Source organism: Brienomyrus brachyistius, chromosome 9 (genome assembly GCF_023856365.1).
Source record: "Brienomyrus brachyistius isolate T26 chromosome 9, BBRACH_0.4, whole genome shotgun sequence".
NCBI lineage: Eukaryota > Metazoa > Chordata > Actinopteri > Osteoglossiformes > Mormyridae > Brienomyrus > Brienomyrus brachyistius.
In genome coordinates, this window is record NC_064541.1 from 6526101 (window position 1) to 6638549 (window position 112449).

The 112449-nt window shown below is 44.7% G+C and overlaps 4 protein-coding genes and 3 long non-coding RNA genes across 17 annotated transcripts; 3 read left to right on the top strand and 4 right to left on the bottom strand.

The window, feature by feature from the left end:
• Positions 1 to 1301: 1301 nt before the first annotated feature.
• Positions 1302 to 6009, bottom strand: LOC125749276 (uncharacterized). Its single transcript, XR_007399831.1, has 3 exons — positions 5386 to 6009; positions 2656 to 2719; positions 1302 to 2471 (listed from the first exon to the last, which is right to left on the bottom strand). It is a non-coding gene; the product is annotated as an uncharacterized LOC125749276 (long non-coding RNA).
• ptp4a3b (protein tyrosine phosphatase 4A3b) lies at positions 4631 to 25321 on the top strand. 5 transcript variants are annotated; one of them, XM_049026366.1, is made up of 6 exons: positions 4631 to 4768; positions 19237 to 19723; positions 20358 to 20450; positions 23081 to 23211; positions 24084 to 24158; positions 24320 to 25321. In XM_049026366.1, exons 2-6 carry the CDS (start codon positions 19619 to 19621, stop codon positions 24435 to 24437), a joined length of 522 nt encoding a protein of 173 aa, XP_048882323.1. In that variant the 5' UTR covers positions 4631 to 4768; positions 19237 to 19618; the 3' UTR covers positions 24438 to 25321. The 5 variants fall into 5 exon arrangements, with proteins under 5 accessions (XP_048882323.1, XP_048882325.1, XP_048882324.1 ...); XM_049026368.1 differs by lacking the exon at positions 4631 to 4768 and adding an exon at positions 15055 to 15077; XM_049026367.1 differs by lacking the exon at positions 4631 to 4768 and adding an exon at positions 18410 to 18586.
• A 2308-nt stretch (positions 25322 to 27629) lies between these two features.
• csnk2a1 (casein kinase 2, alpha 1 polypeptide) lies at positions 27630 to 37465 on the bottom strand. 4 transcript variants are annotated; one of them, XM_049026356.1, is made up of 13 exons: positions 37330 to 37465; positions 34715 to 34855; positions 33240 to 33351; positions 32977 to 33078; positions 32832 to 32882; positions 32687 to 32746; positions 32203 to 32286; positions 31806 to 31916; positions 31607 to 31708; positions 30821 to 30921; positions 30565 to 30713; positions 28907 to 28996; positions 27630 to 28804 (listed from the first exon to the last, which is right to left on the bottom strand). In XM_049026356.1, the coding sequence occupies exons 2-13, from the start codon at positions 34813 to 34815 to the stop codon at positions 28689 to 28691; spliced, it is 1179 nt and encodes a 392-aa protein (XP_048882313.1). In that variant the 5' UTR covers positions 34816 to 34855; positions 37330 to 37465; the 3' UTR covers positions 27630 to 28688. The 4 variants fall into 4 exon arrangements, with proteins under 4 accessions (XP_048882313.1, XP_048882315.1, XP_048882312.1 ...); XM_049026358.1 differs by lacking the exon at positions 37330 to 37465 and adding an exon at positions 36113 to 36265 and having other exon boundaries at positions 32687 to 32743; XM_049026355.1 differs by lacking the exon at positions 37330 to 37465 and adding an exon at positions 36113 to 36256.
• A 9423-nt stretch (positions 37466 to 46888) lies between these two features.
• Positions 46889 to 48525, top strand: LOC125749272 (uncharacterized). Its single transcript, XR_007399824.1, has 2 exons — positions 46889 to 47500; positions 47629 to 48525. It is a non-coding gene; the product is annotated as an uncharacterized LOC125749272 (long non-coding RNA).
• A 3683-nt stretch (positions 48526 to 52208) lies between these two features.
• scxb (scleraxis bHLH transcription factor b) lies at positions 52209 to 58016 on the bottom strand. Its single transcript, XM_049026364.1, has 2 exons — positions 57206 to 58016; positions 52209 to 53310 (listed from the first exon to the last, which is right to left on the bottom strand). Exons 1-2 carry the CDS (start codon positions 57704 to 57706, stop codon positions 53272 to 53274), a joined length of 540 nt encoding a protein of 179 aa, XP_048882321.1. The 5' UTR covers positions 57707 to 58016; the 3' UTR covers positions 52209 to 53271.
• On the top strand, positions 53519 to 96849 carry LOC125749277 (uncharacterized). Of its 2 annotated transcripts, none has more exons than XR_007399832.1 (3): positions 53519 to 53568; positions 94295 to 94412; positions 96785 to 96849. It is a non-coding gene; the product is annotated as an uncharacterized LOC125749277 (long non-coding RNA). The 2 variants fall into 2 exon arrangements; XR_007399833.1 differs by lacking the exon at positions 53519 to 53568 and adding an exon at positions 94035 to 94156.
• Positions 63040 to 92045, bottom strand: LOC125749268 (uncharacterized). 3 transcript variants are annotated; one of them, XR_007399823.1, is made up of 2 exons: positions 64402 to 69223; positions 63040 to 63889 (listed from the first exon to the last, which is right to left on the bottom strand). XR_007399823.1 is itself a non-coding variant. In XM_049026360.1 (2 exons), the coding sequence occupies exon 2, from the start codon at positions 66870 to 66872 to the stop codon at positions 65817 to 65819; it is 1056 nt and encodes a 351-aa protein (XP_048882317.1). In that variant the 5' UTR covers positions 66873 to 68391; positions 91404 to 92045; the 3' UTR covers positions 63040 to 65816. The 3 variants fall into 3 exon arrangements, 1 of the variants encoding a protein (XP_048882317.1); XR_007399822.1 differs by having other exon boundaries at positions 64025 to 69223; XM_049026360.1 differs by adding an exon at positions 91404 to 92045 and having other exon boundaries at positions 63040 to 68391.
• Positions 96850 to 112449: the final 15600 nt, after the last annotated feature.

Below are 112449 nucleotides of genomic sequence, written 5' to 3' on the forward strand. Positions count from 1 at the left end.
TTCTTGGATAATATTTTATTGTAGTCCAGCAGATGGAGCTAATATTATCTATATCAGTGGTTCTTAAACTTTTTGCACCGCGACCCAGCTTTTACCATTCCGGCTCAGTCGCGACCCCATATCAAATATACTGTAGGTTTAAATTAAAGCTGTGATTAAGCGCGCAGTGCAGTCCACAATTTACGCCAATCAATGCCTATCGCACGAATCTGATTGGATGTTCCAGTGGATTTTACAGTATACATTTATGGTTTGGCTTCTTGGATTGGTTGAATGTTCACTACTTTTGCAAATATACGACTACAGCCACCCTTCTCATGCCCTGACGCTTTCAGGCCCCTTTGCGGTTGGATTGACGCATGTGCAGAGAACAGAGATACGTTCTTGATCCGTTTCACGTGTCTTAGAAGAGAAGTTTATGTGGTTAACTTGTTTGCAGCAGCTGTATCTCTGTAGAAGGTGGTGAGAATGGGAGTGGCTTAGCTTGGGTGCTTCAGCCATCACAGGAAGTAGCATAACTTGTCAAAGTCTTGCTTAGATATTCATCCATCCAACCATTTTCCAAACCGCTTATACTACTGGGTCGTGGAGGGTCCGGAGCCTATCCCAGAAGCAATGGGCACGAGGCAGGGAACAACCCAGGATGGGGGGCCAGCCCATCGCAGGGCACACTCACACACCATTCACTCACACATGCACTCCTACGGGCAATTTAGTAACTCCAATTAGCCTCATCATGTCTTTGGACTGTGGGGGGAAACCGGAGTACCCGGAGGAAACCCCACGATGACATGGGGAGAACATGCAAACTCCATACACATGTGACCCAGGCGGAGACTCGAACCCAGATCCCACAGGTGTGAAGCAACAGTGCTAACCACTGCACCACCATGCCACACCCTTAGATATTCATTGATCACTTAAAATCTGAAGCATTCTTTATATTAAATGTAACATTCTGGATGTTTCAATGATTTGGAAACATCTACTGCATTAAGTACTGCGTTATTCATTCTGAACACATGATACACATATCAGGATTAAAATAGTATTGAAGCAATATTGTTACACGATCATAATTTTTATTCTGTTTTGCGTATGCGGGGTTATAAGAGGTGAGAGGTTTGAGAATAGCTATATGTTCTGTGCATGCGTGAACCGGGACAGGCCAGAGAGCAGCAGGGCCTGAGAAACGTGGCTGCAGCCCTGTACTTATCAGCACTGCGCTAAGCAGCTGCAGAGTCCAAGTTTATATAGGTTAATACGAGGATTGGGGCTGGGAAATCAAATGCAAAGTGAACTTTATTGTTATCTCAACCATATAAATTATACAGTGAGAGGAAAAGGGTGAAGCTCGGGGTCTGCAGTGTACAGATACTACTGCAAATAAGACAAGACAGAGAAGTCGCAGCAGCATGGCGTTGTAATGAGTAACGTACATTGATGAAATGTAAAGTCATGTTTTTATAGGTATGAAAAAATATTGTTTAAATATATATAAAGTGCAATATGAGGTAGCAGTAAAATTGACCTTCAAAGCTTATCCAAATAGCAGCATTGCTTACGGTATTGAAGCAGTGTGTAATAACAGATGTTTATAGTACATGTTTAAGAGCATGTGTAACAGAGAGAATATTTAACAGCAAAGTTAATCAATAGACACAGTACAGGACAATGATGATTGTTTAAACTGCAGCCATGACAAAGAGACAAGTGTAGCGTGCAAAAATACTTAGACGGATGGAATGTGAATTTCCAGTCCTTTTGGTGTGCGTACGGGAAAAGTGGCTGTGCATGTGTAGGAGTTCTCATGTGTATTTTAAGGGGCGGATGAGGCAATGTTGAGGATCCCAGGGGGCGGTGTGGTGTTAAGGAATCTGACAGCCTGGGGATAAAGATTGTCCCGCAACCTGGTCGACCTGGTTCTTATGCTTCAGAATCTCCCCCTGGATGGCAGAAGGGTGAAAAGTCCATGTGACGGGTGTGAGGGGTTCTACACAATGTTGCAAACACTGCGCTTGTGAAACGTGTCCTGAAGTGAGGGGAGAGGCACACCGATAATGTTCTCAGCTGTTCTCACTATTCGCTGCATGCGCTTGTGGTCGGACGTTTTGCAGTTTCCATACCAGGTAGTGATGCAGCTGGTTAGAACACTCACGATGGTGCCTCTGTAAAAGGTAGTTAGAATGGGAGTGGGGAAGCTCGCCTGCTTCAGCCGTCACAGGAAGTGGCATATCTGCTGTGGTTTCTTGGTTAAGGAGGTGGTGTTGTTCATCCATGTAAGTTCCTCAGCTATGTGCGCACCGAGGAACTTGGTACTCATTACGATCTCCTCAGCTGACCCATTGATACTCAGTGGGATGTGGGCAGGACGTGTCTTCCTGAAGTCCGCAATAATCTCTCTAGTCTTGTTGACGTTGAGAGACAGGCTGTTGTCCCTGCACCATATGGACAACCAATCCACCTCCTCCCTGTAGGAAGATTCATCATCCCTGCTTATCAGTCTAAGCACAGTCGTATCATCCACAAACTTGATGATGTGGTTTAAACACCGCGGTCTCTGCAGCCCCACCCACCATGGGCACCACCATTTTCCCAAGATTATAGATCTGATCGTGGATCAGCATAGGAGCTTACTGGTTTTAAAATACTTACATTTCCACTCTTCCTCATGACCCCTTCATAACTTGTCGCAACCCATGGGTTGAGAATCAATGATCTATGTCTCCAACGTTTTCCAAATCATCAAAGGTTAGTATTGTTTTTCCGGCATGCGATTGGAAGAAAAATAATAGGAAGTAATAATAGAAATAGGAAATTAATCTGTGTTCTAATTTTATGCACATATAGTTTATTTTATATCACATACGTAGTTGCATTTTTCTGTTAATTTTAACATTTACAAATTATACATTTATTACTTTTCTGTTTTGTTGCGGAAATGACCTGAACTTTGTGTATTCGTAAAATAAGATGGTAATTATAACTATATTGTATTATTATTACGGTTGTGGGGATCTTCAGGGTGTCCACATAAAGTCGCCACTATCCCAAAATTACAGTAGGATTAGTACAAATATATACACGTATTGAATAATAATAAATAAATTGATTGTGCTTTGAAATAATTATATGAATAATCACTTTTGTTCTGCCATTACGACCCTCACAATCGCGATTCGCGTCAAGCCATGGGATACCTGTTAGTACCCAAGGTAGAAAAAGCTACGGCAGGCTGCAGAGCTTTCTCCTACAGAGCTCCTCAGCTGTGGAATGGTCTTCCATTGGATGTGCGGGTTTCAGGCTCACTCTCAATATTCAAGTCTAAACTAAAAACACACCTCTTTAGTTTAGCGTATAGGGACACTAGTTCTAGCTCTAGCTAACTCTTCACTCCCAGTCAGACCTGTAGTGTGAGGTGTAGAGCTGGGTGGGGATTGGTGCCATTGGCTTTGGATTAACTGAACTATCAGTGCTGTCACTCTACCTTCACAATCCCTTGTGGAACTAGAGTGCTGACATTTCAGGGACTCCCCATGCCTGCATTCCCACTTGCCTCTCCCTCCTACTGATGCTGCCATAGCCATATCTGCCGGAGCTTGTATATTGCACTTCATATTGCACTCATCTAGCTTTTAGCACTGCCGGTAGCCTCCTCTACTTTGACTAATTGTACATTTTATTTCCCCTACTCCTCCTGGGGGGTGATGCCTGGAGACCTCAATCTATCAAGATGTCCAGCATACCCTACTACATGTGACGTTGCCAACACCAGTGACGTCCCTGCATCCAGCTCACCCTTCTGCCTGTGTCATCTTCCATGTCTGACCCGCTGCCTTACCTCTAGTTGCCTGGCGATTGGAAGAAGACTCGGCATTGGCTTGTCATCTTCCCTGCTTTCAGGGAAGTTATTTCCCAAATCTTATGATTGGGACAATGTGACTTGACTCTTATTTGACTATCCCTGCCGGCCCCTGGAGGATCAGCTCCCCCTTTGAGTCTGGTCCCTCCCAAGGTTTCTTCCTTCTAGGGAGTTTTTCCTTGCCACTGGGGGCTTTGGGTGCAGATGCTGTAAAGTGCTTTGAGACAATGTAATGATGTGATAATGTGCTATACAAAAAAAAAATTGTTTGTTTGTTTGTCAATCCAACAGTGGCGAAATCAGGGGAAATTCTTGTCTTAAATATTCTGTTCTTAATATCACTTTATTCATAATTCATATTTTTCTACCATCATTGTCAATGAAGTATCATTGAGTCCCCTAGGATTTAAATAATTTTACATGTATATTGGGATGATTTAAATGGAGCTTTCAGTAAACACACCTGGGAGTGTAATGAAAGCATTCCAGGATGCTTTAGATAGTAATTTGAAAATGTCTGAAACCCGAACTGACACTAAATTAAAACTTGATTAACTTTACTTACGGACAGAACGGCAGATGCTGACCCAACTGAAAGAGTAAAAGCACGAGCTGTGCATGAGCCAGAGCGAGCTTGAACTTCCCGCCAGTTTTTAAAAGGCTCTTGTTAGCGCCGCCATCGCGCAGCGTTTCAGCGCGGATGGCTCGTGACGCGCCGTCACCATGGCGACCGTAGGAGGGACGACAGTGTCAGTCTGAACTAAAATCACATGGACTGGGTTTGCTGCTGAAGTGTGGTTCTGCGTTAATCAATGCACGCTGAAAGCCAATAAAGTAATTTTCTTCAAATAAAAATTATTAAAAACACTGATTAACGGGGAAGGCCAACACTTCTCTTTGGAGACGGTGAGTATAAACTGTGTACGTCTAAAGAACAAAACAATTGATTGTTCTTGGGAAGGACATATTGCCAGCCACCGTGTGGCTAAGCTAGCCAAGATGCCGAGATGGTGAGCTGAGGTAGCGCTCGTGTAATGCAACATCAGGGCTTTCTCGCTCGGCTGGCTTTTCCGTCGGACAAAGTAACACTCGGCTTAGGGTTAGAAAGGTGTGGGTTTTGAAGGCGCACATGACGGTCCACGGCGAACCGTGCCGCGCTGGTTTATTGCCTCCGTGGAGAGCGACTTACACGTCGACTGAGGCTTTCTCTCCATTGTATATCGGAACGGCTTATACTGAAACACGCCCGGTTTTTTACTGGCCGTATCAGGGCTCCGTTGCTTCCCAGTCCAGCTGCTTTAGAAAATAAAGGTCGACAAAGACGGCAACAGGTTTCGTTGGGGTAAGAAACCAGAAAATGGGACGGATCTCCGTGCCGGCTGTATTACCGGCTTCGGCTCTGTTACGTCTTACCGGGGACTCTGTTTATCCGAATTTTGTAGACCGAAATCGCTCGTAAGTCTAGATGCCGTAACGCGTTAACAGTGAACGATGGATTGTTTTTAGACTTGATGTTCACTCACAGAGCCTTCGGATTTCAGTGCGGTACCGGTGTTGTGGTCCATCCCGCGTGCGTCGGGTTGCGTGGCGGCCGGCGGTCACCGACTTTCTGTTACCCCGGTAACCTGAGAATGACCCAGGAAGATGCAGAGCTCATTAAAGACCAAGTAAGGTAGCAGACGCAGAGACTGGTAACCAGGGTAATGGTTAAAACCAGCTTATAGCGGAGAGAAAATGCCGTAAATCTCAGCGGGAAAGGACGCCGGGAGCCGGGCCCGTGACGCGCCGTGCGAACGGGCTACAGGTTGTCTCCTTGACGGGAACGTGTTCAGTCTGTTTCCCCGCTGTGTTTTTTTGGCTCCGTGCTGTCCCACCCTTTGTATTAATTTGAGTTTAGGAAAATTGAAATGCCCCGTTCAGGTTTTTCGACGCTCGCACGTTTAAAAGAACAGTCTGTACGAAATCACGAATTCTAAATTTCAGTGTCGAAGCATTTCTGTGGTAGAAAAAATGTATGCCGACCGCAACACTACGTAGTCGTTATGAAAACATTTCATCTGCATATTTTATAAACCTTAGTCACTGCTGTTGTTTTTTCACACTTGTTTAATAAGTAGTATACAGAATGACATGCCGCTTAATAAATACTGGATACCGTTGTATCGATTTTTTTTATGGATTTCCCCGCTCTGAGTTCGATTTTTAACTCAATAGAATTGAATCTGTATGATGTATGTGACATTGATTATTGTTCGATTGACATTGTTTATTTTGGTGTTTCAATCCCCCTGTCTTCCCTCTAGTTGTTCATCATACCTGGGGGATTAGCTCCTGAAAATCTTTGCTGTAGAGCAGAAAAACGAATGTGCATGTTCTGACTCATTTTCTCTGACAAGGACTTTGATTTGATGGCAACGACAGAAAAAATAAAATGCAGATTGTTCATCTGGGTACTTGTACCTAATGAACACCACTGTGTTCCTTGCTTATATGAAATAGTCTGCATGGATGCAATGAGTACAAAAGATGAAATGGCGCAAACAACCAAGCTGAAGGTCTGTCTGAACCAGAAAACACAAGACAATTGTAGTTCTTCAGTGTTAATGTCTTTACAGACTGAAGTTAAGGGACTTGGCAGTTTATATTTAGTTGCCCATGTGGAAACTGGTTTGAACGCAGTGCCCTTAAATGCTGTATTACCTGCTGCTTGGTGTCATTCTGCCCTGCACTTATTCTCCTTGACTGGATCACTCATTCCTGCCCATGGGTTAGCAGCCCTTTCTGGTGTTTCTTAGAGGGGAGGCATGATTGCTTTGCGGGTGGCAGTCCCATGAGCTCATGTTTTATGAGACTTCGTCGCACTTCAGAGACCCAAGAGAAATATTTTGCTCAGTTCTTATTTCAGCCATGGCAGAGAATCCGGATGTTGCTTTAATGGGTCCCACAATGAAGCTTATTGCAAATCTAAAGAGAATTAGAGAAGACCCTACAATTCACAATAGTCACTGTTTATGAATCGCACTCCAATATCTATGTATTGTGGATTAGATCTTAGGCTAGTTGGTGTCAGTGTTTGATGGTGAAGAAATGTCTGTGTCCAGCCCTGCATGGGAGTAACTGCGTTCTTTGGCTTTGTTCAGCGTTTTCTCAGTGCTGCCATGTTGGAGAGCCAGTTAATTATCTGTTGTGTCTATTAAGCCCTTTATGCTCAATGACTGCTGAGGCACATATCTGTCATATGGGTGTCCAGGCAGGCTTAGGCTGGCCCCATTCCGTCCGCCGCTTGCACTTTGTGTGCATGCTGACCTCACTGCCTGTGAGGCGACTGTGCTGCAGCTTGGTGTACAAAGTGAGCTGGTTACATGTGAAGGGAGTGGACAGCACTCTGCAACAGTTCTGTGTCTCTCACCGGCCATGTTCAGGACACCTTCAGATCACCTTGAAAGCACTGTCAAAAGGCATTATAATGACCTCTTTTAAGGTTGAGGTTTGATGGGATATTCCTGTTCCTTTTTACTTAGTCCAACAGGGACTTTTTTTAACCTGCAACTCCCTGAAAATGCTTTGGCTGTCAGAATAATCCTGCATACTACATGGTAACCTGGATCTTACTTTCCTATGTTCTGTCAAATATGGATCCATGTTGACTAACTTTTCCAGGTTTTTGAATTAGTGGTGTATGGCTCAGGATATTGTGCTTGTGATCAGAGGGTCCCAGGTTCAAGTTCCAAGGTCAGAAGAATGGTGTCACGATTGGCCCAGTTAACAAGCCCCTGGAGCAACTGGAGTTAAGGGCCTGTGTGACCCTGCTTTCTCAGTTGTTCATCGCTTTGGATGAAAGTGTTTGTTAATTAAGTGTGGTAAGGGTGGTATTATTGAATTCTTTTCTTTGTGACTTTAATCACATCTGAGGGCCCTATGCCCCTAAAAACTGTTTTAGTAGATGCTTTGAGTTCACATGTTTGTTTTATTATTTTTTTTTACATCATTTTGTTGCTTGGGTGACTTTTACAGGCATCTCTAACATGTCCCCCTTGACCACACGCTTTTTGTTTTTATCTGAAATCCTTCCATCCATCCATCCATCCATTTTCCGCCATTTATCCGGGGTCAGGTCACAGTGGCAGCAGTCTAAGCAGGGATGCCTAGACCTCCATCTCATCAACCAACTCCTCCAGTTCCACTGCAGGAATACCAAGGTGTTCCCCGGCCAGCTGAGAGATGTAATCTCTCCAGCATGTCGTGGGTCTGCCTGAAGCACCTCCCCGGTCCTTCCTAGACAGATGCCCCAACAACATCAACTGGCTCCTTTTGACGCGGAGGAGCAACAGCTCTACTTTGAGCCCCTCCTGAATGTCTGAGGTCCTCACCCTATCTCTAAAGCAGAGCCCAGCCACCCTGTGGAAGAAGCTCATTTCGGCCACTTCTGTTTGCAATCTCATTCTTTTGGTCACATGGATCGACCGGTAAATTGAGAGCTTTGCCTTCTGGATCAGCTCCCTCTTCATCTAAACATAATGGTACAGCGTTCACATTACTGCTGATGTGGCACCAATCTGTCTGTCAATCTCCTGCTCCCTTTTTCCCTCATTTGTGAACACGACCCCAAGATACTTAAACACCTCCGCTTGAGGCAAGAACTCATGCCCCACCATTTAGAGGGCAATCCACCCTTTTCTATTCAGGAACCATGGCCTCAGACTTGGAGGTTCTGATCCTCCAAACCTGCAAACCGCTCCAGTGCATGCTGCAGGTCACCTCCCGATGGTGCCAACAGGACCACATCATCTGAAAAAAACAAAGATGCAGTCCTTAGGCCCCCAAACCGCACCCACTCATCCCCTTTGCTATGCCTAGAAATTCTCTCCATAAAAATTATGAACAGAATCGGTGACAAAGGACAGCTCTGGCAACACCCACAGTCCAACACCCACCGGGAACATGTCTGACTCACTACTGGCAATGCGAACCAAATTCTCGCTCCGTTTGTACAGGGATCTGATGACCCGCAATAACGAACCCCGTACCCCATACTCCTGGCTCGCCCACCACAGGACCACCCCCCCAAAGGACACAGTCCTTTTGTCTATTACAAGTCCATGAAACACGTGTAGACTGGTTGGACAAACTCCCATGAACCCTCCAGCATCCTTGTGAGGATGAAGAGATGGTCCAGTGTTCTGCAACCTGGATGGAATCCACATTGTTCCTCCTGGATCTAAGGTTTGACCAACTTTCCCAGCAAGGCTTATGAGCGTCATGCCCCTGAAGTTGGAACACATCCTCTGGTCCCCTTTCTTAAACATTGGGACCACCACCCCAGTCTGCCAATCCAAAGGCACTGTCCCTGATGTCCGTGTAAGATCTCCCAGACAGGGGCCTCCACCAGATGCTACCAGCACATCCTCACTAAATGTTTGGGTCTATGCAGCATCCCTGCCATCGGATCCAACTTGCCACCATATGGTGATCAGTTGACAGCTCAGCTCCTCTCTTCACTTGAGTGTCCAAAACAGGTGGGCGCAGATCTGATGATACATTGATTTTGTAAATCATTGAACTGCGACCTATGTTCTGGTGTGAACATAGTGTTTGAACAAACTGTGGTTAGCACAGAAGTCTGTAACTAGTGTCCAGCATTTACTGTACGCACAAACAACCGTTAGTCTCTCCAGTCTGGAAGGGGTAACATGGTTCTTTATATTAACCCACTTGTGAGTTTCTTTGAACTAAGTCTGGATGCTTACCTAGGACCAATTTGCTTTGGGCGACCCAACTAGGCGTAGGGGAAGTTAATTGATTGTACCAAAAGTTTTTGGAATAGTTCCTCCAAGGACAGTCTATTGTTCATGTCTTACACACTGGAAATTTTACATCTTTGTCCCACACTGAATAAAAGAACAGACGTTTGCTATATGGCTAAAAGTATGTGGATGCCAGCTTGTCCAGCATCTCGTTACGAAACCAAGGGTATTAATATGAAGTTGGTCTGTTCATTGTTGCTGTTATTGCCTATACTTTTCTGGGAAAGCTTTCCATTAGATGCTGGAGCATTGCTGAAGTTGCTGCCATTTAAGTTGGGTATTAATACGGGGTGATCCGGTATGTTTCTGAGAGCTTGTGTGGCTGACCACTTCATACCCAAACTCAAGGCACAAATGTGGTGAACTGACTTGATGGAAAGATGGCCTCCTGTGATGGTGCCAAGTGGAAAGTCACTAACCTCCCCTGAACAACAACCACACATTTTGCTGATAATTGTTGCAGGAGATTGCAGAACTGTGGCCTTAATTATACATGTCAGCAGTGGGTGTGGATTAAACAGGAAATTCGTGTCCGCATACTTTTGGCCATATTGTGTATTTCCCGTAAGTGTCATACTTCACCTATCACGCGAACATTAGTGGGAGGGGTGGAGGACATGACTGCCAGTGGAAACTGAGTTGGAACTTGGGCCATATATAGACTTCTAGTCAGTGATGATCAGGGCGGAAATTGGCCATTTCTGATCACTAGGCAGTGGTTTCCTAATTTTTTAAGGTAATACCCGCATTCTATTCATTCCAAATTGGAAGCTTTAGGCAGGGCTAAGGGCTTCACGACTCCAATCCAGGACCCAAAAGGTGAGTCCCACCCTGCTCTCTGGACCTTTACAGGCTGCACAGGAAGCCTCTCAGAAGGCTGGGATTCCTCCTACCTGGGGAGTGGATGCTGCTCATGGTTGTGTGTGTTATGTAAGTGAAGTGATGGTTTGGGGAGGGTCCCTGGGTAACACCCCTTTTATTGGGAAAATGTTTGCACTGACACAGATAGCGTGGCAGGCACAAAACTCAACATTTCAATGTTTGAAAGAATGAAGGAAAAGCTTACCCCCGAAGTTCATGGTTGTGCATTACTACGAGTGTGATGCTCCTTTCTGTCCTGATGGCATGCTCCACACTTATTTGGCAAATATTCTGTTAACTGCAGTAGAAACTGCAACTGTTATTTGAATGATATGTATTTTTTAAACATCTTTGGCTAATGCCAAATTGGGGCATGTGTGGTGTGTGCTTTTTTTTTTCTTTCTTTTTTTGTCTAGGTTTTCAGTGTGACCTACATTTGGGACTCAGAATTTATCTGGAGTGTTTATTTGCATTGTATTTCAAATGGCTTTTGAAACCATGCAGTCTTAGTCATTCCCCAGCAGAGGAACCCGCTGTGCTGAGACGACGTCGATTTACCACAGGTTCAAAGCTGAACCAGTTCTCTAACCATCCTCCCCCCACTAACATCACCCCAGGCAGCCTTTGCCCCTGGAAACCTGCCAAGTAAACAGGCCCAAAGCTACCCCAGGCCTGCTGCTGCTGGCTCACTTCCAGAAGCGCATAAAAAAGTGAACTAGTAGAGTTCTGAGGTGGGAGCAGCTGCTGGAGAAATGGTTATATTGCCCTTCCCAAAGGAACTGGCCTGTCCTTTTAAACTGGCATTTTGGTTCCCTAATTGAACACAGGCATCACTGCACTGGCAAGCTGTGAGACACATACATACTCTATTCCAGAAAAGGGAGAGGGGCGCAGGAAGTGTATTGTTTTAAAGGGGGTGTATGTGGAAGTGCAGTGAGTGTCATTTTGGCTTTGAGGAAGCCAGATATGAGGTCTTAATTTCATAGCCTGGCATCTCTCCATTTTTGTTTTTTTCCCCCCAGAATTTTGAGGCTGCTCTCCACTTAACCTGCATAACACTTAAGCCATGAGTAGTTATCAACATGGTAAGCCATTTCTCTGAATTAGAACTTTCAGTAAATGCATTGTAAACTTGAATTGGCTTTCGTGTCAGTGGTGTACTTGTAAAAAGGACTTTTCTGTAGCACATTTTGGATAAAGTATGGATTGATTTTTTTTTTTTCTTGTCAGTTTGGTTTGAAAGTTGAGTAAGGTTGTTGAATATGCTTAAGTGTACATGCTTGCAATTGTATTGGAAGGATGCATTTTAAGAAGTTTTGCAGTTCTGAATTAGTGGTTTACTCCAGTCTGTTGTCTGCCCATGATACAGGTAGTTCTCGATTGACGCAAGTAATCCATTCCACAAACTTTTATGCAAGTCAGATTTACATTCTTATACCATTCATAATACCTTACAGCAAAAAACACTCAAGCCAAAAATGTACTGATAATACATGCTAAAGAACACATGAATACATGATTTATGAACTTTTTGGTTTTTGCTGTAGTACTTCTGTAAACAATGTGTATCATATATTTTGAGCAAGTCCGAATTTACTTAAGTCGGTTTAAATTTTTTACCTTTTATTGACATGGCTTTTTTTAAAAGACATTTGGTTTATCCATTAATCTCCCTTTTGATCAATCCCCTCCGCCCCCCCCCCCCCCCCCAGAGGATTCAGCCCTGGAGACCCCGGGGAAGATCAGAGACACAGTGAAGGGAAATGCTTCCTGTGGGCCTCTGCCAAGTCCTCACACACTTGGCTTATGTGTGTTATGAAAATTCTGCTAAATTTGAAGAAACCAGCAGGGCTTTGTGTGTCGAACTGGGGCCAGTGGGGGAGATCATGATCTTCTGAAGGGCTTATGGTGGTGTCATTGAGAGCACTGCTATTTGCGGGGGTTGAGAAGTCCTGTGGACACATTCCTGTTCAGCTGGGGGGGCACCTGGGATTTGTGCATCATCCCGCTTGTTTGGGATGGACCAGGTGACCAACAACATTGAGTTAAGTAGGTGCACGTGAAATTTTAAGAAAGTCCTGCATGTTTGATCTTTTTTTAAATAGGGAATGATCCTTTTGGTTTGTAAAGGGATCAACCCCCCTCCCCCCCACCCCACACTGTCATGGCAACAGAAACATTCCAACCTGTCAACATGTGATAGTGAGATCCCTGCATTGTTCTTCATGAAAGGGCAAAGCACGCTGCCAGAAGTATCAGTAGCTTACTTGCTGCGCAAATGCCCAACCATAAAAATAAAGCTTTTATGGAAATGCGTACGGCTGCTTTGCATGGGAATTGCATGTGTGGGGCAGGCAGATTTCTGCAGGACCCTACCGTGCTAATGGCAGAACCAGCCGGCACGGATTCCAGCACGTAAGCGAGTTTCGGAGGCGGTGTTGGTAGACAGATACCAGAATCTCCTTGTGTGATTCTGCCTCTGGCTGTCTGAGCTCAAAGCAGCAAATGCAAGGAGTTATTTTTTTTCTTTTTCTCTCCCCCCCCCCAGTTAAGCTGTATCACTTCCAGTTAAATCAAACTTTGAAAGCAATATGGGCATTTAACCAGTCATGAAAGGTGGTGGCAGACTAAGGAATATTTGGCAGAAGGTTTGACTGATAGTAGACAGGTGGGCCTAGCCACTGGGGATCTAAGGGCATTCTGTGGGACCTGCTGACCTTGTGCTTGACCTAACAAGATGATATGATACATGCTGCCGTAACATAAGCATCTTAGCTGCATATTAAAGAGGCAGAGCTTTACTGTTTCTTGCAGAGGAGCATGTGCGTAAGCGGAAGCTGTCCTGGAGGGTTCCTGGATCAGTCCTGTCGCTGCCTGATTTAATGCTACTTAATTAAGTCTCACCAGCGTGTTTGCTGTAATAGGGGGCCGGTAATTTATACTGCATTATTGAGCTATTAATTGTTTATCAGCGTTGTGTGCCACTCCGTGACTGAGCTGCCATGGTTACAGCTGTGGCCGACGTGGTTGGTTGGAGGGGAGACATGCTCACGTGGATCCCAGCCGGGCACTTACCGGAAGATGTCTATTTAATTTGCGTCCTTTGGAAAAGGCTGTTCTTGACCCGACAGGGGAAAATCTGACTCTGGAAAAGATTTTGCATCTAGTGTGGTCTTCACTTGAGTGGACCTTGTAAAAAGTGCTGTGGCTGTGCTGTAATGCTGGGCTTTTTTAAGGCAGGACCTCAGATGTGAATGAGGTGTTCCCAAACTTTGTTAACCTTTCAGCAGGAATTTTGTTGACTATTTATTTTGAGTATTGTATTATCTAAATATTTGCACAACTTCATGTGCTCACTTTTACTGCTTTGTTAAGTAAACATCAGTTATTAGAGGATGTGATTTCTTTTATTTGCTGTGAGTCATAACATTTTAAACCTTCCAAAAATATTTAAGCAGTAGAAATACCTGCAATGGTTAAAACAAACTGATAGGTATGGCATTGCACATGCAAAAGGAAAGAATCTATTTAAGATGACGTCTGGCTGCTTGTCAGTTGAATTGGTGTCACTCGGTTTTTTAGTAATCCAGACTTGCGTCATATGGCTACACTGAAATTAAGGTGGCCAAAATATTTTGGTTGGGGGAGTCAGCTATTTTAATAATGGCAGGGGTGGTGTCATGCTAACATGGAGGTCTCTCTTCTGCCTGTTATCAGTGGTATTTTTCCATACAGTGATGGTAATGGTGTTTTTAGCTGGACTGTTCCTATTGCCTAAATGTGTTTTTAAAGCTGCATTGTTTTCATTCTCAGGTACTTCATATGAAATTCAGCAGAAGTTTCTTGTAGTTATGTCACTTTGAATGAATCATGCAGGCCCTAACACGGCACGCGGGCTCGCAATCACCTGCCTCTATCTGTCAGGTGGCAGCCTGTATGATTGGCGCACATGCTGCAGATGGTGGCCTTCGAACTAAGTCACAGTCCCTGCATATGACTCGCACCCCCACCCCAGAGGCACTCTGTAATGCACATCTCAGAGATGCTGACTGGGATCCAGTATATACAAAGCAGACTAATTATATATAACAAGAAGTCATTGCAGGGAGAGATTTCTGGTGAACAGGAAACTTGAAACGGAGGCAACAGGAGGCTTCACTACCAATGCTCTGGTCCGTGGTTTGAGATGAACCTTTCTCTTGTGCCGTTTCTGTCACAGGATGCCAACCGGGACACTAAAAGTATCTGGACGAATGAGAGTCAGTAATGCAGTTGGAATCCCATCCATATTAAGAGATTTTTTTCAATTCTGCCCTCCGCTGCATCTCATTTTCTATTTATATCGTTCTGTCTGCAGTTAATCCAAGAGTAAAAGTCATAAATGAGTCACTGGGGCTTATGCAGACTTGCTACTTCTGTGGGGTGGAGGAAGTCGGCACATCCTGAGTACCATTCCCTTGTGGCACTGGTGCAAAGGGTTAAGTTTTGGCTAGTCACAGGTGGGTGGCAAAGAGCACGGATAGCATGACTCTGTCGGAAGCTGGCTGGAGGTAAGCACAGTGACGCAGTTGCCCGGGGAAGGGCAGGGATATTCCGCCACTGTCTGTTTGTTCCTGCAACGCCTCCACTTGGGGCATGTGCGGGCACAGATTAAATGTAGACTATTTACTGTAGACTCACTGTTCTGTTTACACCACAAGATGAAGCGTTGTTTCCTGACCTCTTTTTAAATTTCTGTGTGATTGAGGCTTGAACGTAAACGGCATTTGTGACAGAAGAACTTTCCCATAATTTTGTCCACTGCTAACGATGCGTGATGTAATAAATAAAGACCGTGCTGCTGGATAAGTGGGAATCAAGAGAGGAAACGGCTACACAAACCCAAAGGCAATATTATTTTCATGGATTATTATTTTGTGGAAATTTAGATGACGATTTGTTTTTTTTTTTTTTTTTTTTTTTTTTAAACCTATGTATTATTATGGGGTGGGAGGTCTTTAACGTTTGAGTGATTTATTTTCAGTTTAATAACAGTGTGCCAATCCAGTTGCTGTATATTATGTTTCTTTCTCTCCTACCATTCACACACTTTAAAGAGACCTTGGTCTTGCTCTGAGGTTGGCAGTGACGTGATTCTGTCCATGTGGTAATACTGCATCAGTTTCAGTATGTTCAGTTTGAGTATGAGAAACACCAGAGTCAATAAATAGTTATTTCATTATGACCTCTTTTCTTGCCTGGTCTGAATGTTTCAGCTATATGTCTGATGAATGTGCTAATATATCTAGGGAAGGTGTGAAGGCTTCATGTGATCTGGAGCTGACTGGTCTTCCAGGATTGAACCCTACATTTCAGCTCTTGTCTGTGTACAATAAAATTCTTACAGATAATGTGTGTGAGTTTGAGCATCATTCAGCTTTTATTTTAAGAGTTTGAGTATGGTTCTGTACGTATATTGAAATGCATCAGTCTTGACTGTCTGAAAAGGCGTTTGTCTGTTATGTTTGGCACAATCTTGGCCTGTTCAAATGAGTGAGACAAAGAGAAGGTGATGCTTTAAAGAAAAATGTATACTTTTTTGGTCAGTGCATAATTCTAGGTATTAAAAGTATTTATTGGGGAGCGGGACTCTATGGGTTGGAACAGAGAAGTTGCTAGTTCAAATCCTGTGGTCAGCAGAGTGAACTCACCACTGACGCTTGAGCAGTGCCCTTAACCCCAGTTTTTCCAGGGACTGGTTGAACCTACTTTCTCCTCTGAGCCAGCTTTGTGAGGTGGCCTCCTAGGATGCGTTTCTAGCTGTCCTGAAGGAGTCCCCACATATTCTGAGCACTCATTGGCTGCTTTTCCTTCACACTCTGGTTAAGCTCCACCAGGACCATTTCTAATGTGTTTAGGTCAGGTGGCTGGGTCATGTGATGCAACAATTTCACAGTCCTTTGTAAGCGGCTTAGTGTGTCCAAACCTTTCACTGGTAAGTAAAGCTTATGGTCTGTAATGGATGTTTAATTAGGAGAGAACGAGAAAGCAAACTTTCTAGTAGTCTTTGTGGTTGGACACTTACTTTGATGGGTAGGGGTAATTTTTGATTATTTGCCATTTATGAAACAAGGCATGTAATTTTTCTCTTCGCAGCCCACATAGCTTATCCTTTCTAGGGAAGACTGGATTTTCTGGTAATCGCCAGTGACTGAGCCTTAAAGCAGGAGAGACCTATTTTAATGTGTTAATAAGTGGCTTGGAATTGTTCTGCTGTCTGTGCTCTATGCCAAGGCAGAAGATATCTAATAATTTATTTTGAACAATTTATTTTCACAGAAAAATATGAGCTGTCACCTGTTGAGCTCAATAAGGAGCATATTGTGTTTTTAATTGCTAACCTGATTCACAAGCAGATCCTGCCTGTGGATTGGAGAACCACCCCCCCGCCATTATTTTCCCTTATACACCGCTTGTTTTCCCAGGACCAATTGGCTTACTGAACACGGCTTGTTGGGTGATTGTCTCCTGAAAGCACACATCGTTACACGTGCATCGCGTATGCCAGTAGCATGATTGCTTCAAAAGTGGCTCTCCATCCCAGCTCTCGATTTTCAGCACGGCTAAATTTATTAGCCGGCAGCTGGCTGCTGCTTTAAATTTAGCAGAGCAGGTGGTGTGGAGACGTGGCTCCAGATTTATCCAGTAGGGAAGTGCCCCCAGAGAGCCATGTCAAAACAATGCGACTGAGCTGTCCGCCACAGGCCTGCCCCAACTGAAGCAGGCCTGACCATGCTGTGCTATGGCAGGCTTCAGAGGCCATCACTTGTAATGGAAACCCCTGCCCCCCCTTGCTCCACCTGCCAGGGGCTACCTGAAATAATTTGGCTAATTTAAGACTTTCGACGCTTATTTATAGTCTGTTTACGTGACCTGAGAATTACCGTACACGCTAACTTCCTGAGGTACCAGGAATTATTGGAAAATAAAAGCTGTCTGCTCAAGCATGACTCAGACCTGGGCATGTGTGTGGCTGCGATGCAGGTAAGCGGAGACGGTCTCAGAGCCCTGTGCCTTATAAGGAGCTTCCCCGCTGACTTATCAGCTGCCATTCAGCCTGCTCTGATATTCCTTATTAGCAAAGTGCTCAGTCGGCATCTCTGTTATGAAATTGGGTTCAGAGCCCCCTGGATACATCTCCTGTCCCCGAGTGTCACCTTCTGTTCCCAGTGTCTTATTTATGTAACTTTAAAACTGAACCTCTCCTTCCTGTCGTCCACAGCGAGGAGGCTGGGTGAGCAGTGGGGTGCAGAGCTTGGGGTAGGGTGGAGGCGTGCGTGTGTGTGTGTGTGTGTGGTGGGGAGATGTTCTCCATGCGGCAGCATGTCTGATCACCGCAGCCCCTAAGTGACACCCCCCCCCCACACTGGGCCTCTGTGACACATGGTTTGCTCCAGGGATGCCAGGCCGCTAATTACCTTACAGTAAAAGTGTTGGGAAGGTAAAAGGAATGACAAGATTCTTTGTTGTAGTGGCGACAAATGATGAAAAATTACTTTCAAATCCTAACACAAATATATAGCTTGCATGTGTAACATTATGATGTATCAGTTAACAAGTGCCTATAGCTGTGAATAGTACCGTTATGTACTTAATTTAGTTACATGATATTATTTTTCTCTTTTTCTTTTTTAATTTGAATGCACTGAATTTTTAAGCAATAACAATTTCATTTTTCATAATGAGGTCTCATTTGTTAAATGTGGTAAAATAGGATTTATGGGGGATATTATTAAATCTATGTACTTGTTGCATAACAGTGCAGGCCTTTCCTATTAGACTTATTGGACATGCTATTTTTAGGCCGGGGAGGGTGTGGGGGCTACTCCTCCTCCCAGAGCTTTAAGTGTGCATTTGTTTGTGACATTGACTGGTGAATGTTGTCACTGTCATATGGCAAGTCAAGGGTGCTGGACACTTTTTACTGTCAGCAATAGCGACTATTTTCTTGACATTGTTGGACACCCCCTCCCCCTCCCCTCGGAAGTAAAAGCCTGATCTGAAGTGAAAGGTAAGCAAGGTCGGTGAGTGGGGGTCGTGGGGCTGGCAGATCAAAAACAGGAATGCCAGGGTGCTTGTCAGGTGGCTTCTGCTTCATTTAAGACACGTCCTTTTGGCGTGGAAGTTTTCCGTTTTCCGGCAGTTTTAGGGCTGCTGCCGCTGTCTCGGGTACGACGGGCTGCGTGTGTCACCTGCAGTCTTACCTTCTTGCTTCCGTGACTTTTCTAGTGTTTGACGTTCTGGTCCAACACTAGGGTTCTGGACTTTTTTTTTCGGCTTTACTAAAATCCTCTGGATGTGTGTCTTCTCCCATGAAGCTTGATAGTGAAGTTAACCCAGGTGAATCGGCATTTCACAGAGAACTTGGTCATACGGCAGCATTTGTTCATTGCTTTTTTTGTTTCTCAAAGCACTGAATTAAGTGGATATTAATTAGCTGAATATTAGCATTTAAAATATCTAAATAGCTAATAAGATAATAAATAGCTTTGTGCACTGTTGTGGCAACACCTCTCCTGGTGTCCCCCTGTGTGATGAGCGGCTATAAAAAGCTATGTTGAATTAGGATTACTTTCGCATGTAGAGTTTCTCAGATCTGTAGTTAAGTTTGAAATGCTGTGTCCCGTGCTTCCTTAAGCCCCCTTCTGTCTCTGCCCCCCTCTCCCTCAGGTTGTTGATGGAGTTCTGTCAGGGAAGCGGCCATTACTGCCACGCTCAACATCTCGGTGCCCGGCTCTGAGGACGATGTTCTGTCCTCCTGCCCTGCCCTGACACCTCCCGAGTCTCAAGGAGAAAGACAAGGCCATCCAGCTGCTTCCTGGCGTTCCAGCGGAGCGACGTCCCAAAGCACACCCATGGGTTAAGGTGCCTTCGGAACTGGGCCAGCGAACGCCAGCTGAGTGCTTCCGTTGCTCAGGACGGATTTGGAGGGCTCTCTCTGTGGCAAGCACTGGGCTTCTTTTTGTTTTTTTTGTTTTTTTGATTATTAATTATTATCTGGGGACCTCTGAGATCTGGCCCCTCTTCTCTGGGAGTGGGCGCTGACATCGTCATGGCCAGGATGAACCGGCCCGCGCCAGTAGAGGTCTGCTACAAGAACATGCGCTTCCTGATCACGCACAACCCCACTAATGCCACCCTCAGCACCTTTATTGAGGTGAGCGCCCGTCGTCTTGGGTGCAGGCCTTCGGCAGGGTATAGTATCCAATATTTCTGGAAAGGTTGGAATGTTAGATAAAGTCCTAAAAAAGTAGCTTGCTAACTAGCTGTGGTTTGCTTTGTTTGGAGTATATTTTGGACACAGTTGGACTGATGTTCATGAACTCAGCTACTGAGTATGGTTCACTGGCTGGAGGCTTCTGCTGTTTTTGTTTTTTGTTTTTGTCTGGGCCTGTAGTAAAAGCCCCCCCGGTTGTTGCTCTGATGCATCCCCCGCACCGATCTGCGTTTCGGATAAGAATCGCATGCTGGGAGGTGGCCGCATAGCTTGCATTATTTCACAGGGAGAGCCAGGTCTTATAGGATAACCTCTGCTGAAAACCTCCAGTTGCCATGGATACTAGTCATAGGGCCACAGTTGCATAGCAAAGATAAAAATGGAGGGAGTTAAACAATGCCAGGCCTTCATGGATATAGAGAAGAGTGCATTGTGGGTAATGTTGAATTCCTGATGGTCGTTAAAGGCATTCGCCTTACCGCCACGGCCCTTAAAGGCATACGCATTGTTTCGATTTCCTTCATTCTTCCCAGCTAATACCCCCCCCCCCCCCCCACTCTCTGTAACTTTGTAGGATCTGAAGAAGTATGGAGCAACGACCGTGGTTCGAGTGTGTGAGGTTACGTATGATAAAACACCGCTGGAGCGGGATGGCATCACAGTCATGGTGAGTGGTGAGGTGGTTAGGGATAGTGTGCATGCGGGCTTCCATCTGTCCATCCACCCGTTTCTTTGTCCATCCATTTATCCTTCTGTGTTTCTGTCCGTATGGCGGTCTGTCTCTGTGCTTCAGGTACCATTTCTTGACTTTACATTTTGTAACTTCATGTGCTTTCAAAAAGAAGCAGACGTTTCTGTTGGTGAGCTGTCGCTACGATGACCATCCGTGTTTCGGGTTGCATCATGATGCATCACATTAAGCTGGAAGCCCCACAACCAACAGCCCATATGTGACGCACAATCCAGCTTGCTTTGTCTGGCCCTGCTGGATCCGTTTACATCTGGTCTCAAGGTCGGAAATTTTCTGCATCCACCACCACCATCCGCCTCGACTGTAGCCTGACTGCACAAAGGGAGAATCCCATAATATATCCAGAGAGTCTTTGATGAAATAGATTTCTATTCGGCATGAAGCAGCTAGTGGCTAGAGGACCCATGTTGAGTGTGAATCCCCTCCCCTCCACCCTGCCTCTCCCCATATCTACGGTATGGTGTCATTACCCATCCTATAGGGCTGAGCACAACCGGCTTCCAAACCCCACATGTGTTTCTCATTTCCCCTGTCAACATTTCCCAGTTGTCATGGCAGCCAGTGAGGTCCCCCCCACTCTAGTGCACAGGGCCTGGCAGGGGCTCTTTCGCTCACTGTGGTCTCTCTTTCTCTCTCTCTCTCTCTAAAATAGAAATGCATAGTCAAGGAACAACTTCATAAAAACAACACAGGGGCCTGATGCAAGACGTGCCCTCCTGCTTAACGTCTCTCGTGTGTCCCTGTCGAGTGATTGGCCAGCCGTTTGACAAAGAGGAGCAGGATCAGGTGCAAGCTGCTTTGCGACCCCTGCAAGATTCAAAGATGCTCCTCTGGCTGACTGACTCCAGCCTAGTGCTGCTGGAGTCTGGCTTCGTATCGAGTAACTGTGGCTGTGGCCCTTAGCTGTGCAGCTTCTCTTTGTAACATGAGGAGATGCTGTTTTCCCTGGTGGCTGCCTGTGCCGAGGCAGGCTGCTTGACAGAGGCGTGGCAGTCGATGCTGGCTCCAGCTGGATGTCAGGGGGCTTGTATTGACACGCGGCAGGTGCTGCAGGCCGTCGCATTGGGGAAGCGCGGGGAGCGGCGGCTGCGATTAGAGCGCGTCTTAGAATGGTTCTGCGCCATTAATAGCTTACTGTTGACATTCCAGAGGCAGAATGTTAACCTTTTACTGGATCTGAGAGTTATTTTTAATCTGGTAGATTCTTGAGAGAGCTCCAGTCTCAAGTTTGGCAAGCTTTATTAAGCTTTTCTTTTATGAAATATACATGAGTGCTGTTGACTCTGGATCAACACAGGTTATTTTTAAAGTGCTGTTCATGCTGGCAGTATGGGCTTTACATCCATTTAGACTTTGGCTGCCTGAAGGGAATGATTCCTCTTTTGCCAAAAAGCCGAGTGACAAACGTGCTGATTCGCCGTGTCATCCCAGCACCATGTCAGAGGAGTTTGGAGTGGCAAATGTACTTGACGGAGAGCTTTGCTTTGCCTTAACACATTTAACCATCTATCCATACATCTTTCATGCCTCTTCTCTAGTGCAGGGTTGCAGGGAGCCTGGAGCCTATCCCAGGAAGCACAGGGCACAAGGCTGGGGACACCCTGGACAGAATTGAATGCACATTTCCTAACACACTGAGTTGTGAGTGTTACGTATTATGTTCTGTTAGACATTACATTATCAGTCTTACACGGACTGGTAGCAGGGCATGTTCTGTGGCATTCCTGGGCAGCCTGCTTGCCTGGAGTTGTCTCCTGCATGCTGACAAAACGTGTAGTTTTGTGTCGGGAGGGATTGACGCGTCCCGAAAAATGGCGAGATGGGGTAACCCCCCCCCCCCCCCCCCCCCCACAATGGTGGAGGCTGGGGACACTGCTTCTGTGTGTCTGGGATGGCAGGGGGATTAAGCCAAAAACCCTAAAGCCATCTGAATATCGCAGTCATGACATTTCGGATTAGTGAGCCTCTAGCAATTTATATTAACGACAGAAGATCCGTGGCCGGTTGAGGCTTTTATGTCAAATTATTATTTTTCTTAATCCCTTTAAAAATTAAAATCAAATTCTCTCTGTATTAATGGAGAGTGGGCTTCCGGCAGGATAGTAAAGTACTGCAGAAGTTGGGGACAGAACAACAGGCAGGTACAAAGCAAAGTGCAGGTAGACAGCAGCGCCAAGCACCATAACGCATGATTATTACTCCTGTACCTTGGTGATCTTGTGAAGGTCCTAAGTGTAATTCCATTACATGCTGAGAAGACAGGGTCAGAGAGCCGCCGTTTGCCAAGTGAAGCAAACGGAGGCGTCTCAGCTGCTGATAAAAATTCCATTAGGAAGCTGATGCCGAGAGCGCCATCTTCTGCTCTAAGGTATAAACTGCACTGTGCTTCCTAGCCAAATGTTGCCCCCATAGTGTCTTGACGGCCAGTCATTGGAGTTGGAGTTACAGCACAATGAGCTGCCATCTTCCTCACCTCCATGAGAGCGAATGCTCTATGAATTCAGGCAACACGCTCACGGTGGCGGTGCTTCTTCCCCCATTCCCAGGACTGGCCCTTTGATGATGGAGCCCCACCCCCCACCAAGATTGTGGACGACTGGCTGGACCTGCTCAGGAGCAAATTCTGCGAGGATCCAGGCTGCTGTGTGGCCGTCCACTGTGTAGCCGGCCTGGGCCGGTGAGTCCCGGGGCTGCTTATTTAGGTCCCCTGAATTACACACTCAAGACCATTTAGGAGGGTTTTTTATGACCTTTTTCATTGCTCCCAAATAACTATCGACTTTTGTATGTTTATCTGTGTTGTTTTGGCCGTTTCAATGTCGGTTGGCTGTAATCGTGTCGGCGCTCCTCTTTCTGAGCACGATTTCTGACGCATTTCACCCCCCTGGGAACCCGGGCTGCCGTTCCTGTAAGGGCTCCAGGGCTGCTTTAAATTCATGTGCTTGTTTTTAATAATCTTCAGATGGGAGCTGCTCTACAATACTTGGTACCCTGCTCTTTTTTAGAAAGAGTTTTATTTGTTAAACACAGCACTAAGTCAGAGGGAGCCTTAGTCCATTGCCATGTTCTGACACGTCCACAAAGCTTTGCTTCTCTGTCTTCTGGACTTCCGCATTTTATAGTTTTTTATCCCCCCTGCCCCCCCACTTCAGGAAGACTGTCCAAGCCAAACAGCATAACAGCTCATGGATTATAACAAAGCAGCCCTTTCCCCTTCCTTATTAGGTCACAAAGTGAGCCTTGGCTCTTAAACAGCACAGTCTTCCTGGCTCCTCCTTGACATGTCATTTAGCATTGTCCGAGGCTGATTGCCGTGGCAACATCACCGCGCCTTGGTAGAGATTTACGTGTTAGACCCACCAGGCAGGCCAGAAACCCCCTTTGGAAACGGTTGCGGCTACCCGTGGACCTGGGCAGGTGTGCATGTAGTAAAGGAGGATGCTGACAGCTGTCAGGGCTGTTCACCATTTGGCTGCTCTCTCTTCATGGCTGTTCACCGATTGGCTGCTCTCTGCAGGGCTGTTCATCAATTGGCTGCTCTCTCTGCAGGGCTCCCGTCTTGGTGGCATTGGCCTTGATTGAAAGTGGAATGAAATATGAGGATGCCATACAGTTCATCAGGCAGTAAGTACATTCTGTATATTATGTGTGATATTTAGGTGCATTCATTTTGCTGTTTGGCAAATGATGGTCGAAATTCCTCGTTGGAGGGGATTTGAAGGGTCCTCCTAAAGCTACTTGGAGGGGGGTCGGTGCCCAATGCCCCACTTGTTGTCGTTCTTCAGGAAGCGCAGGGGGGCAATTAACAGCAAGCAACTGACCTATCTGGAGAAGTACCGACCCAAGCAGAGACTGCGTTTCAAGGATCCTCACAACCACAAGGCCAAGTGCTGTGTCATGTGACTCTAGGCCCTCACCCTCCACTCACATGGCTAATGGACACGGACGACGCCCTATAAGTCTGAAGCATTTTGAAGTTCGATGTCGTCTTTGGCCGCATCTTAAGCTCAGGGCTGTCAGAGCCGGGCCTCCCCAAATTTGTCGGCAAATTTCTTGGCAGGAGAAAGACGGAGGACGACACCAAAATGGACTGTGAGCATCTGGATGCCAACACTGTAGCTCACTGGCCCTGACACACAACCCCCCTCCCCCACATCACCAGCATCTTCCTATTCTGTGCTCCACTGCAGATGATCACACCTTCTAACCCAGAGGGGTTTCCTTAAAGCCATGTCCGCATGGACATGAAGTTATTTGTAAAATATATTTCAGTCTGTCCTGTTCCTCCTGCTCAGGGCCGTGTGCAGCTCAGTCATATTTAACTTGCCATCATGATTTCTTGCCACTTCATCTCTCATTCTCTCCGATATCACCCTGATCCTCCCTCGCTTGTGGAGGGACAGGTGTGTGTTTGGAGGAGCCTGTGTTTTTAAAGCAGAAATTTTATTTTTTACAAGAGTAATATAAACTTCTCTGGGATTGGTGCGTTTTGCCTGTAGCTGCTCACTTTCTCTCACTTCATCACATGACTTCAGCTGAAGGAGGCTGTACGCCGAACAGGAACTCTCCTCTAGACCGATGACACGGCATGTCAGTCCACCTGGGTTTTACACCTGGTCACCCTAATGTCGTCCAGTTCCTGTTCTAGTCCTCAGTTTGGGTAATCGTTAACTATGGCCAGGGATGCTGGGCTCCAGGTATACCGTGAGTTTTTTTTTCTGCCTTGAAAGTAAGCCACTTCAGATTATTAATTGTTAAAGAAGTAATAAAGTACATGTTGAAAAGCAGTTGGTTGGTTTGTGCTTGTTTTGTTACCTTAAGTGACTGGTGAGGACAAGTAACGCCTGTATGACGAAGCTTTATTGATCCCCAAGGGGAAATTCTCTTTCTGCAGCAAGGCAGCAAAGGGCCCACGGCCACAAACATGCCAAGGCCAGGCTTAAACTGGTGAGATACATCTCACAGGCACAGAGGCTTAGCCTACTGTGCTGCCCCTGCCATTATGACACATAGTGGATCCATATACCCTTTGTCTGGTTCACCTAGCTAGTACTGGGTAAAGAACCCCTTATGTTTCTAGTTCCAGTTTAGGGTTAGATGAGCTGTGATCAGAGCGGTGTTTCTGTACACTGATGTACTTGTGACCTTCCTGTTAGCCCTTACTGGTCTGGCCGTTCTCTGACCTCTCTCGCTAACAAGGTATTTTCACCCACAGAAATGCTGCTGACTAGATGTTCTCTGTCAACTCAAGACACTGTAGTGTGTGAAAGTCCCATGGAGGACAGCTGATTCTGAAATGTGCGAACCAGCAAATTTGGCACCATCAATCACACCACTAAATAAATAAATATAATTACACACATGACGTGTCATAGATCTGTTTATCTGCACAGTAAGTGAATGTCCTGTCCTTGTTAGTGATTCTGTATGTCAAGTTGATACCACATGACTGGCTGTCTGGAGGAACATAGGCAGATGAGTTAATAATCCAATAAACTGCCCTGAGTCTATGTAGATCATTGTATCGATTTTATATATTTTTTGCAGTCATGCTCAGGGACCTGGCAAACTTACTATCTTTATAATTTCCCCCTCAAAACCTTTGAGTATTTTGATACTGTATTTGCAAGCAATACATTTGTGTAGTTTTTGTTACTGTATGTTTGTTGTGCAGTCTGTAGCGCTATTAAATGATTATTGTAAAACCTGGGTTCATGTCCAAGGTCACTCACCTCAGGTTGAAATGGTTGACTGCTCCATGTGTGTCTTACTGGCTTTACAGGTGCAACTCTGTGTACCGAAGGTGCTTTTAGTTCTTTTGACAGTCCTGTGTATCCATTGGAATCAGAGTGCTGGGTGGGATACTCAATCTCCATAACGCATTTCTGTTGTCTGAATTGGAATTTCTGCAGGCTCAGTACTTGGTGCTTACAGAGCAGGGAAATGGCAAAAACAACCTCCTAAAAAACACAACACTTCACTGAAGCATTTGCCAGAGTAAATTGGTAGGATGAGTATGATTTTAAACTCGTATAAGTACAGAAGTTGTAAACGGTGAATGAATGGCTGCTCTACTCCATGGTTTGGGAAACTCCACCACAGCCTTAACTCCATACGCTGTTGTCTTGGCCACACTCCAGATAAGGAGGGGCCTCTGGGAAAGGGGTAGGTGGAACTGCCTGGCTCAAGCTGAGAATTCCACCACATCTTGTGTGAGCTGGAGGCTTTCTGTGTAAGTGTGCATTTCAGAATGAATTTCCATCCCGCCAGCAATCCAGTAGAGATCTTTATAAAACTGCATTGTTAACTTTACTCAAGTTTCACCTTTTGATTGGCTTTATTCCAAAATGTGATTTCTGCCTCTTTTCATGACAATACATCACAATCATCCCTGCAAGCTAAATCATTTGCCCAATCAGTCAAGGACTTGCTGCAAACATTACTATTAGCTTGCTCGTGTGATCCCATAGGTAGGTAACTACTTAAATACGTCTGTAGTACCATCATGCATTTTGGGTGAAACTGTTGCAATCCTGGACCTGAAAGTGGGTCAGACCACTTTGGGGTCAGTTTTACTGTGGTGTGAAAACTGCTTCCAGAACCATTTGGAACCCAGCTGGTGTCTCGCTGCCAGCTGAGCTTCTCCACAAGGGACAGAACCAGATGTCGGTCCTGACTGCTACACGCAATCACGTCTTTCTTCCCAAAGAGAACGGGCAGCTGTACCCTTCCTTCCTAAAGAGACTGGGCGGCTGCAATACAATGTTAGAAGCACAAACATTTGTTGTGGTATCACAAGCGACACAGAGAGAAATCAACCCCCAAAGAGTGCCCAGCCGAACATGTTAAAAAAAGCAGGCTGCGAAGTGAGTTCATGCAATGAATGTTAGCTAAACCTTGATGTACACCGAGCAATTAAAAACCCTTTACTGCCAATAGCACAGATGCTCAATTACAAATAAGAAAAAAAGCTGTTACAGCCCCTATAGACTCAAATCATGGTAGAAAAAAAATATATATATATAGCAGTGAGGTACATCTGAAGTAAACATCTGAGGAGGTCATGTTTAAATAAAGATAAACATTCGGATGACATTTGTTTCAACAATTCTTTTTATGAAAGTGATTTATAAAACAAAATATTGGAAAACTACAAAATGTCCCTATAGTAAACTTTGTGATTTAATTTACAGTGAATTTTGAAGATCCTCATGCTTGTCATAGGAAGACAAGATATATTCGTCCAAGCTGTTCTAAACATTGTTGTAAACACCAATATATTAATGAACAAGTTTTACCAAGACAAACAAAAGTTTATATTACTTGGGAAAAAAAATAATATCAGTGGATCAATGACATTAAGACATAACTGCAATGTGGCCAGTAACCTGGCCAAAGTAGTGTGCACTGTAAATCTTTTTTGTTAAAGTTCTTTTTTTGGTTTAATAAATTGGCGTGTTACAGCAATTTATATATAACATGCAACCATGGAACCAGATGTCAACATGTTTGTGTTTAACTGTGTGGACAAAAATCCCCACTAGTCTCAAACAGAAAAAAGGTGAATTACAAAGAAATGGTCATGATATCAAAACAAATACTCGTTAGTCAAAAGGCTGCATTATAAAACAAAACTCCAGGGGAAAACAAAATAAAAACTACTGACCTTATGAGACAAAGCACTGAACAGAAAACCTGACCAGAAAGTGTTATATCTTCTACTGTGAAACAAACTGAGTTTTGTCATTTCTGTCCTTAAAAACAAATTTAATAATACTCTTTAAAAGGGGGAAAATTAATGGAAAAGATCTTTTTCCCTCCTGACCATTTACAATTTTACCCAACCACTTCAAGCAAGAAGGTCCTTAAGGGACATATAAAATACATTTTATTGTCCTTTTTCCTGTTGTTGCATGTCCAGATACTGAGCATGAAAGACGGCAGCTACATATCTCTGCAGTGCCACTAGATTCCCACACATAGCTACCAAACGAGACAGAAACAAGGGTGGGTGTGTGTGTTTGCACACGCGTGTCTGTTTTATAATTAAAATAACACCAATGCAGGCCGCTGTAACCCTCCGGCCCCCTCACGTGTGTGTGTGTACGTATGTATGTGTGTAGATGTGTCCGTGTACGTGTAAGGGAGGTAAGTTCAGGTTTGGGTCCCGGCTGCAGCAGGAACCTGAGGCCCAAGGGCATTCGGAGAGGAGATGACTGGGGACCCCGCGATGTTTGCCAGCGGCTGAGACGCTGCCATCGACGTGACGCCTGCAGGAGAGAAATGGGAGGTGGAGCAATTGGTTAAATAACCTAGACCCACTTCCAGCTGACACAAAGCACACGGGCGAGGAGTGATGTGACCCGACATACCTGCCATCATGCTAGAGGAGCTGACCGGGGTGTTGGCAGCGACTGCCCCCACTGCAGATCCCATCCTCGCCTGGTCTTTCATGATGGGGTCTGTCAGCGCGGGGAAAACCGAGCAACGTGATCACTCAAGGCACCCGAAAGAGCCGGGGATGTGGCGCGGGCATGGGAAATACGACACGGCCAAACACCGCTACGCTGATGCTACAAAATACACACCGCAACATGCTTTCACTGTGTAGCATCGATTTCCCGTCAGATGAAACTAGTCACTGAGCCGCGAAGCACTTCTGCTGGAGATTTGTAAGAGACTATCATCTCGTAAACCGATATGTGAACAAAACCAGCTGAACTATTTTGTCGTCTCTTTCTATCCTTTCCTACGGGTCTGAGTGTTTCATCAGTCTTCTTTCCCAATGGGTTTTACGGATGCAGATGTCTTTTTAACAACGTTCTTGGAAAGTTTAAGTGAAACTGAACTGAATAAGTGAAATTCATGTCCCTTGTTTAAGACATCATTTTATCACATGAGCATACCTTATCTTTTTATCCAAACCACATTTCACATAGAAAATGGCACAGTTTTACCCTGCTAAATATTACCCCTCTTATGGCCTCCGGTGCACATAAAAATTTTTGTTTACATAGATTCGAGGTAAATTAACTACCACAAGATGATAAACATAGAAAATGTTCTGCAACACAAAATCTAAAGTCAATCAGCGCCACCTATTGATGACGATAAAGCTGAGCTCGCCACTGCAAGAGGGGCCTCAGAGTGTGGAGCCGCTTCTAGAATTTCCTTCTATACTTAGAATGGTGCAGAAGCACATCTAAGCACAAGAATCCATGCTAAAAATACAGGAGTGCACAGTATTTATGGGAAGGAAATAAAAATACAGAAATAGGTGCACCCGTGTCTGGAACGGTAACTTGTGAAGCTGTGTGTCTCAGACTGGCACACTGAGGCCTTCAGTCAAAAAGTTAGGGGCACTCACAGAAGCAGGGGCGGGGCGAGCCGAGTTAGGGGCACTCACAGAAGCAGGGGCGGGGCGAGCCGAGTTAGGGGCACTCACAGAAGCAGGGGCGGGGCGAGCCGAGTTAGGGGCACTCACAGAAGCAGGGGCGGGGCGAGCCGAGTTAGGGGCACTCACAGAAGCAGGGGCGGGGCGAGCCGAGTTAGGGGCACTCACAGAAGCAGGGGCGGGGCGAGCCGAGTTAGGGGCACTCACAGAAGCAGGGGCGGGGCGAGCCGAGTTAGGGGCACTCACAGAAGCAGGGGCGGGGCGAGCCGAGTTAGGGGCACTCACAGAAGCAGGGGCGGGGCGAGCCGAGTTAGGGGCACTCACAGAAGCAGGGGCGGGGCGAGCCGAGTTAGGGGCACTCACAGAAGCAGGGGCGGGGCGAGCCGAGTTAGGGGCACTCACAGAAGCAGGGTTAGGGTGAACCGAGTTAGGGGCACTCACAGAAGCAGGGTTAGGGTGAACCGAGTTAGGGGCACTCACAGAAGCAGGGGCGGGGCGAGCCGAGTTAGGGGCACTCACAGAAGCAGGGGCGGGGCGAGCCGAGTTAGGGGCACTCACAGAAGCAGGGTTAGGGTGAACCGAGTTAGGGGCACTCACAGAAGTAGGGGCGGGGCGAGCCGAGTTAGGGGCACTCACAGAAGTAGGGGTGCTCCATGGCTTCCCGGGCAGTGAGCCGGGCCTGGTGGTCGTATCGTAGCAGCTTGTCCAGGAAGTCCAGGGCCTCTGTGCTGACCAGGTGCTGGTTCTCGCTGTGGACGAAGCGCTCCCACCTCTTGCGAGAGTGTCTGAGGACAATGTAGGTGTGAGAGAAGAGTAACAATCCATCAATTCATCAAATATTCCTGTCCTGTAACATTAACAAGCATTTTGACTGGATTGCAGAGATACACACCTGCCCAAGATATCATTGAAACGTGGGTCTAGTTCGATGTTATATTTGTCAATGTAGTCATACAAGTCTTCTGTACCCAGGACCTTAGCAATCCGCACAAGCTGTAAATATTAAAATGATAACGTTATCATCTAAGGGGTGGTTAGTATTGTTGCCTCACACCTCTGGGACCTTTGTTCAATTCTCCTCCATTGTTGCATGTGCGCGGTGTTTGCATGTTCTCCCCGTGTCATTGTGGGGTTTCCTCCGGGCACTCCGGTTTCCCCCCCCACAGTCCAAAAACATGCTGAGGTTAGTTAGTGTTACCAAATCGCCTGTAGGTGTACACGCCTGTGTGACTAGATGGTGTGTGACTGTGCCCTGCGGTGGGTTGCTGCACCATCCTGTGTTGTTCCCTGCCCTGCGCCTGTAGCATCTATACAAGACATTTATTAGCTAAAACTGTGTATATACCAGGGTTCCCCAAATTTGGTCCTGGAGGGCCACTGTGCAACACGGGTTGCACATTTCCCTGCTGAAGCACATCTACTAAACCTGGCAATTAGCTGATTAGATAATTAAGGAAATCCGCAAACTGTGTTGCAGACTAGATCTCCGGGAACGGGGGAACCCTCGTATGCACTTCCCACAGACTGATGTTGTCCATGCCAAAAGTTTTTTAAATCCCCTTAACTAAGAATCCTGCAGGAACATTTATGAGAGCAGCAGTCCTAGTTTTTGCAAAAGACAATGGGTTTGTGACCAAATGGCATCACCACGTTCAAATGTGCAAAAGTCTGGCCAGACCTGGTCGTAGTTGTCATGTCCATGAAAGAAGGGCTCTTTCCTGAAGATCATGCTGGCCAACATACAGCCCAAACTCCACATGTCCAAACTGTAGTCATACATCTGAAACAGGCGACGACCATGACAGTGATGACAACAAAACATTTTCATTTTGATCGGTAACGCAAGAGCAACAAGGAGCGTCTTGCCGAGGCCCTACCTGATAGTCCACCAGCAGCTCGGGGCCCTTGAAGTACCGGGAAGCCACACGGACATTATATTCCTGGTTGGGGTGGTAGAACTCGGCCAGACCCCAGTCTATAAGGCGAAGCTGCAGACACATCAGCAGTTAACCGACCTGAGCAAGCATGGGCCAACAGTCACATGGGGAGATATGTTATACAGTAACAATACATATATTAAGTATATACCTTTTTGCATCATTTGTCCAAAACAAATGGCATCGCACATTAGATAAGACTTCAGACCCACACAACCAGCAAATTAATAATGTAGCAGCACCCTGCTAGGACATCATCAAAAGCCCTGCTTATAAAACAACCAAAAAGCTCACTACAACAGAAACAACAAGCAAGATGAGCACGTGCATTCGGTACCTTTCTGTGTTCGTGGTCGATCATCACGTTGTGAGGTTTGACATCCCTGTGCATGATCCCCATACTGTGACAGTAGTCCAAGGCCTAGATGAACGAAACGGGAAAAAGGCATGATATGAATGGTGCTGTGAGAAGCAGGTAGCTACATATTAACGACAAACAGATAACCTATACGCCAACTGCACAGCCATGATACTGAAGCACACGGCGTGCTGCACACTGTCACGGCTGAATCCACACAAAGATATACTAAGCATTAACGCGTCAATTGAAATACATACTGTACAAAAACACTCAAAGGCTGACATTACTGGAGGGCTGATACCATTAACAAAAAAAAAAAAAACAACCTTACTGGTTACTGGACACCTCGAAATGGCAACAAGGAATCTGGATTCCCTGAACCCTCCCCAGCACTCCCAGCCCAGGGCATCTAAGAGCAGCTCACATGAGAAACACAGCAATCGCAAGCAGATCGCCTCACCTTTAGGATTTCATACATGTAGAAGCGAATGTCGTAGTCCGATAGCGTCTGATACAGCTGCTGCAGGGAGGGCAAAAGACGATCATTTAGTACCACATCAGCGGTGTAAGGGCAAGAACAAGCTTTCCTGGGCCTGTTTCCTCACCTTGAAATCGGTGTTGTTTACATGTTCAAAAACAAGTGCTGGCGTCCGTGACTGACGAACAGAAAGAAAAAAAGTGACGTTTTATTCCGAATTCTGAGTTTAACAGGATGAGCTTAGAGTTTTAAAAAGTAATAAATCAACTCACCACAGGATCTTTGACAATATCTAGAAGTGTGATTACGTTGGGTCCGCCTCTTAGGTTTTCTAGAATCTTAATTTCTCTTTTGATTTTCTTCTTTTTTACTGGCTGTAGACAATCATTTCATTTGTTTGGTGTACAAGGTTAATGGTTTAAAGATTCATGATTTTGCATAGATAAAGAACACAGCTAGATACAGCCACAAATGCAATGCTGCCATTTCAAGACCTTTCATGCAAAACTGAAGAACGAAAGGGGGGAAAAAATACCTTCAATATTTTGACAACAACTTTTTCATTGTTCGTGATGTTTATGGCTTCAAAGACTTCACTGTATTTCCCTCTGCCCAGCTTTCGCACAAGCTGATAATCATCTTGGTTTCTGAGGAACAAAAATATTCTGGATAAAGCGAATACACCAGCAAATGCACGAGGGACAGCACTGCGTGAAACAGAAAAATGGCGAAAGCAGCAGGTGGTCAATTGGAACCAAATAAATTCACTACCAAGTTTAGGCGTCCAGAAAAACACGGAGCATTATTAGGAATACTGAATATTAATTATTTGGAATAATCAGAGGAGATTTACATCAAGTTTCCCCACGGTGTTGTGAAGACAAACAGTAGTGCTTTAACACAGTGCGCCATGTCATACTACACAAAAAAAATACACATTCCTCTCAAAATAGACAATCACCCACACGGAACTGCTTAGCAGCAACAGCCACATTTGCTTTATACTCAGATGTTATCGGCACATGCATGCACAACTAAGAGTGTCATATTGATTAAGGTAGCAGGACCTTTCCTGAAGACTTTTAGGTTGAGTACCATGCAAGTGCAACATCAAAACCACCCTCTGGCCATCTGGTAAATCAGACCCAATGAACCTCTAATGAGTAACCTTGGCCACCACAGCACCACCACAGCAAGTGATGCCCTTTCAGAAAACACCATCATTTAAAAAAAGTCAAACTAAAGAATAAAGCAATAAAAAATTCAATGAGATAATGAAGGCTTTAAGCAGAAACCCTAATACAGCAAAAAGGACATTTCCTCCAAATAATTCAAACATGCCAAGCCACTACTTAAAAAGGTACAGTATAAGAATTTTGAATGAACCAGCTACATTATCCAATCTCACAAACCATTAAATCAATTCTGCAGCCAATACCATGTCAGTGAGAGCAGAGGACACACATCAAAAGCATCCTCTTGATTTCAATTTCACTTTCAAACTACTTGTATGTACAAACTAAGATTAAATAACTGTAGTTTCGCTCACTTAGATTTATTAAACAGATGTTTTTATCCAAAGCAACACACAAAACCAGACAAGAAAGCAGGGTCAGACATCATCTCTGCAGCAATTAGTATTAAGAGCCTTGCTCAAGGGCTTAAAGACTGATCTATGCTTCTGTGCAGAATCCACAATACAGCTTAGCCACATAACCTACGCCGTAGCCTGACCTGCACCACAGAAATGTTACTACAGGGATCAGGCTATGGTGTAGGGCCCGTGCGTACGTGGCTATAGATGCCACAATAAATAAGTAAATATAAAATAAAAAAGTATAGATCAGCCTCAGTGACATCATCCTGCCAGCTATGGGATTTGAACCAGCAACCTTCCAATCTCAGATACAGAGTCCAAACCTGCAGAGCAACGCGCCACCCCGCAGCAAAATGGAACAGCAGAGTGCCCAGACAGAGGAAGCCTGCCTTGTGCGCCGCGCTGAGACTCACCCCCACTCGACAACATGCGACTCATAGTCCCAGTACTCCCGGGGTCTCTGCGTGTTTACATCAGGGTAAACTCTGGATCGGCTTGGAACCGGGCCGGACATATTCTGGACGAGGAGGTGAGGGTGCTGTTCTCTGGATCACCTGTAAGAGAAGGGAGCGGGAGGTAAAGCTTCCTGTTAGCCAGCTCATGGCCTACAGTTTAAATCTGACATGATGACTGCATCAAAAAATAAAGTAGCTAGTTCCTTTATCCACAAAGCCATTGAATAATTGAATATTTTTCAGCTCTCTAAGAAAGCAACTAGAGCAACTGACACACCTGACGTATCCCAGTTGTGTTTCAAACCTCAGCACCAAAAGAGAGCACGCTCTGTAAAACCAGGTGGCTTACCCTCACAAGCTGTGTGGAACCCTCCATTCATGAGGCCAGCGTATGAAAGCGACAGCACAGCTATGACACAACCCACCGCAGACGAAAGGAGAAGCAACAGCGCACCTCCATTCCAGATCCCATAATCCACCTGCCACTTTTGATTCCTGTACTTTCAATTCCTTACAATTCAGCTTATTTCCTGGAACCATTATTCTTGTAGTATACATAAAAGGTAAAAATGGTACAATGAATAGGGAACTAGCCTCAAATAAAGCAGCTTCAACGGGATTTGAAACAACTACACAGCCACATTGTTCCCAATGCACAGGTGAGCTTTCAAAAGATGTCATATACAAGACAGAATATATGGTGGTCTTTGTGCCAGGCAAAATTTTACATGTAGAAAAACAACAGGTGTAATTCCTCAGCGTCTTCAAATCACAAGCATTATCTTTACTTAACTGCTGTAAATAAAACAACACAGGTTAATTAACAATGGAACTCAAGTTCCCGGCAAACCTATACTCTCGTTAAGGATGCCTCACACAAACTGAGTGTTTACATAGGTATATCATTAAGAATAACACACAAAAAACACATTTACTCACTTAGTAGGCACTTTTGTCCAAAACTACATACAAGCGAGGACCAGAAATCAAAGTCTGACAGCGTCTCTGGAGCAAAAGAGTTTAAGAGTGTCACTCAAAGGTCCTATAATGACATCATCAGTGAATCAGACACGGGATTTGAACTGACATCTTTCCGATCACGGGATAGAGCCCTAACTCAATGAGCCAAACGCAGGCGCTACAATTAGGAACTGAGTAGATGTTTTATCCCTGTCTATATCCTAAATCAGAACATCTCAAAAGCTATCGGGCAGAGTATAAACTGATCAGGTGATTCTAACCATACTTGGTTCGCACCTCAGAGGCTTTCCCAACACCAGGTATATTAGCCAAGTTATAGGGGACTAACAATATGCCTAGCAGGCTAGTTCTGCAAGAAATACGTCTAGCTGGTACCTGTAGCAGGAGAAACACTGTCCGCCTGGAGATGAATGGAGATACACTTCACAGGGTTTTCTTAGCTGGCGACCGATAGCTAACACAAGTTATCCGAGCGAGGTACCTTAAGCAAGCCGGCCGGATAACATATGTTAACCCAATGAAGTACCCGAGGGACGTCGACTGGGACGTATAGCCGGTCGGCTAACACACGTTACCCCAATGAAGTACCCGAGGGACGCCGACTGAGACAGATAGCCGGTCGGCTAACACACGTTACCCCAATGAAGTACCCGAGGGACGCCGACTGAGACTGATAGCCGGTCGGCTAACACACGTTACCCCAATGAAGTACCCGAGGGACGCCGACTGAGACAGATAGCCGGTCGGCTAACACACGTTACCCCAATGAAGTACCTGAGGGACGCCGACTGGGACGGATAGCCGGTCGGCTAACACACGTTACCTCAATAAAGGGCCTGAGGGACGTCGACTGGGACAGATAGCCGGTCGGCTAACACACGTTACGCCAATGAAGTACCTGAGGGACACCGACTGGGACGGATAGCCGGTCGGCTAACACACGTTACCTCAATAAAGGGCCTGAGGGACGTCGACTGGGACGGCTAGCCGGCCGGGTAACACACGTTACCACAGCGAACCACCTGAAGCACGCCGGCTGGCTGGCTAACGTTAATGGTTCGCGCCCACCGGAGTCGGCCGCAAAAGGTCCCCATGGCTTCCTCCACACATAGCAAAGCTGCGGTAGTTCATCTCCGCTTCGGCACATCCCCACCAAGCCGGGTCCACCCCTACACCGCCGTATCGGAGGCTAAGCAGCCATTCATTGAGGGGCAGGCTGGACAACGGAGTGAGGGCTTCGGCGTCTAACACGGCGAGCGCTGCTGGACCGAACCTCGGAAAGCCCGTTTGCTACAAGGAGAGACTGGTTTAAACCCGACGCCGCCAAGCCGGGCCGTGTAACTGTGAGGATCTATTTCCAGTGGCTTTTTGTCCTCAATGTGGTATTAAACATAACAAGCTGGAGATGAATATATCCCAGGGAAAGGAAAAAGAAGTCCAGCAATAACTCCCTCAAGGAGAGAAAAACGCACGTACGCATATTAACTGCTACAATAACGAATAAATACAGGCCACACTTTACGAAAATCAAGCGCGCACTTACACGGGGGGTAAATAATACGATATAATATAGCATATGTATATTATGTTACCTCCCAGCGTCTCCTGGCTGACAATATGGCGGCTCCTATGCAGCAGACTTAAATCCAGTGAACGGTATTGCGATAAAAGAAAGAGCGCCCTCCACTCCTCTGGGGGGCGCCTTCTCTTGCAGCCAGAGAGAGTGGGCCAGGCAGGCAGGATGGGTAGGTGGGGTCGGTGGAGGTATTAATGTCCTGTGTTCAAGCTCTGCAGAATGGTATTGCGTTCTCTTCAATGGCAAATTAATCAAAGCCTAGAGAAATATAGATATAGGACAGTTTAGGGCGACTGTCTTGTAATGCATTGTATATAATGCCATATATAATTAACATACATGTCTCTTTGCATTTTAAGATATTAATACCACTTCAAAATTACCCATTAGTAAACAGGATGCTTCACAGTCACTGAGATAGACTGTACTTTACTGCAGCTAGATTGTTGCAACAATGCAGCATTGTATAAAATTTTATGCTGAAATATAATGTTCCCCTAGAGGAATGAAGTATGGTGTGCAATTAAAATAAATATATAAATAAATAAGACATGCAGCTGTCCTGGATAAGACAAGCTGAAGCTCTGGCACAACTGCTTCAGGTACAAATGACCTGCCCAAGTAAGCAGCTAGTCAAATTTATAGGCATGTCTAGTATCTAGCGTCTTTTGAAGTCTTATCAACACCTGACCATCATATGAAATAGCCCACTTAGTCCCCTAACCTCACTGTACCACAGAGGCCCTTGAATGCCAGAGCTCTTGAAACACATATGTTTTTCAGTTATGGAAAATTAGGGACAGTTTTCTGAGTGAAGAAAAACACTCTGGGATTTGGTCAGTGACCAATAACCATGTCTGATGTGCATTCTGTCCAGAACTCAGGGTTGGGGCTTACTTTGGGGCAGCAGGAGGACCGGTCCTCCAAAATAATTGTGTAGCCCAAGGGAGCTCTGAACAGCTATAGGTTGCAATGAGGTCAGTTGTCTGTATCTGAAGTGACCAGCTCTGTGGTGATACTGATGCTCTCTCTGAAGTGTAGATGCATGGCATTCTTCACATCGTGGCACTTCCTGCTTGCTCAGGGAACATCTCCCTCCGTGTGGATGGTGTAGGCGTCACATGTAACGGTGGGGGGGGGAGAGAACGGGAGAGACTGAAATATAGCCGGCTCGTGTCCAGACCCAAAACTATCTACATCCAGCAGCTAGCATCGCTGACAGAATAGAAAGTTCCAGAGAAGGGCATGTTGTGGCATAGAAGAGCAGCTCGCTGCAGGCTGAGCTAAGGCAACACTTTAGGCATACCTTCTTCCCTGTGTAGCTGACATCTTTCAGAGAAATATCTATGCAGAATCTACTCCAAACATGGAACATGAGGATAGGTTCAGGTAGCAGTCAGGAAACTGTCCTTAACTCCTCTGTATGAATGTGACCATGTTATTTGCCCAGAGGAGTAGCTAAACATAATGTCATTTTCCCCCCCTGCCCCATTTACATTATACAATTTTGTAATTTTTACATTTTCACTGTAAAGTGCTGATCGCCCTGAATCTGTCATGGAAATCATGTCCTTCTGAGATACCTGCATTTTACAGTGAATTCATTGCCCTCTTCACACTGTAAGTAAAATAACACAGCCAGAATTTACTTAATGGAAAATAAAGCAGAGCCACATCCTATGACAAAACACTTTCTGGGCCATAAGCTGCCTGCTAGCATCCGAATTGCTTTCGTGGTTTTTGTTTGTTTATATGTCTGCTATTCCAGCTGGCATTTTAACAGAAGTTAAAATGACTGCTTAAATCCCAGCAGAGCTTAGTATACATTAAAGTGTCGCCTAAACACATTCAGGAGTCTTTTCTCATCACACGGCTGTTACGTTTTGGATGAAGTCACTGTCAATGTTCATGAATCAGTGGTGGCACTGTGGCATAAGACTGCCCCCTGCTGGCCATGCACAGCAGCTGCTGAGTTAGATGAGGAGTAAATGTAGCCCTACAACCCACTGCCCGCCTCTCGGCCAACTGGTTGGCAGACTTTTGGGAAAATCTCCATCATCTGGTGGCAGCTTTGTAAAGGATCGCAGGAATGTGCGTGTGCTTCCTTGTACCGCACGTTACGAGATCACATGGAAGAAATGTCACAGTGAGTCAACTCGCATTAGTCGCTGAAATCATGGAGGACCACAGCGTGGCTGGAATGTTGGCAGCCGAGCCATCCTGTCCCGCGTGCCTGCCAAACGCCTGATGCTGAGGAAGGCTGGGCCTGGACTGAACTTAGCTGGGGCCCTCTGGGGGGGAACTGAAAGTTGCTGCTTGGTGGTATTGATGGTCAATAGGGGGTGCTGTTATCTGTGTAGATGTAAAATGCAGTGCACTTTTGGTGAGGTGAGGGGTGCTGTACTTGTACATTTTGTGTCATTTTGTGTTAAAGCTGGACTCCGCCGCTGAATTCCGGTTCAGGCTTCATGAGGAAAACCAGGGAATGTGATTATCCAAAACGATAACTCACCTAACTTATGTACAGTAATACGAGTAATGCTTGCTGCATGTCAATTTGCCGTCCTTCTGTGTTCGTTGGGTTAAAATTGTATTACGTATAATAGCAGCACAGTGTGCTAAAGCAAAAGACGATCAAGAAGGTAAGAAAGACAGCATATGCATTTTGGCTCTCGGAGCTGACCGAACACAGAAATGTGCCACAAGCACGAACCAATGACTTTCCTTAAAGAAACTGAAGGGTTCATAATCATCCTTGCAGAATATATAGCGACTTCTGTCTTCCTAAGCAAAGGCTAAGCTGGCTTTTTATCGTGCAATAAAGCTAAACAGGAGAACAGACTGCACACACATCATAAATTAGGTTGGCTAGGAAAGGGTTATGGTAAATTGGGAATGGTGCATTTCCAGCGTCATAACATTCTGGAAGTAATCAGTAAGCCTGAAATCTCTGTCTGGAGTCGGCAGAACACATTGTTCTCCTGCAGCTTTTTAATCCATTTCAAACTGCCTTCCTTCTGGATTCTTCTGAATGAAGCTTTGGGCCCATTATGTAGCGTGCCAGCGCTGGGGTTATGTTCCCGTCGGGAGGCCGACGCGCAGCAGCCACGCTCTGATTGCACCGTCGCCATGCGTGGGCGGATGGAGGGGGTCCCTCCCCAGTCCCCAGAACAGACGAGCCGTGCTTCCGTCCTGACCGGTTCCACTCTGACGCACGTGTTTGGCATCAGCGAGGCGGGTGTCTGGGGGTCTGCGAGGGAGGAGGTGTGAAGGTGTGCGTGGAATTGCGCCACTCGCATTAGCGTGCTGTGCGTGAGTGCCTTTCGTAGCTTTACCTCTCGGCCTGCTGCGGGTTCAAACTCAAACCCTAATTATTGCTGTCTGTCATGGATTCATCCCACTGTAATCGGGATCTTAGCAGCAGCAGATTTTTGGGTCAACGGGGGCTGGCGCTCGCCTCATCAGTGTATCTACAGATGGCGTGCGTCATTCTTCATTAAAACATACACAAAACCTTCTGCTGGAAACTTTAAAAGAACAGGGCAAGCGGTGGATGTAAGTTTGCTGTTTTCCCATCTCGGCCTTTCCGTCAGCTCATCAGTCTGACAGTCCTGCGTCTCGACCTAATCCAGAGCCTCTCCACAACCCCACACTTCATTTTTCCTGGTGATAGTGGTCAGATGAGTGGTTGGAGGTGGGGGGGGGCGGGGGCGGGGGGGGGGGGGGGGGAGGGTAGACCAGCAGAACTTGTTTTCAAACTTCACTTACTATTTGTGCTGCGTTTGGCTGATTTCATCTCGGCTGCCTTTTTCCAAATACTGTCTCTGTTACAATAGTAATGTTTTTATAGTCCTAGGCTGTCATAACAAAATTGGTTCTTGCAGTGGAGAGAAATAGAATGTAACATCAACATAAATTTAACATTTATTTATATGCTAAGAATGTTATCAAAACGTCAAAATATGTGTAATAGATGATCATATATGGCCAGCAATAATACAGGCTTCCCCTGTTTCGGTGCTGGTTGATCCTGCTGGGGATAATCTTTATAACTTTATAGCTGTTTTAATCTGTGCAAATATACTTTTTATAACTTATCGCATTTAGAAATAGAGGTGACTTAACTAGCTAGGTTTATTTTTACTGTCTTCATTGCCCTGCATTCTTTTCCTTTGCTGACTATGCTTATTTAAAATTTTTAATACGATAACCATCCATCAATCCACTTTCACAGGCTACTTGTCCAATGTAACAGTGCCTTGATCAGACTACCACAGGCAGCATCAGCTACCTCTATGTCCTCAGTGCTCAGGAGCTGGGTCAGAAAATGGCAGACTGTATGAATAGGCTATTGTTGCACTTCATCGATTGCATGCAAGGCGTCATGGGGGCATTGAGTGGTCAAACTGGTTGTGATGCTTTATCTGTGACTAGAAGGTCACTGGTTTTAAAGTGCCATTGCTCTAGGGCTGGTTTGAGCCTATTTTCTGAAAAATATATTTTTCTTTAAATAAAATCATCTACTAAACATTTAATTCTGTTGACTGATTTGTTCAAATTTAGAAAAAATTGCAAAGGAAGGATGACAAAGTTTCAAAGAAAAAAAACGTTAATGATAATGGAGAATATCAGTATTTGGGGAAGGAGGGGTCACCACTGAGACACATGGGGTGGGTGTATGATCACCGTCATGTCTGAGAGCATCAGCCTCCCCCCACTGTGGGACCTGCACACGTCATTTGCAGTAATGAGGACAATGGAAAATAGAGAAGGTGACTATGAGTCCACCGTCCAGCTCAGTCTGTACAGGTCATCATCGACCTACGACCTATACGACTTAGACTGATCAACTTTACAACTGTTCCTAGACTGCAAATATGTGGCCGTAACTGTACCGCGTCTGGCAGTGCGAGTGTATGGCGGTTTCTGCCTCAACTACCGGCACTGAACTAAACAATGAACTAAGAATATGGTGATAAAAAGATTACAAAGAAAGCCAAGCAATATGACTTAAAGATGATATAATTTGATCATACAGTATACTATACATACAGTGTACGATAATTTTTGCATATAAAATAAGGGGCCAACTTACGACCAAATCAACTTACGACCCATCAACTGTAAGTAAACGATGACCCGTACTAGTATTCAGTGTTTTCTCTGGTGTATGTCTTCAAACTATCTTCCTCCACCCAACCGCCATCCAGTATTCATTAATTTAGTCACTTTTGTCCCAGCGCATTTGCGAGTAAAATTCTCCTGGCTCCTAGGATTTGCTGCGCAGCAATGATTGTGTAAGGCTGAGAAATGCAGTTGGACATCACAATTAAAATATGCAACAGGTGGCTACCTTCATGGGAAATGAAAGTAACAGGGGCCCTGTCTCTGCATCTGGAAGATGTGTGCCTCTTTATGGCACATTTAGCATAAGAGCTTTTGAGACAGTCGATTGGCTGCGCATACGATGGGTCATGGCTAAGATTTCTGGGAAAAGTGGAAACTTTCAATCGGCTCTATGGAGAAAACAGTGATATTTCGATCCTTATTTTCCCACAAATGTTTTGGGTTTGATGTCCTTCAGGTTGTTTCGCTACTGCCAAGGTTTCCTCCCACATAAAGCTAGCTTAGATCCACGACTGTTAAGTGTGCTGATCTGTTTGTGTTTTCTAATGTTATTGACCCAGTGGAGTTAGGTAGTGCTCTAAAGAGAGGGATTCCTCCGAGAGAAATTAAAAGGTGGAAAAGGACAGAAGATGCTGTGTTGCGGTTGGGCAGAAGAGCAGATTCAGGCAAAGATTGCTCAACAATAAATGCCTCACTGAGCACCTCAGGAAGTCATTCCTTCCGACAGCCGTCAGACTGTACAGCCAGTGAAGCACTCAGTGCACGTGTGCAATAATACCTATTCTATTCTTATTAATATCTGTTTATTCATCTTTCTTGTGCAATATTTACTGTACTTATTGTCATATTCACCCGCTTATTACCATATCTACATGTCAGACTTATTTGTATACATAAATTGTTGTATGAATACTGTGTAGTGTCTGATTTAGTCTGTTTCTGTAATTGTTTGCCATGCAGTCTGTAATCATAAGCCATTTCCTACAGAATAATGGACGTATTTTAAATCTGAATCTATATCTTAATCGAACAAGTGCTCTGTTTCACTTACTGAATTTTTCCTTATTTGCATTTTATTTAAGTAGCAGAAACTGAGAAGCGATGAATCTGGAATAATGATATTGCAGATTGTTCTTGTCGACAGCGCACATCATTCTAGATGAGGTTGAGGTTTTGCTTTCGCTAAACCAAGTTGCCCTGTGTTTGCCTCACGCTTTCTCTCAATCCAGAATCACCAGTGTGCAATGCTGACAGTGAAGGCTCAGCTATACTGTATTACCACAGAGACGGAGAGGAACCCAGCTCTCTATGCCACTTGTGACAGAGAGGAAACTGGGTTTGGATTCTCTGGCAGGGAGCAGGTTTGTTGTTTCCGAGGCCCAACTCAAATGGTTATTTTGGGGCCCCTGAATGTAGTTACTGTTTGTAGCCAACAGGGGGCCCCACACAAATGTATGATTTGAATGGTGGCAAACACGACTGCTGTTTTCAGGACCTACACACTTCCTGGAAGAATCCAGCCCGGGGAGTGACACCTATGAATGAACACTGAATGAACACCCACTAGGGAGCCGCCCGGCCTTTAACCCGGAAATGCCCTATGGGGAATCTGAAGTGATGCGGAACATGACAGCTGTTGTCCAAGAGAGATCTCAAGGACACCTGAGCAAACCCTCAGCAAACTGGGCAATAATAACCAGCCACATTTTATGGCCAAATATACTGTGCAGTTTTGTACTGTGACACTGAACTGAATAGAAAAATTCCTAGCTCCTAAGTTTTCTGGATGCAGTTCTCAAAAATACCTTTGGGGGGCAGTGTTCCTTTATCTGTAAACCAGTTTAATCGAGTGCAGTAACCAGCAAGAAAGGAGATCTGAACCAGTATGTTCCTATTTATGTGAAAATGTGACCAGCGTAGAGAAACACATTGGTTTTCATTAGGCTACTTCACTCAACAAACGATATTAATTCTGTAAGGCTCCTGTGCTTTGCTAAATAGTTGTACTTGTGCATTGACTGATTTGTTTCCTTGATTGAAAGACTCATTCAGTCACATTAACATTACTGAGACATGCACGATTATAGGAGACTGACCAATCAGCTCACAGCAAGAACTCAGCACTCAAGTGAAATCCGGGTCCTTTTAACTGAGATGGCAGTTTACCGGTCCAGTCCCAGCTCAAAGTGTCCTCCCTGACACAAATTGTCCAGTCACCGTATTTTCATAGTTTACAATTTCAGCACTTTTTTCAAACTAGTAATACAAGCACATAGGAATTTGTTAGCTTTTGCCTGTGGAGATAGTGGTATAGCTTGTCATTCCAGGTTGGTCAGTTTCCCAGTGTTACTATATTTAAATCACGGCTTAAAACTCATTTTTACTCTTCAGCATTTGGGTTTGCTTGATGTTTTAATTCTTATTATGTTTTTGTTTTAATTTGTATCGTTCTTGACTTCTTTTCATCATTATAAATTTTTTAAATCTTATTATGTTTGATTACTTTAATATTGCATCTTACAACTCTTTTCACTTGGGTCTCTTAAAGTGTATAGCATTTTGGATTAACTATTTTCATGTTTAAATGTTCTATATAAATAAACTTGACTGGTATCATCTTACTCTTCTGTGCAAGTGAAGTTTGAGGTCAGTGCACAGACTCAGTCATATTTCCCTAGTGCTTCTGGAGAAGTTTTTGGGGTTAATGGTCTTTCTCAATGGCCCAATGGTGATGTGATCACTATGCCAGCCATGGGATTCAAACCCATAACCTTCCAGCCACACTGTCATACTCAAACCAGCCTTACGCTGATCTGGTCAGTCTGCTGTAGTGTTTCTGTTATGCTGCTGCAGGTTGGACCTAGAAACCCCAGATGACCCAGCGGCTGGAGCTGCCGGCATTTTCCCAGAACTGTGTAAATTTCTTTCCCAGATTTGGTGTCTACAGACACAGTTCCTCAAATGATTTGGTGAATCGGTATCATTTCCTTCATTGTGGAAACAAAAGCGTAAAAACACCTTTTCCTGCTTCGGTCATGTGACATTTTTCTTTTTCATCTATTCTTAAAAATATCTGCACGTATTTTTTTTCTTAACAGAATTTCAGAATATGTAACATAATGTGACCAGAAACAATGATATTTATTTTTTACATAAGTGAAAATGTGATGGATAAGTGTGTAAACAGCCAGAACTGAACCAGATGTCATTCACATTGCCAAAAACGTAGCAACAAAAATACTTCTTTAGCAAATAGTATCCAGTCTCAGCCCAGCCTTGTGCCCTGTGCTGCCTCCAGCACCACCCCCCCCCCTAACCCTGACCAGGGTAAGCGACTGGAAGATGGATGGATACCAGGGCAGTTTTCCTCCTGGTCAGACTGTCGAGACACTGAGCTAGGTGGCATCCATCACAAAAGCACATATATTTTGGTTTCGCCATTACTTTGTACTGTTTACATCATCATTCAGCATTCTTGGCCCTTGGTCGTCCAGCTAATCATTGCTTCTTTTCCTTAGTCTTCTCAAAATGCGGTAACAAGTGAATGCGAAGCAGACCATCTGTTTATCTTCCAAACCAAGGTATTTAACGGGAGTTAGGGCGTTTCATAATCCCTTATTGGAAAACTGCTTAAGCTTAATAAAAACAGCAGCGATCTGGAAGCTGGCCTTTGAGTTTTTTTTTTTGCATAATCCCCATGTTAAATTTTCTAATTGGGGTCTCTCCAGGTGTTGTTCCTGATGTGCTCCAGATGGGGATGTGCTGTGGTCTCACTTTTCCAGTGCTCACCGAGGGCAATAAAAGCGGGGATTTTCTCCGTTTCCGCAGATGCTCTCGTGCCCAGACTCTCAGAGGGAGACAGGAGCGAGTGGGACCGCAAGCAGGACTGCGAGGCTATACTGTTTTTATTAAAGGCTGAGCCTGATGGCGAGTGGACGGCCTTACCCCCCTTTTGAAGCCCCGACATTAAAACTGAAGCCCAATCAAAAAGGACAGGCCGTGCTGGGGCCAGCCTCTCAGCTGCCGGGCCTCCGGGGAGCCTGGCCGTTCTCCTCCTTTTCATCCGCCGGCTGCGTGCCGTCGCCTCTGCGGTCGGCTGCAAGGACGTGGCCCTGAGGAGGAAAAGCTCTTTCAGCGATCAGAACTCGTTAGCTCATGCTTGTTAAGCTCAAGGAATCTGTGATGGCTTTCAGGGTCCTCAGGTGCAAAGGAGCCATGTTATTTTTTTAAGTCGAGTAAAATAAAGTCTAAAAGTCAAATAAAGAATGATAATTTCTGAAGAGTTTTACGAGCAGAGTCTGCGAAAATGTTTAAGCGCACTTAGGTGCGCTCAGCTCTTCCGCTCTCTCCATCGTTGTCTTTCTTTGTGTCACGTTTCTTCTTGGGAAATTAGGGGTTTGCTGGTGGGGGGGGGGGGAAGGGGGGTATTTATTCATTCCAGAAGGTGTCACTATAATCAAAATATGAAGTGATCTCAATTAAAGGAACTAGTAACTTTTTTTTAAATAAGTAACTTCTCAGCAAAAGGCCATATAGGGGGTAGCAGACTGGGGCCACACAGGCCGAGAGTGCGGCAGGGGAACGTAGTAACTTCAGGGAGCGCTGGACATGCCTGACTCCCCTGTCTTTACTGTTCTAAGCTGTGTTTATCTGTCCTACTGTCTGCGAGAACAGAAGCAGGGAGATTCAAACGCAGAAGGTGGGGACTTTGTTAGGGGACCCAGCGACAGCAGGAAGGAATCTCGGCCGGAGTCATGGGTGCGAAGAGATCGACAGCCGGGAGAATCAGTCCTACAAATGCACAAGGGAAGGATGGTAAGAACATGGAGGAAGTCCAAAGAATGTTAGGAGAGTAGAACTCAGGAACTGGAGAGGGGCAAAGATCAAGGTATGACACATAAGACAGAAATAGCGTTCATGAACAAATAATAACTCGCACTGAGGAAGCGGGCAGAGAAGCGTAACCAGTTATGGAACAGGTGTGGCTAGTAGTTAGTTCAGCTAATTAAGTCGAGTTCACACACAGGCAATGACACTGCACAGAGTGTTTGAAATAAAAGGTACGTTTCTCATATTTATTGTGCTTTTATTATTAATAAAGTACATATTTTCAGGCAAAAGTGCATAAAATGTCTAATGTGAAATATTTTATATAACTAACATAAAACTCCTGACCCCTGGTACAAAGGAGTGCTGCCTTACCTTTCCTACCAACCAGGACCAAAGGAGAACATGGTAAGGAGAACATGGACAGGAGGAGAACACAGAGTGGAGGGGAAAATGGATGGGATGACATGGGGATGAGGACATAGAGGAGAACATGGAGAAGATGGAATGGAGGAGAATATGGGGAGGAGAGCATGGAGAGGAGAACATGGAGAGGCGGACATGGGGAAAAGGACACGAAGTGGAGGACATGGGGAAGAGGACACAAAGAGGGCAACATGAAGTGGAGGAGAACATGGAGAGGATGGAATGGAGGAGAATATGGGGAGGAGAACATGGAGAGGAGAACAATGAGAGGGGGACATGGAGAGGAGGCAATGGTCAAGAGAACATGGAGAAGAGGACATGGTGAGGAGGCAATGAGAGGGGGACACGGAGACCCTCAGACTCCTTTGTCCATGTGCAGTATGTGCTCTTCTGGCTTTGTGTGCAACATGCAGGATGTTTCATTCAACTGCTGCAGTTGTGCTTTTATTGTGTGGTTTAGATAACTTTTTATTTAGTTTTAAGAACTTGCGTTTCATGTTTGTTGCTTTCTTTTTTTGATTCATTGGTCACAGTTGTACTAAATAAGACAAGCAGTTACAGAAAATAGATGGATGGATATTCTCAGTTGTTTGCTCATAAAAAACATATTGATGTGAAATTTATCCTGGCGTATTTTTTTTCTTTGTACAGCTTATATATTTTAAAATAATCAGCTCTTACTTTTCCTTTTCATAGATATAGTGGTAGATTTAGTAACAGGGTGGGAAAGTAATTTTGGATAAATACTTATGACATTGTTTAATATCTCTGACAGAAGCTTAGTTCTACTGCTTTCGATTGATGAGTATTTAATAAAAATATGGTAAATGGATGAGCACGAATTGCCATTTCTTGTGTTAAAAACAGAGACTCCAGGCCAGCAGATCCAGAGTCTGGGACACATTTTTTTCTGCCTTGATGGTAATCTGCACCAATGCTTAACGCAAGCTGAGCACATTTCGATCCTCAAGGAGAAGTGGGGATGTAGAGAATGTGATACCGGCAAGATGAGCGAGACGGAAGCGTCTCTGGCCAGCTCCGCTCTCCCCCACAGAGTGCTAAAGCGCCATCGCTGCCGAATTCCTTCCCGATCGCCTCAGCACCTGCTCCCAAAAGTCTGTCTCTGCCCTGGATACTGCAGGACACTGAGGCCTGATGCACTGCACATATGCTGCCTTGGCAGCTTCTTGACTTCTGATCGATTTTGTTTCTTCTATAACCACGTATTTAAAAAATATCATGCAAAGGTTAGCCGGGTGACTTTTGCGGGAGTCTGCTTTCTTTGTGCTTGGAGTATTCACCATATTTACTGCTGGCTCTGAAGAACCTGCACTTTGGCCTCTACAGTGCTTCATTAATGTGCTGCATTAAGTGTGCTGTGAGGAGAACCTGCACTTTGGCATCTGCTGTACTTCATTAATGTGCTGCGTTAGTGTGCCACGTGGAGAACCTGCACTTTGGCCTCTGCAGTGCTTCGTTAATGTGCTGCATTAGTGTGCCGCAAAGAGAACCTGCACTTTAACCTCTGCCATGCTTCATGAATGTGCTGCGTTACTGCCTGCAAGGAGCTCCAGAGAGGTCAAACCCACCTTCTGTCAGCTGGGTCAGGAGATTGCATTCCTCTCAAACTGGCATTTTTTCGGCTCTCTCTCACCTTCACCAAGATGCTGTAGGGCTATGCGATTCTGTAGCTGTTCCAGATAGCACTGTTTTTTTAAAATCAAGATGATAAACATTACCTGGTCCAGAGGAAAAAGTATGTTAGGCAGGAAATGGTATTTAGTGTCTCTCAAAGGGAAAACTTGTCTTCCAAGTTAAATGTCTGTGCTGGTGAGCTGGCTGGTGTGCTGGCAGAGCCTGGGCCTCCGTGGTGGGGGTGTGCAAACGGCCCACACTGCAGCGAGAGGGACTCTTGCAGGTGTGGCGACGCAGGGGAGAGGGGGCCCCCTGCCAAAACAGCCACCTGTTGTTCCATAGCTGTAATTTTAGGACTTCCCCTCGTCCGGTCTTTGCATTGCTCTGCCCCCACCCCACAGTACTCCCCCCTGCCAGAGGCCTGACAATCGGAGCCAAGAGGGCCTGGGGGCTGTCATGCGTATGGCAGCTCACTAACCGCTAGGCCCCCTGGGGGCTGCGGATGGACAGAGCGGGCAGTGCAGAAACCCACCCCCCTCCAGTGTCCGGGGGAAAGTAGCTGTCTAGACCACTTGGTATCTAATTTGCAACAGCAGCTCTGTACTTCAGAGCTGTGAGGTTTCAGCTCACAGGCCCAAACACTAATGTATGGCTGTTTCTGGGAAAAATAAGTGAAAAGTCTAATGAGGAATGTCTCAGCCCTCCCAAGGCCGTCTCTTTTCATTTACCTTCTGTTGTTTAACTAATTACTCTTTTCAACCTGTGAAAGAAATGATAGTAATATTACATCTGTCATAAATCTCATATATTCCCTTTTCTACTGGGCCTTATGAATAACAACAGATAAATGTTTTTTTCTGCAAATAGTCTCAGGGGCTGTCATAGGCTTGTCTAGAATAAACTAAAAGATGATTTGCTTCAGTAAAACCCAAGTGCGGTATAAATAAAACTCTACGCCGGTTTTCATAAAAGCTTACGAAGAAGCTACCAGACAGTACTGTTATTATAGGAGCCATCGCAGGTGCATAGATGATTCACTCTATCCCAAACTAGTCCTATACAAGTATCCACCGCATTGCGCTGTGAAACAGGGACGCAGAATGAAGGTGGCCCGTCACTCGCGTCTGCAGAATGACCCCATTTTCATGGTTTCGCTGTAAATGTTACTGTCATTTTGCTCTCAGCGTTACTCTCAATGTTACTCTGAATGTTATTGTCATTTTGCTCTGTGTTACTCTGAATGTTACTGTCATTTTGCTCTGTGTTACTCTGAATGTTACGGTCATTTTGCTCTCAATATTATTCTGAATGTTACTGTCATTTTGCTCTCAGCGTTACTCTGAATGTTACTGTCATTTTGCTCTCAGCGTTACTCTGAATGTTACTGTCATTTTGCTTTCAGTGTTACTCTGAATGTTACTGTCATTTTGCTCTGTGTTACTCTGAATGTTACTGTCATTTCGCTCTCAGTGTTACTCTGAATGTTACTGTCATTTCGCTCTCAATGTTACTTTGAATGTTACTGTCATTTCACTCTTAGTGTTACTCTGAATGTTACTGTCATTTTGCTCTCAGTGTTACTCTGAATGGTACTGTCATTTCACTCTCAGTGTTACTCTGAACGTTACAACCCAAACCACCTCCCTATTCCTTATCTCCCTCGCTACCTCCCTCCCTTCTTCAGGCCCGCCAGCAGCTCTTGACATTGCTCGCTTTCAGAAAAATGTCACCAAGGTATTTTATGAAAGGGAGGCTGTCATCAGTCATAAAAGTGCATGAGCGAATAGAGCAGCAGGATGGTAATATCAGCAAAAAGAATGAGCGCTGAAAAGTAAAGAGGACAACAGCTGGCAGAGTCATGTTAGCAAATATATATCAATGGTGTTCATAGCACTGCTCACACATAGGCTGCCCGAACCCCATGTGGCGCTTTGGCTGACGACGCAGCTGCTGATGACCAGAGAGACGGCTGTCAGGTAGCGCATTACACAGCAGCACATGTAGCTAATATGACAGACAGCTGTGCTTTTTCTCTACATTGCAGAAGCCTGGAATTGCATTTTTTCCCCAAAGGACCACAAGACCCCAAATTAATGGCTTCTAATGGATGGAAAAGAATGACAATTAACATCTCGGGGGGTAGCATTTGGCTCGGTGGGCTAAGGCTCTGTGTCTGACTGGAAGGTCACTGATTCAAGCCTGGCTTCAGCAGAACAGTCACATCTGTGGGCCCTTCAACAAGTCCCCTTAACCCCCAGCTCCATGGGTGCCACTGTGCTTTGCTGCCAAGTTTGCTCTCACAGGCCTGTCTGCCATGCAGAGGAAGATGGGGTAAGTGAATAGGTGTTAATTTATTTATTACTATTTTCTTATTTGATGTAGCATGTGAAAACTCTGCAGTCTAAGGGGCTCAGGACCTGGGGGCTTGTGTTAGCCATTTGTTAAAGCCTTAGCTTAATACTGCCCTCTAAACTCTCTGACATATACAGCTCTGGAAAAATTGAGAGACCACTCCATATTTCTCAAAAATCTGCACTGTTAAATCCTGGTTTAATCCTGTTTGAATCCTGGTTCTGCTGGCAGAACGTTACACAGCGAGCCTGGCACTTCCAGGCAGAAAATTTCTGAGACAGCAGTACACAAGAATAAGGTGAAGCAGGAGACACTGGGAACGACCAGAAACCAATCAGGTAAAAGGCAGAAGCAACTTCCTAATGCCAGAGATGACCGTTAACTTATCTGAATCGGAGGATGACATCAAGTGACCTTCAAAAGGAATGGGAAACATTAAGTGCAGGTGTGAAGTGCACTGCTAGGACAATTCATAACAGGCTCCTAGAAGCAGGGTTGAAGTCCTACAAAGCAAGGAAGAAGCCCTTCATTAATGAGAAACAGAAGAGTCAGGTTGGAGTTTACAAAAAAAAATTATATTTAACATAGACACATACCCATAGATTGAGAAATGAGTGACACTGAACATCTCTTGATCTCTTTTTTGTCCAGAGCTATTTGTGTTCAGACAAAGCAGCCAACAGGCGACTGTTACTTTCTGTAGAAAAAAGTACCTGAAAGGGGGGAGTGATATCAGAGAAATGAAGGACTGAAGGAGGAGTCACAGCCGGACAAGCCGACATCCACAGATGCTGCCAGGCTTGGGTGTGTGTGTGTGTTGGGGCGGGGGTGTTTTACCCCCCCCCACTGCCCCTCATCCTCCTTGTCAGGATCCATAACTCAGCCTCCCCTTCAGTAAAAATTCATCAACCAGCACCCCCCCCCTCCCCATAATCAATAACTGCACACATTTTAAGGCCTTTGTATTTTTCAGTGTTAATTGTATGTCTGCTGCTCAGAATCAAAGGTGAAGAACAGAAATTAGGTCCAGCAGGCTCATGGAGAGAGATGGAGAGAGTACCTATGGGTGGCGTAGTGCTTTAAAGGGCCGGCATACTGCACTGCCCCCCCACCACTACCACCACAACACACTCCCCCATCCCCCACCCCCCACCCCAGCAGGCAGGGGCTCATGGGAGCACATGGGTTCAGGGTTTTCCTTCTGTGGGAGGATGCCTGTTTCCTTTCACAAGAGGGGTCAGGAAAGACCTATGACAAACCCAAGGGGGTGGGGGGCCGGTAATCCAGTCTTCAGGTTTAATTCCAAGGTGCTGCAGAAGGAGTCCTCACGTCCCGAAGAAAACGCGGACCAAGCAGACAAAGCCCAGTGTCAGATGAGGACCTTTTTAGGAAAAATGCAAGAAGGCATCAGACGAAAGGCAGTCAGCAAAAAAAAGGTGTCTTTTGTGGGACTCCGAAGGGCCCGACACACAGGACCCATGAGGAATCAGACACCTGACATTATTTATAGAGAACCACACGCAGCCAAGTGGACGTCCCATGTATCTGACGTTCTTTAAAAGAATCGTGTGCATCCTATGTCCCTCTTTGATTAACTTCTTAAAGTTGATTTTCTGTCTCTGCCTTTGTTCTGCATTAAAACAAACAAACAAACAAAAAAACAAATTCAGTTATCAGACCTGCCAGTTCAGTTAAACAACTGTTCCCTACGGTTCCACCCAAAAATATAAATAATCTGATTTTAAAAATACACGCATCTTGGGCAAATTTATCAGGTTGATTATCGTAGCACGTGAGTAAAGCCCAAGCCTTGAACTGCCGGATGATTCCATTTTCTCTTTGTCGCAGAATGGGACAATTCCAGGGCAGGAAGCAGGCTGCGGGAACAGTGAGTCTCAGTCTTTCCGTTCTCACCTTTCCAGGCTCAGTGACACACCTGGCTTGCATTACTCTCATTTGCTCTGCTGAGGGGCCGCGTAATTGGAACGTCATTGTTTGGTCAGTGCCGCCGCACGAGGCAGGCTGGGTTTTACGCATGGTGCCACGTCACATGCAGTCGTGAATCTGGTCAACTGTTAGATGGAAGATTCTTGCAATAAAAATGATTAATTATCATAGTGTAAATTAAATTACACAGTATTCACGTAAAATATCACAATGTATATCAGTTTTAAAAACTAAAATAAATCACTATTTATAAACAAGTACAATCATATATAATGCATATAGATTCACTTAAGACGGAGGAAAGAATATCGTTAAATGATTATTACACCGATACAGAAATTAAGCTTTAAGATACTTCAACAACTCCCAGAGATGCATCTTATTTTCCACACCCCGTCTAACAAGAAGGGATTTTACATTAACACCAGTATTTCAGTTTTTTGCCGGCAGACGGGTAAATTTGGCAGCTTGTTAAGTGATCGCACTTGTCAGTTTCCCCTGCTGGGACGGGCTGTGGGTTGTTAGACTTGTAATCTTACCTTCTCTGAAGACACATCTGTTTGGGTTATTAACCATCACTTCAGAGCTCAATTTATCATCGTGATGTAGAATAAATATGAGTCCTGGCCGCAGTTGAGCGATGTGTGATTTCGGCCCAAGCTGTCATTCACTGTATCGTATGTACCTGAACTAAATCTCTCAGGGGTTTAACAGATAAATCTACAATGGCCACCATAACTAAATGAACTAAATCATTTCACAGTTTTTAAAAATATGTGTTAATTTGTACTTATTTTCAGAACAATTTTCATCACTTTAATTTGAAAGCTTTTTATTTTGTAAGAGTATTCGGGAATTTTCCAACGAATTTTATTTAAAATAGACTTAGCAATATTAATTTATTATCATTGTTTGTGTCCTTCAAACCTGCAGTTCCTTTAGTTGTCACATTGGTATTGAAAAGTAATAACAGTACCGAAGGAGTTAAGACTGGCTCGTTGTTATACTGTAACGTGAGTTACTGTGCTGCAGTCACAGCATCCGCATGGCCAAAGAGGAAAATATTAAGGACAAGCTTGACTCAGGGGAGGATGTCTTGGAAAGTGCTGATTTTCTATAAGCAGCTATCTTTCTATATGAAGAAACTTTACGTTGTGATTTTCATGTCCCTGGAACTGAGTAGCTACTTGGTACATATATGCTTGTATTTAAATTCCCTTTTTGGTTGCAGATCCACTAATTGATTGTTAGATATATATATATACTTTCAAAGTGTTTACTAAGGCTATTTACAACTATTTCAGGAAACATACTCTGCTGAGCGTAGATTACTGAATAATAATAATAATAATAATAATAATAATAATAATAATAATAATAATAATAATAATAAGCACATTAAATTTATCGAAACTCGAAAGGAAAAATCAAGGACTTTTTATTGGACCAAATGGCTTAACTCAATTCACATTATGGACGATTAATGGGAAGTGTGGTTTCAGTGTATTTTCTAAATTGTCAATTTTAGGCGCTAACTGCAAAATTTCAGCTGATTTCATCATGCGCTTAAAAGCTAGGAATAACCAAGGGCTGGAAGCCGGCGCTGGAAATGTGTTACTTATAAGCTTAAGTCGTTTAACTCGGTATTAATTTAAAAAAAATAAAAAGGCGTGTGCCACGCTTGCTCCAAGAAAAATGCAGCCCCGTGCCAGATGTGTACCGCTGGAAGCCGAAATGAATTATGGGACATGACAAGACGGAGCGCGGTGATGAAGCTCGCGCGGCCGAGGGCGGCTCGCGTTCCTTGGGTCACATAAGCATTTTAGGTGTTATTTTAACGTCTGCGGTTATAATTATAATCTTTTTTGAGCTCTGTTATATTTTCATTTTTAGTGCTGGACTTTAATAGGCATGATCAAAGTGAATTATAGCTGATGGCTTTTGATTCTATTTTACTCCTATCATTATTGGCGAATTTCAGTACATTAGTGAAAGCGCACGTTTTCTGCTTTAATTCCTCCTGCATGTGTCATTACGATGTTGTAAAACATTTAATATCAATACGACCTCACCGTCGTACAATGCATTTTTTCTCCAGTTGTTAAATACTAAATATGAAAAATTTTAACATTTTAATATTGTTGTTATTTTAGTTATAGTTATATTTTAATAAAAAAGCTTAACGTTTCAAGGTAGCATAGAATTGATTACAAACTAAAATAATTGCAGCCATGTCGTTTTAGGCCAACGTGTCATTCCTCTTTATTAATCACTTTTTATTAATTCATATCTGCCACGTGACTAAAGCTTTCTAAATGCCATCAAGACAGAACCATATTCTTACCGAATTTATGACTCAGAAAAGTCCAAATAATCTGATTTGTTTTCTTCATTTACTTAAATAAAAATATGTTATTTGCTTTATTACTTAAGTGTCTATGTTATTTTTAAATATAGGCCTAAATGGTATATTGGTATAAATGATATATAGTACACTTGATGAATGATTAGTTTGGTCTTTGTTAGCTGATGTGTCACATGAGTATTAAGCTGGGTATTGAATGGAATGTATTTCATTATTAGCGAATAATTCTCTAGATTCATATAGCAAAATTCTTTAAAAGTATGCCCTTCAAACTTGAGTGTAATTTCTGACTTGCATTCATTTGTAGAGAGCTGTGTGACATACATGAGCAAGAATTCGTAGTTCTGACAATATAAATAAATACACAAATATACAATGATGTGTACCAAATATGTAAAGGCGCCTGACTGGTATTTGAATGGCAGCATTAATAATGGTAAGGCAGGGGGCGTCCTTAGATCAGCAGAGGTGCAATGGGTGCAGTAACTTGCTGAGGGAGACTCACTGGTACTTCTGGGAAAAGACAGATGTTTTTAGTATCCTTGGAAGCCTCACAGAGTTGGCTGGTCCCATCTCCAGACCCTGCCCTGCCAGTGGCATTTCTGAAACAGGTATTTTTTTCTTTACTTTTTTCACACTTTAAAGTTTTTAAACCAAAAGTCTTGCCTGAATTTCCTTCAGGAATCTTCTTCTTTCTGTTTGCTTTGCATATATCGATAATCTTAAATCGATTAGCCCTGTAAGTACCGCAATATTGACATAGCCAAGTGTAAACCTCTCTGGGTGCAAGGTGCTGCTTCTGGTTGGCGACTCACTTTACTTGAGGTTGTGAATTTTCACGCAGTTTCAAGTATGAAATTTCAGTCTCTGCCGAAAAGCCAATTCGGTTGTCATGGCGAGTAAACTGGCATTATCTCATCTTATTTGTAATCTCACTGAGACCTCATACCCCACTGACTGGTGTGATAGAAAATCTTTTAGGTAGGAAAGAGGCACGTCCTGCAAGTGTAGCGGGGTGTGTTTGTGCATGTGTGTCTGGGAGTGCGTGAGTGAAGTGGTTTGTGTGTTTGTCTGTGTGTGAGTGAGTGAGTGAGTGTATATGTCAGTCTGTGTGTGTGTGTCTATGTGTGTGTGTCTTTTTGCATCTGAGTGTGTGTCTGTCTGAGTTTATGTGTGTGTGAGTGTGTGCTTGATGGCCGTCCCACGCACTCACCATCTTCCTCTGGTTGCTGAGGCAGAAGGTGCAGATCTGCTTGGGTTGTGGGTTCTCCGCGTAGCGGCTGGCTGGAGCATGCCGGTAATAGGCGGAGGTGCTGTGGCAGGGCTGCCCGTCTCTGCAGGCATCGCCCACCAGCAGCACGTTGCCCAGGTGTGAGATATAGCTGGACGCCAGACGTAGCGTCTCGATCTTGGAGAGCTTGCGATCGGCCGGCTCTGTGGGGATGAGGGTGCGCAGGGCGCTGAAGGCCGTGTTGACGCTGTTGGTGCGATCCCGCTCTCGTGCGTTGGCCACGTTGCGCTGCCGCACCTCCACCACCGGGGGCAGTGCCCTGCCCCCCGGCTGGCTCGTCCAACCACCCTCAGTACCGTCCAGGTGGTGTGGCCTCTCTTCCGAACCCGAGCTCTCGCTGCCCATCTCCTCGTCCTCTGACGGCATTCTCACCTCCGAGTAGAGCATCCTGCTGGGCACAGTGCGCACCATCGCCGAGGACATTCTCCCAAAGTCTCGCTCTCGCCGTTTGTCCTCTTTCACTTCTCGTTATTCATAGGATGAATACGTGCAGCCCCGTCTTGTTCATGCGTGCAGGCCAGTGCTCCCCATCCCTCAGAAATGCCAGCGTGCCTCCCACCTACCCCTGGAAATTCAGTACAAATCCATCGGACATGATTCCAGATTTTTGGAAAAGTCTGTCCAGCTGTGGGGGTTGGTGGCGGCTCCTCAAAGCCCCCCCAGCTGGATACCTGGGCCTGAGCTCCCCCTCATCCCACCATCTGCTTTTCCTGCTCTGGACCCACGTGTGGTCTCTGCCTCACAGTTTCAGTTTGGTGCAGTTTTATAGCCAGTGGGAATGTCTTGTGTTAGGCCCCGCCCCCTGCTCCCCCAACCCCATTCACTCAGTTCTCCAGGGCTGACTCGCTGAGCGAGGTGGGGGGGGGGGGGGGGGGTGGGATGTGTCCCACAACACAAGGCTGCTCGCTTCTCTAATGGAAGCAGATGTGTGGAATACATTCTGTTGATGGACTCGTCACCCGGGACGGGCCGACGCGCCCCATGGTCTTCCCAAAGGCCCATTTGTTCAATTTATAGGGTTTAAATGGCAACACTCTATGGTTCTTTAAAAGAATTTTCAGCGGACAAACTCCAGACTCCTTATCCCTTGAAATATGAATCTATGAAAATGTCTTTGACTGATCAGATTTTATTGTTAAAAACATAAGACGTCAGTGGTGGACGTATGTTCCCTTGTTAAGCCGATGTTTGGCGTGATTTGGCGAGAGCAAGCGATCTCAGCGATCATGGCAGCACTGGATGGCAGGAAGTGAGCAGAAAGCGGATCTCACTGGGCACGTGTAGATCACCGCTGCTCGCGCATAGCCCATAAGCCGCGGCGCTATAACTGGCCGTGCAATTCGGGAAACGCCAAAGGCGCGGGACGGCTGAGCGGGGAGAGCAACAAGCTGGAATGCGACACTGCTGCAGGGTGGTGTGTCAGAGCCTTGCGGACAGGTGAGCATGTCAATGTCAGCTGGTCGTCGTTCAGTGAAACGCAGTCACATACCGATACCTCGCATTTCAAATGTCTCGCGTGCTTGCAGCCGGCTCTGCTACACAGTACCTGCCTTAAAAATATGAATAGTTTTTTTATTATATAATGTGCCTTATTATAAGCATTGCTGACGTGCAAGGAGTTTTCTAAAAAATATATAATTAAAAACATGTGGAAAGATTAAAAAAAATATGCTCACAATCGGTATGAACACCAAAATGACAGAATATCTTAAAAATTTTTGCAATGCTACAAAATTTTATATTGCAAAATTCCAATACAATGCACACAGAACATCAAGGGATGCTTGCTTAATTCAGCAAAAATATTTGGTTTTGTAACTAAAATTACTTCATTCGTTTCTAAAATATTAGAAGCAACATATCATAACCAGTTATTTTAATTTAAATATTCATTTCAAGTAGCAATAAACCCAAATTGTAGTCCTAGAAGAGTTGTAATGAGTTAAAAAGTTTATTGACAAGCAGTCGCATTGGGTGCTTTTTAATTAGCAACACCTTTGCAATCACATCAAACACCAAACATTTGTGTTTAGTATCCTTTTGGGGACCAGTGACTACAATTGTAATTATGGCAAAATGAAGTGAACTAAATAAGACAGATAAAAAAAAAATATGACAATAAAAAGAAAATGTCTGTGCAGAAAATATGTGCTTAAGATGTTAAACATTGCTTATCAATGGACTTTTGTTATGAAACCAATAAATTTGCTGCATTTTTACAGAATTAACTAAGCATCCCAAAACTTTCTCTGAGCACTGACTGCATTTATATACTTATGCAAAGCAATAACAATGCACTATGCATATGGTCGATATGATCATACCAGAAAATGATCTGTATATTCAGCATGAAATTTCTGCTTAGCAAGCATATCTAAAGACTGTTCACTTGAATAAATTGCGCTGTTTTCATGCTGTATGTTGTTGCTGTGTTTAATAACGCAATCACAATACAAAGCCATTGTCACCATGACGATAGATGATGCAGTGTGACCTGATTGGCCGCTAAGCAGAAATGACTCTAACGCTGACCCAGCTGGGTCTGGCGTGTGGCAGCTGCCCTCCTGGCCTGTTCTCTGAGGCAGACAGAGTAGCCCTGCTTAGGGACTGGGAGTGACGGAAGGGTGGTGGGCCGGGGGAGACCGGGGGGCTAAGAAAACATGAATGTGCTTTATTCCTGGAGAGAAGGGCTGATGCAGAGGAACAGATTTCAACATTTATGATTTTTTAAATCAGTTGTCATTGGTTATTTTCCCCTTTCTCCTCCAGTCTTCTGTCCAGAAAATTTTCCAGATCATTCGCAATGCCAAGAAAGTCGCACATATAAAATGAGGCTGAAAGATCAGAGACAGCCTCCCCAGGCAAGCTCACCACGTCTAAGGACACACACAGCCTCCCCAGGCAAGCTCGCCCCGTCTAAGGACACACACAGCCTCCCCAGGCAAGCTCGCCCCATCTAAGGACACACACAGCCTCCCCAGGGAAGCTCGCCACATCTGAGGACACGCAGCGGCTGCTTCATAAAGTCACATACTGTCCTCAGGTCTTTTCTACACTGTAATTTCAAGATTTGAAAAACCCAATAAGCAATAAATATTGTTTTTCTCCAATAAAACAAAGCACAGGAGATTAACGGGGTGTTAATATAGCAAGAACCACACATAATTTTGTACATTTTTTACAGGGAAAAAAATTAGCGTTATTTATTCTAATATTATGCTGACTATATGTATATGTTTCCGTTCATTTGTATCTGTTTGTAAATTAAAATTTCCATGAATAAACATCTGATAAATTTAAGCTTTTCTATAAAACAGACCGGTAATGATGTCATAAAACTGACATCCTGTGCTCCGGAATGTTCTCTTTCTGTAGTATTATTACTCATGCAGTGTTTTTTTTCTTTTTGAAGGGGGGGGGGGGGGTGGTTTGGCCTGTTCTTCTGCGCTTATTTTCCAGTTTCATGCACCGGAGTCCTTCTTCGCTGCCAGACGGTCTTTCCTCGTTAGTGGCGGCTGTCGCACTTCGTTCAGCGGGCTGCATTATGTCGGCTCCTCAACCAACACAAACACATTATACGCATTATAGTAGTAATCACACCACTCTGTCTGGGGTATATAAAAAAAAAATCATGGAAACTGAACAGGAGTCAAGAATTAGGGCTGAGATTATGTAGATTGTAAATGATCCCTGGAGGAAAAATGCTAAAAAAGGCTTGTGGAAAAGAGCCGCATTTCAAGGCCGTGAATGGTCATTATATTCATGTGTGCTGTCTTCTCCAGCACAGCAGCGAAACAGCAGCACCTAAAGAGTTCAGGCTGAGCGGCGGGAACGCTGCACGTCAAAGAATGCGATTCCCTATCCAGACCCAGCCCCCCGGGGCATTCTCTATAAAATTTAATCCCAGTAATTAAAAGTAGGTGCATGCTGTCACCACCATTTAGATGAATTTGGTGTAAAATCCTTGTAACAGCCCATACAGTATTTTTTTTCCACAAATCTGAGAATGCATGGAATTCACCAAAAAAAATTTATTCATTTTTCTACAAAATGAAATTTTAGGTTGAATCGAGGATTTCATCTCTTTATTTTAATTTTAATTGTCCATCAAAAATGACTTTGGAAATGATTAATTAAAGCTAGGCAATGACCAAAATCCATCCATCCATCCATTTTCCAAACCGCTTATCCTACTGTGTCGCGGGGGGTCCGGAGCCTATCCCGGAAGCAATGGGCACGAGACAGTATTATTATTATTATTATTATTTATTGGATCATCAAGAACTTCAAGGAGAGATGTTCAATTGTTGTGAAGAAGGCTACAGGGCACCCAAGAAAATCCAGCAACTTTAGTCTCCTAAAGTTGATTCAGTTGTCAAGAACAGTTTGGTGATGAACAATTCCTTTTCCAGCATGATGGAGCACCGTGTCATAAGACAAAAGTGATAACTAAGTGGATCGGGGAGCAAAACATCAACATTTTGGGTCCATGGCCAGGAAGCTCCTGAGACCTTAATCCCATTGAGAACTTGAGGTCAATCCTCAAGAGTTGGGTGGACAAACAAAAACCTTACAAATTCTGACAAACTCTCAGCATTGATTATGCAAGAATGAGGTGCCATCAGTCAGGATTTGGCTCAGAAGTTGATTAACAGCATGCCAGGGCAAATTGCAGAGGTCTTGAAAAATAAGGACTGTGGCAGCCATTTGTTATTTTGTTGTGGTGGTGGTGTTTGACACTAGGTGGCAGTGTGGGCTGAGTAAGCTACAGGTCATGGTGCAAGAGGGAAGAGAAAAACCCTTACAATGACAGGGTCAGGATGTAGGGGTGTATAGTTATTGCCACGGCGAGTCATCAACAGGATCTAGCCGCCTTTGCAGTGGAGTGGACGATGTTGGAGAGTCACTACAAGGGCCAACACTGCAAATATTGACTCCTTGCATAGAATTAATGTAACTGTCAATAAAAGCATTTGACACTTATGAAATGCTTGTAGTTATACTTCAGTATACCATAGAAACATCTGACAAAAATATATAGAAACATTGAAGCAGCAAAAGCCAATGTTTGTTTCATTCTCAACTTTTGGCCACTTGTTACTGACTTACATGCAGATTCATAGCTTCTTCTTTAGCAATTCAAATATTTAATGAGGTCTGAAACTTCAGGAGAGAACCTGTACGTCTTCTACTATATTGCTCCCTGGTTCTAATATTTGAACAAGCCTGGTACTGAGAGGAGAATGATAGTGGAAGAGGAATGAGTTTGACACTGAGAGGAGAGTGAAAGTGGAAGAGGAACAATGACACTGACAGGAGAGTAAATGTGGAAGAGGAATGAGTTTGACACTGAGAGGAGAGCGAAAGTGGAAGAGGAACAATGACACTGACAGGAGAGTAAATGTGGAAGAGGAATGAGTTTGACACTGAGAGGAGAGTGAAAGTGGAAGAGGAATGAGTTTGACACTGAGAGGAGAGTGAAAGTGGAAGAGGAACAATGACACTAACAGGAGAGTAAATGTGGAAGAGGAATGAGTTTGACACTGAGAGGAGAGTAAAAGTGGAAGAGGAACAATGACACTAACAGGAGAGTAAATGTGGAAGAGGAATGAGTTTGACACTGAGAGTGAAAGTGGAAGAGGAACGAGTCTCACAATGAGAGGAAAGTGGAAGTGGAAGTATGGAAGATTATGTGATTGACTCTTATTTAAGTCCTTGTTGAGGATGTAGAAAGTAATTCACCTTGAAACTTAGGGCAATGTGAAGTTTCTTTAATAAGCAGAAGAGCAGAAAGAAGCTGAGTGTCCCCCATCCTAAAATGGTGACACAGCAAACAATGAAATTCACAAACTTATAAACTTTGCTCTAACTTCCCAAAAATGGCACATCAGTTGTGACTGTTTAGCTCCAACCTGTGATCATCACATGACTTACCCCCTTCGCCAAACATTCTTACCACAGCACATTTTACACTACCTGACCTCCCCCATTTCTTCACTCATAGCATGTCGCAAAACACATCCTTTATTCAATCTATAGTCCTGTAGCTCAATACTATTGCTACTACTGTCACTTTAAGCTTATATATCCCCTTATACATACAAAATCTTCTACATTAGCACAGCTTATCATATTGCAATTTAAATCTCCTCTTGCACTCGTCCTCAGCCCTCTAGATTATTTTAAATTTGACAGTTTTGAGGTGCAACCTTCAAGTTCCTCTTTCCACCGGATGTTCGTCAGCTTCTTGCCCTTTACACAGCCTTGCTATTTTAGCACATTTTACAAGCACATACACCACCCCTGACAATACAGGAACAAACTCTTCATGCCTAAGGCCTAAGACATTGACAGCAATCCCACTATGCGCCTCTTCTCAGACCCATAACAACCTCTGTCACAATAGCAGGTCCATTGGCCATAGTGATCCATCGTGATCCATCTGGGGATTCTCCACCGCGGGATCACCTCTTTGAGTAGATTAAGCCATCCCCAGATATGCAGACCTAAGAAGGCAAGGTCAGGTAGTTCCGGAGTGTCTCCACACCTCCTCTCCATCTCTAGCTCTGATCCTCTTCCATCGTTGAAGCTGGCCTTCAGTGTCATCTGTTTGAATCAAAACAAGGTTATTTTCGAGAAAAGAATCATCAACAGTCAAATCCAAATTGCCATAGCAGCCTTATCGTCAAATCCAGTGGGATCTTTAGCTAAAGTTTTGGCAAAATCATTTCCTTGACTAACCTCATCAGTCTGATTTATATGTGCCTGGCATTTGACAAGTGCCACCTGTTTGGGCAGCATGATAGCTTCCAATAACTGTTTCACCAACTGGTGATGCTGTATAGGTTCTCCAGAGCTTCCACAGGTTGAAGGCGTATCTCAAATCTGTGTACACAGTTACTTTCTGTCTTTCTGTCAGTTGACAGGCTTTCTGTAACGCAAACAGCTCAGCTGCCTGGGTGAACCAGTGTCTTGGAAATCATTCTTCATCTACTAGTGATCCATCCTGGAGCACTACTGCATAGGAGATAGCCGGTGATCCATCTTCCAGTCTCGGGGAACACCCATCAACAAATAGGATAAGACCTTCTTCCAAGGGAACGTTGAGGCTTACTCACATGATAAATCGCCTACAGGCAGTCATGAGGCTCTCCGTCCTCCTCAGCAGGCAACAATGTGGCAGGATTCAAAGTAGGGCATCAGTCTAGCGTCACATTGACTAAAGTTAACAACACATTTCGGCAGTGCACGGCCTTCGCAGGGATCACTTTGGACATTCTAGCCTGCGTCATGATTGTGTGCACTGCACGGGGAACTCGAAGTATCAGCAGATGCAGTTGTACCAGGTCTGAGCTTGCTATCACTGCTGCTGCAGCCACAGCTCTAAGACTAAGTCCCTGTACCCACACCCAATCAATCCTACTTTTACATTTTTTCATTCTGTCTGACCCTTCTTCCCATATGATTCATAGGGGACTGATCCTTCCATGTGCCATTCCCATTGATCAGGGGACACAGAGGCTGCTGATTTGTGATCTGAAACACAGAAACCAGTGAGTTCAATAGTCTCACAGGGTCTTCCAGCATCCTCAAACTGCCGTGCCCGCTCTCCTCCTCCTTCCTCTCCGAAAAAGCATGCAGTTGTTACGTCCCGTTCTAGGGACGATAAGGATCGGGAACAGGGAGTGGGGAGGTAGAGGATAAGAAGGATGGCAAATAATTAACACCCAGCCGATATAAACAGATATATGTGCATTTGGGAAATGTGAAGCTTCAGGAGTGACACAGGCCAAAACAATAAACAAAACCAAGTGAAGTATCTACCCGCGAACCAACGAAACTTCCCTAACCCAAAAGAAAAATGAAACAAAAAACAATCACTAACCTAACCCTGTCTAACAACAAAAACAAAACGTCATACCCGCAGAAAAGAAACGGCAGCCACTCCCTACAACCCTCACACACACACACACACATACACACACACACACAAATATATATATAATATTTACACAAAAACCAAATCTAATCCGTAATCCAAAGAATAGTCATTAATTAGAAAGTCAAAACACTGAAAACAAATACAAGACAACAGCAACCAAATCCAAATCAAAAACCAAAAGAGAGTGCACCGAAAAGCCAAAACAGATCGTAATGAGCAGTGCAATACAAATCACAAGCCAAGAGAATGATAGCAAACGCTAGAACAAAAAGCTGTTCGATGTTTTTATAGGGATTCTTTTATAGTCCATTTGGTGGAGAGGCGGGAAATGGGACCGAGGCAACGGAAACCAGTTTGTCCAGATTTGGCACTGCGTTCATGGAGGGAAATGGAAATTGTGTAACTGGATTGGCAGATTTGTGGAACAGGATCTGAAGGGAAAGATGGATACACACTCACACGCATACAGACGTAACACCGTACTGTGTAATTGATCAGGTTGTTCCTGTTCTTCTGAAACACAGTCTCTCAGAACATTATTATCAATCAACCACCAGGCAACGGACGTTTCTGTTGCCAGGTGTAGCAAATTTAATTTTCTGAAGTTACAGAGAACCCATCTTCCCCTACTCCAATTTGCATTCCTAACTTGCCCATCAGGTCACGACCCAATAGGTTAACAGGACAATAGGGGGAAATCAAAAACTTGTGATGACATACAGCAGAGTCTGAGTTTATACCTACAGCTAGGGGTACAGTTTCTTCCAAGAGTCGAGAAATCCCAGAGGCTCCTGTGACCTTAACAGTCTTTCCTGTGGTGCGGACCCCGGGCACCTCTCCTTTTTTTATTGTGGACCTGGTGGCTCCAGTATCCACAAGGAAAGGTATTTCCTTCCCCTCTATTGTCAATTGTAGCATTGGGCTATCATGTAGGTGTTGAGTTAGGATGACGAATTCACCATTTTCGGCGTCTGTCCCTTCAAATCCCGATTGTGAATTCTGGAAAGTAGAGGGAACAGAGGCGCTTCCCCCTTGTTTTGGGCAGTTGGTGCTGATGTGCCCCAGTTGGTTACAGAAGAAACACACTACAGAACCAGGTACTGCAGGTTGGTAATCTCCCAGTCGTGGTTTAGGAACCTTCACCATAGGGAACATTTCACCATCTTCCCCATCATCATCATCTTCTTCTTCAGGCAACTCATCTACATGCTGAGGTGGGTCAGGGATGGCGTAGCTCTGGAATGACCCTTGAGGCCTTCCCTCGAATGGTGGGGCAGTGGGAACTGCTCCTCCCCCAACAGCTTGCAGTGCTGGGGGGACATAAGGGGGAGGACGAGACAGCACAGGTAGAGGCGGGTACAATAGATTGGGGTCAGGTATCTTTTTTTTTTCATTAGTCTTCTTTCCAGGAATAGTTGGAGAGGGTTTACTCATTTCTGCCTTATTCATCATCAGCTCTGTAGTCCCCGTTTCCTTCAGCTCGTCTACTTGGGTCTGTAGCCCTTGTATCGCCCTTGCCAGTGCAACAGATTTCCACTGGTAGAAATATTCTGCTTTATACATGCCTTTCCCGCAACAGCCAGTACTCTTCTTTTCTAGCATCCGCTCACACCATTCTATTTCTTCCAAATCTAGGGTGCCGTCCATTGGTCACCGACCCCCTGTCTGACGATTCCATTTTTTACATGCCTTCTTTAACTGTAGCCCGGTCCCCTTTTCTACTGCCTCTCTCGGGGTGGACCTCCTGGTTACAGGATTCCACCCTCTCATGGTAGAGAACCCATCATGTTTTTGCATTTCTTTTTCAAACCCTGACATGTCCTCCGGATTGTAAGCCGGATCCTTGTCTGATGGAGGTGGGTATGACAAGTTGGATCCAGACTCAGACTGGTTGTTGCAAATTGATGTTAAAGTCTAAATATACAGAGCTAGACAATACACAGGTACAGTACTGTGTGAGGCAGTTAGAAGAAATGTTTAAAGCTCTTTATCAGGGTAGTAAGAGCTCAGAACAGAAATACACAATTTAGTATTACAACATATGCAGAATAACACAATAAAAACATTAAAAATAAAAATATTAGTTAAGAAAAATCAATAGGATACTGATTAGCTATACAAGGTGTGCTAGTGGTCGAGTCAAAAAACATATGGCTGTATTGGATGATTGCTGCAATTTCTGGGGTAATTTTAGAAGTTTCAAATTGGCTAAATTGACACATTTGGGCAGGCAACACCAACATGAAGATCATTTAATCATTAATTCTTTAGCTGCATAAGATTTTTGCACAGTACTGTATACTGGTGCACAAGGTTTGAGGTGGCAATCTGGATTCTGCACTGCTGCTGAAACCAAATTACCCTCCTCTTGTTTTCCTGATGGGGAAGCTGAACCCAAGTAACAACAACTGCAATTCCCCTTGAGAAAAACTATTATTACCAGTTTCTGATGCACAATACAGAGCAGGAATCAGAACAGCACAGTTATGAAAAGCAAGCGAGAAACTTGTTAAACATTAGAAATTTTATCTTACTGTGTCTCAGTTCAATCTGTCTCTTAATTTAATCTCAGGATCGTCCATTTTGGGGCAGCGTGGTTTCAGGTGTTTCCCAATGAGGAACCAGGCCGGTCCTGTTCTTGACCCAGATCCGGTCCTGTCAGGCTCTATGCCCTACTCACCTCTGTGCAGGATCCCTCCCTCTGAAACAACCAGAAATCTCAGTTGCCCAATGTTGGGTGCCCGCTTTGTGGAAGATAAAATTACTATTTGAATGACCCTTCTTTTCCTTCTTGAGGATCTTGAAAATAATTCACATTGAGACTGTAAGATAAAGTTTCTTTAATAAGTAGAAGAGCAGAAAGAAGCAGAGTGTCCCCATCTCGATGTGGTGACACATCAAATAAAGAAATTCACAAGTTGAAATACTTTGCTCTAGCTTCCCAAAAAGGGCATATCAACTGTGATTGGTTACCCCAACCCATGATCATCACATGACTTACCCCATTCACCATACATTCTTACCACAGCACATTTTACACTGCCTGACCTCCCCTATTTCCTCACTCACTCACTCACTCACTCACTCACTCACTCAATCACTCTTTATTCAATCTACAGTTAGATCCATATATATTTGGACACTAACACAAGTTTTACTATTTTACCTGTTTACTGAGATATATTCCAATTGAAGTTATACAATGGGCATGGACATAAAGTGCAGACTCTCAGATTTCATCTTAGGGTATCCACATTCAAACTGGATGAAGGGTTTAGGAGTGTCAGCTCATTAACATGTGCCACCCTCTTTTTAAAGGGGCCAAAAGTAATTGGACAGTTCACTTAAAAGCTATTTCATGGACAGGTGTGGGCAATTCCTTCATTCTTTCATTATCAATTAAGCAGATAAAAGGCCTGGAGTTGATCTGAGGTGTCTTTTTTGCATTTGGAAGATTGAGGTGTGAACATGCAACATGTGGTCAAAGGAACTCAGTATGCAGGTGAAACAGGCCATTCTTAGGCTGCGAAAACAGAAAAAAACAATTTGAGAAATTGCCACATTAGGAGTGAGAAAATCCACAGTTTGGTACATCCTGAGAAAGGAAGAAAGCATTGGCCTGGACGTCCACGGATGACAAGAGTGGTGGATGATCGTAGAATCATTTCCATGATGAAGAGAAACCCCTTCGTAACAGCCAACCAAGTGAACAACACTCTCCAGGAGGTAGGTGTGTCAATATCCAAGTCTACCATAAAGAGAAGACTGCATGAAAGCAAATACAGAGGGTTCACTGCAGAATGCAAGCTACTCATAAGCCTTAAGAATAGAAAGGCTTGATTGGACTTTGCAAAAAAAACTTCTAAAAAAGCCAACATAGTTCTGGAACAGCATTTTTTGGACAGATGAAGCCAAGGTCAACCTGTATCAAAATGATGGAAATAAAAAAGTATGGAGACGGGCTGGAACAGCTTATGATCCAAAGAACATCGCATCATCTGTAAAACATGGTGGAGGCAGTGTGATGGCTTGGGCACGCAGTGGCTCTGGGTCTTTAGTGTTTCTTGATGATGTGACACAGAATAATAATAATAATAATAATAATAATAAATGCATTTTATTTATATAGCGCTTTTACATGAACTCAAAGACGCTTGCAGAAGCAGCTGAATGAATGCTGAGGTGTTCAGAGACATCATGTCTGCTTAAATCCAACCAAATGCAGCCAAATTGATTGGGCAGAGTTTCATAATACAGATGGACAATGACCCAAAACACACAGCAAAAGCAACTCAGGACTTTATTAAAGCAAAGAAGCGGAATATTCTCGAATGGCCAAGTCAGTCACCTGATCTCAACCCCACTGAACATGCATTTCACTTGCTAAAGACTAAACTACAGACAGAAAGACCCTCAAACAAACAGCAACTAATAGCTGCTGCAGTAAAGGCCTGGCAGCGCATTAAAAAGGAGGAAACCCAGCGTCTGGTCATGTCCATGAGTTCAAGACTTCAGGCAGTCATTGCCTTCAAAGCATTTTCAACTACGTATTAGAATTTAACATTTTATTTGCAGTTATATTAATTTGTCCAATTACTTATGAGCCCCTGAAAGGAGGGGATTGTGATTTCTAAGTTATTGTTCTACCCACTGAATTAATGCTGAAAGTCTGCAGTTCAACTGCATCTGACTTGTTTCTTTTAAAATTTATTGTGGTACAGAACTTAAAAATTGAAAAACTTTGCTTCTGTCCAAATATTTATGGTCCTGACTGTATACTCCTGTAGCTCAATACTATTGCTACTACTGTCACTTTCAGCTTATATATCCCCTTATACATACAAAATCTTCTACATTAGCACAGCTTATCATATTGCAATTTAAATCTCCTCTTGCACTCGTCCTCAGCCCTCTAGATTATTTTAAATTTGACAGTTTTGAGGTGCAACCGTCAAGTTCCTCTTTCCACCGGATGTTCATCAGCTTCTTGCCCTTTTCACAGCCTTGCTATTTTAGCACATTTTTACAAGCACATACACCACACCTGACAAAAGAGGAACAAACTCTTCTTGCCTAAGGCCTTAGACATTGACAACAGTCCCACTATGCACCTCTTCTCAGACCCATAACAGTTTTCCATCCACAGAAAAGGAATGAATCTGATGTTGACAGGAGTGGAAAGTGGAAGAGGAACGAACCTACCCAGTCCAAAGAGTATCTGCATTCCGAAGAAGCAAACCCCCGAACAAAAAAAATGCTCAGGTTTTATACATTTCTGCAACTCCACTAAAAGGCAATCTTCTACCCTGTGGTTAAGACAGGGCCTCTTGTCCACGCACAGAGTGCATTTCCTTTAGGCACATTTCCAGTCACCACCAGTTTATACCCCAACTTTGCTAACCAGATGTTAAACCATCAAATGAAGCAAATCAAACTACTCATATCTCACCATGAATTTAGTACAGCAATCTATTTCATTACAACACATTCATTATACCAGATGGTCCTTGAAATAGGTGAATATAGCAAACACATAAGAACATGAGCCTGGTTGTCTCCTCCCACTATAATTCTGACTGCTTTCCCATTATCTTGCTATGCATCATTGAGCAGCCTACATAGTACATCCCATTCTTTCAGTAGAGGAGGTATCGTTTAGTTTCACATACAGTTTCAGCTCACTGTTTCACAGTCAGCACAACACACACATGTACACTCTTCTTGCCTAAGGCCTACGACACTGATAACAATCCCACCATGCACCTCTCCCCAGCATTACTTGAACTTTTCTTCCACATTTCCCACTTTGGAACATGCAAAATCTCACGTCATTTACAACACAAAAGACCCAGCATCTCCACCCAAGTCCTCATAATCCCATTCAGAACAACATCGTTCAACATCGACTTCGCACAGGGTATAGATGCAGGGTTGGTCTACAGGTCTGAGCTCGCCATCACCACTTCAGATACTGCACACAGGCCAGCGAGTCCAGTCTGTGTGAGTAGTATGTGACAGGGAGGCACCTTCCCCCATGGTACTGAGTCAACACAAGGGGTCATAAAGCCTTTCTTTTCATCAATATGCTGCACAAGAGGCTTTTTTGTAGCCTGGAATCCCCAAAGCTGGGGCTGACATTAAAGCCAGTTTTAAACCACTCAAGAAATTCTCTACCTTGGGGTTCCATGTCATTCCCAGTCCTATGGTCAAATCCACTAAAGGTTAAGATCTCTGTGCATAATCTTGAATCCAGAGTGTACAATAGCCAAGCATTTCTTGTATACAGGCCACTTATTCTGGTCCTAGACACGTCCCTCACTCAATACATGTCCCAGACAAGTTACACTCTGTGACACCAGATGCAGATTTTCTTTATTGGCTCTATGCTCATTCTCTGCCAAGAACACTAACAGAGCTCTGATGTCCTGTTTGCAGGACTCTGGAGCTCAGGAAACACAGAAGATCCACATACTGCATAAGCACACTACCTCCCTCATGCTAGAACCCTTCTCTTCCTCAAAAGTCAGGAACACAGAAGCTGCTGACTTATTGTATGAAACATAGAAAGCAGAGAATTCAATGGTCTCACCAAATTTTCTGGCATCCTTAAATTGCTGGGCCCAGTCTCCTCTTCCTCCCTCTCCAAAGAAGTATGCTGTGCAATGCATCTGATCAGGTTGTTCTAGTCCCTCTGGAACAGTCTTTCAGGATAGTACTGTTAACCAGTCACCAGGCAACAAACATTACTGATGACAGGTACAATAAATTAAATGTCTTTGAAGTCACAGCAAGCGCATGTTCCCCCACATTTCCATGGATTGGCCAGGGACTAAGCCATGTTTCTCCTGGCTCCCAATTATGCTAGACCGTCATGGTCAGCGGCTGATTCTTCCCCGCCCACGGATTGTGCCTGTGCACCTTCTACTGTAGGTTTCTCGTCTGGTGGTAAGTGGGCTTGCCAGAAGGATGTCTTCTGAGAGAGGGCGGCTTATCCTTCTCATCCTCATATTCTTCCTCCTCAGGTAACTTGTCTCGGTGTTGCTTCTGTGGTGGATCAGGAACACGGTCATCCTGACACCTCGGGTGTGCCCCTGCTTCTCTGTGCACGGCAGTGGCGACAGCCCCTCCCACAGCATACTGTGTTTGTGATGCTGGAGGGGCATATACAGGAGTGAGAGCCGGCACAGGAGGGGGCGGGTACAACAAATCTGGGTTGGGTTTCTTTTTCTTCTTCGCAGTCTCCTTCTCGGAAGGGGTCAGAGGGGAGTCACCCTTTTCTGCTTTATTCTGCCTTCCCCTTCAGCTGTTCTACACAGTGCTGCAGCCCTTGCTGATATAAATTTCAACTGATATAAATTTTCTGGCTTGTATATACCCCCACAGGAGTGACTGCTGTTTGTTCTCCGTAATATTTTTTTACACCGTTCTATCTCCTCTAGATTTAGGGTACCATCCTCTGGCCATCGACCCCCAGTCTATGCATTCAATTTTTTACATGCTTCCCTTAGCTCCAGCCCCGTTTTTAATTCCACTGTTTCTCTAGCCTTATCTGGAGGCGGAGGATACTTACTGCTTGCTGCCCCCCCATTCTTACTATTCTAACTAAGTGACTGTGTACTTTTAGTGGTTTAATAGTTATTGAATCTGGGACCCACACAGCACAAATTCAGGTGTTCAGTATATCAGTACACTGCCGTTCCTTCCTCCTTCTTTCAGCCTTATCCGTCCTCTCCAAAACGCACGGAAATGGGAAATCCTGACCAGGGATGTCGACCCGCATCGACACACGGAAGGAGACACTACACTTCACTCACAGAAATTTGACATACAGAGCCAGGGAGCATCACAGGAAATCACAATACTTCACAATTCCACTCCACTGGTCGTATAGATCACTATCCTCAATTGAGTGTTGAGGTATTATATGAGTTGTATGAGTATTATAGTTTTCCCTGATTACCTCCCTGTTACAATGGGGCATGGCAACGGGGGCTGGGGGGGGTGGTGGGGGAAGTGATGATCCACTGAGCAGCTCTGAGGAAACAGGGTTTATTAAACAAAACAGAACACCAAGGGTTAAACCCCAAAATAAAGGGACCTTGTGGGGTGAAAAACAAACAGGAACAAAAGAACTAACTAAAGAAAGTAAAACAACTAAGGAGCAGAGCAGGACAGGGAGCAGGATTGAGAAACTGAGCACAGCACCGACATGATGTAACGTGAACAATGACTATCTGGGGGAATGAAGAGAGGCACTTATATGCAGTGAGAATGAGGACTAACAAAGGGCAGGAGTGGGCCATCAACATATCAAATGAGACAAGCAGCAGGTAGAGTAACTTACAATTAACAAGTACAGAGCCAGGAAACCTTATCTGAACCTAAGGCTTAACAACACTAGGGAAGATTAAGATATAAGATTAATATAATATAATAATATAATATAAGATTAAGCAGAACAGCATAAACCAGACACAGCAGGGTAAATCAAAAACAAGAACAAAAAGGAAAGACAGAGATAAATAATACTAAACACAAAGGAAAAACCAATAATAGTTAAATAAGAGGTGAGTCTGGCCTAGAACTCGTATCCAGAGGAGTTCAGCTTCTGAGCCACACATGCAGCCCATACAGCTACAGTATGTGTTAGTCCGAGCAGCAAGGAAACACACTAGACGTAGGACCACAAAATAAAGGGAACAGGATGGCCAGCAACTGTTCTTGTTGACTAAACAAGAACAAGACAAAAGGGATACGGCCAGACGGGCACCGACCCAGACGTTCCCTGTCTTAAGTATTGTGTTCCTGGCTTCCATCCACCCATTTTCCAAACCGCTTATCCTACTGGGTCACAGGGGGTCCGGAGCCTATCCCGGAAGCAATGGGCACGAGGCAGGGAACAACCCAGGATGGGGGGCCAGCCCATCGCAGGGCACACTCACACACCATTCACTCACACATGCACATGCACATCTACGGGCAATTTCGCAAGTCCAATTAGCCTCAGCATGTTTTTGGACTGTGGGGGGAAACTGGAGTACCCGGAAGAAACCCCATGATGACATGGGGAGAACATGCAAACTCTGCACACACGTGACCCAGGCGGAGACTCGAACCCAGGTCCCAGAGGTGTGAGGCAGCAGTGCTAACCACTGCACCACCATGCCGCTCCATGTTCCTGGCTTTGCTCCCTTAATTTCAGTTTTATCGGTATTGTTTTGACCCTGTGTGGTTCCTTTCTTTTCTGGTTCACCCTTTGTGTTTGTTTTGTTAATAAACCCTGCTAAGCCTGAGCAGCTTCATGGATAGTTTCTCTTCTTTCGTCATGCCCCACTTCTTGTGGTGGCTAGGTCTGTCCCACTCATCTCTTCCCAACATAGGCTCATCTCCATGAGGCTCACAGAGAACCCAATCTGTGTCCTCAAAGCACTCCTGTAGTGCCTTTCACTTCCTGTGACCACCTTCTCAGCCTTGTAACCATAGGTTGCTGATGAACAATGGGGGTGTAAGTGTAGTGGTTTTTTCCTCCCCCCGAATCAGGAGTCAGAAGCCTCTTGTGTCGATTTTCAGATTCAGTCTTTATTGCATTAATGTAGGTTACAACCAAGCCCAAACACTCTGCAGAAGTGTGCCCAGTGATGACACTGATTCTTGTACACTATGCTTATCTTTCATCAAGACATTTATCACAGGGGATGTCCTAAGCATCATCTTTCCCTTGACACCAATATGTTCTTCTCTTTTGGGGTTTTGGTATTCGCTGCCCCCAGGTGATAGGCTGCCAATTTCTTTTATCATATAGTCACTCTGACAAACACAATTCTGGGACATTATGGTAATAAACAATGAGCTCAGAATCCAAGCATTGATGCAATAATAAGTCCTGTCTTGGTAATTTCAGGTGGCTACACATTACAATGCTGATTATATTTTGGCCTTCAACATAGTGACAAGGTATACAGCTACTTCAGGTGCAAATATTGTACATATGCATTTTCTAACAGGTTTCAAGGTTACCTTCTCCACAAGTTAGATTATCTTCAGCAGGTAATATCTTTTATTGTTATACTATGGATTACATTCTCTACATGTTAAACAGTGCTTAAATATTCAATATATTTCCCCCCTTTTGGGACTCACAAGAGTCCCACACACGATCCTGTCCATCCAGCCTAGGAAGGAGGGCGAAAACCCTAAGTTTTAGGGAAATTCCACTCCCAACCCGCCAAAGGCGTGGTCCCCCATCAGGGTCCATGGCAGGCATAGCTCACAAACTACCAACGTTGAGATGCAGACATCTGCAGTATGGTGAGTTCTTCACTAAATAGTGGAAAGGATTGCTATATAATGAATTCCCCAAGATACATTGCATACACTATATTTTCTACATAATCTACCAAGACTACGTCATCTAATACAATCTGAATAAAAAAGTATATATATATTTCTCGCACAAAGATAACTGAGGGTTAACTGATAATGTTGAACATCTACTCCCAAAACATGCATTACTTCATGATCAAATAAGTCCCAGATGTTGTGTATCTCCAGTGTGGATTTCTGATGTGGGTACGACTACGTCAATGACGTCTATGTCACAGTCTGTTTCTGTGTTAGTCCGGGAACTCGCTGCTCCAAATGGTCCTCCCACCACCTTTGACATAACAGGTATTCTTGCCTGTTGAGACAGTGTTCTACCCACTAGGGTACACATTAAAGGAACTACACAACAAAAAATTAGTAACAGAGCAAGATAGACCACAACTCTTAAAGAAAATCGCCTTCATAATGACTTGCTGCCAACCTCCCCACATTTAATCATTTTCCTGGATCTTGCTGTACATCAAGCTGTGGAGCTCCTTCGGAAGCTCCATCAGTGCTATGAATCAGAGGCATCTGCGTCCTCTGCATCTCCGGTGGTGACTACGTGCCTTATCTCTGCTGATACTCCAGTACAGCAATTCAAATGGTACCAACTGTTACTCCCTTCTACCTGTACCGCTGTTGCTATAAGTCGTGTCACCTTAAAGGGTCCTTCTCATCGGGGCTCATCCCACTTTCGCTGGAACACTTGGAGGTACATTCTGTCTCCTGGGGAGAAGACTGGCTCCTCTTGATCTGTGTCTTCTCTTGTCATCTGTGTCATCTCCTTTTCCTGTTTGGAAATAGCTTTGCATACTTGGGTTACAACTTCAACTCATCTCCCAGCTGGTCTAAGGTGGGCTCCTTATATGCCCCCCTCCAAACCGATCTTGGCATTGATCTCTCTGCCAGCAATTCATGTGGAGACAGATGCATCACCCTGTCCTTTGCCATCAAAGCCATTTGTAACGCATCAGCCCAGTTCATTTTTGTAGAGGCATAGATCATATTCAGTTCCCGCTTAAGTATACTGTACCATTCACCATACCCTGCGACTGTGGGTGATACACACATCCCAACCTCTGCTTTATTCTCAGTTGCTGAGGCACCAGCTTAGAGACTCTCCCACAAAGGTAGCTCGATTGTCAGAGCAAATTTTAGTCGGCATGCCAAACCTCGGTATCACCTCTCTGACCAGGAATTTCACCACTGTCATTGTTCCCATGTCCTTGGATAGGATTACCTCCACCCATCTGTTGAACCTGTCCACAATAACCAACATATATTGCATCTTATATGCTGATTTTCCCATGTCCACATAGTCCGCTGCTATGTGTTTGAATAGTCCCTCAGTGACTGGAATGTGCTCTTTAGGAGCTATAATTGCCTTTTGCATATAGTTTTTGATGCACATCTCGCATTCTGACAGCCTCTTGTCCACCATAGCCTGCAGCTGTGGTGTCCAGAAACCTTATGTAACATATGTAACACCTCCCCCCTTGCCCCATGGTCAAGACCATGCGCATCTGTCATTAAAATGTTAACCAGTGACAGAGGCGCAACCAAGAGTCTCTCATGGTTCTGTCCTTGATGGCCTCCCTTTGTTTCAACACAGAGGCCTCATAAGGACCAACACACTCCTGCAGGACCACCAGCTCAGGAACATTAAGCTTTGGTGGCCTCATCAGCCGCTGCATTGCCACAGATGACAAAGTCACTACCTTTACAGTGGGCCTGACGCTTGACAATAGCCAAGCGCCTAGGAAACACCTAGAGCATAGCAACTCTAAAATCTAATCATCACGATGAATGGGTGAGGCCTCACTTTTGAGAAACTTTCTCAGTTCCCAGACTCCCCTAAACAGGTAGCATACGTCATGTGGGTACGCAGATTTTGCGGAAATTGTAACTGTCTTATGCTGTCCTTGCTGACACGCTGCAGTCAAGCCCTTCAGCTCCACCAACTGGGCTGAATACAGCTGCACTGCTGTCTCTGAAACAAGCGTGTAAAAAACGCCATCCTGTGCTTGAACCGCAGCAAACCCTGCCTTCAAGGCTTCTCCATCTTTCCTGTTCAGCCAGTGGCACCTTGAAAAAGACTGACCTTAAATCCACAACAGTGAACCACTTTGCACTAGGGGGCACTTTTGTCAGCAGATTGAGCAGTGGGGTTCCTCACCTAATATGTCAGTAAATTTCATTGCAGAAGGCTGTACTGTCCGCTGAGCACCCCCACCCTTTCTGTGCATTTTATGTCCATCTACGATAGATGCAGAGTGCCCCATCCTAACAAGTTCACTGGGGTATGTTATAATAATAGTATGGGCCTATGTACACTTTTATCCGCTATCTGAACCTCTGCTCGATCAGATTTTGGAACATACAGGTTCGACAGGTATGTCCGGGCTGATTACAGTCCCAGCATACCAGCTGAAATGGCCTGTTCCCCAGTCTTCCCATTCCCACATTCATCATATCTATCCAGTCTATTGTAATCAGGGACCGGAGGTCAATTAGTATCCTGGGGGGCTCCAGGGGCAGGAGACTGTCGGCTGTCCACAGGCTGCCCCCGGGGGCTTGGGTTCGGAGAGACCACTGGTGCCTGGACTTTTTTCTTTTTAGCGGTCAGCTCCTCCAGCTGCATCTGAGTCAGTTTCTTTGTCAGCTCCCTCTCATGCTCTTCAGCAGAGTCCTCCTCCTCTCTGTACAAGTCAATAGAGTGGATCAGCTACTCCTCAGGCATAGTAATAAGCCCCACCACTTGCCTTAGCCTGCTTCTCACTGGCCTCGGGAGTGCGTCCTTCAGTACTCTCCAGTACTGTCCTCTGAACACTGGATTCTCCAGGTCCGGCTCTGTCTCGGTGCGCCACTGCTTGTCTTGAGCTTGCAGATAGGCAGCTGGGCTCTCCCCCTCCTTTATGGGCTCCAGCTTCATTTCAGCTACACTCAGCCACGGAGGAAATAATACTCACAGTGGGTGTCAGAGGTCAGCGCGGTAATCGTCAGAGTGACGTGCATCATTCACAGGAGTCCCTGTCCCCGCTGCCAGGCCACTGCTTCGCAGCAGTCTCTCCATCCCGTCCACCCCCCAGGACACGAGCCAGAACCGCCTTTATGTCCCCCATCGCCAGGAGCCGCCCCATAGTTTCCTCCTCAAATGCTTTTATCCACTTTCAGGCCCCGTCTGCCAGAATCAGAACTCCGAGAAACAGGCCCTCCAGATCCTGTCCTGCCCATGGCACATACTGTGTCTGTGCTCCTTTTATCCCTAGCATGATCATTGGAGTGTCTCTATCAGGGGACCTCGCAGCCTTTTTGCTTATCAGTACTCTCTGCTCTGCGTTATCGTCTTCCTCTCTACTGTTTCTGTTTCCTGCTTCAATCCTGTCTTTATTTCTCATTCCGTCTGCTGTCTCCTTCTCCTATAGCTGGCTCCATCCTCTGTATGGAGGGTTAGGGGTGTCCAGCAGGTGCATCAGCTCATCTGCATTATCACCAATTGCTCCTTTTCCCCATTTTATACTATTGCTTTTCGCACATCCCCACCCCTGGCCTTCCATTATACCCTCACTACCTCGCAATGCTTTCCTCCACTGCCCGCCACAGCAAGGCATCTAGACAACTTACTATTCCTTTCTTCTCTCCCTATCTCATCACCCTGTTTCACTTCACCTTTGAATTCCACCTTTCCTTCTGCCCCTGCATACTCGTCTTTAAATTACAGAGATGGATCTTCCATTGACTGATGCTGTCCATGAAATGGCAGACGTTGTACCTCCTTCTGCTCTGTTTCCACTTTTACTATTGCCTGATTGTCACTCATCAACTTCTCACCATCTCTTGATCCCTTCTACAGGCATTTCCCTTCACGTTAAACAACCTCAGAATCTCCAGTTACTCACTCATTTTCTTTCTCTACTATTCTGTATCCTTACTAGCGTTGCTTTTTTTTAAATCAATAATTCTCTTCACACACATCCCATGTACCCCATCTGGACCACTTTGTTATTAGCACACGTATTATCTATCCCCACCTTTTGGACATTCTCTCTATCGTTTCTCTGAGAAAGGCCGGTCTGCCACTATGGTCACTTCTCTGGGTCTCTTACTCGATCCTGCCAACTACAGTTAAGTGCAAAAGTTTGTATCTCCCTTAGACCCAGGTTGAACAATAAAAAAATCTACCCTTATTTTAGAGTTTGTTTTCAAGATATCCTTCAATAATAATTTATAGATGTTTTTCCTCTGAAAACCTTTAATGAAATGTCCTCAAATTTTAAATAGTTTAGTCCAAATTCATCTTTAATGGCAAGCTCAAAAGTGTACATCCCCCTTAATAAAACCTGTAAATTAAATATGTAAAATTAGGTATCTTTAAAAATATTGTCAGCGGGTGATGAGTTGCTGCAGGTGTGTTCAATTAGGCCTGCATGTTGTCGCAGCGCTGGGCTCAGAGTTCAGGGGAACCACCCCTTAAGACACCGACTACGCCACCCTGGGAATTGCGCCCAGGGAAATAGTTCCTAAGCTAAATGAAACTCCAAGAGAAAGGTACTCAGGTCCGTTATACACGGCAGCAAGAGACGTGGCTCCACTTACAATCTTTTATTAAAACAAAATTAAAAACACCATCCACACGACGAGATAAAACCTCGGGGCTGGTCCACACAGGGTAGGAGGTTAAACAGTTAAACAGATGGCATCCTGAAACAAAACACTACAATTCCCATGCATACACGCAATACAACATGCCACCACAAAGTTCCCTTCCTCCCTTATGGCATCCCAACCCCAAAGAATCTTAAAACACACAAGATAAAATCCCTCACATTCAATACAAAAAAGGAGAGAAAACAAGAGCGGAGGCAAAGAGGCAAAGCAGCAGCTGCAGGACAGGCAATCCAGACCGCAGCTGTAAAAGCAGGCAGAGCAGCAATGCTTAATGGCGTAGTGATCTCCAACCAGCCAGATAAACTCCCTCCACGTTGCCAAACAGCCGCCTCCAATAAATCCGTCGTATGCAGATCTTTACCACGAAGTCAGGTAACCGGAAGAACCTTGCCAGCGTTCGACCCCCAGCCAACCACTGCCATTTTTATAGGGCGCTACCACGAATTACAATACAAATTGGCCCGCACATTTAAAGGCACAGGTACTTAAAATAGTCATACTGCCACAATCTACCCCCCCCTTTTTAAATCGTCGACCCGACGATGGAATACAAAGTCTAACTCCAGGGTCTAAAAAGGGCAGCAACTGCATTAGACACAGGGTCGAGAGAGCTTACAGTCCCTTGTGCCATCACCCCCGCAGGCCTCGGAAGATGGTAAGCGTTAGAGTGTTGGCCTGCCGTTGCTCGGGTTGTCCTTCGCACTTCCACTTCCTGGGAGTAAGGATGACTCATGGCTGGAACCACTCTGGAACCAAGTGGCTGACTCACTACTGATGGAGAAACCACTGAGGGGCCTGGGACTTCAGCAGGCCGCAAAGGAGACTTCTGAGCAGCACATGTCCTTGCCACTGGCCTAGACAGTGAGGAACCAGACACTCCCCCCGGGCCTTCCTGCCTCAACACCACCAGGTCCTCATCATCCGAAGATTCATCTGATGAAAATGTTGACTCCATAGGCAAAGGGTTACCAGGGCAGACACCAGAGACATTTACTATGGCCTTCAACAAAGTTCGATGGACGTGCCTGACCTGGGTCTGGTCATCCACAGGTGCGATGGCGTAAACTGCTCCACCAGCCTTAGGCGTTTTTAGAACTCGGTACATCACAGAGCTCCACCAATCTCTAATTTTATGACGCCCTCTGGTACTACAATCACGAATGAGTACTAGCTGGCCTTCACTTAGAGGGCGATCTCGAACATGCTGGTCATGGTTCTTCTTCCGGCGCTCAGCCGCCATCTTCAACCGTCCCCTGGCCCCATCAAAGGCCAACTGTAGTCGAGTCCGATGTTCTTCAATCCAATCATGGACATGTCCACTCACGGGTTCCGCCACTCTGCCTAGAAGGAAATCAACTGGAAGCCTAGGCTCCTGACCGAACATAAGAAAAAAAGGAGATTCCCCAGTCGCCTGATGGGGAGTAGTGTTATAACAATAAAGCACCTGTGGCAGACAGGAATCCCAATCTCTCTTCCGGGACACAGGCAAAGTACGCAACAAGTTGTGGAGAGTCCTATTAAAGCGTTCGCACTGACCATTGCCCGCCGGATGGTATGGAGTAGTGCGAGATTTCTCGATCCCATAAAGACCGCAAAGCTGCTGGATAAGGGAGCTTTCAAAGTTACGGCCTTGGTCTGAATGTATCCGGGCAGGAACACCAAACTTTGAAAACCATTCAGCTACCAGAACTTGGGCCACGGTGGAGGCGCGTTGATCATAGGTGGGGACAGCCAGAGTGTATTTACTAAAAACATCAGTCATGACCAAGACATTTTCAAGTCCATTCTGGGCAGGCTCTAACACAGTGTAGTCAACTGCCAAAATCTCATTGGGCCGAGAAGCCAACAAATGTCCCATAAAAGTACGAGCTGCTGGATGTGTATCCTTAGCCACTTGGCACCTCTCACATTGTTGACACCACTGGGCTACCTCGGAGGACATACCTGGCCAATAGCACCGCTGGCGCAACAATTCCAATGTTCTTTCCACGCCCTGGTGGCCATGGTCTTGATGTACTTGAGTCAACACCTTATTCTTTAAGGTATCGGGCAACACCAACTGAAGAGTAGTTTCAGCACCATCAGGGCGACAAACCTGACGGTACAGGAGCCCGTTCTTTTCAACCAGGCGATCCCATTGTCGGAGCAAGGCCAATGCTGGCCTTGAAAGTTGTTTCCGTTCCTCTGCATTAGGATGTTCCTTGCGAGTCCAAAATGGCAAGATTTCCTGAATAACTGGGTCTGCCTGCTGAAGCACACACAAATCAGGGGTAGAGCAAGGAAAAACTGTAATAGCACCTTGGGTTACCTCAGCCTTTCCCCATGACCAAGCTTGCTGTAAGGAATCAGGGAGTAAACTGCCAGGAACCATGGTATCCACTTCTAGTCGGCCCAGTGGGTATTGGCGAGACAACGCATCCGCATTCTGATTGCTTTTCCCAGACCGATACTTGATCTCAAAATCAAAAGATGCCAGTTGCGCCGCCCACCGTTGCTCCATAGCACCCAATTTAGCAGATGACAAATGACTGAGTGGGTTATTATCAGTATAAACAATGCATTTATGACCTAACAGGTACTCCCTAAATTTCTCCGTCATAGCCCACTTGAGTGCCAAAAATTCTAATTTCATAGAACTGTAATTGGACATATTCCGCTCTGATGGTCTCAAACCTCGGCTAGCATAGGCAATTGGCCTCACCTGGCCTCCTTGCTCCTGGGATAGCACTGCCCCCAAGCCCGCATGGCTTGCATCCACCTCCAGGATAAATGGTAAAGAAAAATCAGCATAGGCAAGCACAGGTGCTGTAGTAAGCTTCAGCTTCAGCCCCTCAAAGCTCTTCTGGCACTCCTCGGTCCAAGTGCTAATCGCACCCTGTGTAGCCCCCTTTAGCTTCTTGCCTCCCAACTCAGCCACCAGTCGGTGCAGGGGGGCTGCCAACTTAGCAAACCCCTCCACAAACCGACGATAGTAACTAGCGAAGCCCAAAAAGGACCTTAGCTCCGTGACAGTAGTGGGACGCTGCCAGTTAGTTACTACCTCTATCTTGCTAGGATCAGTAGAGACGCCCTTGTCAGAAATCACATGGCCCAGGTACTGCACCTTCTGTTGGAAAAATGAACATTTAGAGAGCTTCACCTTCAAGCCCTCCTGGTGAAGCCGTCCCAGCACCAACTCCAGCCGCCGCAGATGTTGTTCCACCGTGGATGAAAAAACCACAATATCATCCAAATACAGCAATAACGACTGACACTGCTGGTCACCGAATATCCTTTGCATCAGTCTCTGAAAGGTGCTGGGGGCATTACAAAGCCCAAAGGGCATCCGGTTCCACTCAAACAGCCCAAAGGGGGTACAGAATGCCGTCTTGGGTCTATCTTCCTCCGCAACTGGGACCTGGTTATAACCACTCGCCAAGTCCAGGGTAGAAAACCAGCACGCACCAGTAAGCGCATCCAGGGATTCCTCAATACGTGGCAGAGGAAATGCATCCTTCCTGGTCTTGCCATTCAACTGGCGGTAGTCTACACACATGCGCAGACTACCGTCCTTCTTTTTAACAAGGACAATGGGGGAAGCGTAAGGACTGCAGCTCTCCCGGATCACCTGTGTCTCCAACAGTTGATTAATGTGTTCCTTGACCACCTCATACTCAGACGGGGGTATACGCCTATAGCGTTGCCTAACAGGGACATCGTCCAAAAGGGGAATGTCATGGGCTAGCAAGTTGGTACAGCCCACCTCCCCATCCTGAGCTGAAAAGACAGAGATATACCGCCTAAGAAGGGACCTCACCTGAACCTGCTGTTCAGCAGACAGTGAAGAGAGGTCCAAATTATCCACCTGGTCCAACATGGCGGGGGCAACTGATAGAGATGCTACATCCGCAGTAACAGAGGGCACTTCGACAACACCAGCAGGTAAGCTGACCACATGAACACTATTCAAAGTACCCATAATGGTACGGGGATACAACACCACGTCAGTAGAACCTACATTTAGTACCGGTACAGAAGCAGTACCTCCTCTCACCTGGACTAATGCAGGAAAAGCCAGCAACCCACCTGGTAAGCCAGAGAAGGTAGGTTCAAATAACACTGTAGCACTCGCATACTGCTTTGAACAAGTAGCTGCTACCAACTTCATCGTACCACCTAGGACACGACATACCTTCCGGCCACGCACCCTGACTTTACCTGAAGTACCACTGGAGAACTGCACCTCCGAACAATGGCATTGTTGCAACGCCTGCATAACAGGTTCTGGGGCTGCAGATACTGCAGGTGACTCAAATAGACCCAGCCCATGCTGTCCAAAAAGCTCTTGATAGCACCGCCGGATCACATTCATCCCCAAAACACCAGGGACCTGGGGGGATGACTCGCCTGGGGGGTCCCTAACCACTAACACCCCACACTGTGGCATTAACTTACCACAAAGCTCAACCTCCAACTCGAGATAGCCAATATAAGGAATGGTTAATCCATTGGCCGCCCGAAGTTGTAGCCAGTGACAAGCCTGAAGGCGCTCTTGACCCCACTGCCCAAAGTGCTGAATGAAACAACTTTCAGTGATGGTAGACACCATAGACCCAGTGTCGATTAAACAAGGCACTATAACCCCACCCAACACCACGTCTAGATGTGGACATGGGGACATCAGTTGAAAGGCAGCGCCTAAACTTGTAAGAACCAACCTGGAGCCAGTAGGAGCCCCATCCGAACCGTGGCTCTGCAATCCGGTGGGCACTAGTTTCCCGACGCTGGCTGTGGGTGAGGCTCTCCTCCAGAAAATGGGGGAGCAGCTGAAGACTGGAACCGAGACGGAGCCTGAACCCCATCACACTCCCTAGCAATATGCCCAGGCCGCTGACAGCGTCTACAAATGATGGAACTGCTGCGAGGGAAACGACTACGCTGATGAGAGCTCTGCAAGAGCTCAACACTCCGGGTAAGTAGGCGCAATTGCTCTTGCTGGCCCTTTAGTAGTTCCCTCAGCTCACGCATCTCAGAACCCCGGACGGAATCACCCACACCCCGGGGATTACCCTGTACTCCATACTGGATACCACAAGCTGATGGAACAGACTGACTTCGGCCACGACTACTCGGTAAACCTTCTCGCTCCCACCTAATCGCCTCACCCCTTACATCAAGTAAGGTGGCCGTGGGTTGCCTACGCACCATCTGCTTTAACTCACGACGGAGAGCACCATCCAAAACATGCTCAACAAACTGGTCCCTCAACAAGACGTCAGCATTCAATGTGCCACTGGGGGCCCGCTGCTTCACCTTCTCCATAAGGCCCATCAATGAAAGGGAAAACTCCTGCAGTGTCTCCCCTTCTTGTTGCCTCCGAGAAAAGAAAGCCTCCTGCAAAGCTACATATGGCTCTGAGCACCCATACAACTCCTGCAAAACATCAATTATGCAAGCCGGATCCCCTCGTTCTACACCAGAGCGGTACCTTATCTCCTCACGAGCTTCCCCTTCTAGATGGTCAAATAAAAAGAACGCCTGATCAGACACACCTAAATGCCGCGCCCGCATACATGCCTGTACCTCCTCAAGCCACTCATCCAACCCTATACCAGAACGTCCTCTGAACATGGGGCACTTGCGCTCCCGAGGTACAAACACCACTCGCTCTCCTGCAGGTACTATAGGGCTGGAGAGGGCTGCATGAGGTGCTGAGGTAGAAGGTGTAGCACCCGGTTCAAATATACAAGCAACCTGCTGCTGGCGAAGCTGTTCGTTATCAGTCCGCAACTGCAAAACTAGGTTCCTCAATTCTTGCAATTCTTCCTCCATAATAGCACCATAGAGACCAGGCTGCACAACTGAGTAGCTTGGAGTACCAAACAATGGGTCACTCAAATATCCAGATATTACTTAAAAATAGCCACAAAACCAACTGCTGCTGCCTTGCCTCTTCCAAATTACAGTTCCAAAAAAAAACATAAAATGGAGCACACGTCTCTGCTGACCGAAGTAAATCCTGCCGACTACGCCAAGTTGTCGCAGCGCTGGGCTCAGAGTTCAGGGGAACCACCCCTTAAGACACCGACTACGCCACCCTGGGAATTGCGCCCAGGGAAATAGTTCCTAAGCTAAATGAAACTCCAAGAGAAAGGTACTCAGGTCCGTTATACACGGCAGCAAGAGACGTGGCTCCACTTACAATCTTTTATTAAAACAAAATTAAAAACACCATCCACACGACGAGATAAAACCTCGGGGCTGGTCCACACAGGGTAGGAGGTTAAACAGTTAAACAACAGATGGCATCCTGAAACAAAACACTACAATTCCCATGCATACACGCAATACAACATGCCACCACAAAGTTCCCTTCCTCCCTTATGGCATCCCAACCCCAAAGAATCTTAAAACACACAAGATAAAATCCCTCACATTCAATACAAAAAAGGAGAGAAAACAAGAGCGGAGGCAAAGAGGCAAAGCAGCAGCTGCAGGACAGGCAATCCAGACCGCAGCTGTAAAAGCAGGCAGAGCAGCAATGCTTAATGGCGTAGTGATCTCCAACCAGCCAGATAAACTCCCTCCACGTTGCCAAACAGCCGCCTCCAATAAATCCGTCGTATGCAGATCTTTACCACGAAGTCAGGTAACCGGAAGAACCTTGCCAGCGTTCGACCCCCAGCCAACCACTGCCATTTTTATAGGGCGCTACCACGAATTACAATACAAATTGGCCCGCACATTTAAAGGCACAGGTACTTAAAATAGTCATACTGCCACAATGTCATAGTTGTGAGTGGGGAGATCTCCAGTAGAAGCCACAATGAGAGCAACAACAATGGGAACCGGGAAACAGCTGTCAGAAGACCTCAAAATGAAACTGGTACATTTTCATAAAGCTGAAGAGGGATATAAAAAACTCTCAAAGCGTTTAGGGATTCCAGTACCAACAGTGAATCCAGAAATGGAAGAAACATGGACACACTAAAACTCTACCAAGGAGTGGAAGACCAAGCAAAATACCTGAAAGAGCTGCTAGAGCCTTTGTAAAAACTTACAGTACATTAAAAATATTGCATTGATGAAAATACATTTCTTTGTTTTAGTTTAGGCATTTTAAAGTGAGAGGATGCAAACTTTTGCACTCCACCGTATGCCAGATTATTATGGTTTCCCCTTCCCTTCCCTAATCAGGAGTCAGGAGCCGCTTGTGTTGATCTTCAGATTCAGTCTTTACTGCATCCACGTACGTTACAACCAAGGCTGGACACTCTGCAGAAGTGTGCCCAGTGCTGATTTACACTGATTCTTATACACGTTTCTTATCTCTTATCAAGATATTTGTCACAGGATGCATCCTAAGCATCATCTTTCCCTCAACTGTTCACCACTAATATGTTACCCTCCTCTGAGGCTTTGGTATTCCCCACCCCAGGGTGACTGGCTGCCAGTTACTTTAATTGCATGGTCACTCTGACAAACACAATTGTGGGACACTATGGTCCTAAACAATGAGCCCAGAACCCACGTATTTCTTGGTAACCACGTCAGTCTTGGTAATTTCAGTTGGCTACACGTTACAGTGCTGATTATATTTCTGGCCTTCAACAAAATATCAAGCTGTAGTATATAGAGCTACTTGGGGTGCAAATACATACAAATACTCTTACAGGTTACATTATCTTCTCATTTTTTGATTGTTATACTAAGGACTACATTGTCTAATGTCTCATTTCCACCAACATGGTGCCAGTGATGGGCTGACTCTCATTTGGTGCCCTTTGAGAACCTGCCCACGTTTCCACCGGTTTCAAAAAAGAATGGATCGGAAATGTCATGTAGGCAGAAGTGAGAGTGAAGTACAGGTTCGTATGGATTCTGTTTTTTAAATTTATTTTAGATCTGTTTTGGATTGTACATTTTTCTAAGCTGCCAAATTAAAAAAAGTTTTCTGAGTATGACTCATTGCGCCCTGTTTCCTGTGTGTGTAAGTGAGTTTATTCTTTATTCTCACTCACCACTGTCGTTTTAAGGATCACACAATAAAAATGTAACTTTGCTGTTTGCGTTTTGATCTCTTCTATATATTTTATATATTTGACCTGTGATGTGTTTAGAATTTATAATTAAATCTGGCCGGAAAATTGATGTTTCGTTTTCCATAGAATAAAAAAATTATGTAACATTATTATAAGCTGGCAAGTTGTTCCACTGCTGGCACCAGCAATATTAGACAAAACTTTATTGGCTATCGATTTACCATATTGGGACAAACTTGTCCTTCTGTGGGTAAATTGATGAATAAAGGCAATCCAGTGAATTATTATTTAAGATATTGGTGGGGGTGAGAATTATCAGATTGTGATCCGATAAAGGGTACAGGCAAGTGGAGATGTATGCAATGCGCGCATTTGTATAAAAATTGTCCAGGATTGCCTGATTTCTTGTGGGACAAGTCACCCATTGGTTAAAATATGGAACCGTGTTAGAAAGTTTAACACGATTAAAATCTCCGGAAACTGCAATCATTGCATGCGGGTGTTTTTGATGAAAGTCGAAGATTATTGCATTAATAATGCTGCATGCATCTTTGCCTTCAGCATGTGGTGGAATGTAAACGCCAACAAAGAGGGTGTATGCCAAATCCTCTGGACATCTTTGGGAAAATAGAGTTATAGCTAACAGATCAATGTCATTTGCACATTCATACCTTTTCTTATATATTTCAAGTGGGATATACCATTCCTTGTTCACAAACACTGCAACCCCCCCACCTTTCTTCTTTCCCCCAGGAAATTCTGTGTCTCTGTCAGCCCGTATGACATGAAATCTGGAGTGTGTCATTTCAATGTTCTTAGTAAGCCATGTTTCAGTGAAGTACATAATACTTATGCTCCGATGTGTCCACGTCAGCGACATGAGCTCGTCCATCTTATTATTTAGGGATCTCGCATTCCCCATGAGAATCGAGGGAAAATAACTATAATTACTCACCTGTTTCAGGTGGTAAATAGTGGGCCTAGTGTCTGTCTTATCATTCAATGTGCTCCACACATTGACGCCCAGCGGATGCTTGTCAACATATTTCGAATGTATCAAGTTTTTGGAAATAAGGTCAACATTTTCTGTATTATTCATCATCAGCCCTATGGTCCCCGTCCCCTTCAGCTGGTCTACTTGGGTCTGTAGCCCTTGCTTGGTCCTTGCCAGTGCAACAGATTTCCACTGGTAGAAATATTCTGCTTTATACATGCCTTTCCCGCAACAGCCAGTACTCTTCTTTTCTAGCATCCGCTCACACCATTCTATTTCTTCCAAATCTAGGGTACCGTCCATTGGCCACCGACCCCCTGTCTGACGATTCCATTTTTTACATGCCTTCTTTAACTGTAGCCCGGTCCCCTTTTCTACTGCCTCTCTCGGGGTGGACCTCCTGGTTACAGGATTCCACCCTCTCATGGTAGAGAACCCATCATGTTTTCGCATTTCCTTTTCAAACCCTGACATGTCCTCCGGATTGTAAGCCGGATCCTTGTCTGGTGGGGGTGGGTATTTGCTCGATGCAGCACCCATAGCTCTTATTTGTTGTTGGTACAAATGCCGCTGCAGACAGGACTTAGAAACCACTGTTCAGGGATCTTAATCCTAGCTACACTCACATTCCTTGCCCTCTCTGGCCCCAGTATACGTCCCCAATAGAGGTCCTCAAACTGGTCAGGATAAGGGACGCACTGGAATTGGTGAAGTGGATCTGTTAGAAAATGACAAGCTGGCTCCTGATTCAGACTACTTATTGCGAAATAATGATTTAAATCTAAAGTTAGACTGTATGTTCCTCGAAAATCCAGCTGACAGTCACCCATACAACACCCAGGTAAATTAGTCTACAACTCAATATCGTTTGAGGTGGTAAACTGGATTCTGCACTGGGGCTCAAACTGCAAAACCCTCCTCTTCTGTATTTGACAGGGAAACCGAACCCAAGTAACAACAACTACAATTCTCCTTTATAAATGCACATCCTTACTGTGCAACACGTGCGGTCTACGAATACACTTTCCATTTTACATTCACTCCTCAGGCCAGAACAGTTTTGCAAACTCCCCGGGACAGGGAGGGGACCAGAGCCTCCCCGATTGGTCCCTCAGTCCGACCTCAGAGATCCTTGACAGTTTCTGGCTTAGGTTGTCCCTTCGTTCTCACTCAGGGATCTTACCCTTCATAAGGTGCCTTGCTGTCACACACAGGTTTCACATACATGATACAGAGCACAGGTGTCCAACTGCAGTCCTAGAAAGCCAGAGCCCTGCACATTTTAGGGTTTCCCCTCATTTAACACACCTGATTCAGCTCCTTGCACCTCCTTGTGCTAATTACCACACAGCTCTTGAACTGAATCATTTATGAAGGAACAGGGAAAGAACTAAGCTACACAGGGCTCCGGCCCCCCAGGACTGCAGCTTGATATGCCAGATACAGAGCAATAAACAGACCAGCACAATCATCAAAAGCAAGCGAGAAACTTCTTAGACATTAGAAATTTTATCTTACTGTGTCTCAATTCAATCTGCCACTTAATTTAATCTCAGGGTCGTCTGGTTTGGGGCAGCGTGGTTTCAGGTGTTTCCCAATGAGGAACCAGGCTGGTCCTGTTCTTGACCCAGATCCGGTCCTGTCAGGCTCTATGCCCTACTCACCTCTGTGCAGGATCCCTCCCTCTGAAACAACCAGAAATCTCAGTTGCCCAATGTTGGGTGCCCGCTTTGTGGAAGATAAAATTACTATTTGAATGACCCTTCTTTTCCTTCTTGAGGATCTTGAAAATAATTCACATTGAGACTGTAAGATAAAGTTTCTTTAATAAGTAGAAGAGCAGAAAGAAGCAGAGTGTCCCCATCTCGGTGTGGTGACACATCAAATAAAGAAATTCACAAGTTGAAATACTTTGCTCTAGCTTCCCAAAAAGGGCATATCAACCGCGATTGGTTACCCCAACCCATGATCATCACATGACTTACCCCATTCACCATACATTCTTACCGCAGCACATTTTACACTGCCTGACCTCCCCTATTTCCTCACTCACTCACTCACTCACTCTTTATTCAATCTACAGTTAGATCCATATATATTTAGACACTAACACAAGTTTTACTATTTTACCTGTTTACTGAGATATATTCCAATTGACGTTATACAATGGGCATGGACATAAAGTGCAGACTCTCAGATTTCATCTTAGGGTATCCACATTCAAACTGGATGAAGGGTTTAGGAGTGTCAGCTCATTAACATGTGCCACCCTCTTTTTAAAGGGCCAAAAGTAATTGGACAGTTCACTTAAAAGCTATTTCATGGACAGGTGTGGGCAATTCCTTCGTTCTTTCATTATCAATTAAGCAGATAAAAGGCCTGGAGTTGATCTGAGGTGTCTTTTTTGCATTTGGAAGATTGAGGTGTGAACATGCAACATGTGGTCAAAGGAACTCAGTATGCAGGTGAAACAGGCCATCCTTAGGCTGCGAAAACAGAAAAAAACAATTTGAGGAATTGCCACATTAGGAGTGAGAAAATCCACAGTTTGGTACATCCTGAGAAAGGAAGAAAGCATTGGCCTGGATGTCCACGGATGACAAGAGTGGTGGATGATCGTAGAATCATTTCCATGATGAAGAGAAACCCCTTCGTAACAGCCAACCAAGTGAACAACACTCTCCAGGAGGTAGGCGTGTCAATATCCAAGTCTACCATAAAGAGAAGACTGCATGAAAGCAAATACAGAGGGTTCACTGCAAGATGCAAGCTACTCATAAGCCTTAAGAATAGAAAGGCTAGATTGGACTTTGCAAAAAAAACTTCAAGATCAACCTGTATCAAAATGATGGAAATAAAAAAGTATGGAGACGAGCTGGTACAGCTTATGATCCAAAGAACATCATCTGTAAAACATGGTGGAGGCAGTGTGATGGCTTGGGCTGCCAGTGGCTCTGGGTCTTTAGTGTTTCTTGATGATGTGACAGAGGATAATAATAATAATAATAATAATAATAATAAATGCATTTTATTTATATAGCGCTTTTACATGAACTCAAAGACGCTTGCAGAAGCAGCTGAATGAATGCTGAGGTGTTCAGAGACATCATGTCTGCTTAAATCCAACCAAATGCAGCCAAATTGATTGGGCAGAGTTTCATAATACAGATGGACAATGACCCAAAACACACAGCAAAAGGAACCCAGGACTTTATTAAAGCAAAGAAGCGGAATATTCTTAAATAGCCAAGTCAGTCACCTGATCTCAACCCCACTGAACATGCATTTCACTTGCTAAAGACTAAACTACAGACAGAAAGACCCTCAAACAAACAGCAACTAATAGCTGCTGCAGTAAAGGCCTGGCAGAGCATTAAAAAGGAGGAAACCCAGCGTCTGGTCATGTCCATGAGTTCACGACTTCAGGCAGTCATTGCCTGCAAATCATTTTTAACTATATATTAGAATTTAACATTTTATTTGCAGTTATATTAATTTGCCCAATTATGCTCTAGCATGTTCAATGCTCTAGCTTCCCAAAAAGGGCATATCAACTGTGATTGGTTACCCCAACCCGGGATCATCATGTGTGAAGTAGAGGGAGATACAGGGGAGAAAAAGGAAGGAAAGAAATTGAATAAAGAAAGCCAGAAGACAACGAAGGAGAGGAACCAAAAACTCCCAAGTAGGGAGAAAAAAAACCTCTGGGGGTCCAAGGTCAACTGGCTTCCCACCCCCCCTGGGCATACTAACATTACTGAAAACATAAAAGAGTGGACATGCTTGCTAGAAGGTAGGTATAAACTGTGATTAAGGATCAAGACAAAGTCCATCAATGAGTCTGTTATCCACGTTGCTCTCCGAGGTGTAGCCAAGGTCTTTTCTCCACGTTGGGCTGTGCCAGTTGACACTGAAGGCTGCGTCCACAATGATACAGTTCGTATGGCCATTTGCGATGTCACCCTTCCATGGGACTGAACCAGGACTCCAGCTCAGATGGTGCCCACCCCAGGCACCATCTGGACATGTGGGAAGGCAGAGAGCATAGAAGGTCAGAACATACGTTGACACATATACGGACAAGCGTAGTACATAAAAGTGACATGTACGCATACAGCAGCACCAGCAGTCATAGTTATGGTGCGGTAGGTTGCGGGAAAGCTAAACTGAAGTAATAGGTCTTCATTCGAGATTTAAAGACCGAGACTGAATCGGCATCCAGAACATAGGCTGGTAAACCATTTCACAATATAGGGGCTCTGTACCAGAATGCTCTACCGGCCACTCTCACTTATATATATGTGTAACGTCAAGGAAACCTGCATTCTGTGACCTGAGTGGACGATGTGGCTTTTAAAACTTGAAGTAATTCTGTCAGGTAGGCAGGAGATAGACCTATAAGTGCCTTATATGTAAGCAGGAGAACTTTGGAGTCAGCATTAGCACAGCTTATCATTTGCAATTTAAATCTCTCCTTATAGCGTTCTTGCACTCGTCCTCAGCCCTCTAGATTATTTTAAACTTGACAGTTTTGAGGTGCAACCGTCTAGTTCCTCTTTCCACCGGATGTTCATCAGCTTCTTGCCCTTTACACAGCTTTGCCGTTTTAGCACATTTTTACAAGCACATACACCACACCTGACAAAAGAGGAACAAACTGTGATGACCGCACGCTGTCAGGCGAACAGGAAGTGCGGAATCAAGGTCAGGCAGACCGAAGTGCAACAAACAGGGTATTTATTAGGTGAAACGAGCAGACAAGGCAAAGCATGGTAAAGACTTCAATGACAGACATAGGGAAACGGACTCAGACACGGACTAAAATACACAGGACTCAAGGGCAAAACAGGAAACAGCTGATAACAATCAGAAATTCACACGAGGTAAATGAGGGGGCGTGGCACACAGGAGGATCGAACGAGCAGGTCATAACACAAACTCTTAGTGGCTAAGGCCCAAGATGTTGACAACAATCCCACTATGCACCTCTTCTCGGTCCCATAACAATTTTTGTTCCATAGGAGGGGAGAGGAGAATGAAAGTGGAAGAGCCTGATGCTGACGATAGCGACGGTACAGACGGCACGCTCCCTCCCGCCAATGGCACGTTCATCCGTCAGCGTTACAGACGGCACCGACGGTACAAACGGCATGCTCCCTTCCACCAATTGCACATTGATCCGTCAGTGTTAGAGACAGTACAGACGGCACACTCCCTTCCGCCAATGGCACGTTGATCCGTCAGCTTTACAGACAGTACCGACAGTGCAGACGGCATGGTCCCTCCCGCCAAAAGGCACGTTGATCCGTCAACGTTTCAGTGTCAGCGTTATAGACGGTATGGACAGTACAGATGGCACGCGTCCTCGCACTGAAGGTACGGCCATTCATCAGCGTTACCGATGGTACCAGTAGTACAGATGGCACGCTCCCTCCCGCCGAAGGCACGGCCATCCATCAGCGTTACAGACGGTACCGACTGTACAGATGGCATGTACCCAAATGCCAAAGGCACGTTGATCTATCAGTGTTACAGACGCTGTGTCGGACAGCCTGCAGCTTCAGACACTCTGTTACTATAATAATGATAGCTCCAAGATTAGATAGCAGAAATACAGAAATATACCCCCCCCCCCCTCCCACCATACACAGATCACCCAAAAAACATTCGGAAATGTCTGTTTGAGGATCACAGGTTTAGAACAAGTTCATAATAATTTTCAAAAATCTTACAACACATGCACTCCCTGTCCAGATGTCAGATGCAGGCATTTCATACTCTGTGTCATGAATATCTGAAAAGACAGTTTGGGAACATCATACGTAATGAGTGTGAAATTAAATTACCAAAGAAAGTCGGTACTTAATTTCGGTGTAGTTACTCCTCAAAAACCATGCAACAAAGAGAAATCAGCTAGAGCTATTAGAGGTGGATTCATGTTTGTCTTGAATTGCCTTTGCTGTTTTAATGTCTAGAAATTAAATGAAACCATAGTACCATTATCTTGAATATGTGCATTGAATATAACAAAATCTAGACCATTAACTATGGATGTTAATATACCAAGTAAAATTCCATTGAAAAACAACATATTCAATCGTCATTGTACATTTTCACAAACATTGTAAGTAATATTTCACAAACGTTGCTTTTTTTAATGCTGACTTTTAATACTGCGTAAAATGATCTGCTCTCATATCTGGATTCGATGCTGTTAGTCCTGCTTAAGTTTAATTGCTTTGAGAAAACTCCTGTTTCCTCCCAAGGTCCAATGGGGCTTGCATGTGGTTCAGTGAGTTATGACCCACTAAGGTCAGAAGGTTACTGGTTCAGATCCCAAGACTGGCAGAGTGATGTCACCTTTGAGCAAGGTCTTTAACCCCAAATTGCCGCAAGGACTAGCTGAACCTGCTTTCTCTAAAAAAAGTGTACATTGCTTTGGGTAAAAGCATCTGCTATACGAATGTAATTAGGCCAGCTAATTGGCATCTCTGAAATTCCCATGGTGTATGCCTTAGCCTGTGCCCTGCAATGGACTGGCATTTAGGGTGTAAATGGCAAATGGACTGCATCTATATAGCGTGTTTTCTACTCCTTTGAGCACTCAATGCATTTCACAATTTTGCCTCACATTCACCCATTCACACTCCCATTAACACACCGGTGGCGGAGGCTGCCACACTAGGCGCCAACCTGCTCACTGGGAGCAATTTGGGGTTCAGTGTCATGCTCAAAGTCACTTCACTGGGGTCAGGAGGAACCAGGGCTCGAACCTGCAACCCTCCGGTTGCCAAATGGTAGCACTACCTCCTGCCCCACCATCACTCCAGCCATGCCCTCTATGCTGAACTGGGATAGACTCCTGGTCTTCCCACCATAGTTTGGCAGTTTGATAGAAGATGAATGTAGGAATGCATGGTTCCTGTAAAAATACAAGACCTGATTCATTTCCTAGTAACATCACATACTTTACAAAAATTCTCACAACTTGACATTTGACCAGTCTCCTTCTTTGTGCTGAAGGACTCACACATTCTGAGTACGCTCTGAAATGTGAAATCTTGGCTTTTTTTTTAATAAAAACAAGAGCAAAGGCAGAGTTTCATTGGTGGACACAGTATGATTAGAGCACCCTGCCTCAATCCACCAGGGGTCCTATTGTCTTAGAGCAGGAGAGGAAAGACATTCACTAAATAACAAGTAGCCTGGAGCGAATAGGGCAGCCCTGAGATTTGATTTTAAACACACTGATTTATATACAGTCGTATTACTCCACTGTAAATGGGAGGCCAGCTGTCAGTCATCTGTAATTGCGAACGCCTGCTGCTGAAGCCATTTCAGACGACTCCAGCACTTCCCAGCAGAGTAAAGCAAACTTTTATCCACTACTGGAATCGCCATGGCGATGATGTGAGGCCGCATCCCAGCATCCCCAGCTGTCCCTTATTATACCTGGAGGAAATAATAGTTCTCATGCTGTTATTCTGAAATCCTCCTCTCTCCTATTACAGAAGAATCGTGATCCAGAGGAGCTCCAGTACCTGCAGATGCATCTTGGGAAAATTTAGATTCTGACTCACAAACATACCAATGTTGAAGGGGGGGGGGGGGGGATGAATTTCAGCCCCTGGGGCAGGCTGGGGGCGGGGTTAAGCCGTTGTTATGGCAGCAGCACGTCTCGCTGGCAATTTTTTCACACATTTATACAAAAAAAAACTGCAATTTATTCTACTATTAAAAATCTAAGGCAAATTTATATTTTGTGAAAACTCACTCGCACCAATTTTCAGAGGCTCCTATTCAGGGTCATGGGGGGGGGGGGGGGGGGGGTCTGGAGCCTATGGGCATGAGGTGGGGAACAGCCCAGGATGGACACAGTCATGCACTTTTGGGAGAACTTCAATTAACCTCAGCATGATTTTGGCCTGGGGGGGAAACCTCGGAGGCAACCCCCTGATGACAGGGGGGGAGAACATGCAAACTCCACACACAAAGCCCAGCCAACCCAACCCAGATCCCAGCAGGGGTGTGAGGTAGCAGCACTAACCACTGTACCACCCCCATTTATGCGCGTGATAATTTCCATTTCCATTTAGTGAAAAGTTTGCCAGTCTTGTCAGACTCAGCTGTGAGCAATTAACAAAGGATATTTAAAGATCAGTAAGTCTGGAAGATGGGGAAGCAGTAGACCATTGTTTATAATTTTATTGCTAAAAGTATGTTCTTTGTGTGAATTTGGAGGAGTGTTTTTTTTTACTTGTAAAATGGATCATAAAAGGCTTCCTCTGACCTTCATCATCCTATATAATCGTTCCTGAATGGGGTGACTTGAATGAGAATCAATCGGATAAAAAAAAAAATTATATTCATTTTTTATCTGATAATAAGATCTCAGTGAAGGCTTAACATTCTGTTATTAATTTCTTAGTGAGAAAGAGAAACAGAGAATATCTTAGTTATGACGACAACCGCCAGTGCGTGTGTGTGGTCCAGGTATACATTACGTTGCTGGAACCAAATGTCCTCACAATGTGATAAAAACCTGTTATTTTGACGCTGTGTGGGGTGAACTTTGGTCCACATAAAGGGAAATTCAACTTTATAAAAATCTGTGACTGCAATCAAAAAATCAAAAATGCCAAAAGTAGTTTTTTTTACTTGTGGTTAAGGTTGTCATTGTTGGGATTAGGGTTATGTCCACAGAAATGAAAGGAGCATCCCCACAAAGATATAGATACCTATTATGTGTGTGTGTGTGTGTGTGTGTGTGTGTGTGTGTGTGTGTGTGTGTGTGTGTGTGTGTGTGTGCAGTAGGTCTGTGATCCCGGCTGGCTGACCTGCACTCTGCGAGGTTTTCCTGCCCCAGTATCCATATGATTGTCATTATGTTCAGAAGCAGGGTCTGAGTGGGTGTTGGAAAATCTACCAGGCGTATATCAGTCACATTCTGGCTCTGCCCAAGCACTTTTACGTTCACTTTTTGAGTTATATCTTTAATAGTGCCTGAAAACAAATGATTTAGTTCATCTAGCAACTTGAAATGCATGGTTCCAAAGTGGTTTCTGCATAATAAAGTCTTGGCTTGCTTCTGATCTTCAGGGACTGTTTGGGTTTACGGTGTGACGCCTTGGGCCTAGATGACAAAAGGACACAGACTTTATGCAGTGGAGGGAACCCAGACTGACACTGACTGTGACTGTGAGTGCGGTCTGTCCACCCTGCCCTGCTGATGATGCTGCTGCCTGGATTCTCTGAATCTTCAGGGTGGATGAAGAACTCACTGGTGTTCGTTTGCTTTGCAAGTACCAAGTTCCTCTTAAAATATATCATTTTGGTATCACTTTACTTGAGGGGACAAAAGTAACTTAGTAACTCACTTAGTACTCAAGTACAAATCATGAACAAATATAGTAACTGCATGAACTACATGAACTGTTATTATTAAATGATGATGAACAATCATGGAATTGGTAGGTAACTAACACTTAGTTTCAGGTTAATTGATACATCAAGTAAAAGTGCATTATTTGTGTCTCCTCAAGTAAAGTGTCCATCCATCCATCCATCCATCCATCCATCCATTTTCTGTAACCACTTGTCCTATGCTGAGTCACATGCGGTTCAAAGCCTATTAAAGTATTACTATGGTTTTTAATATAAATTTAAAATTTGAAACAATATTAGTACTATCTTTGTACTGTAACTCATCCTTTCATCCTTTCTTTGCTGACTAGGCAATGTGATGGTAGTCAGATGTAAAATAACGAACCAAGGAAATAAAAAGCTGGTCAGTGATTTAAAAAGCCCACTTCAAATATCAGGCTGTGCTTGTCAACTGGTAGCAGGCGCTTTGGATCATTCTTGTCCCAACTGTCCTTTTCTTACCCTAAGAAAGATTGATTTGAGTCATTTTCAGTCAGTATGTAGAGGGTGACGGATGATGGTCCACAGCTCTGTGTGAGAGCACGCTCTGCCACACATCATCATGGGTTAAAACGAAAATTCGCAGGCTTTTTCATTCGAATACAAATCATGCATTTGATCAGGCGTCTCCCCACCCAACGTGCTGTGAGTGTGGCAACGTGTGAGGGGGGAACTTTGGACCAGGCCTTAACAGTTTTTTTTTTTTATATATATATATATTTTTTGTTCAGATGTGTGACTTCGTTTCCTGAGGCAGTGCTTCAGTAATAGAGGTGCAGTTCTGGAAAATGCATAAATGAGCTGCGCGTCCTGCACGTTACCTTAAGTCATAGATCTGCTGCCAGCTCTCTGGGCTCACCAGCACCACTCGGCTGTTGCATTGTGCTTTCATGCCTGGGGGCTTTAACTTCACTGTTTCCATTTCTCCACTTCCACACGTGACCCTGCAACAGCACCAGGGCAGCTCACATCAAGGGACTGTTGCCTAATTGTAACAATGCATAAAGTTTTACCGCAAGCCTGCAAGAGCAGCCTCATGACTGCACTGCACTGGTCATCTGGTCTGGTGGGATTGCAGATATGGAAACAGTCCAGAACTGTTTTACAGAAACATTTGCTATAGCGATGTGCCCTTCAATTGCATTTGTTAAAAAGAAAATCACTGCGTGTAAAATATTCAATATGTAACACATATTCTTCAGGGTCACAGGGTCAGATTGGTCATTTCGAAAACAAATATTTGCAGTTTAGCTCCTATGAATGGCGAGACCCAGTTTATAATATAAATACAATGTGTATATAATGTCAATGATCCCTTTTCAAAGCTTTATGTTAAAACTCGAGGGTAAAGCAACGGAATAAAACATAAGTGCCAAGCATGTGTTTTTGTTAATTTATGGTAATGCAATAAAGCACCATTTAGCTGGCATGGTGCGGGTATGATGGATGGCTTAACGGCTGATCTGTTTGGAGGACGTGCAGTGTTAGGGTTATCTTCTTCTAAAGATACGCTGGAAACCAACCGGCCTCTGAACATAGAACAACACGGACAGCTGCAATGACTTTTTACTTGCTGCAAGGGAAGTCCGGTCCCGACTTCGAGGTGTCAGCCTCTCAGTCGAACTCAGCCAACTTCGAAAGAGAAACTCCTCTCGCAGTATCTTTTATTGAGGTACACAAACAGGATATGCAAATAACATTCAACATTGTTTATCACCATGTATGGGGTGGAAATATTCAAGCGACAGTTCTTAAGATGTGTTATTGCTAAATTAAGATCAAGCTGCTGCAGGGCGTTATTTCTAAGAAATGGCATCTAGCAAAATGACAATAAAAAAGTACATATTTTTCTAACATGCAGCACCATGGAAATACAGTTGCTATGTATGAGATTTTATGCGTATTTTTTGGATTTCATCAGTTTATCACTCGTAACTATAGGCGGCATAAAATGGACAAAGTTTTGCTAATTAATGTGTTTTCTTAGAAAAAAAATGTGTGTGAAACAAAAACAGACTATCTGAAAAACAGACTACCCACTTATACGCAAGAACTGGCCTTCATCAGCAGGGACTACAAATCCCAGTAACCAGTAACTGAATAGTTTATCACAAAGACACTCTGCTGTGGTCTTGGAAGCATTTCAGACAGATGACTTCACTTCTTACCTCAAGCACTTTGACAATAACAGTCCATAAGTATCTCCCTCGTTCCTCATTCATTCTGATGTAGACTTACTAGTGTGTTTGTGGTCATTGTCTTCCAGCATGACACAGCTATGCTCCAGCTGTGGGCTAATGTTCTGCTGTAGAATTCTCTAGAACAAATCAGAATTCATTCATGGGTCCTTCGCTGTCAAGTTTCTCCGGTCTTCGTGACATTGCCAAACCATGACAGCCTTACTAATGGGGCTGTTTCTGGCTTCCTTACTTTAAGAGGGATTCTGCACCATCCAAAACTTTCTCCATTACAAGAGCATGCTTTGGACTGTGGTTTGGAGAAGATTCAGAATGGGCTGACAGACTGATAAGCATAAACGTTTTTCCCCAGCAATTTCCAGACATCTCTGTTGACCATACATTGGTCACTACAGTATGACTGTTGGTAAGGGCTAAATTTAACCTAGAATTTTGGGAAGAGCTTGCGTAAATCAGGCCCCGTTGTTTACGAAGATTTTCAAAGGCACTGTGGCGTAGCATATTTTATCATCACATAGCAAGAAAATGAAAGGTAACCCAAAGATTACTGCATTTTTCCCTCCTTCTGTGTACAGCAAAATGGTACCAAGTCAGATAGGGATCAAAGGTTTTGTTGAGGAACTGTAGCAGGCGATGAGATGCGAGCAGATTATCCTCGATCTACTTTCATATATCAAGCTAGTATGTGAAATCATTGACAACATGAACACTCCCAGCAACACGCAGCAGAATAGCGATTCTTGACATGAGAAAATAACTCCGTCTGTCAGTAGGTATTCATATGTACATCTTGCAGTTACTTATTTCACTCTTCGCTTGACACCTGATTTGCATTTAGGTTTTTTTTCAGCTCGACGGCTAGTCAGCCCCTTCTTCACTTCAAAGCTAATTCCTCACTTCGATTCCAAGCTTTAATGGGGAACACAAGTTCGGCTGTCGCGAATCAAGACATTTTTCCGAAAGATCACTGACTCCTCGCATGACCTGAAGTTTTAAAGGCCTTCAGGTTTCTGGCAATACTAGTGGGCTATTTTTTTTTCTTATGGAAAGATATATGGAACCTGCGCCATTCAAATGAAAACCTGGGATAGTGGTACAGTAGCACATTTATGGGCCAGCTGGGTAGCTGGAAGCAACACAAATGATAAAAAGCGGTCATTAGGTATTTTTCTTGTCTGCAACCAATTGGAAAGATTGGTGTTCGACTCTGAGAAACGAACATTTGAAACATATAATGCGAAGGAAGTATATCGAATTCTTTGAATCCCTAGAATTCAAACCATACCAGAAACGCCTGGAAGAGGCTCGCCGTATCAAAGTGAGAACTCTTTCGAATTCTAAGTGCTTTGGCTTTATTTTTCTCTAACTTTAGATGTCTGAGCTGGACGGCGCAGCGTACCAGTGTTCGGCCAGAAGAAGCTGGTACACAGTTTACGGAAGCTGGTACACAGCTTACGGACAAACACGTTTAATTTTTGTCATGCACTGTGACGGCCATGAACATTCAGTCAAAGAACCACTACTAAGCTGTTTATACAATTCAGTCTTCTACTAAAGCAGGCAAACAGCTTGCATTTGCAGATTTTTGGTTTCTGTAATGATAAAGTATTAAATACAATGAGTACAATATTACAAGCATTTGTTAAATACCAGCGCCAAATTGCATATTCCTGGAATCCTGCCCAGTTATAATAATTTTATTGATGGTGTGACTTGTGACCATGGGAGTTGCCTCCTCACTCTGTGGCCCAATGCAGTTAGATGGCAATCACACAGAAACATTTAGTTGGACTCTAAAGCAGGGGTAGGCAGCCCTGATCCTGGAGAGCCGGCATCCAGCAGGTTAACTCTCCTACCTACTGTCCGCCTGAGACCAGGTGTGGTTCATCAGAGACCAGGTAGGATGAAAAACCTGCTGGATAGCAGCACTCTGGGATCAGGGTTGCCTACCTATGGTCAAATCAGTGTTTGAGCAACACTGTGATCTATGGAAATGAAAACAGACCTCAAAGATTATAATATACTATTGTGAGTAATATAAACTAATATGAGCCACTTAATCCAGGGACACTTGTGCTGAGTGGTCTTGCTGGGGATTTCAACACTGCCTCCCAAACAGTCAAGGAAGCTTCTTAGTGTCAGGGTGTCTGTTTATTTAGAAAATAAAAACACTATCTAGGCTATAATGGAATGTATATACCATAATATAACAAAGTAGTGAGTGTCTCAGAGCTCCTTATGGCTGTTTGGGGAAATGGTTTACGGTAAAAACAGTAGGCTTTATAAAAGTGACTTTATAAAAGTATAAATATAGGGTTTCCTTTGTCAGAAATCACAATAGCTAACAGGATTAGCGTATTGATGCTGCACTATTAGCTAAACAGCTAACCGGCATAATGACTGCCTTTGAATACTGGTGACATTTGAGGAAGGGAATCCCGAGGATGCCGTGTGACAGACATGGCCTAAGCAGGCCACATGTTTGTGAGCGCTGTTGCTTTCCTACAAAGCATTAGCCCTGAGTGTCTGTTACGCTTCACCCCAGCATTGTCTTCATCAGCTTCACACTGCTTCTCCAGCTGAGGGTCACCACAGCAGCATGCTAAGCAGGACCGGTAACATCTCCCTTACCAAGTCTCTCAAGCTGGTTTCGGGGAATAGCTGGAAGAAACAGTTAAGGACCCAGTTGACTGGTAAACTGTGAGCTCTGTTTTTGTTCAGGGTCCTCGAGTCTCCCAGATGACACTGGGATTGGGTCCCAGTGTGGCTGGTTAAAGTCCTTAATTAAAATCACGTTCCATCTGTCACTTGTGATGCTGAGATTTAAGCTCCTCCCCTATGGGGAGACTGGGTCTCCTCACCTGAAAGGAGCGACCTGTTTACCGAAAGACTCCCATAGCGCTCAACCTTCCCCCTTCGTATCTGGCATCAAACCGTTCAGGTGCTTCCTGGAGGTGCTGGTCGGATGAGGCCAGAAACATCATCTGCTAACAGTAGGGACAACACCTCTAGGTCTCGAGACCAGATACCACGTCTGGTTGAGGGGCTGCATGCTCTAATGATCCACAGATCTATATCATCAGGAACTTGATTTCCTGGTAGAAACTCCATCGGTGAACAGGTTGGTGGAGAGAGGCCAGAGGTACTACGATCCAACACAGACCCCCATGAATGCACCAAAGAAGGTGGCATACCCTGCGCTGGGCCTCACCGGCAATTGGCTGGAGGCCAGGCCACCCACGTAACTGGGCCGGGTTCAGCCCAAAATGACTATATGGAGCCATACTGAGGATTCACCACCTGAAGGGCGGAAACATGTTAGGGGTCCAGGGCAGTGATTAGAGTAAAGTGCTGTGTTTAGGGTCCAGGGCAGTGATCGGAGTTCAGTGCAGTGATTAGGGCGCAGGGCAGTGATTAGAGTAAAGTGCTGTGTTTAGGGTCCAGGGCAGTGATTGGGGTTCAGTGCAGTGTTTAGGGTCCAGGGCAGTGATTGCGGTTCAGTGCAGTGTTTTGGGTGCAGGGCATTGATTGTGGTTCAGTGCAATGTTTAGGGTCTAGGGCAGTGATTGGGGTTCAGTGCTGTGTTTAGGGTGCAGGGCAGTGATTGGGGTTCAGTGCAGTGTTTAGGGTACAGGGCAGTGATCGGAGTTCAGTGCAGTGATTAGAGTGCAGGGCAGTGATTGGGGTTCAGTGCAGTGTTTAGGGTCCAGGGCAGTGATCGGGGTTCAGTGCAGTGATTAGAGTGCAGGGCAGTGATTGGGGTTCAGTGCAGTGATTAGGGTGCAGGGCAGTGATTGGGGTTCAGTGCAGTGTTTAGGGTCCTGGGCAGTGATTGGGGTTCAGTGCAATGTTTAGGGTGCAGGCCAGTGATCGGGGTTCAGTGCAGTGTTTAGGGTCCAGGGCAGTGATCGAGGTTCAGTGCAGTGTTTAGGGTCTATGACAGTGACTTGGGGCTCCGGGATAGTGTTTGGGGTTCAGAATAGTGTTTGGGGCTCTGGGCAGTGTTTGGAGTCCATAGCAGTGTTAAGGGCATTTGGGCAGCAGGCAAGGGCAGGATGACACACCTGTAATTCGGTTTTCATGTCCCTTTCATGACCATAAACCACTCTGTGTGTCACATTACATAATTGCTATGGAAATGTCTGCACACACACACACACATGTCCCATACCTATAATGGGATGAGACCTCTGAGTTGATTCTATGGGACATTTCTGATCCTGGCCAGGTCTCCACCATGCCTGAGCGATTTTGAGCAGAAAGTCCTTGCAGCTTTCAGGAAGGCTTCCCTCATGGAGACTGCGGCCGTTTGGAAAAGATGGCTGTTATAGATCAAAATGACTTTTTTTTTTCCTTGAATAAGTGACCAAAAATCAGGAACGTTTGCTGAATCATTGTTTAATGCGCCTTATGGTAACACCCTGCTGCACTGTGCTGCCTTTCTCGCCTCATGATAATTAGGTCTTCATGACTAATAAATCAGCTGATTACAATAATTCAGCTGGAGTAATTTGCATTAGTGTAATGAACTAATTAAAGTGAAATGAAGTTCACATTTACAGCATGCACTCAGTCAAACATGACTTCCCTCAAGCTGTTTGTGCCTTTCGTGAAAAATAACTCATTCGAATTTTAAGTAGCTCAACCAATGAGGACGTGCTTTTTGGATTTGGGTGCAATCTGGACCCTGTTCCTCCGTTTTGTGGCGATTAATCATGCTACTGTATAGCTTTCTCTTTGGCAGGCCGGGCTCAGGGTGGCCCGCTCATCTGTTCCACATTACCTTACTGCAGGATGTAAACTTCGGCCTCGCTTTTTAATTTTCATATAGCCAGTAATTACAGGGCCCAGCCAGAGTCTGCTCTACGCTGCTTATTCAGGCTAATTAAAGCAGAATTTTCCATCAGTTTGACTTCAGCTTCTCTCACTTTCTCTCTCCCTCTGTCTCTCTTGCTCTTGTTTAGTCTTGCTCACTCTCTCTCCCTGTCTCTAACTCTCTTTTTCTCCCTCAGTTCCTCTCATTTGCTCTCTCTCTCCTTCTCTCTCGCTCACCCTCTCTCTCTCTCTCTCTGTCCGCTTGTTGCTCACCTTCTGACAGAAGCATCAACTTGAATCTCCATCCCACCCCAAAGATCCCCCCTCCCCCAAGAATCCGTGCAGCCCGCCGTCCCTCAGCAGCCTCCATCCAAGTGTACAAACACGTCAAATGCAAGACGACTCTACTGCATTTGCAAAGTTCTGCTCAAATCTTTAATTTCCTTTCACATTGACATTTTGTGATTCAAGATGCTTTATTGGCCGGATTTCCATCCATCCATCCATCCATTTTCCAAACCGCTTATGCTACTGGGTCGCGGGGGGTCCGGAGCCTATCCCGGAAGCAATGGGCACGAGGCAGGAAACAACCCAGGATGGGGGGCCAGCCCATCACAGACAAGCGGATTTGTGTCTCTAAATTAAACTTTTTGTTTGTGAGTACTTTTGGGTCCTGTGGTAGACTAGTGACAGATAGACTTACTGCTCTGGAAAAAAATGAGAGACCACAGTAGGATTTTTTTGTTTCACTCATTCCTCAATTTAGGGGTGTGCGCCTGTGGTTTATATATAATCCTGCTTCTAGAAGCCTGTTTGAATTGTCCTAGCAGTGCACTTCACACCTGCACTTAATGTTTCCCATTCCTTTTGAAGGTCACTTGATGTCATCCTTGAATTCATGAGAAACTGTCAGATAAGTTAAGTCATCACTGGCATTAGAAAGTCACTTCTGCCCTTTGCCTGGCTGGTTGCTGGTCGCTCCCAGTGTCTCCTGCTTCACAATCTTCTTTGCACTACTGAAATTTTGAACCTGGAAGCAGCCTGCTGCGCAGTGTAGCCTTCTGCCAGCAGAACCAGGCTTAAAAGGATTTAAAAATGCAGATTTTTTTTTTTACTATACAGTGATCCCTTAATGTTTCCTGTGCTGTATGTCTTATACATTTTTTTCTTGGAATCTGACTTGTTATAAATAAATGTACTTTTCCTTCTTTTTAAAGAAAAACCTAATTGATAATGTGTGAAGAGTTATTAACATAACTTTCAGCACAGTCCAAACGAAAAAGAACAACTTCAGGCCAGTGAAACGTGCAGTTCAGATGTCTTTTAAGACCCTCTGGTTGATTGGCTCAATTTTTTTTATTTTTTTTGATCATTGGATCAAGATTATCGAGCTGCATTTGAGCTGTTGGTGTAGTTAAAGAATTTATCAGTTGTAACTTGCGAATTTTATACTGTGACATTGAATTCTTTAGCTCAGTACGCAATTCGTCACTGAAGCAGGCGAGAAGTACTATGGTACGTATGTAGCCCTCAGGTACAAGAAAAATAGGTGATAATCAAAAGAATTAAGGAGAAAAAGAGGTTAGATGAGAACAGATGACTTAGGGACTTGGTCATTTATCAGTGTGAAGGCTCCTCCTAAAGTAGAATACTGTACCACTGAAAGGACACACCTTTTGAGAATGTGTAAGAAATGGAGGAATGGTTTTCCAGCACTGTGTGAAAATGCATTCAGACTGTCAGCCCACATGAGAAACGAATCCTGATGCAGCAGTGACAGCATGTGCTGACAATGATGAGGACAGAGGAGCTGAATTATGGCTGATCTGCAAGTAGTTCTTAGAGAACTATCTACACATTTGAAGTGTTTGTCCTGCCGCTTTTCTGCATCTCTTTTTTTATTCACGTGTCACTGTCATACAGTAGAACATTAGTTTTTCCCTGCAATATTCTTATTTAGAAAACCCCTTTCCTGGAAGGCAAATTATTTAATGTGTTCATGACTATAACATGTCTTGCATATTCACATAGCCTTACAGCCATCGATGGACATATGCATTACACAATACTATTGTGCTAGTAAATGAAAATTCATATACCCATAACCGATTTAGTGAATATTAGTGGTAATTGTTAATTATTAATTGCTATAACTGCACTAATGTTAAACACGCGCTTTAAAACAGAAGCTCCATTCACTTTAATTTGACTCCAGACAGATTTAAGCCAATAAAAAAATAACAACAACAACTTCATTTTGTATAGCGCATTATCACAATATCGTCTCAAAGCGCTTTACAGCATCCGCACCCAAAGCCCCCAGTGAGTAAACCATAGGCGACAGTGGCAAGGAAAAACTCTCTAGAATGAAGAAACCTTGGGAGGGACTAGACTCAAAGGCGGAGCCCATCCTCCAGGGGGCAGCAGAGGAAGCCCTAACCCTCACCAGACTCAAAGGGGGAGCCCATCCTCCAGGGGGCAGCAGAGGAAGCCTTAACCCTATCCAGACCGAAAGGGGGAGCCCATCCTCCAGGGGGCAGCAGAGGAAGCCTTAACCCTATCCAGACCGAAAGGGGGAGCCCATCTTCCAGGGGGCAGCAGAGGAAGCCATAACCCTAACCAGGTACAATGGGGGAGCCCATCCTCCAGGGGCCAGTAGGAAGAGTCAAATCAGAGAGATGGTTAAGTCGCAAATCACACTGTTCAAGTCATAAGATTTGAGACACAACCGGGGAGCAGGGAGGTGATGACAAGCTGGTGCCGACTCTCCCTCCAATCACCAGGCAACCAGAAGTAAGGCAGCAGGTCATACATGGAAGATGATACAGGCAGAACGACGAGCTGGATGCAGGGACGTCACTGGTGGTGGCGACGTCACATGTAGCAGGGTGTGCTGGACATCTTGAAAGATTGAGGAGTGTTTCAAGTGTTCTTAATAGAAGGAAGTCTGGGTTCTGAGCGAAACGAGAGAAAGCGAGCCTATCACATGCTGGTGGGGTTTATCATAATTGGCACTAGACACCAAAGCCATTTAGTCTGCAGTCCGAGGTCACCGCGTATCAGCTGCAAAACTGACATTGTAATAGCGGAGAGCTGCAGAACGAGCAGTCTGCCTATAGCTGTACGTGTCTTTCATACTAATGTCCCGGGAGTTTGCCAGACACAAGCCAACGAATTTTTAAGGACATTCCAAATTTTAGCACTCAGGGAAAATCAACACTCTGCCTGTTTGCCTCGACTCATGCCCCTGTAGCCCCCATTACAGGATTCTGGCATAAGTTAGGAAAAATGAAACAATGAAATATTACCCTGTGCTGTCGTTTTACGTGAGACAAAGGTTTCTGGGCTCCCGCGTGATTTAAACTTTAAGTAACAGCCATAAAATCACTTTTTTTTAAAGTAGGAGATATATGACTTATTGCATTTCGAGATTAAACCAGCAATTATGGGATCCATTATGTAAACATTTTGGCAAACTGGGTCTATATACATGTCGAAAGGACGGACTCAGCCCAAGACAAGCACATGCGCTCCATTCACATGGGCCTGAGGTGGCGAGAACAAGTGCAAGGGTGGCTCACTGCTCCAAATAAAAATTTATAGGATTAAATTTACTGATTTACAAACTGGCGGGGATAGAGGAATGGGGCTGGAGGGGGGACTTTCTGTGCATCCCGAGTGTTCATTGTACTCATGAGAAGTCAGTCTTGTTAACGGCTGTTTAAACAAAACTAATGTGTTGCTGTTAATAGCCAAAGGTCCGATAAGGCTGTAAAAAGGTGTGTAATGAGGGGCGAAGCCGTGGGTCAGGCCTGGCGTGCAGTGTGACCACCAGGGGTCACCGTTCCACAGTGGCTCTCAGCTTACTACAGCGTTTCTACTGCTGAATGACCTGGTCCTGCACTGATTTCTGTATGTAGGGCAGCTAGAGGGTAATGACAAGAAGGTTCTTCCAGTTATCTATACAGTATTTTCAAATAATAATGTACATACAAAACCCCTGAGAATTATTTTTTTTTTACTGATTTTTACTCAACCTAGGTTTTGACTATACCTAGTTTTCCCAGTCTGATTAGGCAATAGAAATTCTTACATTTTCACATATTGCATCCTGCGTTCTTGTGTGGCACACACACACACACACACTCATATGAGAGCAAAGTTTGCCTTATCTGTTGCTTTTGTAGTGGTTTTTGGGGTTAAGGTTCGTGCTGAGGAATCCAGTGGTGATATAATTACTCTGCTGCTCTGGGTTCCCCAGCCGGCAGAGTCACACGCTGCCCCATATGAGGCTGATTTTTACAGGACGGACGCCCAATTTCTGCCTAAAGGTCTGTTTACTTACCGCAAAAGGTTCATTCTTCAGCAACTGAATGTTGTCATAAAATTTCACTTCACAGTTTTGATTCAGGGATCAAATATTAAATCACAGGAAAACAAAATGTACTATTTTATCAGTTCTGTTTGTCTATTTTCCCTTAATCCTTTCAAATTTCAAAGTTCTATTTGTCACATATACAATTATACTGGATACAATGTTCACTGAGATGCCCAGTTGCCTGCAATTATACTGGATACAATGTTCACTGAGATGCCCAGTTGCCTGCAATTATACTGGATACAATGTTCACTGAGATGCCCAGTTGCCTGCAATTAAACTGGATACAATGTTCACTGAGATGCCCAGTTGCCTGCAATTATACTGGATACAATGTTCACTGAGATGCCCAGTTGCCTGCACACAGACTGTCAAAAGAAGACGTATATTTACTGTATGAGACAAGATATAACATGTTAAAAAGCATTAAACATTAAATAAATTTAATAATCATGAGTTAGTGGAGGTAGTGAAAAAGTCCAAGAATGAATATGCATTTGCATATGGACATGAATGGGCTGAGCAGGCAGGTTGAGAATGTTATTTGTGCGGGTCCCAAACACCGGGCACATATTTAGGATCCAAATTGCTTGTGGAGAGAAACTCTTCCTTAGTCTTTCCCAGATGTAATGTTGGCGTAACCTCAGCACAGAGAAGAGGCTATTGTTATGACGGCTAGGATCCCTACCGACCTTTTGGGCATTTATAAGTGTACGTGAAGTTTATGTTTCATTTACTTACAGCATCCCATAAAGAATACCTGCACATCAGCAGGCTATAATACCGAAACTACTAACAATGTAGTATTTCAACTATGGAGATCTGAAACGCATTAGTACGTCCGTGATGATTGATGCCTGGTCTTCACTGAGCTCAATGACGGAACAGTGTAAGGAAAAGCTGGAAAATGTTTGCGGGACTGAAAGCACTCAGCAAGATGTCCAGCCGCATTGTCACTATTGCAATGGACTGGGTGTTGTATCCTGAAAGCTCTCTGTGCGTCAGTTTCACCAGTTAAAAAAACAAGGACCGAGAAAGTGATACCAGTCCAGTCAGTGGGTGCTGCAGAGTGCTTGTCTGGAGAGTAAGTGGCGTACCTGTCATGACCTAGACATAACATTCCCAGTGGTGTCACAGGAAGAGTGGTCACCAAGCGAGCTAATATCTTGTACACTCTAAATGGAACATGTTAAAGTTTCCAAAGAAGACCTACCAGCCTTTAAGAGTTAATGAACTCCAGCATTCCCTGCAAATGGTACATATATAAAATGTGTGTCTGCACATTCGTATTTCAAACTTATCTCTCAGTAATTTGTGCCCTGCCCATTTCCTGCACATCATACATGCCAAATCTATTAAAAAATAAGTCCAAGACATTTACCATTAGACCTTTAAAATACTCCAGCCGTACGATAAACATTAGAATCATCCAGCTCTTGTTTGTATAATCAAAACCAGATCACGTAATCCATCTTTAAATCAAGGTCTGCTTTTCGTTTGGTCATTTCTGTTGAGCCAAGATTAAGAACATTTATGACAATTTACATTATAATGCCAATAAATATATTGCTAAGCACCAGCAATGTGGCCAAGACCAGACTAGATTAAGTACATTTTCAGCCATTCCTGCATGAACAAACGACATCCTCGCCACAAAGAGGCTGTATTTCCAACACCGCTTCCAAAGCTGGTGCAAGCGAGCAGAGAAACGGGACAGTGTGTACAGTAACATTTCTTCTCTGAGGTCACAAAACCAAAACATTGGCTATACTGAGCCACCTCCCTTCTTGGAGGTTTACCGAAAACTATATCTTATCAATTTAACCTAGATTTCGCAGGGTTGCCAACTTTGGTCACCAGGCTGGAGTGTGATTTTCGATTCGAGACTAGTCTGCACACACATGCTCACACATTTACACATATCTAGCAGTTTTATTATGTTATAAATAGTGTATAGGGTTTGCAAACTACCCCAATGCTTTTGATGTAGCTAATTTTAGGTTTATAACGGAATAACATAGGTTTGCCGTAATATTTCCTCCGTGAGCGTGAGAGTCTGAAAGCGTAAGAGTCACGCCAGATGCGTGAGAGTTGGCAGCCCTGTTTTAGTTAAGTAAGAAAGTAAAGAAAATTTGGAAAATGTAACATTTGAGTATGCACTGAGCACAACAGTGTAGGAGAGAAGTCTCCCCTAAGTTTGCACAACAGTGAAGGAAAGAGTTTGATATTGAGGGGACACAACTTCTCTCTAATTGGTCCCTAACTTCCCCATACGCCCAAGCTCCTACAACCCCGTCTGAGATCCTTTTCTGGCCTATAAATTCTTTTCCTGAGTGTCTGCTTTGTCCACACGGGGGAGACA

Excerpts from the sequence above, each read along its gene's own strand:
- scxb (XM_049026364.1), bottom strand. The coding sequence starts at position 57,706 with ATGTCCTCGGCGATGGTGCGCACTGTGCCCAGCAGGATGCTCTACTCG. Across the intron at positions 53,311-57,205 it reads TCAGCAACCAGAGGAAGATG|AACAAAGGCAGAGACAGAAA; the intron begins GTGAGTGCGTGG and ends GTTTTAATGCAG.
- csnk2a1 (XM_049026356.1), bottom strand. The coding sequence starts at position 34,815 with ATGTCCGGCCCGGTTCCAAGCCGATCCAGAGTTTACCCTGATGTAAAC. Across the intron at positions 33,352-34,714 it reads TCGCATGTTGTCGAGTGGGG|AAACCAAGATGATTATCAGC; the intron begins GTGAGTCTCAGC and ends TTTGTTCCTCAG. Across the intron at positions 32,883-32,976 it reads ATATTGTCAAAGATCCTGTG|TCACGGACGCCAGCACTTGT; the intron begins GTGAGTTGATTT and ends TCTGTTCGTCAG.
- ptp4a3b (XM_049026366.1), top strand. The coding sequence starts at position 19,619 with ATGGCCAGGATGAACCGGCCCGCGCCAGTAGAGGTCTGCTACAAGAAC. Across the intron at positions 19,724-20,357 it reads CCCTCAGCACCTTTATTGAG|GATCTGAAGAAGTATGGAGC; the intron begins GTGAGCGCCCGT and ends GTAACTTTGTAG. Across the intron at positions 20,451-23,080 it reads GGGATGGCATCACAGTCATG|GACTGGCCCTTTGATGATGG; the intron begins GTGAGTGGTGAG and ends CCCCATTCCCAG.
- LOC125749268 (XM_049026360.1), bottom strand. The coding sequence starts at position 66,872 with ATGGACGGCACCCTAGATTTGGAAGAAATAGAATGGTGTGAGCGGATG.